The sequence below is a fragment of the Magnolia sinica genome, chromosome 18 (genome assembly GCF_029962835.1).
Source record: "Magnolia sinica isolate HGM2019 chromosome 18, MsV1, whole genome shotgun sequence".
Taxonomy (NCBI): Eukaryota; Viridiplantae; Streptophyta; class Magnoliopsida; order Magnoliales; family Magnoliaceae; genus Magnolia; species Magnolia sinica.
In genome coordinates, this window is record NC_080590.1 from 3,267,928 (window position 1) to 3,411,262 (window position 143,335).

Genomic DNA, 143,335 nt, shown 5'->3' on the forward strand with positions numbered 1-143,335 from the left:
ATGCTTTCTTACTTTGTGAGGAAGCCCAGCAGGGGCACTTTCCTCACGTAGCAGGGGCATTTTCGGTGGTATGGGGCGGTGGATGAGATCATGGAGCTCCTCTCCTGTCTTTGACTGCTGCGTTTCCCTGAATGTCTTCTTATTCGGCAATGCCTCAACAACCTTCATGTTATCCTCTTCAGTGCTTGCCTTCAAAGCCATCGAGTTTGGACCGACCATTGTTGTAGGTCCCAAAGGTGGTCTATGGAGGGGAGCAATCAATCTTGGAATTCCCATCAAGCCTGTAACCCTCTGCCCGCCTCTCGGGCCCATCAGTGTTGGAGATCCCGGAAACATCGGCGGCATTCCCGACATATGATGATCAGGACCAAGCCACATTTCCTGGGATAGCCTCGGCATTGCTCCTCCCATCCCGAAAACACCCACATTTACATCAATCCCAGCTGTTGGTGCCACCTGAGGTGGAACCGGATTTTCATCACTCAAACAGAAAGCCCGATCCGAACTGTGGCCAATCCGATCCGACTTGGTTTTCCTGACCAAGTCGGACTCAGATCGGGTCAGGGAATGCAAATTTCGGATCGGACCGAGTCAGGTGACCCGGACTCAGTCCCGGATCAGATCGAGTTCGGGTCAGGCCATTCCTATTTCGGATTGGATCGAGTCGGGCCCAATCCGATCCGACTTGGACCCATGCCCAGCTCTACTCCTAATTGGAATATCAGAAATGCGGTTTTGCTGGCTTCTCTCTCCTCTTCCTCTTTTGAGAAATGATATGGCAATGGAGGCGATTCGACCTCTTATTGCGATGTGTGCACAGGTCTTCTTTTGAAGAGCTTGTAACTGACAGTTGGCTGTATCATAACTTCACATGCAAACCCTTTTTCTGTCCCAACATCCAACTGTGTAAGACTCCGTACCATGCAAATGTTAGTCCTCACTGAGAAGATTATTGCTATGATCAATGGTTACAATTTAAAGAGTCTAGCTTGATGCATTTAAATCAGCCGTAGGACTTTTGGTGTACTGGTCAAGTTCTTAACAATTGAAATTAGGGCCAATAGCACATCTTCGTGTTTAAATCGCGAAAGGGCAACTTGGACTGGAGTGAAAGCCATTATGATGTGGAGAGGGCTACCTAGACAACCTGAGTGCAGCCACCGTATGCAGTCTTTATAGGTGGAGAGGGCTACGTGGACAACTAGAGTGCAGCTGGCCACAAACATTAACTGTAGAGCATGGCGGAATGTTACGAATTACAATCCCAACAGTTTAAAGAGCCTAGCTTGATGCGTTCCTTCAGTGGTGGGAGTTTTCACATATTGGTTAGGTTCTTAACAATAAACTGTCATCGAAATCAGGATGGTAATTTCATCAGGAGGGCAACATGTTTGGACTCAATGGATAACCTGTTTGTTCCACTTGATGATTGGATCAGTCCCATTTTTTTACATGAGTGATTATCATGGTAATTTCTTAGACAACAGCATGTTGTTGGAAACGATGGGACTGTATAAGAGGTCAGTATACAGTTCTCGAAGTGGCTTGTTAAACCCAACGTATTAGGAAAACCCGTTTCCAGGCAAGACAATGTGCTGCCGTCTCACACGTGTGAGATCTAAGCCGTCCATCATTTGCATCCCACCTCGTCAAAAAGATCGATCTGGTCTGCTTATCAAATCGGCCTACGTTAGAAACCAAAGCCATGCTTTGTTTCATTATGTAGCTCACCTTATTAGTAGACGGGCCAAAATATTGAGGAAGGGCATCATACTACAAGGCTCATACGATGGATGGCTTCCTTCTCCATGAGCATAGTTCTAAAACTCAAAGTGGTTCAATTGAAAGTCAGTGAATCGACTTGATTCGACGAGATTCGTAACTGAATCTTTTTGAAATTAGCTGACGAGAATGACTTGGTCAAGTACGCCTGAAAACTTCCAAGTTGACCTGACCTGGCCATAGACCCAGTGGAGCGAGTTTTCTAAGTTTTTTGAACCATGGTTGTGAAATGTGGCTCTGTGATACTTTGACCTAAGGTGTATATACATTTGGGTCCATTCTTATATTTCAGTGCTGAGGGCAGATATTCAAAGCCAAGCCTCAGCGTTGGAAAACATGTTTCCATACGCCACTGATATATGTCCATGGTCGTTGGCAGGGATAATCTATATCAGGACCGTCCAGGGCCTAGGTTTGAAGACCAGATCAGTGGCATGATCCTAGCCATTTTTTTAGTAGTTGGTGGCCCCAGCTGGGTGGTTCTTGAACCTTGTTTCATCCACTACAGTGCGCCCACTAGATTGATGGTCCCTGTTCACACAGCGGTTTGCTGCCTTTAGGGAGGGGTTTATATCACCAAGTAGTGGGGCCCATCATCCTATGATTAGAATGAAAATGATCCACGATTCAGATTCAGTGGGGGAGATCGGTTAAAGTAATGTGATCGGTGGTGTTTTTGGCCTATGTTCCATCCACCAGAGTCCTGAAATATTCAAGGTTGTAAAGTTTGATACTTTCTCATTCTACCTGACTTATATACTCCATACTGATCCTATTGGTGGAAACAATGGGACCCACCAGTGTCAAGTTACCAAGCCCATGCAAGGAGAAATCAATGGTCTCGATCTCTTGTTGTATCAGTGGGATCTGGGGTTGTCTTGAAGCCTTAGGCAGCCCCACCCAACCCTAGCTTGCAAAATCATGAATTTTCAAACCTTTCAACTCTTGTCTTGGTTGGTAACTAGTATGAGTGGCAATGGCCCAGAAAGTCTGCTTGACCCGACAAGCCCATCCTGGATTTGGGCCGCGCCTAGGCCTCACTAAATGGCTCGATTAATTTTCCAGTTAGGCTTGGGCTCAAGTCATTGTAGCCTGACCTGACACGACCCAATCCAACCTGACCCCTTACTTTTTATATACATGTGTTATATCATGTAAATATATTCCATTCTAATCCTTAAGCAACCATCTATCTTAAATGTGGACGGTTAGTTTCATTTTCTTCTAAGATGTGTTTTTTTTTTTTTCTTTTGAGTGCATGCTTAGCCTAGTTGATAAACAAATGGATTAGGGAAATTCAAGAGAGAAATAGGAATTTTATTAACTTTTGGGTTGGTTTGTCAGGCTTTGGCCCTGCTAAAAATTCCAAGCAGGCTTGGGCCTACTATGTTATGTCATGCCGGGTTTGGGCTGGGCCAGGCTGGGGCCTTGTATTTAAGTATCAGGTCAGTACTGGGCCAGGACTAAAGGTAGCCCATTGCCATCGCTAACAACAACCCTCTTCTCCCTTCTTTTAAGGTATTCAGGCTCGTTCACACCATTGGATTTTTCACTTGCATTCGGACCATGCTGATGGGATACTGCAAGAATCACGGTGGGCCCTACACAAAACTAATGATGAGCTTTACATTCTAACTGTTTCTTAATGTATGGCCTACCTGGGTTTGAATGATAATTAATTTTGGATTTAACGGTTAAAACGAAGCGGTCTACCTGATGGACGGGGTGGATCTAACGAAAATTTCATCCACGTGGCTCTAGGTTTACGAAAGTAATCCGGGTATCTACTAGCGCGAATTACCAACGTTCGCAAATTCCCTGGCTCGCCAACTGTAAGTTTCTAATGTTACCTGGGGCTCACCGTGATGTCAGTGATAAATCTACTCCGTCCATAAGTTTTGCAAGCCCAAAACATGACAGTAATCTAAAAATTAGGCATATCCAAAACTCAGGTCGGCCACACGACATGAAACAATGATAATGGAAACGTTCACCATTCAATGCCACTGTTTCCTGTCAAGTGGTCCACCTGACCTTTGGATCTTCGTCATCTGTCCTATTGGCGTCCCTTACAACCCTAGCGCGGTTCTTCGCATAAAGAGGTCCAATCACTGGGCCCATGTCCAGTCCTTAAATAAGGTGGGCCCAAGAAATCAAGTCCACTCGCCATTTCTGATGCCGGTCGCGGAGAAGTGAATGGGAGAGAGAACTAGGTTTTAGAGCGATCAGGCCCATTACCCATTTCTCGTGCTGCTTGTAGAGAACGGGAAAGAGAGCTAGGGTTTTAGAGCAGAGAGAGCACTAGGGTTTTCAGAGCAGCGTTGGGGATTTTCATGGCGAAATTCAACGTGACACACAAACATAAGCGAACTCAGGTCGCTGAGCGGAAGCGAGTGATTCATGGCGACCCCACCACTGGAAAGCTCAAGAACAAGTCCCAGCCTCTCTCCATCTCTGGCAAACGGAAGAGGAAGCTCTTCAAGAAATGGCGCAGGGTAATAACCTGCGCATCCTCCTCCATTTTCTATCTCTGGTCGGCTCACGATAAGCAGTGAAGTCTCATGCATGTTGCTGTTTCTTTTCTTTTTCCCTTTTTCAGGAGCAGAAGGAGGCTTTGCAAAAGGGTCTGGTCACCATGCAAGACGTCGAGATGGCAGTTGCGGATGGTAAGATTTTTTGTAATTACTTGATTAAGTTTTCTTTTTCGATTCTAATTGTAAAGGAAGATCGGAATGGGATTGAAATTACACTGGGATGACTTGATTTCATGGGAATTTTGGTGTTCTTCTTGTGTTAGATTTTATGTTATTGAGCATTGGATTCAAAGTCGATTATTGTTGTTTTCGGGATATTTTTTTATATTTATAATATCAGTAGTCTCTCTGAATTGGGTCTTTAATGGATTTGTGTTTGATTGGATTGGATCAATTGAGTTTCTGGGTTTAGTTCTTTATGTTAAGGGCAATTGGAATTGAAGCTGGCTGTGATTGGTGGGGTTGAAGTTACAGCGAGAGGAAATGATTTCATGGGAATGTTGGTGTTCTTTTTGTTAGATGTTTACATGATTGAGCATGGACTTGAAGTCAATTCTTGTTGTTTTTAGGATTTTATTTTTTTTTTACTATAATATTTGTAGTCCCTCTGAATTGGGTCCTTTTCTAGATTTATATTTGATTGATTGTTGGATTAGATTAATTGGGTTTCTGGTCTTATTTCTTTATGATAAGGGGAATTGGAATTGAAGCTGGATATGATTGCTGGGGTTGAAATTACACATAAGAGGACTCAATTTCATGGGAATTTTGGTGTTCTTTTGTTAGATGTTTATGTGATTGGGCATTGTATTGGAAGTCGGTTCTTGTTCCTTTTGGGATGACTGATATACTCTATGTTTTTTACCAGGCTATACTATGATGGGTCCAACATAATGAATGTGTAGGATCTCACATGTGTGTGATGTTGTCGCGGGTGACGTGATTTGCCTCTTATCATTTGAATATTCACTCTTAGATCACCACCACCACCCCCACAACCACCATCGCATCTAAGCCTTATTACAAGTAATTCAGGCCGGCTACACAAAAACTGTCTTCAGTCCACTCTACCAAGGACAATATCCTCAATTAAACCATAGTTCAAGTCTTTTCTTACTACCTCTGTCCACTCACATCTTTTCTTACTACCTCACACTTAGATATCATTAAAAAAAGGAAGAAAGCTTATATTCTTTGTGTCTGTTTCGAAGTACAGAAACTAACAAAAAACAAAAAGGTTAGATTCCTTGTGTCTGTTTCTTAGTACCAAAACACAGTTTCTGCAATACAGAAAAAGGCAATCCTACCACCCAAACATGATAAATGGAATCTCTTTACATAAAAAACTTATTTTTTGCAATACATAGAAAAAGTATTTTACCACCCAAACATGATAAGTAGATCTTTCCTGGAGATCCCTTTTCCTGGATTGACTTTCTTTCCAGCTTTTAAGTTTCCACACATATAAAGGAACCTTCAGGGTTTGTCTTATCATTTTGGGTTTGAGTTTTTTTTTTTTTGGTTCTTATTGGGTTGTTTAATATCTATTTGGAGCAAGGTATTCCATAACAGTAACGGTGGCTATAACAGCCACCACTGTTACCTTTACGATACAGGCCTTAACGGCCATTATAGTCTCTCTCTCTCTCTCTCTCTCTCTCTCTCTCTCTCTCTCTCTTAAAAATTGAAAAAAAACCCCGAAAAACTTGTATTTGCCCATAATGGACCATTACAGCCTTTCCAGGGGGCATAACGGGCCATTATGGGTCTTTCTTTTCTTTTTTTTTTCCCCATAATGGCCGTTATGCCTGTTACGACCCCATAATATGTAATGGTTGCCACTGTTACCTTTATGGCCCCATAACGGCATACCATGATTTGGAGTGTTTCTCAACTAGGTCTTTTTTAGTTGCTGATTTGAATGAGTTTGTTGGATTTACCAGCTGGTTACTAGGCTCTATTGTTGCTCTCTATTTTGGTTATTTTTGTTGGATCTCTTTTGTAATGGGACTAATGGTGTATTGGATTTGAAGTTGGTTCTTTTCTTCTTCTTCTTCTTCTTCTTCTTCTTTTTTTTTCACTGTGATTTTGGTAGTATTTATAGCATCTCTGATGTGGGCTTCTTAAGATTTTTGTTTGTGGAACTGTTGGATTATCTATCTATATTTGTACATATGTACGTGCATACATACATGCATGCGTTGATACTTGATTTCCTATTGTTTCTTTTCTTCTTCTTTCTTCTTCTTCTCCTTCTCCTTCTTTTAATTTATTTTTTTATTTTATTTTAAGTCATGGTGTATTGGATTTGAAGTTGGTTCTTGTCATTAGTGGGTTGTAGTTCTATTTCTAGGCTCTCTGAACAAGCTCTTTTTAGATTCTCATTTGACTAACTGTTAGATTGTGTATTGGTTATCAGAAATTTAGGTTGAATTTTATTAGATTTTTGTGTTATGGATGTTGGTTTTGAAGTAGTTTCTTGTTCCTATATATATATATATATATATATATATATATATATATATATAAAATTCTGTGAACTGAGTTGCTTCTAGATTTTCAGTTTGAATCAGTTCTTTTGGAGATTTCCTAGCTGGCTCTTTGGGTTCATGTTTTTCTTGGATTTTTATGTAGTTGAGTATTAGATTTTATAGGATGAGTGTAGCTGAAATGAGGATGTTGAGATGAATGAGTGGCAAGACAAGGAAGGACAGAATTAGAAATGAATGCATTTGATGGAATTTCGTAGTAGCACTAATAGGTAGTAAGATGAGGGAAAGTAGACTTCGATGGTTTGGTCATGTGCAATGGAGAACAAGAACTGCACTGGTTAGGAGTGAGTGGGTACAAGTTGAAGGCTCTAAAAGGGGAAGGTGAAGGCCCAAAAGGACATGGGTGGCGGTAGTGAGAAAAGACTTGACCTATGGCCATAACTAAATTAGAGCCCTTGATAGAGTAGAATGGCGGAAAAGGATTCATGTAGCTGACCTGAATTAGTTTGGATAAGGCTTGGATGATGATGACTATGATGATTAGATTTTATGTGGTTCTTGCTCTTATAAGGATTTTAATACCGTAGCTACTCAATAGTTTATCTGCTATGAGTGTTTATTAGATTTCATTTGAATGGTTATCAGATTGCCAGCCTGGTATAAGGGCTTCCAATTGTTTTTTGTTAGTTTTTTTCTTTTTTCTTTTTTTGGTAGTACCAGATTTGAAGTTGGTTATATTTCCATTGGGTATTTAAGAGAATATGTGACTGCTCTAATCATGATCTTTGTTTCTTTCTTGTAGATATCCATTATGGAGAATCAGGTTTTAAATTGGGTTCTTGTTCTTATCAGAGTTTTTAGTAGTATCTTCTCTCTTTGGATTGTGTCTTTCTTAAAGGTTTGTTTGAAAAACCTGTGTTGCTAGCTGCTTATTTGGTGTTTGTTTGTTTTGTTTTACTTTAAGTATGTGGAGTACAGATTTGAAGTTGATTCTTGTTCCTCTTGAGGTTATTAACGCACCTGTAGTTTCTTTGTGCTTGCCCTGTCTTAGATTTTCCACTTGAAGGACTGTTGGACTTGCTAGCCAGTTTTGGGGTTTATTTATTATATTCTCAAGAAAAGTAGGGTTTACTATCATCATAATTAGTACTGGATCTGTAGTACATCTTTTTTCCTGTTGAGGTTGCTAATAGTATTTTTGTTGCCTGCCCTAATCCCAAATCCTTCTGATATATTTCATTTGAATGACTGTCTGACTCACCAATCAGTTATTATGGTATTTGTATTTTGGGGTTTTGGGGAATTTGGATGTACACTTGAATTGGTTGGCAGTAAGGGCATTTGTAAAATCTGCTTATTTAGCTGTAGAAAATTGCTAAAATTTCTCTCAACCCATATATGACTAACCTCCTTTTGAGTTTATGCAGTTTATATTGTCTTTTCTACAATTTGGTAGATATGTCTGTGTTTCTTTGGATTTGGGTGCGTAATTGGCTGTAATATGTTTCTAAACCTGGTTTTATGAGACCAACATGAAGTATTTAAAACCTTTTCTCTATCATTGAAATTGGTAAAAGGGGGCTGATTTTTGTATTGGTTCTACACTAGAACTGGTCTAAACAAATAAATATCTATACTTAGGAATGTTGTTAGTGTGGAAAATGTGTGTTATACAACTTGCATGAACTACACTGGATGTATTTTCAGTATCGATTGTCATCTTAAATGCAAAGCTGATGCATGCAACCACTGGCAACCAGGGACTTCTTCTGAAGGTACAAACAACAAGACACCTATGAAATTTCCCATGAAGAAGGGTGGAAAGATTAAAATTAAAAAGCTAAAGCGCAAAGGCAAGTGTTCCTCATCCAAACCGGATAGGACTTGGCAGTTTTTATGTATTTTTTCCCCCCCTTTTTCTTTCAGTTTATCAATCCAATTCATATTTGGGTCCTTTTCATCACTATCTATAGGTAAGAGCAGTAGAAAAGCCTCCAAAGCAACCACAGATACTCCGGCAGATGCTGCAGATGCCATGGTAGAGTGAACAGCAAGGAAAACCTCTCCTGCATCTTTCCCAGTTAACACACAATGCTGTACTGATGTTTTTTCCCCCTTTGACATTTTCTTTATATTTTATTTTTTGGGACAGAAAGAATATTTTGGTATATCAGCATTTCTTGCAAAACTGCTTGTCACAGTGATGAAGTGTTTTATGGTTTCCATCAATTGATGGATGGCTAACAACTCAGGAGTGGATAGAGCCAAGGATACAGTCTCACAAGCAGAATTGGCAAGAAATTCAGGCTTGTCAAGAAAACCCATCAACAGATTCAAAGCCCTTTGGCTGTAATCTGATTCCCTAATTAGGTTGGATTTGGATGCACAAATTGAATTTCAAACATGGGTTCCTGTTTTCTTTTCCTTGTTCAACTTATTCAGGAAATCAGAAGAAACCTTCATTGGACAGCCAATCATCAAACCCGGCTGACCGTTTGTTCCACACTACTAGCAGATCATGGTCCCAAAGTCACACTGATTTGATGATCCCAACATTTTGGATATGGTTAACTTCAAGCAGATTGGACCACCTTCGCCTTGGGAGTGATTTGGTTAAGAGGGTCTCTAGAGGGAAGGCTGGGGCTGCACCCTGCGCAGAACTTGTTGCTGGTCCAATACCTAACACAAGAAAATGGTGATGACTGGGCCCGTTCAGGATTGATCAGATCAGTGTGATTTTTGGACCATATCTTGCTGGAAGTATGAAAGCAAGTGATAGTGGAAATTGGAGCAATGCCAACCTTCCCATTGGGGTGGGGAATCTACGCTGTAGATACAATGTCTGTACCACATCACAATACACTGGCAGATTATTTAGTTTGAGTTTCATGTAATACTGGCAGAGTGTGATATGCATGCTAAAACTGTTGAACCCACTGTCCCTAAGGCACTACCAAAATCAGATTGGATGAGAACACATCATTTTGTTTTTGTTTTTTAAAAGAACCGTTTGGATCGTTTATACTTTCAACCGTCTGATAAATGTCCACCAATTCAATAGTTTGATAATCAAATAATAGCAATTTTTGGTTAATGATACAAACCAGACAGGGACCCATAATTTGGGCAGTTTAATTTTGATTACCCGTATACCACGTATGCAATTTCTAAGTAATTTCTAAGTGCCTGTGTATCATTCGTTACATTTTTCCCTAAAGTAATTCAAGGCTATCATGTCGAAATCCTGCCCATGATGCCTGATGGGCTCTTTCTCAAAAGAGTGACGAATGATATTCAGGCACTCATCAATCAGCTTTAGAACTACCACGGCCATCCCAAAAGTGTCAGTAGCGGAAGAGATGGCCCTCTGCCCATAGCAGTAAATCAGTAATAGAAGCCACCAGAAGATCAGACCAAAACCATGTTAGAAAACTTTTCTTTTAGGACCACATCCAAGCCAAAGACCCTGGCTGTTCAGGGCTGTATCAAAGTGGCATGTATAACCAAACCATGGCCCCACTCATTTTTTATGTAGAGCGGGTCGTGGATAATTTCATGGCCAAGATGGACCAGAAGAGGCCTGATCCCAACCGAAGTGATCCAGACCTCAGGACCCTAAATCCGGTATCATGCAAATCAGGAGGAGTTATTCGAGGTACCATATATGATTTTGGGGTAGGACAAGCTACTTTTGCCACCCAACCCCGCTACACCGGGTTGTGCAAGTCAAATTTGCAAGACTCCGCCACAATGACAGTCGAATTCTTCTTTTATTTCCATTTTTATTATTTATGGTAAGTTTTAGTTTGGGTATAACTCTTCTTGGAGTTGCCTTAAATTTGAAAAGTGCTTATAATAATTAGGGGAACAACGTGATTCGGCCAAATAGGACACTTACTATTTTCGTCCGAAAACCAAAAACATTAGAGAACACAACCGTTTATAAAATAGTAAGTCACAAATTCTAAGAGTTTTAGTTGTAGCTTGATTCAGAAACTTCTCCCATGCTTAATATTTCTATTTGAAGAGTTGTAAACTCGTTTATTTGGATCATCAATCAAATTACGAATTTTTTAGAATTTATTTTTATTTTATTATTTCTTTTCTAGAAAAATTCAAGAAATCTCTACGAGTCTACAGAAACTCCAGCCGTCTGATTATTTGGACCTTTTCGGGACTGTTGCTTTCCTTTTCTCTAAATCATATATTAGTAGACCACTAACAGAAGGGTTAGGAACCTCTAACCCGGGAGATTTTTGGAGATCCCCTGTCCATCGTAGGCCCAACGAGATCAACGGTCTCGATTGCCAAACCATGGGACCATTTGTACCCTAACGCGTGATTAGACTGTTATGGTTTTGATGCGTTTACTGTTTTTATGTACTTGCCATCTCACATGAGGAAAACATGAACCACAAACAAACAAAATGCTGCTGTTCAGTTTGAGCAACTGGGCCCCATTGTTTTCAGTGATCGAGACTGTTGAAGGAGGACAATTCGCCAAAAATCTCCCAGATCGGTAGATCCTAGCCTCTAATCTTGCTGTTGCTGGTGTTGCCCTTTTCTCATAATCGCTCGTTTGCAGGACCCTAATTAAAAGGTTAAGTCCAAAGTAGGAATTATTGAGGGCGTGATTAATCTGAGGTTGGCACCAATAGACCAATGGTCTGGATCACGAGAGGCCCACCTGTGCCAACTACAAAAGTGAAAACCTGAGTATGCTATACGTGTCCTCGGGTTGAGCATACTCTCTTCCCAACACCCATTTTTAAAGTTTCTCAAGCCAAACCATCCAATTCATGGGCCTGGATGTGGATGTGACTGATTTTTGCACAAGGTGACCCGCATGATGGGGCCAGCCTATTGGACGGATTGGATTTCAACGCACTTGAAAGCTCGGAAGTTATTTGATGGGTAGATGGTAAGTTATGGTCCAGCTAGTTGGAGTTGTTTCTCTTAAATAATACTTGAATTCTCCGTTCTTGCGATTGGATCAATGGTTGGGTGATCCAGACCGTCTTACCACGGATATATATATTCTCTTAAATAATCCTCACCAGTTGACCCAAAACAAAGCTTGTGGTGTCAACTCGTCAGGATTGAAAACTCGAGTACAACGTGAAAACCTCAGGTGGAGGATCATGAATCATGATCAGGAATCATGATCAGATAAAGCAGCTGAATAACATTTTGTAGAACATGGGGTCCGTGGAAAAGGGTGGGCCACTCCATGGTGATCGCCTGTTATGAAAATCAGCAGGTCCACTTGGTTGGGCCACGCTGAGCTATTTCTTCAGTTGTCCACAGATCTTTTGTGGCCCATCCATCCAATGAACGGATCAGCTTGACTTTCATGATGGGCGATCATCATGTTTCCATGGCCCGAATATGCAACAGAGGGAGAGAAAAGGGTACAGGGGAATAAATGGCTGTATACCTGTATCGATGCAGTCGCTGCATCTGATAAGAGAAATTTCCTACTGTACGACCCATTTATGGGCGAGGGACCTTTTTAAGCCCGCTCCCACGAATAAGCCCCAGCTGTACGGACAGCTTTTTCCGGGTCGAAAATGCCCCCGCTTTTCACATATCTGGTTTTCTGTTTTCGATACGTATTAAATGGTATTCAATACGTGTCGAAGGTGATTTTAACCGTTTTACAAAATTAGACTTTTTAGTCTCGAAATATGTTTTCTACACAAATCTGAGGACTCCTTATCTTCTTTTCAAGTTTTCGATTTTCTTTCTTCATCACTTGGTTTCCTTAGATATTTGGCACATGAATTCTTCAATCTTGGGCTCCTAAGATTCATCCCTCATCTTGGTTATCTTTAAGCATCAAATCTATATTTTTAACACCTTTTCCAATCCAAACTCTTAAATTCATTTTGCGACATAAACATAATTAAAATAGGATATTAAGCATTTTCATATTCATAAAATCAAGTAATAAATGAGGTACAATATGCAATATTTAATCCTCAACACTTCACAATCAATTTTAATCATTTCGCGATGAATTTCATTAACTTCACAGTTAATTTCAATCACTTCATGATCAATTCCCTTCATTTCACGGTCAATCCCCTTCACTTTACAGTTAATTTCATACATTTCACGGTCAATTCCCCCTTCACTTCACGGTCAATTCAATTCATTTCACGGTCAATCCCCTTCACTTTACAGTTAATTTCATACATTTCACGGTCAATTCCCCCTTCACTTCACGGTCAATTCAATTCATTTCACGGTCAATCCCCTTCACTTCATGGTCAATTCCATGCATTTCACGGTCAATCCCCCCTTCACTTCACGGTCAATTCCATGCATTTCACGGTAAATTCCCTTCACTTCACGGTCATTTTCATGCATCTCACAGTCAATTCTAGCAATTCCGCTTCACTTCACGGTCATTTCCATGCATTTCACGGTCAATTCCCTTCACTTCGCAGTCATTTCCATGCATTTCGTGGTCAATTCCCTTCACTTCACGGTCATTTCCATGCATTTCACGATCAATTCTCTTCACTTCACAGTTAATTCCATGCATTTCACGGTTAATTCCCTTTACTTCACGGTCATTTGTATGCATTTCGTGGTCAATTCCCTTCATGATCATTACCAAGCATTTCACGGCCATTTCCATGCATTTCACAGTCAATTCCCTTCACTTCACGGTCATTTCCATGCATTTCATGTTCAATTCCCTTTACTTCACGGTCAATTCTAGCAATTTTGCTTCACTTCACGGTCAATTCCATGCATTTCACGGTCAATTCTGGTGATTCCACTTCACTTCACAGTCATTTCCATGCATTTTACAGTCAATTCCCTTCACTTCACGGTCAATTTCATGCATTTCATGATCAATTCCCTTCACTTCATGGTCATGTCCATGCATTTCACATTCAATTCGCTTCACTTCACGGTCATTTCCATGCATTTCACGTTCAATTCCCTTCACTTCACGGTCATTTCCATGCATTTCACGGTCAATTCCCTTCACTTCACGGTCAATTCCATGCATTTCACAGTCAATTTCCTTCACTTCACGGTCAGTTCCATGCATTTCACGGTTAATTCCTTTTACTTCACAGTCATTTCCAAGCATTTCACAGTCAATTCCCTTCACTTCACTGTCATTTCCATGCATTTCACGTTCAATTCCCTTCACGGTCATTTCCATGCATTTCACGGTCAATTCTGGCGATTCCGCTTCACTTCACGGTCAATTCCATGCATTTCACGGTCAATTCCCTTCACTTCATGGTTAATTTCATGCATTTCACAGTCATTTCCCTTCACTACACGGTCATTTTCATGCATTTCACGGTCAATTCCGGTGATTCCGTGTAACGTTTCGGATTTTTGCCAACCTGGAGTTAGACGTCCTTAAGCAATGAGTCGATCATAACACCTTATTGACTTCTCAGAACTCAATCCCAAAGTCTCAAATCCCCTTTCAACACATTTCCTTCAAAATCTCACATTTCACTACCTTATTCTTCAAATTTTTCTAAGTATTTTCATATTAAATACAAATCCTAAAGTTTAAATAATGAAGAACAATACTTAAACTAAAATTTACTAAAAATAGTAAATATATAAATGAAATAGTTTTTTGACCATTAACCTTATGGAATCTCACAAAATAAATAAGTTATTTAGATAGATCAGCTTTTCTCGTCTCAAATTCATATATGGCATGTCGTGTAACTCATTCCGAATTGAAAGATATGCCCGTTTTAAAATCCACGCAGCAAAACCACCACCAGGTAAGCACGATGGCATCGCACCGACCACAATGCATCGCCGCCTACGGTCCAGTGGACCGCTATGCATTGCGGGTGCATCGAAAATTCGGTGGATCCTTGTAGCGAATTTCTACACTTTTCGACCGACTTCAAAAAGTAACATCTCCCACGTTATAACTCCAATTTAGGTGATTCAAAAGCCAGATTGAAGCTTGATAAGTCTAGTTTCATATAAAAATAGGTAAAAATATAATAAAAATTTTAATATAATTAAATCTAGGTTGATGTAACAACTATCTAAAAATTATTGGTTCGAACAGCTGCTACTTTTAGGATTTTTAGAATTTTTCTACAACACGAAACCTAATGAAATTAGGTAGAGATGAATTATACTTGATGATAAATTATTAAAAAAATAATTAAAATAATATAATAACTAAAAGTACCAAAAGGGGGTATAGAACTACCCTAGGACCTTATTCGGTCATAATTAGGGTGAAATTTAGTTAAGTATTAAACTAAACGATTGAAGGATTTGGCTTAAACTACTTTCTATACAAATTACAAGACCCAAAATAATTAAAATCACTAACTTAATATTACTTAAAAACTTAAGAGCAATCTTCAAACCCAGTTGCTCTCGGGAGCACATTGAAACTCCGTATCGGGCCTAGACCATGTGTCGAAAGTCTGATAACCGTGAACTATAAGGTTATGACCACCTTATTGGGCTTGACAACCATCGCGAGAATCGAACCCAAATAGTACCTAAAAACGCACAACTTGAGCCTTGAGCAAAGTGTGTGAGAAACGCGAATATCTTTAGAAAATGAACTCAAACTTAAGTAATTTGGGCCATTTGCTTGCGGGTGAAATTGAAGACTTCGGACCATCAGATTCTAACCCAAATACATACATGGATCAGGAAAATTTTTCTGCACCCATTGGTATACTTGTGGCCCTGATTGAGTAACGATGACCGCTGAACTGAAACGGGTCTCCCTCGATCGATTCACTAATCCGATCAAATCAAAATCTTAACCCGACATAAATCCATTGTTAGAGAACTTTCACCTTTTGGCTATAACCTAAGTATACCATGGCCTTGGGGCCATTACCATCACTTCTGGGCCTATATAAGGACCTTAAACCACCCCTCTCTCATTCCATACGATTTTCTCTAACCTTAGGAGAGAGAAGAGAGAAAAGAGGAGGAAAGAGTGAGGAGAAGACAGTGAGATAGAGAGATCGTTGCTGGAATCCTTTCCCACGACTCCACACGTTGAATCGCCACCCCATCGTCGATTCTAACTTCGATTTGGGTAAGAAATCCTAACCCTAATCTTGTTTTAGAAATCCAAATAGAGGAAATGACGAAATAATTATTTCATGATTTAGGTAGCCGTTGCGCTATAGACGGAAGTGTAGTGCAAATCGACGAAATGTGCGGATTATAAACATTTAGGTTATGGTTTTCAAGGCTTTCAATGTTAGCTAATAATTTATGTCTGACTTGTTTGCCACTATATGATTTTAGTTACGATGTATTCGATAAATAATACATGTGTTTGAACTATGTGAATATATGATGCATGCCATGTGTTTGTTGAAATGTTCGAATGAATTTGAAATCATGATTTGTACTTGCCATGACTATTAACCTAGAATGCATGATTGTCGTATGTATGACAACTCCTTTGTGAAAGGATTTGTCATAATATATACTATAACTAATTTAGTTCATATATGTGGTAATGTGTAGTCTAAGTATTTGATAAAATGTCTGAATGAGAAATTGTCTGATGAATTGTACTTATTAAGGGCGTTGAGATAGGATTCTCAACTACCTTATCTAGATGTATAATTTCTTTCATGTAGTCTTAATTTCAACTATGTGATTTATGTATAAAATGTATATGTATAATAACATGTTTTATGTATTTGATAAAATGTCTGAATGAGATATTATTTGATGAATTATATTTAATAAGGGTGTTGAGATAAAATTCTCAATTACCTTATCTATATGTATAATTTCTTTCTTGTAATCTTAATTTCAACTATGCAATTTATGGATGAATTGAAATGTTCGGTAGCATATTCAATATGTTGATAAAATGCTTAAATGAGTGTTGTACTTAGATTGTTTGTTAAATGTCTATATGATTATCACGTCTCCACATGCTGCATTTGAGTATGATTGGGACTACTACGTAGTCCAGGCAATCGGTAACAATTCCTGTTTGAGTGGCCGAATTAGTTTCACTACATTTGATGCGTTCGGTGAATCAGAGTCGTACGATAATTGTCGACAGTGGTTAGGCCACGTAGAGTGCTTATGCGTTCCATGTCGATTAATTCAGCATACGCTCGTACCAGCCGAACTTGTCTAATAAACTGATTGGCCTATTGCGTGTTTACCATGTATGGACACTACTGCTTGAATCTAAGGTATCACTTACCAATGTAAAACCTGTTCAACCATGGTACCACGATCCGCTAAGACTCATGAGTCGGGCACGGTAGTATGGGACACCGTGGTCAAGTTGCCGGCCTACGCTGGAGTGATGAGCCTCCCCGTAGTGACCTGTAAGCAACTCAAACTCGTGAGCCGAATACAGTGGTATGAGACACTGAATTTGAGCTGTCGGCCTACACGGCGCAGCCTGGCTGCGGTCCCAGCATGGGTTAGTGTGTGCCGTTTGATCCGGACCCCCTTCGAAAATAGCGCTCCAGTTGGTAGGGTGTTGGTGGAGTGACCTCGAATATAAATTTATGAACTTGCCAATCTACTGCTTTTAACCGGGAGTGATAACCCCATAACTTGCCTATCGTATGCGATTAACTAGGATTGACAACCCTAGATGGATTATTGTTTGGGTAAGTGATATAAAGAGAGGTACCTTAGCTTCCCGAATCTGCTGTATAAATAAACTTAATTAAATACTCGGCTAACACAACCATGCATCGCATTGCATTTAACACCCAGTTGTAGCCTGGCTGTGGTCCCAGCGTGGGTTGGGGTGAGCCGTCTGATTTGGACCCCTTTCAAAAATAACGCTCCAGTTGGTAGGGCGCTTGGTGAGGTTATTTAGGATGTGTTTTGGTGTTGAAGTTGCACTTTGTGAGGAAGTGTTGTCATGTGCGAACTTGGTTGTCGGAGTCGCTTGAGGGAGTTTTGTGTGAGGGCATGAATCATCACAGCATACCATTCCTGCATTAATAAGAGTACTTAGGAAATGATTGTTGTATTGCTTTATCATTACTGCTTGACTGCATTGATAACATATTAACATTCGCTTTATAGTTCCACTGAATTAGCTACTCATTCTCACCTGGGATGGTGTTTTAAAACATCAACCAGACTCTATTGTAGATGCAGATAATGGTGGAGTCTATGCAACTGAAATGGACTTCATGGACGAGGAGGAGAAATTCTCCTATGTTCAACTATCAGGCGGGTCTTCGTAGACCTTATTCTGATTCGACGGGATTATAGGGTTGTATGGATTAGTTGGACAGTTACACCTTGATATTTGTAAATTTTGGAACAATACATGTATATATTCAGCCCGGAATCATATTTATACTCTAAGAATTGAGAAACACTTACATACTGTATATACCTATCTCAGTCTTCCGCTCGATTAATTTGATTATCTTTGGAGTATGATATGTTATTTTAGTGTAATCCCACTCATGTTTAATGCGCTAATATGGACAACATTTAAACATCATTATATATGTTGCATAAGGGCCTGTTTGGCCGGGCAGGCTGGATTGGATTAGATTGTATTAGAAGGGATTGGAAGGAGTAATCCCGGGATTGGCCGGGCGTGCCAAACAAGCACGATGAAATTCTGCCTGGATTGGAGCAATCCCATGGGATTGCCAGCAATCCACTGACATCACCATCATCACCTTGGAATCCACCCAATCCCTCCTAATCCCACCTAATCCCATGATTTTTGCCTGGGACATGTTTGGATGAACAAATTGGAAGGGATTGGCTGGGCGTAATCCCGGGATTGACCAGGCGGGCCAAACATATTTGGTGGTAGATTCCCTGGATTTAGCAATCCCATGGGATTGCCTGCAATCCACTAACACGGCCATCATTGAATGCAATCCACCCTACTACAATCTAATCCCGTGGGATGGGCCTGTCCAAACACGCCCTAAGTGATGCGTTGGAACTCGGGAGTTGAGCTTTGCTTGACCCCCGATTTTCAGGGTGTTACATTCTGCTTCACTTTACGGTCATTTCCATTGAAGAGCTACCCTTAGTACACTGATATTAAGCAATATCTACAAGTCCAGACGTACACTAATTATATAAATATCTACAGATCGTCGTTAGACCGTCCAACTCATGATTTGCAGTGACATTCTATATAAGTAAATATTTTAACCAGGTCTTGCTACGATATATGAATGAAATAGAACCATTCAATAAATGGATGTGGGGCCCACTAAAACCATGAACATTGAGTGCAGGGCCCATTCAATAGATGTGAAAAACTTTGATATACGATTCTTCACTACATCGAACATAATTTGATATGATCGAATAAGTGAAAAAATTGTCCAGAGACCTTGTATTCATTACAAATGAATTCTTGATTACAATTCAATATCATCGAATGTCAATCGATTCCATGGACCTTGAATTTCTTCAAAACAAAAGATAAAAAAGTCCAAAGACTTCATTCACGTGGTGTACTCGATTACATGGACCTTGAATTTATTCAAAACAAAAGATAAAATTTTCAATGTTTCTTCGATAACATCGAAGTCTATCTCAATGTTATCGACGTTAAGTTATCGATAACATCGAAGTATTTTCGATGATATTCTTTCATATATCGAAGGTAATTCGATAATATTGAAAAAGACCCACAACTGTCCAGCGACTTGGTGTTAATTTAAAATGAAATTTCGATAATATCGAGTAACATTCGATATATCGAAGGACATTTCAATATCACTCGAAGTTTACTCGATTACAAATACCTTGAATTTATTGATGTTGTCAAAGGTAAAATTATCAAGTGCTCTTCGATGTTATCGAAGACTACCCAATGATATCGATAACATCGAAGTCTATTCGATGTTATCATAACTAAACCACTCACTGTATTTCATGATATATCGAAGCCTCTTCGATATAATATTCTTTAATATATCGAATGTCATTCGATATATCGAAAAATACCTAAAACTGTCCAGAGACCTTGTATTCATTTAAAACGAATTTTCGATGATATCGAGTGATCGTCGATATATCAAAGGACAGTTCGATATCACTCGAAGTTTGCTCGATTACAAATACTTTGAAAAACTATCAAACATTTTGTCCCGACCGTTGGACTCCCTTCGATATATCTAGTGACCTTCAATATATCGAAGAAATGTGTGTATTTATAGCACAGTGAATGAATAATGATATTTGATGGTACCTTGTCTGTCCTATATGTTGATAACTCTAAACATTCATATGATGTGGCCAATTTTCAATTCATCCAATCAATTCATGTGATTGGCTTGTAGTGAAGGGAATTGACTGTGAAGTAAAGGGGATTGACCGTGAAATGCATGGAAATGACTGTGAAGTGAAGGGGAATCGCCGGGATTAACTGTGAAGCGAAGGGAATTGACTGTGAAATGAAGGGAATTGACCGTGACATGCATCGAATTGACCGTGAAATGAAGGGAATTGACCATGAAATGAATTAAATTGACCGTGAAGTGAAGGGGAATTGCCGGAATTGATCATGAAATGCATGGAATTAACCATGAAGTGAAGGGAATTAACCATGAAATGAATTGACGGTGAAGTGAAGGAAAATGACCGTGAAATGAATTGAATTGACCGTGAAGTGAAGGGGAATTACTGGAATTGACCGTGAAGTGAAGGGAATTGATCGTGAAATGAATTGAATTGACCTGAAGTGAAGGGAATTGACTGTGAAATGAATTGAATTGACCATGAAGTGAAGGGAATCGTCGGAATTGACCGTGAAATGAATGGAATTGATCGTGAAGTGAAGGGAACTGACAATGAAATGAATTGAATTGACCATGAAGTGAAGGGAATTGACTGTGAAATGAATTGAATTGACCATGAAGTGAAGGGGAATCGCTAGAATTGACAGTGAAATGAATGGAAATGATCGTGAAGTGAAGGGAATTGACCGTGAAATGCATGGAATCGACTGTGAAGTGAAGGGGAATCGCCAGAATTGACCGTGAAATGAATGGAAATGACCGTGAAGTGAAGGGAATTGACCGTGAAATGCATGGAATTGACCGTAAAGTGAAGGGAATTGACCGTGATATGCACGGAATTGACCGTGAAGTGAAGGGAATTGACCGTGAAGTGAATTAAATTGACCATGAAGTGAAGGCGAATCACTGGAGTTGACCATGAAATATATGAAATTGACCATGAAGTTAAGAGAATTGACCGTGAAATGAATTGAATTGACTGTGAAGTGAAAGGGAATCGCCGGAATTAACTATGAAATGAAGGAAATTGACAGTGAAGTGATTGAAATTGACCGCGAAGTGAATGAAATTGATCGTGAACTGATTGAAATTGACCATGAAGTGAATGAAATTGACCACGAAGTGATTGAAATAAATGAAATTGATCGCGAAGTGAATGAAATGGATTTTTGACCATCAACCTGATGGAATCTTGAAAAATAACCAGGTTGGTTGGCTAAAGTAGCTTCTCCTACCCCAAAATCACATATTGTACATCAAGTAACTGATTTTGGTTTAGAAGATATTCTTATTAAATGAATAAAAAAGTAAATGAAAAAAGAGAGAATTTTTTCTTTTATATCCTTATATATATATATATATATATATATATATATATATATATATATATATATATATCTATATATATCTATATATATATACATATATATGTATGTATGTATGTATGTATGTATGTATGTATTAGAGAAAAATGTAGGCAGAATAAAGTTCTCCATGTAAAAAAGAAGAAGAAGAAGAGAAGATGTGCATAGATGGGATCGGTACAATGGTTATGGTTACTATTATAATCCATAGCTATAGGATCCCGACACCTAATTCACTATCCCACTGATCCGCTGGATTTTATTTATTTTTTCCTATTGTAATCCCCACCACTTTTTGTGGGTCCTATTATGAGATATGTGTTATATCCAAACCGTTCATCTATTTGACGAACTCGTATTAAGGGTTGAGACGAAAAATAAGATAGATCTAGCTATCAAGTGGACCACACTACAAAAGGCAGTGGCGAATTGAACGTCTACCATTGAAACCCTTTTAGGGGTCACAGAAGTTTTGGATCATCATGAAATTTGTTTTTCCTCTTCATCCAGGTCTTTGTGACCTTATGAATAGATTAGATGGAAAATAAATGTTATGGTGGGCGCTACAAAATTTTTAACGGTGAAAATTTTCACGCTGCTCTTTGTGGTGTGGTTCAGTTGATCTTTGGATATGATTTTTTTTTTTTTGATAATGCTCCAAAATTATCTCAAAATATGGATGAAAGTTGTGGATATAATAAATACATAGTTGTGGGGGCCATGCAACTTTGATCTCTTTTGAACCGTTCGTACAACTCGGAGCTTGAGGAGCGTCTGCGCTCGTCTTCGAGCACCAGCTGATCCGCTCCCGGAAGGGAAAGCAGGGGCATTTTCGACCTGAGAAAAAGTCGTCCGTACAGATGGGGCTTATTCTAGGGTGCTAAAACAAAGTGTACTCCAAAAGGTTCGTGGGCCATATATGGGTCTATAGTAGTAAATTTCTCATCTGATAATGAAACTGGTACATAATAGGCAACCGTACCATAACTTGTAGTAACGTACCTTATTTTCTTCCAATAAACAACTTGTATAGGACATCGGTACCATCAAAATAGTAGGATCCATCATGAAGATCATCATTCTAATAAATCACGGCCCTATTTTGAGTCGGACATTCGGTCATCCATTGATTCCAATGATATGGCCCACATGATGAGAAGAACGGCATGGTTTTAGTCACAGGTGATCTTCATGGAAGGCCTACCGTTTTTGTGGTCCTGTCCTAAACAGGTGGGATGTGATGTTATGGCAGGAAAGATGGTATGGCACATCGGCACCGCAAGTTCTGGTACATCATCTCTACGTAATCACTTTTCTAATTTCTACTAAACGAGAAATTTACCACTGTAGACAATACCTTTTATCTAGCTATTTTTATGAAGGAATACAAACTTAAGTTACCAACTTAGACTAGCACGTGCGGACATCGAATTTGAGGATGAAAATGCCCTTGCTTTTTAAGTAAGCTGGTCTATGGGACAGATTTGTCAGCCCTCTATGGCTATGGATTATAACCGTAGCCATAGATACCGTATCCGATCTGGCAGCCAGCCCTGACGGTGGGACATGTCATTGAATCGGGGTCGATTGGGTCAGTGGGACAGTGACTTGGGGTCGACCGGGTAGTTGGATGTGGCTTTTTTTTTCTGGGTTAGCTTGTTAGTACACGCCTATGTTCATACATGCACTCCAGAATGAGTTACTCGATGTGCCATATATGAATTTGGGGTAGGAGAATCTACTCTATCCAAATATCCTAGTTATTTCACAAGATTCCATCAGGTTAATGGTCTAAAATCCATTTTATTTATACTTTTACTTTTTATTATAAGTTTTAGTTTAATTATAGCTCTTCATCCCTTGAGCTTTAGGAGTTGTGTTCAACATGAAAAGTACGAGAAAATTTAAAGAATAAAGTGGTGAAAGGTAAGATTGAGACTTAGGGATTGAGTTTTGAAAGCTTGGGAAGATAATGGGGTGATGATTTGAGAGTGAAAATGATAAAAATGAGTAGAAATAGGGTAAGAATGAAATAGAAATAGTCCTAGGTAAGAACGGAGTATCTATGCATAGTATATTTATGGGGCTTTGAATTTAATTATTAAATCAATTTTAATATATTTAATTAGTTATGTATGTAATGTTTGACATTATTAAATCACTAATAGCTTCCAAAAACTCAAACCTCTTCTTAGCATCAACATTAGAAAGAACTGTGACCTGGAAAGAGAGAATATGACAATTAATGGCACTGGCCACTGGCTATCATTAGATATCTGTATCCAGGATCTCATATCAATGCATCTCTGCTGCAAGTATTAGTGTTGAACATGGATAGAATAGTCTGCGTGCATAAAGTTGTAAATACCAGATTGAAGCGAGCTTGCTCGAATGAAGACTTTGCAATGTGGAGGTCCTGAAATATGCCTATAACTAAATTAATATTTCTATCTTAAGGAATTAAGCTGACAAATGAAATACTAAAAACAAAATGTCAGATTTTCTATGAGTTAGGGTTAGAAAAAGGCCTCTCAGTTGAAAATAGGACAATACCTCTTCTAAGATATTGTATTGGATGAGAGGCACCAGGTCTGGCCTCTCTAATCCAAGCTGTTGTATTGGATGGAAGTTTGCCCAAATACGTTCATATGTTGGTATTTGTTGGAAGGGATAAAATTGTAGAGAGGTTGTCGATAGGGAGATCGGAGATTGGAGATTCGACCTATATCTGAAATTTCCACCAAGTATGCGGCATCTCTACAACATAACAGTAATTTCGATTAAAAATTTTACTCTAAAACCATGTATTAAAAAAAAAAAACCATGCATGTACCTTTGAGCCATCGGAAAATTGAGATCTTCGATTAAGCTCCCCTTTGTTGCCATGAATAGGGAACTACTGGTGGCGATGTTCCCTATAAACATCGCTAAACATTTTCAGAAGTATTTCTACCCATATTACTATTTGAGGTAGTATAAAATCCAAAATGAGAGATCGTATATCCTGGATAGGTAGAACTGATGCATAGCTTTGTATACATATATTGTTCTCCACATTGAATAAAGAGAATCTAAAACACGGACATGCAAAGGCTCACAAATATATCATCTTCACCTCTCTTCCAGCAAATTGTGGTTGGCTTTAAATGGTAGATTGGCAAATAAGGGTCTACAATTAGCTGCCCTACAAGCATCAACCACATTTTTCTAAGCACTTCGCTTTTGAAAATATATGATATTATTTTCTTAGGCAAAACTAGAAACTGAAGTTTTGGGATAAAAATCTTGATTGCAGCATGCAAGTGATTGTAAGTGATCCGTCCTCTTGAAATTTAACTAATGTTTAAGCTATACAAATGCTAATAAAATGGAGTATAAGTATTAAGCCATGTTCTAGTAGTATTTCATCTATTTTAATACAACATATCAAAGTTCTTTACAACTGATCCCAACCAACCTTAAAATTTGAGCGAGACAATGAGTGAGGGAACCTAGAAATTCAGCGAGGCAACCTAGGAATCGAGCAAGGAAAGCTAGAAATTGAGCAAGGGAACCTAGAAATTGAGTGAGACAACCTAGGAATTGAGCGAGAGAAGCTAGAAATTAAACGGCAGAAGCTAGAAATTGAGCGAGGCAACGCAGGAATTGAGCGAGACAACCTAGGAATTGAGCGAGGGAAGCTAGAAATTGAGCGAGACAACCTAGGAATTAAGCGAGGCAACTTAGGATTTTGAGCGAGGGAAGCTACAAATTGAGTGAGAAAACCTAGGATTTGAGCAAGGCAATGTAGGGATTGAGCGAGGGAACTTAGGAATTGAGCGAGGCAATGTAGAAATTCAGCGAGGAACCCTAAGAATTGAGCAAGGGAAGCTAGAAATTGAGCTAAGGAACCTAGAAATTCAGCAAGGCAACCTAGGAATTGACCAAGGGAAGCTACAAATTGTGCGAGGGAACCTAGAAATTGAGTGAGGCAACCTAGGATTTAAGCGAGGCAACCTAGGAATTGAGCGAGGAATCCTAGGAATTGAGCGAGGGAAGCTAGAAATTAAGCGAGGGAACTTAAAAATTCAACGAGGCAACTTAGGATTTGAGCGATGGAAGCTAGAAATTGAGTGAGGCAACCTAGAAATTGAGCGAGGCAAGGTAGGAATTGAGCGAGGCAATCTAGCAATTGAGTGAGGGAACCTAGGAATTGGGCGAGACAACCTAGGATTTGAGCAAGACAACCGAGGGAACCTAGGAATTGAGTGAGGAAAACTACAAATTGTGCGAGGGAATGTATCAATTGAGCGAGACAACCTATCAATTGAGTGAGGCAACCTAGGCTTTATCCCAACCCTTCACTCGGTGGCTAGACTTAAAGGGGAAAAAAAATACATCAATGATGATTGAACCTAAAAAGCCAAATATTGGACGGCTAAGATCTTCTAATCTGGTAGACGCATATGTGGCACCCCACTCCTACAAAATGGAAAAACCTGCACTCGAATTAATGCTCATGAACACCCAGATCCACAGATCAATTGGTAGACTGAGTGGAGATACCTTCGTGTCAACACTTGAGGTCTTGGTATCGATCCCTAGTGGGGGTGGCTAACATGGGGTGTGTGTACTGACATGGTTGTGTACTAACAAGCTAACCCAAAAAAAAAACTGAATTGGGCCCGCCTTGAATGTATGTGGACTATCCACGACGTTCATCCGTTTTTCCATTTACAGTAAGGGTTTCAGCCCAAAACGGTGGCATATCGAAATATCAAGTGGATCATACCACAGGAAACAGTGGTGCCATCGCAGTGCCGGGTTTTTCGTCTCGTTTTTCGAAAATGGAGCGACGGAAGGGAGGGAGAGGAAACGCAACAGCAGTGAAAGGAGGGGTAGTTTCGTCCTCAAATTCGCTGTCCGCACGTGCTAGTCTAAGTTGGTAACTGAAGTTTGTATTCCTTCATAAAATCCGCTAGATAAAAGGTTTCGTCTATAGCGGTCATTTTCTCTTTCTGATTCCTCGAGCTAGATAATGTAGTGGAAGTGCATTAATTTACCGAAAAGGAGAATTATATGGTACAAACGTTCCTATCACATACGATGGAACTCTCCATCCACCTTACACGTGTCACTTAAAAATGGTAGGTATTCCTCAGATCAAATTAATCTGAAATGGTGGATTTTAAATGGACGGTAATAGTAAGAATTATTTAACGGTTGAAATCAATGAGAAAAAGTGAAAGAAATAGATGGACAATATATAGTTTTCCTATTTGTCTAATTCTCAAAACATGTACAATCCAAGGTAGATCCAACTAAATGAACGGTTTCGATTGACTATATCTTTGCCACGGGTACGGTGGAAGATGCCTCTAGCGTGTCAACCACGAGAAAACAGGAACACACGCGTGAAACTAACATATTTTAAAGAGAGAAAACTTGGATAATCTGACGGAGCATGACACTTCATACACATTAACTAAAAAATTCCGTTCCGGAGACCACACATAACCAAAATCGAACAGATCAAACGGTGGACCCCACTTTTTCAGATAATGCTTACACAGAACTAATTCTCAAAATCTCTGAATGGTTGATATTTAATGGACGTTAAAATTAATAAAAGTTAATCAGAATTTATTTTATTTAATTAATATTAAATTTCTCTTATATACATCTCAATTCTCCATGGCTATTTGGATGGTTGGATTTTTGTTTCATGTCTTTCGCATTAAAATATGGATGGGTACTTGCGCATGAACCTGATACTCTTCAGAGTATCAAATTGTTTTTTTGAAGTACATCTTCATGGCTGGGATTTTCTTCTTTCCTTCGAAGAGCCTCTTCCTTTCTCGTCAGGTCTGCTAACCTTACTCCCCTCAAAACCCAAATCTCCTTTCTCAGAATCCCATCTTCTTGGTTTATTTCGTCTGGGTCTTCTTCAAAATCACCGGAAAAAACAGAAAAGATTACAGCTTCATAGATCTGGAACCTCGTTCATCTGCTTTTCTTCAAGTTCTTAATCTCCTCTTTCAAAAATCCCTTCTTTTGGGACTGTTTTCATACAAGGGTCTCTTGTAGGAAGACCAGAAAATATATGTTCTTTGTCAAATAGATCTCAGCTTCTTCTTCAGTACTCAGATCTGCGAAAACTCGTTTCTCAGAGTGCTGCTTATTTAAGTATTTCTATGTCAAGATTCCATATTTTGGGGATTTTTTGAAGTGGGTCTGTTGGATGTCGTAGGAAAACGAGAAAAGGTTTGTTCTTTGTTGAAAATATCTCAGCTATTTCTTTCATAACTCAGATCTACTAAAAACCCATTTCTTAGGTTGCTAGAAATTCAAGTTTTTGTCTTTCAAAATCCCATCTTTTGGGGATTTCTGAACTTGGGGTCTTTTGGAAATTGTAGGGAAATCTTGAAAGATTGAATCTCTGTTGGAAAGGTTTTAGCCCTTTATGATGGTGAAATTGGTGGGAGCTGTTTTGGTGGTCCTGTTCATCTTTTCTGGTTCGAAGGTTGAAGCAGATGGGTCAGATCACAAGTATAAGGAGAGAGATCCTGTCCCTTTGTATGCAAACAAAGTGGGTCCTTTTCACAATCCAAGGTAATTGATTTTTGTTTTTCCCCTTTTGGGTTTTCTGAAATTCATGTGGATCTGTACTTGTTTTGTTCTCTTTTCACAAGACTTGATTTTTCATGAATCTGGATTGTGTTGTTTAGATGGGGCAGATCTGTTTGATTTTTTGCTGATGAGATGAGTATTTTCCTTGTTGTTGTATGCTTTCTGGTGGTGAAAAAAGGGTTTGATTCTTCTTCTTCTTCTTTTTGGAAGTTTTTTCATCGTCTATTGCCGCTCTTCTTTCTTGAGGTGAATTAGTATAGTATTGGTTATGTGTAATTGGTATTTTCAGCGGAACCCTGCTAACCGCACTCTGCGGGTGCACTTCTCCCACACTCATGGCTTGCTTGTGTCAATGTGGCAAGGGTGTGCAAGATTCAGACTAGGCTGATTTTTGGATCATACCATGTACACCATAGATGCCACCTGATGAGCTTCTGGGTCTGGGACCACATTTTAAGGACATTGGTACATGTGAGCTACGAGTGTGGATGACACGGGTAAAAAAGGATATGGATGGTTAAAAAAATTGACCAGTGTTCCACATTCAATGTTCATGTGTAGCCCACCCAATAAATGGACTGTGCTGATTCTTCAACCATCGTTGCATCTTAGCAGTAGGGATATTCCGATGAGCAGCTTGGATTGCATGTTAAGCATATTGGCACATGTGAGCCTGTCCATTACTCATGTGGACAATATTTCCTCTAACAGTTCTGACTCCATTCTTGGACTCATATATTTGATTGTTATCAAGATTAGACTTTGGATGTAATCTGTTCATCTTAGGGATGCTTGTGAAATTAAATGTAAAAGGATCCCTTTTCCGTCTTTGTATGTAAATGCATTGTTTTAAACATCCATTATAACAAGAACAGTCACTCCACGTTGTTTTAAACATCCATTATAACAAGAACACCATTTAAATAATGTCTATTATATAATGAACGGCCATGATTTGCACATGATGTTTCTTAAATGCAATGGCATTACATTATGGAATATAATGTTTATCTGTTTCTCCGCGAATTTTCTTTCTTTCTCTGGGTCTTTTTGATAATAGGGTGTTCCATGAATTTGCAGTGAGACGTACCGATATTATGATCTCCCATTCTGTTCACCAGGTTTGATTCCACTAGCGTACTTTTTATGTATATAATAAAATTCCTATATTGTTGATTGGTTCTCATCTCCAATATCCATCTCACTATGTGGGTGCTCTCTGAATGTTTATCTGCCACAGACCATGTGAATGAGAAAAGGGAAGCTCTTGGGGAAGTTCTGAATGGCGATCGACTTGTTGATGCACCATACCAATTGAACTTTCAAATTGACAAACATTCTGAGACCCTTTGTAAGAGAAAACTGTCAAAAGAAGAGGTTGCAAAGCTTAGAGATGCTGTCGTGAAAGACTACTACTTCCAAATGTACTATGACGACTTGCCCTTTTGGGGATTCTTGGGGAAGGTTGAAAAGGAAAACAAGATGGACCCGAGCGAGTACAAGTATCTTCTCTTTAAGCATATTCACTTTGATATTCTTTACAACGATGATCGCGTCATAGAAATCAATGTTCAGACGGATCCAAATTTAGCAGTCGATATTACAGAGGACAAGGAAGTTGATGTGGAATTCTCATATTCGGTGAAGTGGAAAAAAACTGATATCCCTTTTGAGAAGCGGATGGAGAAATACTCGAAGTCTTCCTCGATGCCCCAGCACTTGGAGATCCATTGGTTCTCGATAATAAATTCATGTGTGACGGTCCTTCTTCTAACAGGGTTTCTTGCTACGATTCTTATGCGTGTGCTTAAGAATGACTTCATTAAGTAAGAATAATGGCATCCTATGTATTTTTTCCCCATGGTTTTGCTATAGCCATATGTTAATTCACAAAACACACAAACACACAGAGAGTGAGTGCGCAACTCCAAGGATCCCCACTGGAAGGATGGCTTAGATGTTCACCGCATGTCCACTGGATCAAGTCTTCAAGTCGGCCTGACCCAGCTGGACACGAGTTGAGGGATTAACCAACCTCTGTATATTAAATTTTAAACAAATTTTCAAATACCCAGCTGAATGGACCAGGTGGAGTCTCTGAGTCAGCCCAACCCAGGTTGACATTGAGTTGACTCAGTTTTTTTAGGTTTTAACCATCGAACTTTTTAATATAAGGTGCTTCCATAGATTTCCTGACCGACTTTTTTTTTTGGGTTATGCTAAAAGATATTCACATGATGAGGAGGCCGTTGATGACCAAGAGGAGACGGGGTGGAAGTACATTCATGGGGATGTCTTCCGATTCCCAAAGCACAAGTCCTTGTTTTCAGCTGTTCTTGGATCAGGAACTCAGCTTTTGGCTCTGTAAGTATTGCAGTATGATTTTTAGCTACTTCAACATGCTATAGATTGCCTAATATTTGTTGTCCGTGTGCTTACCAGTGCAATATTCATCTTCCTTCTTGCACTAGTTGGTGTGTTCTATCCGTACAATAGGGGAGCCCTTTTCACAGCTCTGGTTGTCATATATGCTCTTACATCCGGCATTGCAGGCTACACTGCAACCTCCTTCTATTTGCAGCTAGAAGGAACTAACTGGGTATGAGAGGTTACTTTGTTACGATGGTTTTTCTGTATGATGTCTGCTAATCCTGAACACATGTGGAGCCCAGCCCACGGTTAAAGGACTCAAAGACTTGGCAATTCGGACCGACTCATTTGGTTTCAAGTATAGTCGAGACTTGCCCAAGTTGGGGGTGAATTGGCTTGTTGTTCGGGTTGGAGGTGAATATGTCTAAGTCTTAAAACCATGGCCCAGCTCATTAACACAAGGCTATACGCCCTGATATGTAACAAATGTCTGATATCTGAGCAGTCATTGGGTGAGCCTCACCTTCTAGATGCCTTAGCTGAAAAATCAGCCTGGTCCAATCATCCGATGCACCATGGTTTGTGAAAGAAACAGACTGTTAAATTTCACCTGCCCGATTTTTTTAACCATCCATTCATTTCGTACACTGTGACCCATCTGATGAATGGATCGGCCTAATTTTGGCCCGGGCATATTACTGGTGGCAACCTCCTGGACTGTTCTGTACAACAGACGTGCCACCTTGGCACATGTGGCCATAAGTGAATTGGCTTGTCATCCACACAGGTATGGAATTAGCCAGCCTCTTTCTCCACTGTCACTCAACTACCCATACCGGTTTTGTTTCAAATTTCTTTCTTTGCAGGTGAGGAATCTGTTGCTAACGGGATGCTTGTTTTGCGGGCCTTTGTTCTTGACATTCTGCTTCCTGAACACTGTTGCTATCGCATACAGTGCCACAGCAGCCTTACCATTCGGCACTATCTTGGTGATTCTTCTCATATGGACGCTGGTAACTTCCCCATTACTTGTCTTGGGTGGTATTGCAGGTAAGAACAGCAAAGCTGAATTCCAAGCACCTGTTCGCACGACAAAGTATCCCAGAGAAATCCCTCCTTTGCCATGGTATAGAGGAACGATCCCTCAGATGGCAATGGCTGGGTTTCTGCCCTTCAGTGCCATCTACATAGAGCTGTACTACATATTCGCGAGTGTGTGGGGTCACAAAATTTACACCATCTATAGCATCCTGTTCATTGTTTTCATCATTCTCATCATTGTCACGGCATTCATCACGGTGGCGCTGACATACTTTCAGCTGGCGGTCGAGGACCATGAGTGGTGGTGGAGGTAAGCAATGCCTCTTTCTCTTAAAAAAGAAAAGAAAATTTTCAATCTTTATGTAATGAAGATCAACCTCCGTTTGGGTCAGGGATCCCGCAAAATAGGATCAAGCCTAATTCCAATTTCGATGGCCCCCAAATCTTCCATTTTAGATTTGCATAGCTAAAGTGACACTTCTTCAGCCTAATCACAATTTTCAGTAAGTTTATTTTTTCTGAAACTTCCAAAATTGTGAGCAAGCAGAAAAATGTGCCACTTTACCCAAGCGGATCTTACCTGGAGGGAATTAGGCTGACCATCCCTTACACACAGCACAATGACTTTCAGAATCACGGTATTCATCATTTCATGGATTTTTAAACCTTTTTGTGAATAAGTTATTGGTGGCCATGTTCTTTGGACATGATGGCTTGGAACGCAATACCCTGACATGTCCGCATAAGGTTAAAATATTATGATTTTTAGTTTAGGGTGCGTTTGGTTGCACAAAATATCATGAAATTTCATAATAGTTTGCACCAACTTAGACTGATTAATCGTGAAAATTCTTGATATTGGTGCAATCAAACGTGCCCTTAGAAAAGCATTGGATATAGAAAAAAATTAAAATATCGTGATGCACAGATATGCATTAAAACTGTAGGGGGGATTAAGAATTTCTTTTTGGATACTCAAGTCAGCATGTCTCCAATGTTCATGTCCAACTGCTGAGCATGACGACTTTTTGGGCGTTTGTCTGGATGCACTATGAAACACAGGTCTAATAAAGTGGAAATAGCCAAATTGTAATTTCCTTAGCATTCATATGGAGTATCAGGCCTCCGAATTGCAATTGCATTATTTCGAGCTGGAGTCTAAAGGAACATAAGTTCCAATTTGAGAGCTACTTGCCCATTACAATACTAAACATAGCTGATTTTATCATTTCTTCCATACTTACAAGTAGAGGTGGGCATTGAGTCGAGTCGGACCGGATTGGGTCCAACTCGACTCGATCTGATTTTTCAAGAACCTGACCCGAACTCGATCCGATCTGGGACTGAGTCCAGCAAGGCTGACTCAATCTGATCCGAATCCTTGCTGGCCTGACCCGAACCGAGTCCGACTCGGTCTGGGAAACCAAATCGAGTCAGATCGAGTTGAGTCTAGGGAGAGAGAGGGAGAGAAAGGAGGAGAGAAAGAAGGAGATGTGGGAAACCAGGAGAGAAAGAAGGAGAGGAAAGATGAGAGAAGGAGAGGAGGGGAAATCGGGAGGGAGAGGGAGAGAAAGGAGGAGAGATGGGTGGGTGCAGCGCCTCCTTCGGGTAGAGAAAGAGGGGTTAGGGTTTGTTCGGATTTTGGATCGGATCGGTCCGGATTGACCACGAGAACTCGATCCGATGTACGATCGGATCTGAGTGGTCCTACTTGATCCGCACCGACCCAGGCCTTCAGGTCGGATCCACCGGATTGGGTTGGATTCTGCCCAGCTCTACTTACAATGAATTTTTGCTACTCAATTCACTTGTGCATCCAAACACAGTCTGAATAATGTTCTCTTCTTCTTATTCTTCTTTTAACATGAGGATATGAGGAAGAAGTGGAAATTACAATGGAAACAAGATTGCTCATTCAAAAGAGGAAAACTTTGATACTATGGCAGAATGTGATGGATGATAAGCAGGCTCATTGAAATTACTTAAAAATTGCATGTGGCATGCAAGTAAGCCAAATTAAACTGGCCAAATTATGGTTTCTAGTTTAGACGCATCATGAAACACTTTCCCAAGAAAAAAAAAAGTAGCATGAACAAAAAAATTAAGCTTATATCATAATCTGTCTATAGGTTTGGTGGAGATTTATTGGACAGTTAAGAATGAAAATATCTAATGGTCTTATTTCAACAAAGAAATGTCCAGGAACCGGAGATCATGATTCTTCAAACAATCCGATTTTAGGACTGACTTAGCGATGGTGGGTTCCACAATTTTGCCAGTTTGAGTTAATTGGATCCCATGTGTGCAGTACAATTTCTAGGTGCCTGCATATCAAGTATCATGTTACTCCCCATTTAAAAATTCCTTTCTTGCATGTCATGGCTACCCATGGTTTGTGCCTCATCCTTGAAGATATGGTAAATGAAAGATATAGCCATTACTTTCTGTACCCTAAAAGCCCTTTACATTCTACACAGGTCTGTTCTCTGCGGAGGCTCCACTGGCGTATTCATCTTTGGATACTGTCTATACTACTATTATGCAAGGTCGGACATGTCGGGCTTCATGCAAACATCATTCTTCTTTGGTTACATGGCTTGCATCTGCTATGGATTCTTCCTCATGCTCGGGACTGTCGGTTTCCGTGCCTCCTTGCTGTTCGTGCGCCACATATACCGTTCGATCAAGTGCGAGTAGGTGGCCTGCTCGGCGCATGTCCCCATCAAGTGGTTGTCCACATTGCGCCTAGTCACATTGTAGTAGTGGTAGCAGTAGCCAATGCCCATCATTTTTGCAAACACCCCAAGGACTAGATTATGTCTACCTGGAATGTAATTCTGTTTGTCTTGCCACAGTAATTCCCCTTTTGTTCTTATGTGATGCAGATCAATGTCATGCGTATTTAGAGAAATGTATGGTGAAATTTTTAGTGGAATGTGGTTGCTGAATGAATATTGACAATAACAGTGCATGGTGCGTTTGGACAGCCCCTGAATTGCAATTCATCTAAATACTGTTTGCCCTAAATGGTATTTGAAAAGTAGCCAATGCCCATCATTTTTGCAAACACCCCAAGGACTAGATTATGTCTACCTGGAATGTAATTCTGTTTGTCTTGCCACAGTAATTCCTCTTTGTTCTTATGTGATGCAGATCAATGTCATGCGTATTTAGAGAAATGTATGGTGAAATTTTAAGTGGAATGTGGTTGCTGAATGAATATTGACAATAACAGTGCATGGTGGGTTTGGACAGCCCCTGAATTGCAATTCATCTAAATACTGTTTGCCCTAAATGGTATTTGAAAAGTAACATGTTTTTGGATGGCATAATACCATTTAGGAGGCTGTTTGGACATGCCTTCCAAAAGGGCGTTTGATGCCTAAGCTATTTTTAGCCAAACTCCCGTTTGTGTAGTGCATTTTGATGCACTTTTGCAATCCTTATCTGATTATCCAACCCTTGAAATAGGGATTAAAAAGCTTACTGAAAACCAATTTGTGTAAGCTGCATGAAAAGCCTTTGTCAGAATTGTGTCCAAATGAGCCGATACGGCTCTCAAAATGCTATTTGCTAGTTTCTATTCCGAGTAGAATGGTAAATTTGAAATAGCAATTTGGGTCTTGTGTTTGGATGTACCCCGATATTGTGGTAGATCGTAGTAGGCCTGTACAAGCAGTTTTGGACGGGGTGGCAATGGGTTGGGTCGACCCATGGGTCAACTGGCCTGAACCACATTTTGGGCAGGTTCTGGCCAAGCTAAATGAGAAGTGGGTTGGGCCAGATATGCTACCCATTAAAGTAAAAGGGTGGGAAGAGCTTGAGTTGAACCCTACCTCGCAGGCCCACCCATATGGGTTGCCAAAGGGTTGGACCAGATGTCCTGACTTTGACCATAGGGGAAACCCGAAACAAAATAAAGGAGAAAATTATAGATGATTTTTTAATTTTTAATTTTTAATTTTTATATATTATATATACGTATGATAGAGCTGGACATGAACCGAGATAGTATCTCGGTTTACTTGTTTGGCTAGGCTTGGCTAAGCTTGAGCCGGAAGTTAGGTTATGGCTGAGCTAAGCTGATTTTTTGGTCTTGAAAGAATTTTGAGCTGGGCTTGACCTAGCCCAAGTTCAACTTGACTCGGCTCGAAGCTTAGCTTGAACTTGACTCATTTCAGCTTAGCTCGAGTTATAACTTAATTATATAATATTATATAAAAAAGTGCTCGCTTGTATAAAAACTAAAAAGAAAAAGCTTGACTCGAAAGCTTGAACTCAAACTCGGCTAGAAAGCTCGAGCGCTCAAGCTTGAACTTGGCTCGTGCTGACCTGAGCTATTGATCGAATCAAGCCGAGTTGGCCAGTCTGGTTTGAGAATTTAGCTGAGCTGAACTCGAGCTGGGATTAGCCCTGACTTGGTTCACCTCATGTACACCTCTGCATATGCATCCACTTGGTAGGTTGTATATAGCCTTAGCTTCATATCCCATTCATAAACCTAAGTTAGGTCGTGGTGGGTTAGGTTGGTTGGTTGGGTTGGGTCAGGCTTGATGAATTTTAAGTGGGTCAGGTGGGGCCCGAAGGTAATTGGTTGTGGGTTAGGTTTGGGCGGGCTAGAAATCTTGACTCGTTTAATAAATGGGTCATGCTTAGGTGTGTGGGTCATGGGTCTGGTCTGAGCTAGAATTACTAGCCTTTCTAGTAAATGGGTCAGGTTTGGGGCTGACCCACTCTCTTATCAGGCTGGAGCAAGAAACTCGGTGTGACAGTCCAGCCCATTGGTAGCTTTACCAATTGAAATGACAATGTTTTCTGATACTACGACATCAGGGTTTCAGAACTCGACGATTGGGACTTGACTCATCACTGAGTTGGTGGGGACGAGTCACCCTTTATTTTCAATTCGTACCAAGGTTTCAAAGTATCGTCCGAAACCATTACCAATACGGCTGTATCAGCCCAAAACAGGTTGTATCTGTGGTGAACAATACGATACGTTGATTCGGATTGGTGATATCGAGCAGAATCGGGTCCAGTCAAGTCCGAGTCAACTCGGACGAGTTGCATGGGACTCTGTCCGTGTCTTGTAAGCTTGTGATTATTTTGTAACCGAGTCTGAAATCTTATGGTGTCTAATGAGAATAGAAGATGGGAGATTGTGCTTGCATTTTTATAAGCATAGGGGTCTTCTCTATATTAAAATGAAAATACATAAATTTTTACAAGTGGGACCCAAGGTGGAGTGATCCTGACCATTGGTCTGTTGGGCCCTCTCGTGGATGACCATGCCCAAAACACCCCCCAAAAGTCACATTTCCTTTCTAACAATGGAGAAGTGTCATTATCATGCATCTCACACTTAGAAATGGTATAGCTCCCTTCTGGTACAGGCGGCAAATGTGGGGTGCTGATCGGGACCGTTGATACAGTGGTCCACTACATGCGTTGGACAACTCAAACCATCTTTGGTGGTTTTTCTGGTTGAATGTGGACCATTTCTATTTTAATCTAGCCACTCCTTTTACAGGTCACTGATCAGATAGCTACTACAGTCCACCCCCTTGCTTTTGAGGGTGTTGCCCACCATATCAGCATTATCATTGCCACGTGTAACGTGAGAGGAACTGAAAGATGGTCATTAGAGGGGCATGATGATGATAGGGTGCAGGGAATCACTCTATTGCATTGCGATACCGAGGTTGACTCACTGTACACGCAGCCTGGACCTCAAATCAGAACCGTCCAAATAGTGGGACCCATTGCGAGATGGATCGTAACCCAAAATTTGTGAAACTATATCATATAATTGGCCGTTTGGTTGATGCCAAATGGACGGTAAACAAGCTCAACGTAGTAAATGGTCCAGACCTAAGAAATACAAATGTTCATTAATCAAAACAAGGTGTCCGCTAATCAATCCGATTTTAGAGATATGACCAATCTCATGTGGGTCCCGTTATTTGGGCAGTTAGGATTTGAGTTGCATCTCACATTTATACTAGTAAGGGCTTGCATCTACTTGTGGCATCAGGTCAAGCACAAGTAGGCAATTTCCAACGGTCTAATAAATGGTCCTGATTGCATCTACTTGTGGCATCAGGTCTATATGTGGGACCATGGCTTAGTAATCCAGACCGTTGATCTATGACCTATAAGGGCCTGAATTAAGACTGGAAGATCTGAGCCTTCAATCAGTTGTAAAAATGAAAAAAATAAAATAAAAATAAAACAAACAGTTGAGGAGCCGTCCTCTATTGGAAGGAATAGTTCGGTGATAGAAGGGTTTAAATGAACCAACCTGTGGCGGTGATGGGCCCACCATATTTAAGGGTTTGGATCACAGAAATATTTCTCCACGTAATGGAATCTTGCACGTCAGCATTCATTTTGCATGGTCAGTATTCTGCAAGTAATGGTGCTGCATGACAAGTGGCATGCAGCTGGCTGGCTGCATGTTATAATCTCTCAGAGACGGTTGAGGTGCTTGTCATGCAGCTGGCTGGCTGCATGTTATAATCTCTCGGAGACGGTTGAGGTGCCTGATGAGTGGGTCAACTCGTGATCTGGGATCGGCAGCAGCGCATGCATGGCCTGATCAATTTTCAGGTTGGGCTTCGTCTCGGACTTGAGGCCGGCCTGCCTGACTTTATGTGCGTGTTATATCCTATAAATATGACATTCCAATCCTCTTCTGGTTTCATTCCTCTGTGCATGTGTGGCCCACTTCATCAATGGATAGATTAGGAACATTTAGCGGGAAATAAGGATTTTATCAATTTTCAGGTGGGCTAAGTCGGGGCAGGCCCTGGCCCAACCAATGTTTTGGGTTCTGCCTTGCACCCGCACACCTGTGGACAGATCTTAGGCATTGAACTGGGCAGGGCCTAGCCTGGCACGGACCGAATCCGGGCCATTACCACACCATTGTGCTGTGGTTCCCTGTTCAATCATATTTATGGGAAGCTAAAATGGAAAAGATTAAAAAGAGAAAAATAAATAAATAAACCGAAAGGTAGGACAAATTTTCTGATCAAGCAGGGAAAAATGCACCTGAATCTGAGGTGCAAGGCATGGGGCCCACCAATTTACTGGACCCTCGTAATGCAATGAAGCAACCATCTTTCAATTGTAAAACCCAAAGCATTTGGAGCTCTACTCCAGCAATTGGGATTTTAACCAAAGTAGCTTCATGGTCATGCCAAATGCCCCCAAAAGCAAGCTTTTACAAAAGATGCGTTAGATGGGTCTTCGTCTTTTTTTTTTTTTAATAAAAAAAATTAATGGGGCGAAATTCCCTTGGAGCTTAGTGCTCATATAGACAACCTTCTTCCTCTATTATTTTTATTGGACTCTTCTTTTTTCCTTTTCAAACATGTCTTCCGGATACCCGCTTGGACTTTTCTTATTTCCTTTTCAAACATGTCTTCCGGAGACTCACCACCATCCCCTCCGACTGCATTTTCCGGCATATGGTCACCGCCATTAACTTCTCCAACATATGGACACCACTAACAATTTCTACAGCCCTTAAAAAGAGTGTTTTTTATACTCCAATGACCACATTTCTTAAAGAAGATAGGTGGAAGATACTTTCACTTTGATAGGTGGAAGACACTTTCACTTTGAAAGAATTTTTTTGTTTTATTTTTTTTGTAGAATAACATTACTGTAAAGATAGAAGTCACTTTTAGTTGTTGCTAGAGAGGGATGATTGTGGTTTTGGTCACGGAGAGAAGTGATTGTCAAGAGGGATTTGAGATGGAGAGGAATGGTTGTGATTATCATAAGAAAGACCATAAAAGAAATAGATTATGAATTTTATAATGTATTGCCTTAGAAGACAATGAACATATTAAGGGTTGAGATTGTCATGTATGGAGAGTCTAGGGTCACGGTTATCATGAATCAAGGGTTGAGGTTGTGGTTGTCATGTGTTAAGGGTCGAGGTTCCCATGCGTTAAAGATCTAGGTCGTGGTTGTCATGTGTTAAGGGTTTAAATTGTGGTTGTCATGTGTTAAGGGTCGAGGTTATCATATTTGGATTCAGGTTGTCAAGTGTTAAGGGATGTGGTGCCCACCATGGGATGTGTTGAATTCACTCTGTCAATTGGATTCAGAATTTAATTTAATGCAATGGGCCAAAGAATGAGTTACATCAAAAAATTCTATAGCCCCGAGAAGTTTTTAATAGCAAGTTTTCAATCTCATTGCTTTCTATGGTGTGGTCCACCTGAGCCTTTGATATGCCTCATTTTTGGGCTCATGCCCTAAAATAATCTTTAAAAATAGATGAATGGCGTGAATAAAATACATACATTACAATGGGCCCCACAGGACCATTTGCGTCTAGCTAGGTCCTATTATCCAATCTGCAATGTTGACGTGAATTTCCAGCAAAAGCCTTTTGCACGAAGTTAGTGTCATCGGAAGCTATGTTAGGCCCACCATGATGTTTGTGGAAAAATCCACTCCATCCATCCTTTTTGGAAGATTATGTTAAGACATAAGACCAAAATTAGATGGATTGAAACTCAAGTGAGCCACATGATAAGAAACTGTGGGATGGGATTCAAACCTTTTTGAGCTCCACCATGATGATTGTATGCAATCCAAACTGTTCATAATGTGAACCAAGTACTAATAAGGTCCTCACCATGGGGATGAACTGAAAGAATAAAAATATTAGCCTGATCCAGAGCTTTTACAACCCCAGGAATGTTTCAACCGTCGGCATATGATCTCCACTATTTTCTGGTGTGGCCCACTTGAGCATTGGATCTACCTTATTTTGGGCTTTTGTCATAAGATGATTCGGCAAAACATGTTCTCACAACTCACAAACACCATAGTGGGCCCCACAATGTTTACCCCATCCCAATTCCTCCCGCCGTCATGCCCTGACGAGTGCTGGGCTCAACAACAAATGCAGTTTCTCTTCAAAAATTTCAAAAGGCTCTCTTAAAGCTTAAGAAAGAATTTTTTTTATTTTTATTTTAGAAGAGATGTTTTTTTGGTGCATTTGGCTATACCACAAGGTCATTTTGGTCAAAATATCCTCAGTAATTTGAGGGGCTGTCTGGTGGCCTCACAAGTAACCCTCTCGACAATGGAATCCATCAGCAAGGGCCTTCTCATGTCTAGGTGCTACGAAATCGCTGCAAATGCATTCCTGTAGGGATTCCTTTGACATAAATAGCCATTTGTTTTTTTAATAAAGGCAAGCCCTGTCCTAAATTCTTCTCTTTCCAGTACCCAAGCACACTTTCTAAATTCCTTAGAATGGGTTTCTAGTGGCAAGTACCCAAACACTAAAGAGAGAAATCTGTTTACCAAAAACACTCATCCTATGATTCCAATTTCAAAACGACCACCCTATACTAGTTTACATAAGTTGGTGGGGGTATGCATGCACTAGAGCCAGCATTGTTGTATCAAACAATCCATTATGCGTGGCCACACGGCAATGCACATTTGAACCATCTATTACACAATGCTCAATTGACAGAAAATAACTGTTCTTTTTCCTTTTTCTGTTTTTTGTGGGACTCACCAATGATTACATGCGAAACTCATCTTTCTGTAACACACCATATTGATCTTGTTGGGACCTGCCATGGGACGGGCTATACTCTAGTGTCTTCTCGCGTGCGATATCCTAGACACAGACAGATGAAAATGGACAATCAAAGGTTGGCCCCACATGATGGATGCTGGATGTGAGGGGTACCAAACGAATTTGGAGGGATAATTACTTGTGATGTTGGAAACCAAACCTGCTTTTTTTACTTTTTGGTTGATAAGTATGGTTTTTTTTAATTTTTTGTTAGCTTGTTAGTACACCCACTGTCAGTTCACACATCACTGTTAGCCACCCCCACTAGGGAATCGATACCAAGACCTCAGTGTTGAAATGAGGTATCTTTCTACCAAGTATGTTGGTTACCAAAAATACTTAGTAGAAACCAAGATAAACTACAGTAGCTTTTCTAAAGTAACTTGCAATCCAAATGCCCCCTAAATGTCCACATCACATGGGGCAAAATCGGGCAGCTACAATCATTTGTTGGGCAGAGACTTTGTGGGTATCTCCCATCCAGTCCACACAGTGACAAATGGTGAATGCGCTGCGCTAGAACCCGACGTCAATGTAGCGACCCTCACCTGCTTACTCTCAAGGAAAAATGCTTGATGGTAGATGAAACAGAATTTAAATACTCCACATTTCAACTATGTGATTGTTGGCATATTTGGCCCAAGAGAGTGGTGAGTTAGGGTTTAAAAAAAAAAGATAATGCTACCTCCTAAATAGTCCTGAACTTTGAAGTGTTCTACTATATTCAGCAATGACTGGAGATCTCTTTACCAGCTCCCAAATCCGAGCCGAGTTCCGTAACCAGTCACGTTCTGACACTGTCTTTGCAAATGGCTGGCAATTCATTGACAATATCTAAAATTGACAAAAAAGAATTTCGTCAATTAAAAAAAGCAGCTATTCTTTGTTGATGCAGCTAAACATGTGCTAAAAGAATAACCAAAAGCAGAAGCAAAAGATACAATTACTATCCTAATAACTGCATTGATGCAAAGTCAGGACAGTTACAGTGTGCTGTTTATTGAGAAATGCTCAAGATATGCAACAGTTAGATCTTTTCATATCGCTTTATCCAACATTCACAGAATTCTAATCCTAAAACTCCAATGAGTTACATGATCCTCACCTGGGGATATGTACAATATGCAACCATAGGATATGCACTATATACTTGGGTTTTCAGTTTGTAGGAGTCATGTCCGATGGTTCAGTGATCCAAACCATTGGTCTGTCAGGATCCATGGATGGATCTTGCCCGAAAATCTCCCAGTTTGGAAAACCCTTTGCAGCAATATTGGGTTTTTTGATCAATTGAATGTCAACCCTTATTGAATATTTTTTCTTACAAATCTATTTGCAGGCAACAATTTCTAACATTAGGATTGTCCTGTCAAGGAAACTCTAGGTGTGTGGTCCATCCATGGCGTGACATAACAGACCCATAAACTGGGCTGCTGAACCATGGGCTCCAATTGTTAAAAATGAAAACTAACGTATAATGTGCACATCCTCAAGCCAAGATCACATTATTCCAGTTTGATTAGTTTTTCTAATAAGCAATAAAAAGAATCTCGCAACGATGCAAAAACAACCAGAAAATCACAGGTAATTTACCAATTCCATAACTGGAGGACTTCGACATCTATAAAAAGAAATCATCCTTTTTTTCTTTCCTTCTTGGATGAATTAAAATTCTATTCAAGAAACCAATCAGTTAAGAAGGGCTGAAACAAATACCTGATTACGGAGTTGTTCCAACATGGAAATATAGCTACCATACTGAGCTCTCTGAGAGTCGTCTTCGCTTTTATTTGGGAGCACAAACAATTTCGGTCCCTCTGAACCCAAATCATCAGTCCTTGTATCAGAACCAGAAGAATCACTATGTTTTCTCATCGTGTTTTGAAATTTTACTCCAAATGAAGAAGAGCTGAAATACTGTGACAGTGCCTGTCTCAACTGAGTAATACTGCGAGGGGAGAGGTATTGATCTCGCAATCTGTACATAAAAGCACATAATATGAGAAAATATGAACAATCTGACCTCTTAAGCTCTCTTCCCTCTTTTCTTAGTTCAACAAAGCTATTATTGGAAAATTGGAACGTTAATGCCACTAGAGCTCGGACTAAAGGGTTCAAATAAAGCAGCCCATGCATCATGGAAGTTGGGTTGTGTTGGCAGGTTGATAGTGCAGGTCCTATCAAGTCGATAAAATAAGTAGATAGTTACCTTGAACTTGTGTACAGAGTTAAAAAGGATTTGTTCAAAGTCATAAAATCAAGTTTTCTCAGAGCATTGCACCCAGCTAATTTTACATGCTGACTCATCAATGATCATGTGTTTCTGTTAAACCGTGTCCAACTTCCAGACTCACCCTGAGTCGCCATCATCATCATCTAAGCCACATCCCACTTAACTGGGGTTGGCAGACATGAATCCTGTTCCGCCAAACACCTTGTATATTGTGTTTATTAATCAAACTGCTGTGGTAGTAAGTTGAAAAATGAAAATAAATTTAGCACCATACTTGTACTGTCACAACAAAATATTAGAGTAACATAACAAAGTGTTAATTAGTTTTCAATATGGTGTTGCTTTCTACTCAAGTGCATGTTTTGGATTGAGGGTTAAACAAAGAAAAACACAGGAAAGCAAACATTTTTCCTTAGATGTGACATTTCCTCTGTTTGAGAAACATAAAAGGAGAAGGAAAACTATTTCCTTTTACTTGAGCAAAAAGAGTAAGAAACTTTTTTTTTCTTCCAAAAAGTCAATTGGTGAGAAAAGAGGTTTCCCCCTTATGTGACATTTTAAATAGCAAAATTGGAGGGGCAAGGGGTTATCCTTTCAAAACTGCAACCTAAACACTAGAAAATGCAAAGGAAAAGCATTTTCCAAGATTTTTCTGTGACAAAATGAACTAGTACAAATAGTTTCCTTCCCCTTGCGCTGATGTCAGTTTACCATCCACTTACATCACACTTTTACTTTCCCTTTCCTTCCCTAGTTTACCCCCAATCCATACATACCCCCAAAAGATCCTTGTTCATCAGTATTAGTATTCTTTGACAAATCAAAATGCCTTGTTGCTAGTGGGTCACCAAGTGAAACATCTTGTAAGAAGTGCAAATGAAATAAAACCTCATCCTTCAAATGATCACGTTCTTCCAAAAGAAGATCATATGTACAGAGTATTCTCTTCATATCACAAATTCTAAAGGCAGGCATGGTAGCTCAAATCATAACACAGACACATGATACTCACTTTGTATGTATGAAGAGAGGGGAAGCTAAAAACTCTTCAGCAGGCTCCTGCAAGATATCTTTATTTTCCTTGTCCTGCCCTGGATTGGAACCATGAGAATGGGACGCTGTTAACAGAGAAGGATCTGGTATGCCATGCTTCAATAAGTCAACCTGCAGAGACATAATAGCACATCAACTGTACTCAACCATACTGATGTATCAGTAATTCACCATCCTAAATTAGTAAGGCACTGGCCTGCGAAGTAGCCCAAGAGAGCAGCCAGCCTAGATCACAGAGAGGGACAAATGCATGTAAAGGATGCATGTTTTAGCAGAAGAAATAGACGGGCACAAAGGAAAGCTTCTTGGTCAGATACGTGCTTGACCAGCTAACTTAACTGGATTTCTCTTCAAAAGAAAAGAAAAACTATCACACAGAGCTATCTTAGAAAAAACAAACAAGTGTTGCAACATTGCACCATACACTCGAAATAGGGATCAAAAGAAGAAGACACATTTTCAGGTTTCTCATCAGCCAGGGATAAACCTAGTTTCAGCTAATCTACCCATGATTTTTGTGGGGGTAACATTTAGCACATTCTACTGCATGAACTCCATGCAATGACTTAAAACCATGATCAAGTTTTTGTTACGGCTGATTGTATAGGTGTTCCATATACCTGCCATAATTATTGTATGGCTCCAACAGTCCATTTGCATTATAGGCTATCACAGGCTTTTATAGGGATGGGAGTCATCCAATCAGGTGACTTAAGCACACCCCTGGGTGGTTTCACATGGTTATTGGCTGTGGTGGTTTCATGATGTTAGAATGGTCTTACCAAAACAAGGATTCAGAAATGCTCAAAACTTGAAGTCAATCTCAAACTACAATATGTTTTCCAGCTTTGGCTCTTGCCAAGTCAACTTCCTAATTTTATTTAAAAAGGAAAACTTGTTCAGAACTGATACTGAGCTACCATCCAAACTGAGTTGACTCAGCAACTAAATCCAGATCTGGTATGAATAATGACTGCTAAGAGTGACAAACCAGTCACGATGAAAATATGGTTCAGAAAAAACATCTCATGGCCACCACACTACTGGCTGATATTTTATGGAAAGATAGATTATCACAGCTTGCAAATTGTGGTTTCTAAAAGCTTCAGTACAGTGGTCTCCAGATTAATGGGCATCATAAATTTTCTGTGTGCTCATGCACAAATACTAGTTTGCTTCATCAAAAAGCATGTTACTGACAAATGGACAAATGACATTTAACAATAGAATCCCAAGATGGAAGGCATACCGTCAGCATCAGATGCCACATATTAATATCATGAACTCCCTCTGATACCACCAGTAAAACATGACTAATGGATACCAGGAAAACACCAAGCTAGAACGGTTCCTTGCACCACCACAAAAAGGATAGCGCCAGATCAGAGGTGCTCAAACAATTTTAAAAACTGTCATCGTGTAAGCAGTGTGCGAATCTTTAAAAACAGAATTGTAATGCGATTCTTTTTTCTTTACAATTACCTGAATACCCATCAATTCATGAGCCAGGTCAGCTGACAGGGATTCACCATTTAATACAGAAACTGAAGAAGAGCCATCAGGTCTAATCATCTCAGCTAGAATAGAAGGGCTGAATAAAGGCTGCATGTCATGAAGAATTTTCTTGTCATATGAAAATGAAAAACATTAGTAAAATAACAGCCTGGAAAGTAAGGACTAGATGAGCAGAAGCAAAACACTTCTAGAAACATGGAATTAAAAGAAAATGTAATGGTGCAAACTTTTGAAGAGAGATTCTGAGGTAGAAAGAAAAATATTATTCAAGTTAAAATACTTCAAAATACATGAAGAAGAATCTAAGTCTAGATTTAATCAATCAAAAGCGGGGGAAATGCAATAACAAAAAGGTTAGTAAGAGGAACCTGGGTATCAAGAAGAATCAGCCTTTCAGCAGAAATCCTAAGTTCAATTCCCGTTGTACAATGCCTAGCCAATGCTCGTGTTTCTTCCGACTGCATTGTAAAAGGTGGGAGCATTCCTGCAAGCCAGAATAGCTCAAACTTATCTCTAATCAAACCTAAGAACTCAAATCTCTAATCACTAGTTTAAAATAACATCAGCATAGCCCTAACCATCAATTAGTCCAAAAAAAAGGAACTGCATTTGAGTAGAAAACAGGGAAGTTTTCAGAGGATTTACCGGGAGAGCTCTCATTGAATCCATAAAGCTCGTTTAGTATCGTCGATTTGCCAACACTGGTCGGACCAATGATGCTGATGACCGTGAAATCGGTATTTTCGGTCAGGAACTGCAAAATTGAAATGGAAGAGAGGGAAATAGGAGATTTTAGTTTTTTTAGGGTTTTGGGGGGTTCTAGGGTTTGGCGGAAGGAAGCTTACAGGGAGGATCCGATCGGTGTGGAAATCCCAAGAATCGGAGAGGAGATTGAGGGATCCGACGGGCGGGAGACGGGACCGAAGAACTACCGATTCGTCTTCGCCGCCGCCGCTTCGAGAGAATTTGGCGACGGTGGACCCCACGGGGCCGGATCCGGGCTTTGCTAGGAGGATCTTCGGAGGAGGAGGTGGTGGTGGTCCTGATCCGGCGGCGGCCGCAGATGATGATGACGACGACGACGATGATGTAGCTGCCGCCATGAATGGCGATGCACTGCTGTCTGTCCGCGCTGGATTTCCAGCGAAGGCGATTTCTCGCGGGAGGGGAGCAGTTTAACTAATATCGCCGAGAAAATATCACGGTATTAACTTAAAATACGTAAGATCCACGAGGAATTTGTTAGTAAATATACGTAATTCGAATCTACCATATATCAATCTATGTTAAATGGAGCGTTCGGCGGGTAAAAGAACGACATCCTGGGATTAATTTGGGAATTAAATGTAGCTGAGATGAGCATAGAAGTTTACTCAGTGCGCGAGTAAACTCTGTGGGGCCCACCATGATGTATGTGTATTATCCATTCCGTCCATCCGTTTTATCAGCTCATTTTATGATATGATCTAAAAATTGAAGCATATTCAAAGCTTAAGTGGATCACACCACAGGAAACAGTAGAGATAGTGAGGTTCACCGCTGAAACCTTCCTAGGCTCACAGTGATGTTTATTTATTATCTAACATGTTCGGAAGGTCAGATAGACATGGTAAATGTAAAACATAAATATTTTCTTTATCCAAAATATCTGTCACCCTTAAAGAGTTTTTTACCTTAAAGCGTTCAATTCTCACCGTTTTCTATAGTGTAGTCCACTGGAGCTTTGGATATGCTTTAAGTTTGAGCTCATGCTCTAAGCCGGATAAAACGGATGGACGAGAAAGATGGGATCGAGAAGCAATTAACGGCACACAAGCAATTAAAGAATTAGTTGACACTCGTTGCATGTGGTGCAAGATACGCAGGCACTGAGAATGACATACATGACACACATTTACTCAGATTCAAGTGGAAACGGATTGGCTACTCCCCCTGGCCCAGCCCCGTGGCTGATGGTCGGTGCTCTGTGGGCCCCACCATGATGTATATGTTTCATGCATTCCTTTATCGATTTTTAAAGATCATTTCATAACTTGATCCCAAAAATAAGAGGTATATAAATCTCAGGTGCATCACAGCACATGAAAGCAATTGTGATTGGATATCCATCATTGAAATCCTCCTGAGGCCATTGTACTGTTTATTTGACATCAAATATGTTGATTAGGTCATAAAGGCTCAAATGAATTGAAAAAAAATAAAATCAGCTTGATCCAAAACTTTTATGGCCCCAAAATGTTTTTTAATGGTGGACGCTCATTCAACACTGTTTCCTGTAATGTGGTCCAATTAAGATGGGATATACCTCATTTTTGGTCTCGTACCTTAAAATGAACTGTAAAAATAGATGGACGGCATGGATGAAACAAATACATCATGTTGGGGCCCATGGAGCACCGATACCAGCCATTGGCTGGTGTCAGGGGGAGTAGCCAATCCGTTTCCTAGCTAAGTTGTGGAAAACCCACTTTCGTCAAGTCCCTTGTAACTTCCTGCGTATCATCAGTCGCACCCTGCCAGCGCATCTAAGTTTTTCTCTTCGGCTATTTCTGTTGATTCATCAGGTGTGCCACACATGTACATTGATCATAACCCATTGGCCATCTTTATTTTCTAGCTATTTGATTACTCGTTTAGACTATTTGTTCCCCCATTTGACGGGTGCACCAGCCTGATTTTGAGTCCGGGCATTTCACACTGAGCCCCATTTGCTAAGTGGCTGGATATCCCCTGTGCTCATGCTGTAGTTTTGCTTTTTAGTTAAGACCACTATTTTAAAGGATTGCACAGAGTGATGCTGCCAATTCAATCAAACAAGGTCACAACGGTGAAAGATGGTCCAATTGTTTTTCATGTGTTAGTGAGATGTGTGGGCATGGAGTTTACTATACTCAAGATTTGATTGAATCGCTAGTGTTTCCCTTGTGGAGATGAGTAGATTAAAGACTGGACACAGATCTAATCATCTTTTCAACCATTGATTCATGCTTCGTTTAGGTGATTTGTAAAAGGGCAGGGGTTAACCCTTCATAATGAGTTCTTTTTACTCTAGGATAGTAGATCGTGAGTCTATAAATTTAAATATTTTTTTATTAACTTTTAAGTGTGTATATTTTTTTAATAAACAATAATGTATAAATAAGTAAAATAAAACTAAATAATGCTAATTTTATTAATATTTAAATATATGATTCATTGCAATCGATAGAGTAACTATCAACCAAATAAATAAATGAAAAGTAAAGATAAATATTTAATACATTTATTGGAATAGAAAATCAAATTGAGTGGTCAACAAAATATGATCGGATTAATATGATTAACTAAATTGGAAGTTAATTAATCATGATCCTATAACTTGTTGAGAATATTTATTCAATTCATAAAGTACTATAGCGAGAGCCGCTATGCAGTCCTAAGAGCCACCATGTAGTAATTATCTATGCTAAAACTTGCCTAGACTAAGTTAAAATAAATGTAAAATAGATATTTGTGTTGGCATGGGACACAAGATAATCTTTGTGTGCTCTTTTTGTAAGCTTCTTGGAGGCGGTGGCTTTACAATCTTCAACATTATAATGGATATAAACGATTAATTATGGTAATCTTATTGATTCTTCTACATTAGCATAGCCTATTACATATGACCACATATGCAAGATAGGTACTCTCGGTTCTTTGGATTGTGCATTGGTTGGAGTCCCCTATCACTTGACTCCGCATGGGAAAGTTGTTAAAATAATTTCCTCACTTGACTTTGGAATATGTATAAAGTGTTTTTTAGCATAAATCTAGCATTTAATGCCAAATAAAGTTATGCCTCAACCAAATTCATCATTCAATCTAAGAGAGAAAGTTGCTTTAATGAAAGAGACCAATGTTTTTTCAAAGAGAAGATAATTTTTAATAAAATTCTAACATTTAATGCTCTCATATATACTTATTTTTAATACTCTTTCAAAATTTATCTACACTACACCTCGCACGGTGGTTACGTGGTGTTTTCTGAATCATTTAATCTTACCATGCCGTGTAAACAATGAAGAGGTCATGAGTACAATTTCATCCCTTAGCGCGTAGTGCCAATATGTGGTGGCATCTCAGTAAGATTTTAGAAGTACGCTCCACCCACAGTGGGAGCCACGGTTTAGATGGTCTGGATAGCTGTGCATCATTTCTCTTCTAAAGGTCACTTCATGGGCCACGGATTGAAAGGTTAGGATTTCCCTCCGAGAATATTTTCCAGTATAGTCCATCCACAGTGGCCGCAACTTAGCAACAGTCTGGATTACTGAACCATGTCCCGCACTTGCTCGGATTTAAAGCTCCAATGCTCCAGCATGTCATCTTTTTAACAGATCCAGTCCCTTCATCATTGGGATGCCCCTATTTTTATACTCCAGTCCTACGATCAGGTTGGTCCACTCGTCAGGTGAGCTACAATTTACAAAATAAACGTCTGGCTGAAGAAAACTTAGTGGGAGTTGTTTAACCATTGAACCATTTAGATGGTAGCCCTGGCCCACCTGCTGAGAGGACCAGATTTATTTGATTGAGAACATATACCATCCAAGACTTACTTCATGGAGGGCTTGGATATTGCACCTGTCGTCCACCCTCTCACCGGTCATGGCGCGTGCATGATCTGCCTTGTGCACAACAGGCCAGGCTAGCTCAGCATGGAAAACTAAAGAAAGATTCTCATCATCAATTCAGCGGTAGTTAAGAAACAATGGTCCCATTTTGCATGGGCTTGGAGGAGGATGCCTGCGGGGAGCCTGAATCTGTGGTAATTAAAATGTTTGGGAGGAGCGTATTTAATGTGAATTGAAAATACCTTCGAAATCATTTTTATAAAATCACAGTACAATAATGTGATTTCATTTTATATGGTTTTCAATTACTACCCATTAAGAAGTAAAAGGTATGTACCCCACCCTCTGTCAAATTCAGGCTGTCAAATATCATCTAGAGGGTGCTTGATTTTTCGAACCTTTGGTAAATACACTCCAAAGGGGTAATATTTTTTTCGGGTTATTACAACATTGGTATCTATGTTTGATTTGACACTTACTTTTGGAGCTACGAGGACACTGCTAAATGTACATGGGGCCGTGTCTTATCCACACCGTCCATTTGTTATGCCAGTTGAATTTAGAGCTTGACTAAAAAAATGAAGTTGATACAAAGCTCAAGTGGACCACACCACAAGATTTATAGAATCGAACATTTAACATTAAAAAAACATATTGATGCCACTGTTTCCTTTAGCGTGGGTCACTTAAGTGTTGGATTAGGTTCATGTTTTGGCTCATGCCTCAAACCGATGGATGATGCATATATATATATATATATATATATATATATATATATATATAGAGAGAGAGAGAGAGAGAGAGAGAGAGAGAGAGAGAGAGAGAGAGAGAGCCGGTCTCCTACAAACTGTACTGCACATAATTTATATGCGAGCCTTCATGTACGCTATAGGATGAGGAGAGTGGCTGGGATTCCACTTCGTTGAGAGAGAGAGAGAGAGTCTTAAAAGAAAAGACTCTCTCCTCTACTCACGGAGAGAAATTTGGAATTACAACCGGAGAAAGCTGTAGGGAATGGCGGAAGGTGAGCCCTCAAGATCTGACGGTCTACACGATGTTTGGAACCTTTACAAAGCAGAAGATTGACGCTCCAACGGCCCGCCTATCTACTACTGGAGCAGATGGAACTATTCACACCTCTGATCCTACGGTATATAGTGGCCCCGGATTGCGATCTATGAATTAGATCATCCCAAGGACAAGCCAGAATGGACAGACTCTCTTGCACAATATTTCTCTCTCCGTATACTCTCAGTATTTTGTATATTTCATTTTTTTGTGAGAGAGAGCGCATCCCTTTTTATAGGAAAGGAGGGAGAGATCGGATGAGATAGGATGAAACCATATTATCCGGTCAAATCTCTATCTCTTATCATATTTCAAATTCAAAGTTGAATTTGAAATCTCAACCGAATGGAAAAGGCCGGAGAAAGCCTAAACATGTGGGACCCACCCACTAGTGATTGCTCACCAGTGGGCCCCACTGGCCTACGTCCAACATCTCCCACTCAATCACACTGTGGGATAGGCACAAAAAATTTGTCCATTTAACTCGCCTAATAACAATCAAAGATCAAACATCGCGATCAAAAGAATCAGAGGCGTGGGACCAGCTGGATCACCATAATCTTCTCACAGGTGCTTAAGTACTAAGTGACCACCTGACTAGTACTCAATAACCCAAGCTTTGCAATGCCTGTCCTAGTCCGCATGACCACACCGGATGGAGTTAACTCCCGACCTGGAGTACTCGGCCAACATACGCACTTATCCAACTTATCGAGTTATTCTGAAAACTTGATTTTTCACAAACTTCGACTAAAACCAATTCAAAGCAATACTTATATATATATGCTTTTTAAGAAAAATACTGTTTGCAAAAGTCTAATAAAAACAACTCGATACTGCCGGCGGATAAGTCTTCAAGTGCGTATTTATAGTTCTAGAAACTTGGTGTAGCTGTCACGGGATCTTCCCCACGCAGATGTGTAATTTGGAATTAATCAAGCTGCTTTCCTAGCGTAACTGAGTCTGGCCAATCAAGGACCTTTCGTCATAGTATACTAAAGTAGCAACACTCAATCTCATCCTCATATACACAAGAGGAGGGTAGCTAAGGACACAAAGAGTCACCTACGGGACTGGCTACTCGCACGTTGCAATGATTAGATCGAATCAAAGCAATCTGTAGGTAATAGGTCCCTGCACGTGGCTACAATTCACGTCGTAAAGTAGACAATACTAGGTGAATGTCGGGTCTACAATACGCAGGTCATTCTACATAAGGTACGACTCATCTCATAACCTCATAACCTGGCTTTAATTTCAGGTCATAACATTGATCGCATGTAACGGAATGGTGCGATTATGTTATTCGACTTTATCAGTCTCATCTTCAATCTTTATAAGATTGTAGGCGGATACGACTCACTCATATCCTCATCATTTATTATTCATAATAAAGAGAAGTTCATACCTCAATGTATAAATATAGCCCTAAATGTACCTCTCTTGTACATTCAAGGTTGGTCAACCCGTACAAGTGGGTGACTGGCCTGCCGACAAAAAATAGAAATCCTACATGATTTTAAGGTGAATGCTGATGATCTTCATACCTAGTTATATTAGTGTTCAATACTGAATAAAAAGGAATATAATATTCATTAATGAAAGATCAAAGGTACTACAAAACAAGTACATCAGTCAAGCTTTCCTCAATCCCATCTGCCTGACGTGAACCTGAAATAGATCTCTAGCTATAGGTTTCGTCATGGGATCAGCCATCATCTCCTTAGTAGGAATGTAGCTGAGGGCGACCTTCTTATCTCTCACTTGATCACGGACGTAATGATACTTGATCTCAATGTGCTTAGATTTCTGGTGGTGTTTAGGGTCCTTTGCCAAGTCAATGACAGAAGTATTGTCTATCTTCAGCGATATAGGCTGATGAACACTCGGTACAACACCCAGACTCAATAGAAATCTGCGAACCCATACACACTCCTGAACTGCAGCACAACATGCAATGTACTCGGCCTCCATAGATGAAAGAGTTGTGGATGTCTGTTTCTTACTCGACCATGAGATAACTCCTCCTCCGAGTAAGAATACATATCCTGAAGTAGACTTTCCCTCGTCGGCGTCATTACCCCAAGCAGCATCTGAATATCCTTTGAGCTCGAGGCTTGTGCCTTCATAATACAACATTAGGTCTTTTGTTCCTCTAAGATAGCGGAATATACGTTTGACGGCTTGCCAATAAGACTGTCCCGGGTTACTCTGATAACGGCTGACTATGCCAAATGCATAGCTAATATCCGGTCTGGTGCAAAGCATAGCATACATTAAGCTCCCTACTGCACTTGCATAAGGTACTGCAGACATAGCCAATTTCTCGGCTTCAGTCTGGGGACACGATTTTCTGTCTAGCTTGGTAGCTTTATCCATAGGGGTTTCAACAGCTTTTGAATTTTTCATCCTGAACCGCTTTAAGATCTTTTGTATATAGGTTGCTTGAGACAAGCCTAAAAATTTCTTATGGCGATCCCTGATGATTTTTACCCCAAGAATAAAGTTGGCTTCACCGAGGTCTTTAATCTCAAAGTTCAAGAATAGCCAATCTTTAGTCAATATTAACAATTGCATGTCATTACCAGTTAACAGGATATCGTCTACATATAGAGATAGTATCAGAAAAGATCTTCCAGACCGTTTCATGTATACACAATGATCTTCTTCACTCATCGTGAATCCAAAAGTGGTGATGGCCAAGTGAAACCTCATGTACCACTGTCTTGAAGATTGCTTCAAACCATAGATAGATTTTAACAACTTGCAGACTTTCTTTGGATGCTTTTTGTCCACATAACCCATGGACTGTTGCATGTATATCTCTTCATCCAAGTCACCATTTAAGAATGCGGTCTTTACATCCATCTGATATAACTCTAAGTTTAAACTTGCGACAATGGACAAGATCATGCGGATTGAGGAGAACTTTGCAACAGGTGAAAAGGTCTCCTCGTAATCTATGCCTTCTTGTTGTGTAAAACCTTTAGCAACTAATCGTGCTTTATACTTTTCCACTGTACCATCTGCCTTTCTTTTGATCTTAAGTACCCATTTATTACATATCGCTTTGCGATTGGAAGGCAGATCAACAAGTTCCCAGACTTTATTCTTCTCCATGGAAGCGATCTCTTTGTCCATAACATTTACCCAATCGGCCGAGTTAGAAGATAATAATGCATCCTGATATGAATCAGGTTCATCATCATCAACTGCAACGCAAAAGAATGTTTGTCCCTCAATATCGAAGTATCTTCGGAGAATCAATCCTCTTTCGCTTCGACGTAACTCAGGAGCCTGTTGAGATGTCCTCCCACTGTCCTGGTGAACTATAGGAGCATCTTCATCTTGAGGAACAGAACTCCCACGCTCCTGAGATACATCGGGTATTTCAAAAAGTTCTATTGGAACCTTTTGCTTCATTCGGCTTGGGTATCTATCTTCAACGAAGGTCACGTCTCGGGATTCTATCTCAATTCATCGTCCATGGTCCTCATAAACTAGAACGTATCCCTTTGAATGCATAGGGTACCTAATGAACACGCATTCAATGGTTTTACTATCAAGTTTACTTCTATGTTGAGTAGGTAGCAAAACATATCCCAAAGATCCCCAAGGGCGTAGGTTGGCTAAAGAAGGAGGCCTCCCAGACCATATCTTATATGGAGTCTTAGGAATGGATTTGGATGAGACTCTATTAAGGACGTAGACGACTGTTAACAGTGCGTCTCCCCAGAATATGGTAGAGAGATTGGCTTGTACCATCATCGATCTAACCATGTCCAATAGTGTCATATTCCTTCTCTCTGCAACACCGTTTTGTTGTGGAGTGTAAGCCATTGTGTATTGCCGAACAATTCCAACGTTTTCACAATATGATTTAAACGTTTCAGATGTATACTCGCCGCCTCTATCAGATCGAAGGATTTTAATCTTTTTCTCAAGCTGATTTTCCACATCAGCTTTATATTTAAGAAAACAATCAAAAGCCTCAGATTTGTGTGAGATGAGATACACATATCCATAGCGCGAGTAATCGTCAATGTAAGTGACAAAGTATTGACATCCGTTTCTGGCATGTACATTAAAGGGTCCACAGATATCTGAATGGATTATCTCTAGTGTGCCTTTAGACCTAGCCGCTTTGGGAAATGGTTTCTTTAATGTCTTCCCGGACACACAATGTTTACAAAATGGCAAATCAACTTTAGATAAGGGGTCTAACAGACCAGAACGTACTAGTCTTGTCATACGATCCTTTCCGATGTGACCTAACCTCGCGTGCCATTTTTGAGATTCAGATACTACATTTTTATTCGACATAGCAGATAAAGCAAGATGGTCATTATCACAGTCTACGTCTAGAATAAATAAATCTGAAATTAAATTTTCCCATGCAAAGATGAGGTTATTCTGTTTCAAAGAAACTCTAGTCCCGAAAAATTGAATATTAAAACCATCAAATAATAACCTAGAAATAGAAATTAAATTCCGATGCATCCCCGGTGCAAAAAGAGTATCACGAAGGATTATTGTTTGCCCTATGCGCATACGGAGATAGAGAACGCCAATCCCTAGTACGTCTTCAACAGCGTTATTGCCCATGTACAGCTTGTAACTTCCTTTAGCTACAGGCTGGAATTCCTTGAGTCCTCGACGACTCTGTGTCACGTGCTTTGTTGCGCCTGAATCCAAAATCCACTCGTTAGATATAGTATCAACGGAAAGGATTTCAAAACAAATGTCTACATACAAAGTCTCTTGTGACAGAGAAATTACCGTCTTTTTGTGGGCACACTGCCGAGCATAATGGCCGGAATTTTCACAGACAAAGCAGATTATTTTTGTCTTTTTCTGCTTCTTCTTTCCATTCCCCTTCTTGAGATTTGGAGGAGGTGCTGTGGTCTTCTGTTCTTAATTATTCTTCTTCGCCTTCTTTTGAGCTTTGAACCGTTTTTTGTTAGCTTTTCACTTATGGGTCTCTGCTACAAAAGTCTTGGCCGAACTTGGCTAAATTGCATTCATTTCAACCTCACGTATCAAGTGGCCACAAAAGTCTCTAAACGTAGTGATAGAATCAATATGGTTCAGAATTCTTTTGATTTGGGCCCAAGATTCAGGCAAGGAACGGTGCATGGCTATAATCTTCTGATTTTCAGTCAATTTACACCCAACATTCCTAAGGGCACTCATCATTTGCTCCATCTTACGAATATGATCTTTGATGGGACAGCCGATAGGCATCCTGTACTCCTAGAATTCCAATTCCATTGCCCTAACTTTCGCATCCGACTTCTGCGCATAGGCATCTGTCAGTGCTTTCCAGATTCCCTTAGCGGTTTCATGCACTTCATACGTAGGTATGAGTTCTTTGTGCATAGTGCTAAGAAGGACATTACGGGCTGAACGATTTTGTTTTCGCCACTTATTATAGCGAATCATCGCAACCCTATGTTCTTGTAAATTTTCGTTTTCAGCCAGGATGGGTTCCTCTTGAACTACATCGAGTGTGTGAGATATATCGTCCTCGTCCAGAAGGCATCGCACTGCGCGGGACCAGTCTTCGTAGTTGTTGCCGTCGAAATGTTGTCCTTTTAGCTGTTCAGCGATTAACGCTTTGGTGGCCATCTCTACATTGCATGAGTATCACTACTTAGCTATGATCTAAGGTATTGACACTAATCATCAGCATTTCTACGTGTTATATAAAATTTCAAAGTATAAAAGCAGTTAACACATCTTAATGAGATCTGAAAGTCCACATACCCGAATGGGCGGTGTAGAACAATCAAGTTCTCTAATTAAGATGGGTTTAATACTTTTATAAGAATAAATTTATAAAACGTGCAACCTACCATTACTTAGTTGCACGCATCATTTGGTGGAGGAGAATAAACTCCCACTCAGGTTATGCACAACCTTTATTTGTGTATAGGGAGTATCTAAGTACTAAGTTTTTCTATATTTTCTAATGAAAAATAAGGGGGCTTAGATCTAAACACATCAAGCCGAATATTTTCATGCATATTAACATCATCATCAGAAAGGAAAAATTAAGTGCTTGGATATTAAGAGAGTACAATCTTCACCTGTGATCATGACTATTAGTGATGGATCCGATCATTACCGATAATGATCATCGTTGATGATGGATCCTTTCATCAACATTGATCATCATGGTTGATGATCGTTTCGTTCACTAATGAGCAATAGATCAACAGTGAAGAAGATATTATAAAGGAAACTATATTTTTGATATGAGTCCATCATCCTTCAACAGATCTACACATATGTATACGTGCTAACATGTGTACAAAAGCCATGTGTACAGAAGCCAAAAATGAGTTCAAAACAACATGTGTACTAAAGCCATGTGTACAGAAGCCAAAAATGAGTTCAAAACAACATGTGTACTAAAGCCATGTGTACAGAAGCCAAAAATGAGTTCAAAACAACATGTGTACTAAAGCCATGTGTACAGAAGCCAAAAATGAGTTCAAAACAACATGTGTACTAAAGCCATGTGTACAGAAGCCAAAAATGAGTTCAAAACAACATGTGTACTAAAGCCATGTGAACAGAAGCCAAAAATGAGTTCAAAACAACATGTGTACTAAAGCCATGGTAACTTCTGCTAAACACGTGTGATATACATCAACCCATTTGTTTCACACAGCAGCTATGTATTTGAATTTGAGAGGCACTACTAACATATGTGATATATACGTGTACATCAGTCGACATGTGAACACACGCTTACACTTGCACAATGACCAAGTGCTTATTTTTCTTCTCCAGCATAAATCCAAGCTCATCAGATGGATGGACGGTTCGGATTCAACACATATCTTGTGATGAGATCTGTGTTATACACGGATCAGATCCACATGTGCAGCTGATGTACATACCCACATGTGTTATAATACAATACGTCAGCTATGCCCACATGTGCGGCTGATGTTTTGCACAAAACAACATGTGTATAGCCAACAATATCAAAGCTTGTATGGTTTAGATGGTGGATCTCTCATGTACAGTTTGTTCGGCCCACCAAAAGCTTGTATGTTGCATATCAGCCAATACGTGTACTGTACGTGTACATCAGCCAACATGTGTACAACACGTGTACAACACGTGTACGCATGTGTATAGCAGAAGCTTTGACCCAGTATAATATGTGTACACTTGCAGATTAGCCAACACGTGCACACACGTTTACAGTAGCTAACACGTGTACAGTAGCTAACACATGTACTTGCAGATTAGCCAACACGTGTACAAACGTGTACAGTAGCTAACACATGTACTTGCAGATTAGCCAACACGTGCACATACGTTTACAGTAGCTAACACGTGTACAGTAGCTAATGCATGTACAGCCAACATGTGTACCGTGTGTACAGATTAGCTATTGCATGTACAGCCAACATGTGTACCGTGTGTACAGATTAGCTATTGCATGTACTATTGCATGTACAGCCAACATGTGTACCGTGTGTACAGATTAGCTATTGCATGTACAGCCAACATGTGTACCGTGTGTACAAAACAACACGTATATAGAATAACATGTGTATCTTTTGACCGTTTTGATACAACTTATACCATTTTATCCATTGGTCATGATGGACGGTTTGGATACAACTTATGTCATTGTACAGCACAGCAATATAGCATAGCATTGTTGGTATTTCAATACAACTACTCTTGTTCATACCTCATCCGCCTCTATTGCTGGTAGTGTTGTATTTTAATACAACAACTAATGTTGGTATAATGCACATCATGCAGTGGTGTAGTTCAATACAACATGGATAAGCACAACAGCAGTGGTGTAGTTCAATACAAATGGATACTGCCAACACATGTATACAGCAGTGGTGTAGTTCAATGCAACATGGATAAGCACAACAGCAGTGGTGTAGTTCAATACAAATGGATACTGCCAACACATGTATACAGCAGTGGTGTAGTTCAATGCAACAGCAGTGGTGTAGTTCAATACAACATGGATAAGCACATCAGCCTATACGACAGTCATATATGACACATGGGCCCACTTGTACATCAGCCATATATAACACGTGTATAGCCATATATGTGTGCATGTACAATTCGTGTGCATGTACAGCTGCCAACACATGTATACAGCTGCCAACTCGTGTGCATATATCCAGCAGCCAATTCGTGTGCATGTACAATTCGTGTGCATGTACCCAGCAGCCAATTTGTGTAATCATGGGACTGATGTGTGAACACGTGTACACATGGTGTATGGAATCATAAAGGTCTACATGATCACCTTGGTCCATCATTGTCGGGTTCACTTGAACATGGCATACGTGTATACAAAATTCAAATCTAATCCACCATACACATGGATTCCAATCCAAAAAAAAAGGATGGGTTACTTACCTTTTTAGATGAATATAATCGGAGATCCGCCGTTAAATATGCTTTGATACCACTGTAGGGAAGCACGGAAGGTGAGCCCTCAAGTAGTAGGTTACTGAAATTCCTTTAGGACATGAATTTTCAGAAAATATCTGGCCAATCATTACTATTTATACAAAGTTTGAATCGTAGTAGTAAGATATTTACAATTTCAAATAAAACAACAAATGTATTCAATATATAACATTCACAGTCGTATTACAAAAACTGCATTACAAATTACATTATTATGGAGGTATTGGAAATTTGTAACTTTGGCGATTATGCCCTGTATGTTTGTAATGTCCGCACTTTATTATTTTTTATTATTCTCCAAGGGAAAGGATATGTGCTTTTTTCGGTCTTCCAACTGACCTTATCTGTTGCGGGGGCTTGATACTCACACAATACTCCCTGAATCCAGTAGAAATTTCTCATTGGCTCTTGTCCCATACTGGGTACACGGAATCTTCATATGTGATCTGGTAATTCCTCGCCATGTAAAATGGGGAGCAGTATAAATAATGAAGAAGATTATAGTTTATACATGCTTAAATAATATGAAAATAAGGAAATCCTTTTACTTCAAACTCGCGACATGTACATGAAAGCTCACTGAGCTTGACAGTATCATTGTAGTCTCCCACAACATAGTATTCATTTTGAGAAATTGTATGGCAACGAACATCTTGTGCCTTCGGTATGAGATCTGTTAATTGTTTCTTGGTCCGTGGTGTTAACGGTTCAACGAATGATGATGTTGATTCTCTTCTTTTATAAAACATCTCTTGAATTTTCATTCTGACCGTCTCTATCAGTATAGTCACGGGATATTCTCGTGCTTCTTTGAATATAGCATTAAGACACTTAGATATGTTTATAGTGACCAAATTGAATCTTTTTTCCTGAGAAGTGCAAAGATGCTTATTTTTCATACCCCAATTTCCTCAGCCATGCATATACCGGGGGGTTGGCAAGTTCGATATCATGCATTAACTTTTCGAATTCAACCCTCCTACAAGTCTTTACAGCTTGCCAGTGGTAGATTTCTAACGACTTGTCTTTGAACGTGTCCACCAAGTTTTGGTATATATGGTAGGTGCAGTAGCCATGAATTGCTGCTTGGAAGACCGAGGGAACTTCTTTTATTAAACTTTTTTGCTGGTTTGATATGATCACAAGACTAGGTAAATTAATTAACGAACAGCTAAGGTAGGTAAGGAACCAGTTCCAACTATTGTTGTTCTCTTATTCTCCGATACCAAAAGCGACTAGAAAAATATAATTGTCGTCATCCAAAGTCGTAGTAACGAACAGAACACCATTGTACTTACCTTTTGGATGCGTCCTATCAACGGCCAAGACCCTTCGCAGAGATGTTTGGAAACTTCTGAAGGATTGTCTAAGCACAATAAAATATCTATCGAAACTCATCGTTTGTGGATCCACAAGCAGGGTAGTCACTGTCCTCGGCTTCACCATCCTTAACTTATGCAAGTACATCGGGAGTTCTTTATAAGAGTCTTCATAAGACCCCGTTACGCGATTGATTACAATTTCTTTAGCGCGTCATGCCTTCTTATAGCTAATAAGAATATTATACTTCTCTTGCATTACGAATATAATGTCTTTCAGCCTTAATCTCATGCGTTCCTCAATGCGATTGACAACCAGTTCACTGGCTAGCTTACTGCTTGCTTGCCGATGATCACTCTTCATCCATGACATTCCACATGTATGTATGGACGTGTAAGTCTTAATCTTAAATATCCCCGCATCATTCACCCTAGATGTGTGCACCCTCTATTCACACTTATCTTCCATACATACCATGGTAAATTTCTTGGATGTGAAATATAGGACCTTGTATTGAATGTTATTGCAAATTACAAATTGGCTCAAAACATACTTACACCGACTCTTATCCTTAAACATTTGGCCAACGATTATATCAATTAGGTCATCAAGTGGATATGAATACAGTGACAGGTCTGCATTGGTGAAACCAACATCCTCTAAAGGCACAATGGCATGGCCAATGGTGAAGTTTGATGTTCGAGCCTGCTCGGGCAATGGAATATCGCTTCCACTTACATTTCTGGCGATGGATGTTGAGGGCAAATATACTCTTTTACATGAAAGTGATGTCGTATATTCACTTCTAAGCTTCAAGTCAGCCGACGCCCTCACTTGACTTGTAATGAAGTTTGATGTCTGAGCTAGCTCGGGTACTGAAGTGTTGCTTAGAGAAACCTGTGAAGGTGATACTATATATTTATATTTCGAGACATGTTCCTCACTTAAACTTCTTACTGCTGGGGCGTCATGTTCGAAACCACTGTAAGCCATCGGGTCTTCGAGTATTGCCTTATTAACACGCTGCATTGTCTCGATAAATAAAGGGATGTAGTGATCCAGATGCTTCAACTGCACTGGCAAGAACATTCTCACATCTTCGTTGTTTTCAATTATAGTCGAAGGGACTAATTCGTTTATGCAAGGATACAATGCTTTCAAGCTAATATCATAATCCTCAGGTATACTTTTTGCAATCCTGTACATTTTCAATAGAAGCTCATCATATATAGTGTCGATGCCCACAGCAGTAGTTTTCGAGTCTCTATCTTTGTACGTGTATCGATTGTTTTCGATTACTAACTCCTCACCATATGATTATATGATGATTATCGAAGCCATTTTCTGAAAACAAACACAATGATATAACTCGTTTAATATTCACATGTATAAGGTGGATTTGACCAAGTAGTAGGAAATCCACCATTGTACTAGCTCAAATATGACCGACTTATCGGTCAAAATTTCAAAGTTCTCAATTGCAGGGATGTATTCCACTCAGTTCGTGATGGTTTTCACTCACTTTGAGTTCATTTTCTCTCACTTATAGGATAGGTTCACTCATTTCACAATGGATTTTACTCACTTCTCGGTCCTAAAGTGATTGAAATTGACCGCAAAGTGAGTAAAATTGAGTGCAAACTGATTGAAAATGACCACGAAGTTAGTGAAATTGATCGCAAATTGAGTGAAACGATCGATGAGTCAGTCATAATTGCGTGAAAATGATGGATAAATGTGTGAAATTTACTAAGAAGTGTATGAAATTAACCGAGAAATTCATTACATTTACCGCGAAACATCATCAAATTGACCGTTCACTTCTTGAAGTTGACGGTAAAATGTGTGAAATTAACCAAGTAGTGCATGAAATTGATCAATAAATTCAATAAATTGACCGAGAACTTTGCGAAATTAGCTGCAAACTTTTTGAAGTTTATTGGATAACCAAGTAAAATTTACTTAGCAATGCATGAAATTGACCATGTGAAATTGATCACAAACTATGGTCCACTTGCTTTTTCTTATTTGATAGGAGTTATAGGCAGTTAGACACCATTACTTTGGTGGGCCATATCTCATCCCAAAGCAGGTAGAGAGATAAGGGCAGCAACCCCACCACTACATTTGATAGGAAATGGATTGGCTACTACCCCTGCCACCAGCCCCGGGGCTGGTGGTCGGTGCTTTGTGGGCCCCACCATGATGTATGTGTTTCATCCACTCTCTTCATCCATTTTTATAGATCATTTTAGGGCATCGTACCAAAAATGAGAGGGATATAAATCTCGGGTGGACCACACCATAGGAAAAGAATAGTGATTGGATATCCACCATTAAAATCCTCCTAAGGCCCATTGTATTGTTTATTTGACATCCAATCTGTTGATTAGGTCATACCGACCCAGATGAAGGGAAAAAACAAAGATCATCTTGATCCAAAACTTTTAGGGCCCGTTTGGCTGGGGCGGATTGGAAGGGATTGGAAGTTAAATCCTGGGATTGGCCCAGCGTGCCAAACAGATTGGGTGACCTGATCCCGGGATATAGCAATCCCGTGGATCTTACTGACAACACCATCATTACTTTTAAATCCCATCCAATCCACCCTAATCTGTTCAAATTTGCCTGGGACGTCTTTGGTTTGAGGGATTGGAAGGGATGGAAAGGTTTACTCCTGGGATTGGCCCAGCGTGCCAAACAGACTCGATATACCAATCCTAGGATATAGCAATCTCATGGATCTTAAGACAATCCACTGACAACACCATCATTACCTTGAAATCCATGCCATCCACCCGATACCATTCAATCCCTTCCAATCCACCCGGCCAAAAGGGCCCTTATGGCCCCCAAAAAGTTTTTAATGGTCTACGTTCATTCAACCCTGTTTCCTGTAATGTGGTCCACTTGAGATTGATATATACCTCGTTTTTGGTCTCATACCATAAAATGATCTAGAAAAATATATGACCGCCACGATGAAACACATACATCATGGTGTGGCCCACAGAGCACCGACCACCAGCCATTGGCTGGTGGCAGGGGGAGTAGCCAGTCCGTTTTCCATTTGATAGCCCCACAAAGAGAGAGACAAGAGGGAGAGTGAGAGAGAGAGAGAATGTTTGTCGGGTCTATCAAATGGCCCACAAGTTATTGTGCAATCCCTACCACACATTCAAAAGGGGCTCCGATACTCTTTTCTAAAAGAGGATGGGGACCCTTTTTTGTTTACTGTGGCAGATCATGGTATTACATTATTTTGTGTATTAGATCTGCGGTTGTCCACTGTTTCCTTTGATGTGGCCCACTTGGTAAGTGGACCCATCTGGTTTTTTTATTATTATCTCCATTAAGTGTTTCTAACGGTAACGTTTTGGGCGGTTGGACACACTTCACACATAAGCATTTATGTGCTAGTTGGAGGGTAACACCATCATCCAACTGATTGTGTGGGAGACCTAATGATGGGAAGTTATTAGAGATGGATGATGGGATTTTAGCATTCTACAGACTACAGGATAGACAAAAACAGATAGGATGCAGTAAAAGCATTTACATGAGTACGTCTCAACTCGACGATAGACATTAATTATTAATGTCTGGACAAATGAATCTTAGATGCAGTGGGCCATTCTATTTAAAGGACTCTGCTGCACGTTGGTTGCTGTTTTGTAAATGTTACCATCCGTACAACAGATTGGTGCATGTGGAGATGAATCTGAGCCTTTCCATTTGTGGACCATTCTATTGGCTGAGCCATCAAAGAGGTTTGTTCGACTACATCCCAACCCAGTACAGCTAGACACGTCATGATTTGGGTCATTTAACTTTGTCTCTCTCTCTCTCTCTCTCTCTCTCTCTCACACACACACACATGAGTATGGACCACAACCTTCTCTGTTGCTTTATGGGCCATTGATTCAAAAGTCTTAAGATTTCCCAATCTTGAAGATTTTTTAGGTCGCCCAACGTTGTGATTCGTCAAATCAAGAGCTTGAATTATAGACACGGCCACAATAAAAGACCCGTCGAGACAAAGACCTTATCACAAATCCAAATATGCATGATAAGATCATCTCTCATAAAATTTCCAAAATGGAAAATCTTTTTACAGGCGTTAGGAGCTCTTGTAGTGATTACAAATATTCAAGAATCCGACCAATATCAGAGTAGATAGGAACTAGTGGATTAGGTCTCGATTCGATTCCAACAGGACTAGTCCCATCATGTATATAAATTTTTATGGTCACAATACGGGGATATCTAAAAACAGTTGGACCATGACTCAATTGAATGAGATAGAGCCCTAAAGATCCATAGATCTCTATAATTACACTGGCTAGATATCTGAAACGATTTTTGATTTACAAAGATCTCTTGTTTAGGTAAGAATAATAAGAGAACAATTGACTATGGTAGCCACGGAGAATTTTGAATTGGAAAGGAAATCCGTAATGGATTTTACCACCTCCCAAAGTTATAAAAGAAAAACGTGGCAAAGAGTCTAGCCCACGCTAAACATAACTTATCTTTACATCACAATGTTATTTTTATTTATTATTATTATTGTTATTATTATTATTATTAAAGTTTAGTTTTAGTCCCCTTACTTATATCTAGCTATGTTGCAAAACATTTGAAGTTTAGATTAGTATAGATTGCTACCTTTCAACGCTATTATTGTAGTCCGCTTAGGAGTACTATAAATATATGCAATATTTTATTGTTGAATTTTGATTAATTAAATCCCTACTTGGAAGATCAAATACCCTTGTCAAATCCTGCTGACAATCCGGCTGGCTCGTTCGTCCATATAGATAATTTAGGTATTTATCTCTCTTTTACTTTTATTATCTAGTTTATTTGTTACTATGTCAAATATACTTAGCATTATTAACATCAATAAAAATTTACATTATTTTAATCATTCTAATTTAATTTGTTCATATTTATTCATTAGAGAAATACATTGATCATAATTATTGGTGAAGAATAAGTCATTAAAACACAAGTAAAAATAAGAATCTATAGGGATGAGTAACCCTACCTAATATAAATCACATATTCCTTGTTACAACCAACCGTATAAAATTTGATCTTAATTAATGGCATCAACTTCCAATCAAACATTGAATCCATTGTATCTTTGGTGCGTTGGCACTTTCTTAATTCAATACAAACCCTTGCCAATAGGATCCTTACTATTGCTCCGGTGGTAGACTTTCAAGGCTTGGGGTATCCATAGGTGCTGAAATCCCACAACAGCGTGGGTGTGTCGGGGTTATGGGTGCGTGTGTTTAAAAAGAAAGAAGAAGAAGAAGAAGAAAAAAAATAAAAATAAAAGCCCCTTGCTAAAACGTGTAGCCTTCGGTTTGATTGAACCACTATCAAGTGGGCCACAAAGTGTACATAGGGTAGGGGTTCGTCCTCTTTTAGTCCTTGGACGGTGTGGATATATAATACATGCGTCAAGGTAACGCAGACCCCACAGTTTGGGCAGAACCATGTTGGGTGAGGCCAGGTAGCGGATTGGGTACTGCCCCCACTGGTACCTAACTAGAGATGGAGGGTCATGTGAGGGGATCTGCGGAGCCCACTTCAATGTACATGTTTTATCCAGACCATCAATCCATTTTCTACTGATCATTTTGGGGTATGATCCCAAAAAGTAAGAACATTAAAGGATAAAGTGGACCACACCATAAAAAGAAGTGGAGATTGAACTCCCACCGTTGGAACCTTCCTAGGGCTCACCGTGATATTTATTTGCAATTAAACTTGTTCATAAGGTCACATAGACTTAGATAAATAGAAAAGATAAATACTATCTTAATCCAAAACTTATGTAGCTAAGAAAAAGTTTCCAATGGCACGTGTTCAATATCTGATTCTTTCTAAGATGTGGTTCACATGAGTAGTCGATATACCTTGTTTTTGGTCTCATGACCTAAAACTATCTTTCAAAATCGGTGGACAGCATTGGATTAAAAAAAATAATCACGGTGGGCTCCGAATCCGCGTCCGAGGTGGGGTCGCACCACTTCAGGGGCGATACCGGACACACGGATTTCCTGTGAAAGCCGTTCCTGCACTGAACCTGAGTGGGGCCATCGTAATGTTTGTTAGAAATCCATCCCGTTCGTATGTTTTGTGAGATTATTATAGGACGTGGGACTGAACTAAGCGGAATCAAATACTAAGTCTGCCATAAATGTGAGGATTGAACGTCCACAGTTGAAATATTAATTGGGTTATAGAAGTTTGTAATCAGGCTAATATATATTTTTAGTTCATATCAGTAGGAATAACGTCATGGATGGTATGAATGACACGCAAACATCATGGTCGACTAAGGAGGTTTCAACGGTAAAAATTTCCCTGCACGCTTTTTCCTTTAATGCGGCCCAGTTGAGTATCGCGTCATGCTAACTTTTAGCCTCATATCCTGAAATGATCTCATGAAACGGATGAGCCAGGTTTATTTCTCAAAAACGTCACAATGGGCCCCACCTATGTTTCCAGCGCAGGAACTTCCTGCCCGAGCCTTTGGCAGGAAATCCGCGTCCGACGATCCCTCAGTGCGACGTTCCACGTGTCATGAAGTAAATTCATGGAGAGTTGCAAGGTACTCTACCGGAGTTTGATGCTCCATGCGCATCGACGCATGTAATACACGCACCTCCCAAACCGTCCAAATAATGGACCCACTGTAGATGGGCATATAAGCAAAAGAACAGATTCGTTAGACCATAACGTTATCAGATTAATTAACATATCTTTGTTGAATTGGGACGGTTGAATTGTTCATTTTGATGATCTGTGAGATATCTACCAGTCACCCAGTTAACATCTTATATTCAGGGCAGCTTTTGTGATTGTGAACCAAATCCAATTTGTTCTAACGATTTCAACGGTGCGATATATGATTTGGGGGTGCGTATATTCCGCGCTTGCGATTTCTGCGTTCATACGTATGAAATATCAAAGCCTTAAGACTGACGTGGCCTTGCTCAGACGGAAACGGATTGGCTATACTATTCCTGCCACCTGCGAGTGGCTGATGGTCGGTGCTCTGTGGGCCCTACCATGATGTATTTGTTTCATCCATGCCGTCCATCTATTTTTCTAGATCATTTTGTGGTATTAGAAAAAAAAATTAGTTATATACCAATCTCAAGTGGACTACATTATAGGAAACAGTGTTGAATGAACGTCGGCCATTAAAAACTTTTAAAAACTTTTTTAGGGGCTATAAAAGTTTTGGATTAAGCTGATCTTTGTTTTTTCCCTTCATCTGGGTCTGTATGACCTAATCAACAGATTGGATGTCAAATAAACAGTACATTGGGCCTTAGGAGGATTTCAATGGTGGATATCCATTCACTATTGTTTTCCTGTGGTGTGGTCCACCTGAGATTTATATTCCTCTAATTTTTTATACCAAGCTCTAAAGTGATCTTTAAAAATGGATGAAACACATACATTACGGGGGAGCCCACTGCGCACTGACCACCAGCCACAGGGCTGGTTGCGGGGTAGTAGCCAATCCGTTCTCTGCTCGGACGGGAGCAGATAATGCGAGGCCCTGGACTCACCAAAGACATTGGGCCCTCACGGGGGGCCATATTGATGTATGTGTTTTGTATCTACACCGTTCATCCGTTTTTTCATATTATTTTAGGGCATTATTTTAAAAACTGAAGATATTCAATTATCAGGTGGACCATAGGAAGTGGTGGTGATTGACAATTAATGAGTTGCAATAAATTTTTATCAGCTGATATTTGTTTTTTTTCTTCATCCAGCTTTAGGTGACCTTATCAATATAATTGATGGCAAATAAACATTACGGAAACATTAAGAAGTTTTTAATGGTAGGACAATTAATCATCACTGCTTCTTATGGTATGTTTCGCCTGATATCTGGATCTGCTTCGTTTTTGTAAAAATACCCTAAAATAATCTGAAAAACATGATGGACGGCGTGGATACAGGATACATACGTCAAGGTGGGTTCCACATCAATGGCTGCACCGTCTTAAATGAGTCCGGGGTCTCACGTAATCCACCCTCTGCTGCGCCTGCTCATAGGTTAAGCAGGTTAACAGCTCAAGGGGGAAACGGATTGGCTACTCCCCCAACCACCATGCCCGTGGCTGGTGGTCGGTGCTCTGTGTGGCCCATCATGATGTATGTATTTCATCCACTCCGTTCATCCATTTTTATAGATCATTTTAGGCTTTATTCCAAAAATGAGAGGGATATACATATCAGGTGGACCACACCATAGGGAAACAATAATGATTGGATATCCACCATTTAAATCCTCGTAAGGTCCACTGTAGTGTTTATTTGACATCCAATCTGTTGATTAGTTCATAAAGACCCTGATGAAAGGAAAAACCAAATATCAGCTTGATTCAAAACTTTTATAGCCTCCAAAGAGTTTTTAATGGTCGATGTTCATTCAACACTGCTTCCTATAATGTGATCCCCTTGAGATTGGGATATAACTCACTTTTTGTCTCATGCCATAAAATGATCTAGAAAAATATATGACAGGCATGGATGAAATACATACATCATGGTGGGGTCCACAAAGCACCAACCACCATCCATTGGCTGGTGCAAGGGGAGTAGCAGTCCGTTTCCAGCTCAGGGTGCCAGGGCTGGCCGAGGGGCCCACCACGATGTCAGTCTTCCAGGTGGACGTGGCAACGCTCGTGCGAGTGAAAGAGAGGCGCATAGACGCAGCTTTATTGCTAAAGACTTCCACATGAAGTCACGGCACAACGATGTTAGTTGGTGCCCACCGTGATGTTTACAAGAAATTCATCTTGTCCGTTCATTTTACAGAATTATTTTAAAATATGCTACTGAAGATGAAGTGGATCTAAAAGTAAGGGGGCTGCAGGGGAGGAAACAATGAGGATCCACTAACCATTATTAAAATATTTATACGGCCATAAAAATTACATATCAGTGGGAATCCCATGTAGGTCTTAAAACCATGAAACTTTTTCTTCAGTTTTTACTATCAAATGGCCAACTTGAGTTTTGGATTCACCTTATTTTCGGTTGCATATTCTCAAATAACCTCTCAAAACATATGAACAGGATGGTTTCCCACTTGACATCGCACCGCAGGATTTTGAAATCTGCATCCTAATTAGCTACGGATTTCTCCTTTAGTATGAAATTATTGCGCTAGGAAGCTGGGGGGGCCAATATAATATTTGTAAGAAATCTGGAAACGGATTGGCTGCTCCCCCTGCCACCAGCCCTGTGGCTGGTGGTCAGTGCTCTGTGGACCCTACCATGATGTATGTATTTCATACATTCCGTTCATCCATTTTGGCAGATCATTTTATGGCTTCTTGCAAAAAATAAGAGGGATATAAATCTCAGGTGGACCACACCACAGGAAAATAATATCGATTGGATATCCACAATTAAAATCCTCCTAAGGCCCACTGTATTGTTTATTTGACATCTAATCTGTTGATTAGGTCATACAGGCCTAGATGAGGGGAGTAAAAAAAAAAAAAAAAAATCAACTTGATCCAAAACTTTTATAGCACCCGAAAGGTTTCTAGTGGTCAACGCTCATTGAATATTGTTTCCTATAATGTGGTTCACTTGAGATTTGGATATAGCTCATTTTTTATCTCATACCATGAAATGATTTGAAAAAAATATATGAACAGCATGGATGAAACACATACATCATTCTGAGCCCAGAGACCACCGACCATCAGCCATTGGCTGGTGGCAGGGGGAGTAGCCAATCCGTTTCCAAGAAATCTACCCGGTGGGCCCCTCCTGTCATTCGAGCAGAGTAACTTTAATGGTGGGCCCACCATTATGTTTGTTAAAAATCTACTTTGTTAATCCATTTTGGGGCCCACCTTATTTTATATCACATGTCATTAATGACCTCTCAAAACGGATTAACAAAGTGGATTTTTAACAAACGTAATGGTGGGCCCCACCTCTCATACGAACGGAGTATCTTTATGTGAAAGGCTTTCGGAGTAAATCCGCGTCGGGTCCTACGAGCGAAACAGCGGCGCGCCCTATGTGAGACGGAGTAACAGTTTAGTTGGCAGGCCCTCGCCGTCGAGCTCAACTAGATGTATATGTTTTTTATCCACGCCGTCCATCCGTTTTTCCGGATCATTTTAGCAAACGGCCCCAAAAATGACACAGATCCAAGTCTCAAGTGGACCACACCACCCGAAAAACAGTGGTGATTGAAAGCCCACCATTAAAAACTTCCTAGGGCCGACAAATGTTTATTGGACATCCAACCTGCTGATATGGTCACACAGAAAACACAAATAGCAGCTTGATTCAAAACTTTGGTGGCCCTGATAGGTTTTAATGTTGGGACTTCAATTCCTACTATATAGTCCACCTGAGATTGGGATCTGCCTCATTTTTTTGTGACCATGCCTAAAATGCTACGGAAAAACGGATGGACGGCGTAGATATATAATACATACATCGAGGTGGTCCCCACGGTCAGGGCCTCATCCACCATCCTGTTACCCCTGCCTCGACTAATTCGCGCCGGGAGGGAGACGTTACGGATCCCCAAGTATCGCGACAGATCAAACTAACGTCAGTTTCAATAGGTTCAAACACATTTCGAGTTCGTTCTGCCTCCGTCGCGTCATCTGGGGTCTGTTGCCGCCTCGGGGCCCTAATGCCGACTATTGCTATAATCGGAACCGTCCATTTTGTATAATATTTTCTATAAGGTCCAATTATTCTGAAAAGGTGCTTGTGAATTATCGCTGTGGATCAATTTAGAACATTAAAAAGAAAATTTTCAATAGCTTGCATTAAACTCCGAAAATGAAAGGTTAGTATCATAAATGAAGCGTTATTATTGCATGCTAGATTACGTCTGGTGGGAAAGAGAATATGGACGGTTAAAATCAATTGAACAATCTCAGCAAGTGGACCCAGTGAGTCGCGACACACGCTGGATCGTGGGTCCCGACAGAAGCAAAACGGAACTCTATATCTCCCACTCAAAAATCTCTCTCTCTCTCTCTCTCTCTCTCTCCAAAGGCCTGCAATTTCAATGTCAGACACCTTCATCAGCCGCCATGAATACCATTCCATGGAATCTGAAGCCTCCCAAATGCAAGACCTCTCATTTCCTTATGAAAATCTCGCCCCTTGCAAACCAAAAACCAGCACTTGGTTCTCCTCAGAAACAGGAATCTACACCAGCAAACACAATCCCATCAAAATCCCTTCAGACCCATTTCTAGACATTGTCTCCTTCATCTTCTCCCACAAACACCACGGCCTTTCGGCTCTCGTAGATTCCCCATCTGGGCATTCAATCTCATACACCCAACTACAAGAACTTGTGAAATCGATGGCCTCTGGCCTCCACAGCATTGGAATCTCACAAGGGCATGTAGTTTCAATCCAATTGCCAAACACTATCTACTTTCCTGTTATTTACTTGGGCGTCCTGTCCGTGGGTGCCATCGTCACTACCATGAATCCTCTGAGCAGTTTCACCGAAATCCAGAAACAGATGGCTGATTGTAATGTAGTTCTCGCTTTTACTGTTTCTGGGTGTCTTGAAAAATTGAAGAGAACGGGTGTTCGAGTGGTTGTCATTCCAGAGAGTGTAGAATCCGATTCAAACTCGTCTGAGTTCAGCTGTTTTAATGGGCTTCTTTCCAGTAATCCCGAATTTGCCCCGACGCCCATCATTAGACAGAAGGATACAGCGGCCTTGCTCTATTCTTCAGGCACTTCGGGCGTTAGCAAAGGTGTCATTATAACACACGCGAATTTGATTGCCGCGGTCGAGCTGTTCGTTCGGTTCGAAGTTTCTCTGTATGAGAACCCAGGTTGGGAGAATGTGTATTTGGCTGCCCTGCCGATGTTCCATGTGTATGGCCTTTCGCTTTTCGCAATGGGGTTGTTATCGGTGGGGGCCACGGTTGTGGTGATGAGGAGATTCAATGCTGATGAGATGGTTAGATCGATAGATAGATATAGAGTTACACACATTCCGGTTGTCCCACCAATCGTGACCGCCCTCATGGAAGCGAAGGGCAGATGCAGCCATGTCTTTGGGTCTCTGAAGCAGGTGTCTTGTGGAGCAGCCCCTTTGAGCAAGAAGACCATTGAAGAGTTTTTGCAGAGCTTCCCTCACGTAGACTTCATTCAGGTAAAGGAACATGTCCTTAGGCTGCGTTTGGATGCGCTGTTGAATAGAATTGCAATAATTTGTTTGATAAGGTGGAATATTACCAAAGTGTGATTTCCTTTCGTAGTATACAATGTCTAGGGACTAGGCTTCAAAATGCATGTTACTTTCAAGTTGGAATTGAAAGGTTTCAAACAGCTATCTTGAGCTATGCTTCCCCTCAAGTATACACTAGCAGGCAAGCTAAGCTCGATCTGTTCCTCTGTTGAACTGATTACTGCAATTCAATTCAATGATGCATCCAAATGCAGCTGTAATGTCTCATTGATATGTTTTGATGAACTTAGATGATGTGTAAGATTAAGAGAAGAATATATGAAGAAAAAGAGATTTTTTTCAAAACCCAATACAAAATGCAATGAAAGGATGTGTATGCCTTCAACAGATAGAAGATGAGCATTTTCCATTTTTTATTCAATGTATCTCTTGTGATTGATGCTTGCTTGCACGTTGAAATTGGTTGTCTTAACACTAATGAAACCTCACAGAAGAGGAATGCCAAGTTGAATCGTTCAATTAGGAGGCTTTCCTGGCCACGCGATGATTGATCAAGAACCCACATGGGACCCATTCATGACATTTCATATCTCGTAAGTTCCCTTACATATGGGCAGTCAAGCAATCATCGTGCATCTAGGAGAGGTTTTCCTAGTCGGCAGCTCAGCTTAGCATTCCTGACAAAACCTCGAGTCCCATGACAGATCATTGGAGTATGTTGATCTCCTAAATCCCATTTATATAACCTTCAAATCCATGTCCGTTTTATCTTCTGATTATTGAGTTCGACAGGGCCAAGGCAAAGAAAGCTCGCCGCTTTCACAAAATACTGAATTACTCAACTTTGTCGACACTCATTCACGCAATGCACTGTGTTTGGATTCTCTATTTAACTGAATCACAGTAATTAGTTCAACAGAGAGAGAAAATGACCAAATTGCAATTACCTTTGTTGGTATTAATAATAATGAATTGCAGTTGCATTCCTCTCAACTTCAGCTTGAACATGTGGCATAATTGAAATTTGGAGCTTACTTTCTCAACATGAGTAGTGAGGAAGGTAACTGCAATCCATTATTTCCACTTTGTTATACTAATTATCACAATTTTCAATTCAATTGTGCATCCAAACACAACCTAAAATCTACAACCATGTGTTTTCATGATGTCCTCGACTCTGACATGTTTCATTGCAAGCATCGTTTATGTTCCAGGGCTATGGCATGACGGAATCAACTGCAGTAGGAACTCGGGGCTTCAATACTAAAATGATTAGGAAGTATACTTCTGTAGGACTGTTAGCTCCGAACATGGAAGCTAAAGTGGTAGATTTGAATACTAGAGCCTGCTTGCCTCCTGGCAAGACTGGCGAGTTATGGCTACGGGGACCTGGTATCATGAAAGGTAAAACCTCTATTTTCTATTTACAAGATGTGTCTAAGATGACCCTTAACCTTCCTGAAATGTCTGCAATGCCCCTAAGGGTCACAACCAAGAGTATAGCTGATCTAATATCATTCTCAAGCAACTGAATGGATTTTGCCAACACAACCTTGCCAAAAATGTGTTCTATTCCTGTTTTGGAGTCTTTACATTGCCAACGTAAGCTAGAATATCCTCTATGACTCTTTTTTTTGCCTCAAATGTCATCCGCTTTCATTTGAATTCTCTTTGAAACTGATGCATTTTCATCATCCACCATATCCTACAATCACACTCTCACACGTATATGCTAGTCTGGTGGTCATTTTGTTAGAGTTTTGAAAGCCATAATATTTCCTTTTTTCCTTTCATTTCAAAAACTGTTTCAATCTTCTTCATGGATACTAATTGACCTTTGTACTACTCAAGGAACAAAGATGCCCAAATTGCATTGTAGTCTTCTTTTTCTTTTTTGTTTCCACATAAGTGTCAACCTTCATTAGAAATTTTCAAAGCAAAACACACACACACATGCATATGTTTTAAAGCAACACACACACACACACACACACACACACACATTCACATGCATATGTTTCAAAGCAACACGCACATGCACGTGTTGGGGGCGTTGAACAAAAAACCTTAGGATCTTGCCTCCCAAAGCACCAGAATTATGGCATATAATAAAACAATAAAATAAATCAAAGCATAAACCACACGACGCGAGATTTTACGTGGAAAACCCTCGAAGAGGTAAAAACCATGGGACCTAGTCCAGAGCAACAATCCACTATGAAGTAGAACGTTACAAGTGATCATAAGCACACGCCGCTTGGATCAAACCTTCTTCGCTCACGCAAGAGTGGATGAACAATAAGAGAATAATGAAAATGGAGAGATCTCACCGATCACGATAACGTAGAAGCGTTGAGACGTCGACTGCACAGTAGATCACCTCTACGAGCAGAATCTTCCCTTCCACAAGCTCTCTCTCTCTCTCACGTTGGCCGTAAAAACACCTTAGCACAATCACTTTAGAAAGCCTTCTCAATACCCTAGAAAAGCCCTAGGGACCCCTATTTATAGTTTAAGAAACTCCTTTCCGCACCTCTGCGAAAACCGCCTCAAATTTACGCAGTCCGCACCAAATCCGGACTGAATCTGCGTAACCCTCGACTAGTCGAGCCAGTCAAGGCCAAAAATCATGGCTTGCTGGACTTTGAGTCGAGCGACCCTCGACCGATCGAGCAGCACGATCCAGCAAGATTTAGGACATCAGCGCTGCACAACCTCTCCTCTGAACTAAGGAGGAAAACCCCATCAGCATGCATATGTTTCAAAGCAACATGCACAGAGAGACACATGCGCATGCATGCATGTGTACCCACGCAAACACACACATGTATACAAACATGCATACAATGCATGACACCCGTTCCATCCATCAAGTATGCCCTCGATGTTATTGTTAGGCCATGGTAAAAAAATCAGCCCAATAGGAAACACAGGTGGGTCGTATGACAGGGAATGGTTGGGATGGGACTCCCAACCAATAAAACCCTCTGCTTGTTTGTAGGGCCCACCATGATGTGTATATGCCATCCAATCGATTCACCAGGTGCGCACCACTAGGACGAAGGGACAAAAAATCAGCCCATTACAAAACTCCAGTGGGCTACACCAAGTGGATTTAGAGGTTTCAGGCATGATGTATGCTGTTCCCTCTAGTTGATACTATCGTGAGTTATACTACTGTCGACACTATACATTACTTCTCCTATATTCCTTTATATATTTATGTTTGGGGAGCATTTTTAATTTCTCATATCAATCAATCATGCTTCTAGAAATTCACCAATGTTCCATGCATATGTAGTCTATGAAGCTTTGAACTGCCTCATTGCGAAGGCTATCTCAGTCATTGAGAATGACGGAGAATTCATTTAATAATATGAAAGCCACATGTATCAATGATTTTTCATCCTCTTTTAGATTCCGCAAGTTCTGTTTGGATCAATAATTTATACCGAAGCTTTGCAGGGTACTTAAATGATGCAAAGGCAACATCTTCCACAATCGACGAAGATGGCTGGTTACATACAGGCGATGTTGTACATTTTGATCTAGATGGGTTCTTGTATGTATTGGATCGCTTGAAGGAGATGATCAAATACAAGGGATTTCAGGTAAAACTACAGTCGATCCTCAAAATTTCAGTTGAATCATGATAAAATAACAATTGGTAAGATGCAAAACCCAATCATCGTGCAACTTCTCTTATGTATGACTGCCTTTTATGATTAAAAATCAGTTGATGACATGTTTGGTTCTTCAAAAAAGTCAATCTTGATTTTCTTCCTACAAGGTGCTACTTTTAGTTTGTTGCTTCTCTGAATGGAAGGTAATCTCTTAATCTTTTCCTGTAAACACGCTAGGAATATCAAAGGTTATCAATATAAGTGCAGTTTAGCCTTCAATACATGGCCCTCACGATTATATTTCTTTTGAATATTTTGTTGTATCTTGTGGAACCACGGTTAAAAGACTCAGTGACTCGGATCAACTCATTCGGCCCTAATTTGAGTCGCAGCTCGCCTGACTCGCGGGTGGCTTATGGTGTCGAACTGGATCGAGTCCCTCTGACTCCGAGTCGCACCTGACTTGGACGAGTCTGAAAACCATGTATGGAACTCAGTTGAGAGATCATTTTCTTGTTTGACTAGGCAATGATTCAAGTGGGACCAAAACGTTTTAGTAACCTAAGCCATTGATCTGGTGGACCAGCATGCCTTAATATCTCCCCCATCAGATGATCCTAGCCACCCAATGAAAATGAACAATTAACACCAATGCTCCTTGTTTGATGCAGGCTAATCATATGGTTAATATCATCTGATTGGTGAGATCTTGGAGACCACCTGAACAATTTGGATCACCAGAAGGTGGCCCCACATTTACTGCTTGTTGGGCCGAACAAAAGCTTGAACAAACTCTATATATTTCCTCATACTGAAAATCCTAAGGCCTAAACCTACTTCCCATACATAACGATGATGAAAACTGTAGTCGGATCTGATTTAAATTTTAAACATGTTTAGATGATTATGACTACTATATAAAGCTGAACTTATTCCTAACATGTTCAAGTGTACTTTAATCTTGTCTTATCATTTGATAAATTTTCAGGTTGCCCCAGCTGACTTAGAAGCTATACTAATTTCTCATCCCGGGATTCTCGATGCTGCAGTGATTGCGTAAGTAAAGCACTTCATTGCCTTTTTTCATTCATGGTTTGGGTTAGTATGTGGCATAGGGTGGACTGTTCAGTAAACGGTTTGTTGAAGGCCACTTGATTTTACGTAGTTTTCCTTTTATTATTATTATTTTTAAATTTTTTTGCAAATATTATGTTTAGTGCCAAAGTTGAAGAAGTTGGTGAGATACCCGTGGCATTTGTGGTCAAGAAACCTGGAAGTGTGCTTTCCCAAGCAGATGTGATCGACTACGTATCCCGACTGGTAGTTTGCTTTCAATTACTTATTTTGGACATGTTTGGATGCTTCATTGAAGTGGATTGTAATTTATTCAGTTCATTAAATCGGAAATGACCAAAGTGCAGATGGCACTACTTTATTCCCTAATGACAACAAAACCCCAATTTGCAATTCCATGCATTTCAAGTTGGACCGGTAATGATAGGCCGGCCCTTGGTGTTAATGGGGCCTGACCAACTTTGGCCATTTACTATTTCTTGGAATAACTGCAATTCAATTCAATTGTGCATCCAAACGCACTCTAACATAGCTCAAATTATTATATCCATGTCGTTTGTGTATGAAGCTGCCTAGCAAAATATCTTATTGTGTTTGTGGATGTCTCTGTATTTTTCTCTCCTTTTTTATCTTGCTTTTTCTCTCAGTAACTTTTTCGTATGGTTGTAGGTTTCTCCTCACAAGAAGGTGAGGAAGGTGGTGTTTATACATTCCATTCCAAGGTCTGCTGCAGGAAAGATACTTAGGAAACAGCTAAGAAACCAAGGAAATGCAAGAATGTAAATCGCTACACTAGCCATTCTCAAATGGTACATGGTAGGACTTGTCTCCTCTTCTTCTTTGGGTAATTCAATAACAATGGACATTCATATTTAAATCCATGTTCCGTTCTTCAAGTTCTAGTAGTTATCAACCCAACAAACCTTGGATTGGTCCCACTTGGTGATGAATCTGGACCATCCAGAATTCCGATTTCACTGAATGTTTCAGGATCATGGTAGCACCCAAGTGCCATTTAGTAAATGGTATTGAGCAACTCATTGTGTGATTTTGGTTTCCACTATAAGTGATTCTAGAAGGTGAAAGCTCGTCACCAAAGAAAACCCCAGCAGTAGTCCAATGTGTCATTTTAATGTCCACAACAATAGCAAGTGATCTTTTGAATTTGCAACCTATTGTTAGAGCTCAACCTACCAATTTGCTCATTTAGCCATCATTTTATTTAATTTTTTTGTATTGTAAATTTGTAATATTGGTAATTTTGTCATTGTGTAGTTAGGGTATAAATCATGAATTCATTACAAGATTTTAGATGTGAATAGGAGAAAATGTTATTCAACACCTCTTCACATCCCTCGTTTCTGTCTTTACTTTATTTTTCTTTATGCTTTTTTTTACCATGTATTTAATTATATGGTATCATAGCTGTCAAACAACCATTTACTCCAAAAGCTTAAGCTGTCAGAGTGTGGTGTATCAATGTATATCAAGGGACTTTATCACTTCAACACTCCCCCGCACGTGTGAGGTGGGAACTCCGCACGGGAACATATTGACGAAGGTGGAGGGATACTCACACCATAAATAGGCCGGGCTTAATTTCCGGGTCTCTGGGCCGGACCTAATTTTCCTGACCCCCCGTGGGAGAATAATATATTAGCGAGGCATATTTGCTGCTCTCGAGATTCGAACATAGGACCTTCCTCTCTGATACCATGTCAAACAACCATTTACTCCAAAAGCTTAAGCTGTCAGAGTGTGGTGTATCAATGTATATCAAGGGACTTTATCACTTCAACACTCCCTCGCACGTGTGAGGTGGGAAATCCGCACGGGAACATATTGATGAAGGTGGAGGGATACTCACACCATAAATAGGCCGGGCTTAATTTCCCGGTCCCTGGGCCGGTCCTAATTTTCCTGACCCCCCGTGGGAGAATAATATATTAGCGAGGCATATTTGCTGCTCTCGAGATTCGAACATAGAACCTTCCGCTCTGATATCAAGTAGAAAAAGATTTGATGAGGATAATGTGAAGAAGAGATGAGAATATTGAGAGAGAAGGAGGAGGAGAGTTTGGGAGAGATGATGTGTTAGGCTTGCATGCCCTAACACATAATATTTTATTATGAAAAAGCATATAGTACACTGCAGGGGAATAGGGAAGTGTGCACATGCACTTACACTAAAAGGACACACAATAAATACAATACACTAGCATTCTCTATAATAGCAGCATGGATGGATCCAAGCTGCTAACTAGATTTGCTGCTAATTTCTCTATTGTTTCTGCCATTTTGTTGATGCTATTTTCCATGTTTCTCTCTTTCAGATATTGTTGTTGTAGTAATTGTGGTTACAATATTTTGGTTTTCTACCTATATCCTAGTGACTGTTGGATGCCGTGAAGACTTGCATCATCTGTCACAGACACTTGCCAAACTTCGTATGTGCATACCTCACAACAAAATGGTGTTGTAAAGAGAAAAGTAGGCATATGTTGGGGGTATGTCGAGGTTTCATGCTCAATATGGATGTTCCAAAGAGGTTCTACTACTATTGGTGCGACTCTCCCATCTTATTACCTATTGGTGCTACTCCTAAGTTTCCCCTAATGCATTTATTCCAATTTTATCATTCCTCATCTTGCCACTCATCCATCTCAACATCTTCATTTCAACTACATTCATCCTATGAATATGTTGTCCCTTAATTGCCCAACATTATTTCCCATAAAGCATGGTTGGGTTATCCTATAAATTTTCCCTTTCAGTTTCCAGCATACGACGATCACGGAAAACTCCGCAAGCACATTACTATTTCTTCCACCCAGCTCGAATTCTATGGGCAACATCCTTCTCAATCTCTCCTATCTCATGAATTATTGACCCAAGATATCGAAAGTGGTCATTTGGGGAAACTTTTTGGTCAAAAATATGGGCTAATTTTCACTCTTATTGTTACTAAAATTACACTTCGTATACTTTTGTTTTAGTTCGGTTAATTTAAAATCCTTTATATTCTAAAGCACCCCTATATAAATCCACCTTTGTGTTTACTCTGCCCCTCATATTGTTAATCAAAACTTTGTCATCTATGAACAACATTCACAATGGGATCTTTTCTTGCAAATGCCTTATTAACTCGTCCATAACCAATGTGAGGAGGTACAAGCTCAATGCTAACCCCTAATGCAAGCTTATGGTAATTGGGAACGCACTTCTCTCCATTGGTAGTCCTTACATTTGTCATTGTTCTCAAATACATATCCTTAATCATGTTAATGTCCTCTTGAAATTCTTTCATTTTTCAACACCCACACAACTCACTCTCTAGAGATCCTATTGTATGCTTTTTTTAAGTCGATAAAACCCACATGGAATTCCTCCTCTCCCTGTATTTCTCTATCAATTCTCAAAGTAGGAAAATGCTACTCTCATGCCATGTGTAACAATTATATTAATAACCTAAGCACATTTTTGTTACACATGCTACTCTCCTGCCTTTAGAAGGAGAAAGAAAAGGCATTTCAATCAAATTTCATTAATCCTGAAATCCGATGTTGCCAAATGACTTTTGAAATCCAAATGCAAATGCACTCTCTAAGTTGGTTTTCAAATGACTTTTGAAAACCAAATGACATTTTTGTTACACGTGCTACTCTTCTGCCTTTAGAAAGAGAAAGAAAAGGCATTTCGATCAAATTTCATTAATCCTGAAATCCAACGTTGCCAAATGACTTTTGAAAACCAAATGCACTCTCTAATAAACCCAAATCAAACGAGTTTTGAAAAACAAGTGTACTCTAATACACCCAAGTAAGTGTTTGCTAAGTGACGCCTAAGCTTTACATACTATGCGAGTTGTGTTACGATCCCAATGGTTTAAAGAGCCTAGCTTGACATGTTTCTTTAATCACGGGGCTTTTCGTGTATTGATTAGGTTCTCAACAATTGGTATTAGAGCTAACACCATATCCTATGTTTGAGTCATATGAAAAAGTCGCTAGTATGGAAAAGACTACCTGGATAATCAGAGTGCAACCACCACGCACTAGAAAGGTCTACTTGAAATAGAGGCCAAAGTAGGCCGCTGTGGACGTTGGTTGTGGAGTGAGGTGGAATGCTATGATCTCAATGGTTTAAAGAGTGTAGCTTGGGCTTCTGGTGTATTAGTTAGGTTCTTAACATTGTGTGGCCCGCCTAGTATTTTCCCATGTACGAGCTGGATATTGCATGCAGAATGTGATCATGTCTCTTCCAAGAGATGGAAAATCAGCGATGCCGGCTTTTATCCTCAAGAAAAATGTTATCACATACCGTGGTTGTATGTAACCTTTCACATTCATCATTCGCTTTACCATTGACAAGTCACTAGTGTTGCCTCTGGGTTTCAAATTCGGTCACGTGGTTTGTGCCGGTGTGCCAGAATCGAATGTATGGCTCAATTCAAACTGAACAACTAAGACCCCAAGCGCTAAGATAGATTGATACATTGGAATTGACCGTATATGACAGAGATCGAATGAGATTAGTGGTCGCCTATTTAGCCACTGCACAATGTTATTTAAGATAATTAGGCGATTATTAAACGGCGGGGTTCATCCTCTAAAGATGGGTTGTACCTTTGTTTTCTGTATGAAAGAACTTTTCAATACAAAAAAAAAAATAAAAAATAAAAATTCTCATAGTTGACCACAAAGAACAATTGTAGGTGCTTTTTTAAACAAAGAACTTGCTTGATATTTGAACTAAGTCCAACATATGAGCATAGAACTGAATTATAACTAAAGTTGCCAGCTACTTAATTATTGCTACCAATTACACTAAGGAATGTACACAACTAATAATGCTAAGGAGCACAAAGTAATTAAAAGATAAATTTGATTTTATTTGGTTAGTATGAGACCTATTTTTATACTGAATTCCTTTGCTATTTATAGTCTTAGGTTGATCATCTGGATTTTTTCATGCAATGATGGATACTATAATTGTTTAACCAGTGCTAGCATATCCTGATAACCACCCCAAGGTTCCTTATTGATTTAACCACATTTCGCTCGAAGACTCTTGCTTTGCCGATGACCGCTTGATAGATACCAATTGTAATACTACAAAATACTCTACGGATATCTCTGCATATTTCAAATACACCCCACACAATTCTCATAAAATGTCCTGCTAATCGCTCCAAGGTTCCTTATCGATTTAACCACATTTCACTGGCCACTCTTACTTTGTTGACGTCATGGCACCGCTCGATGGATGCCAATTGTATTACCACAAAATACTCTTCGGATATCTATGCGAATCTTAATTACAGTACACAACTCTCGTAAAATTATATGCATCCCTTTTGTATCTCTTTCTAATTGGCGTAGAAACGGGCAGAAATAGAGTAGAACAACACGTACACTATCTGACCCGTTAGAAAGTTGCTCCAACCACTTGTAATAGGTCCTTAAAATCAGGCCGACCAATTGATTGAGTCGACTAAGCCAGTAAACAGGGCCATACCATCGCCCCTCAATGATTTTAATATTGTGTCCCCATTGATGACACGATGGGCGTGATTTTCATTCCACGTAAGAATCATTGTATACACGGGCCACCCCGGCAGAAGTTAATCGCTGTTTGAAAAAAATAAAAAATACAGAATGGCCGCTTTATTTGATCATGTCTCTTTGTAATGGAAACGGATTGCGTGGTGTGCCACACACCACCAACCTCCGAGGTGTGTTGACATCACCAAGTTCTGTAGGCCCCACCATGATGCATGTATTATATCCACACTGTCCGTCCATTTGGCAAGATCATTTTATATCATGAGCCCAAAAATGAGTCCTATCCAAAGTTCAAGTGGACCACGCCACAAACGGCAGTAGGGACAATGATTCCCACCTCTAAAACATTCCTAGGGCCCACCTTGATGTTTATTTTACATCTAACCTGTTCATAATGTCACACGGATCTGAATGAAGGGAAATCGCAAATAACAGCTTGATCCAAAACTTATGTGACCCCACGAAGGTTTCAATGGTAGAGATTCACCCTGCTTTATGCGACGTGCTCCACTTGAGCTTTGAATCTATCTCATTTTCTAGCATAAGTATTGAAACATTCGTGCCAGATGGCCGGACGGTTTGGAAATAACACATACAACAAGACGGGCAACAGAACTTGGTGACGTCAACACACCACAGATGTCGAGCCGATCTGTTTCCCCTCGGTATGTGTTTTATTCGCCATCCATTTCTTCATATCATTTAGCCCAAAATGAGGTAGATGGGAAGCTGGAGTGAATCACTTAATAAATAGTTGAGATAATGACACTCACCTCTAAACCTTCTTAGGGCCCACCATAATATTTATTTGACATCCCATTCGTTTATTAAAAAAATAAAAAAATAATTGAAAAAATCTAAACTGCCCGAAGAAAGCCGATTGCCTGCAACAGGAACTTAAGTGGGCCCATTGTGATGTCTGAGATATCCAAACTCTCTATCTATTTTGCCATGTCATGTTAGGACATGGCCCTCAGAATGAGGCAGATTTAGATACTAAACCGTCCACATCACAGGAAAAGATGAGGATTGAATTTCTACTGTTGAAATATTTGTGGGGCCACAGAAATTTTAGAATAGCCTCTAATAATTTTGTATTTTCGGTTCATTCCATAGGAACCTTATAAACTGTATAAATGGCATATAAATATCACGGTAGACCGTAGGGAGGTTTCAATGGTAGGCATTTACCTACACACTTTTTGCTTTTGTGCCGCCCACTTGAATTTTGAATCTACCTTATTTTTTAACCATGTCCTACATGATCTGGCAAAGCTTATGGAAGGATTGGATTTCTCACAGACATCACGGTGGACCTCACCTAACTTCATGTGGCAGGAAGTTTTCAGCCACGTGTTGCGGTAGAAAAACACAAATACGGACCTTTAAAATTATTTTAAATTCCTATTTCCTATGGTGGGGTCCACTTGAGCTCTGAATCTTTATATTTTTGGACTGATACCTTAAGTGCCTGTTTGGTTTTCCATAATACAGGGAAATTGCTGTAAATTATGAGAAAAAAAAAGTAATTATTACATTCTTTCACGTGTTTAGAAATGAGCGAGTAATTTCACCTAAAAAACCGATCCAAAAATATTGACTTAAATTCATGGGCCCCACCATAATGTATATAATATATCCGTGTCGTCCATCTATTTTATTAGAATATTTTGAGGTTTTATCCGAAAAAATTAGAAAGATCTAATGTTCAATTGGCCCACATGAAAGGAAACAATGGACTTAATTTGTCCACCATTGAAAGTTGATTCTTTTACTGGGCCCATGTTGAGGTTTATTCACCATCTAACCTGTTCATAGGGTCACATGGACATGGATAAGTGAAAAATATAAACAAAAGCCTGATCTAAAATTTCTAAGGGCCTCGATAAGTTTTTAATGGTAGGCATTTAATTCTCATAATTTCATGTGGTGTGGTCCACTTGACCTTTGAATTTGCCTAATTTTTGAGCTCATGTCTTAAATTCATTTGGCATAATGAATGCACGGTGTAGATAAGCAACACACATTATGGTGGGCCCCATATTTATTTTATAAATTCTTCAATTTAAGTGCTTAAAGAGTAACCGGCCAGTCAGCATTGGAACAGATGAAGGTAGATGAAGAGCTTGGAAAATAATGATTACTCATTTACAACGTAATTCCACTTAGCCAGGAAACAAAAGAGGCCCTAAATGAGCTGCAGAAACACGTAATCACATATCACGGTGGGGAATCTGCGTCGGATGGAAAGGCCCTATCAATGACATGGTATACGCGTATCTCTGGACCGGAGGGAGGCGGATTACCCTGAGACCTGGTGAGCCGACTCTAGGGCCACCGTCATGTATGTGTTTTATCGGCGTCGGACCGGTTCCTATGGAAGGGTCTTAGGTTTTAAATCCATCCCACATCTTATGTGAGGCCCACTGATTTGTCATGAAGCAAATCAAATCCGTCCACATGAAATTGATTTAAATTTTGTATCATCAAATCAAGTTTGAGAATAAAATTTATCACAGAGAGACCACAATAGAGGAAACAGTTCAGAATTAGTGAACAACGTTAATGCCATTGTGGGTTAAAGAAAGCTTCTTTTTAAAGACTGAATAAACACGCTTTCATCGTTCGCAGATATCTGATTAAAATGAACAGATCAGATCAGCCATGGAGTGGGCTCACCAATGGTTTAATGGAATCTATGATCCATCATTTGGAAAAGCCTCGGTAAGGCGTCGACACATGGACATTTATGTCATGCAAAAAAGTTAATAGTTCCCCACGGGTTAAAAAAACCATGTTTTCAAGAGAAAAGGCTAAAGCCAGTACCACGTCATACGTGGGGCTATTGGCCCTAAAAACCCCTCCCCAACCGAGTCGGAGTCCGGAAATTCGCGTCCATCGAGACGTCTTCGGCAACTGTTTCTCTCTCAACCATTAAACGTAGTCCACTCTCTTTCTCTCCTCCGAAAAACGGCCTTTTTTTCTCTTTGCTTTCTCCCCCGCAAAACCAGATTCCCTTTCCGATCCCGAAAACCAGATCGGACGGTGTAGATTCTATGGCGCGGTTGCCCCGGCAGCGGCAGAACTTTCCCAAGGACGATGACGATCCTCCGACGCCGGAGTCCTGCAGATGGGCGGAGGCAGCCTCTATCCACCTCGATCCGCATCCGGTCAGGGAAACGGGAGAGTCGGCGAGGGGAGAAGCTTCGCCGGAGAAGCCCATCCGCGTGTATGCTGACGGAATCTACGATCTCTTCCATTTCGGACACGCTCGGTCGCTCGAACAGGCGAAGAAATTGTAAGAATTGCAATTGCATTCCCTTAAGTTATCGTTATTGTTTTGTTTTTTTATTTATGAGAATTCCGGATGCGCGAAAAAAAAAAATGATGAATTGGAAGAGCTTTCGTGTTGTTTTCAATTTGAAAAACCTGATTATTGGTTTTGTAGATTCCATTAAGTCCGAATGATTTCGATATAGTTGTTGAATTTCGATCTTGTGATAGTTCAGATGCTGGAACTGTAAATTTCGATTAAAACTTAATGAAATGGTGAATCCATGCATCGAAGAATTTGAATGAATTGTGGAGATTTCCCAATAATGGGTGGTTATGTGTTATTTGATAAGAGTTGCTGGAGTGATTCGGGCTTGGAGAGATTGAATGGCAGTTCAGGGCATACGTAGATCCAGGCCGGTTCAACCGGTGAGTGATTGGCGCACGCGCATTGAATATTGACGTTGGTCATCTCTTTTCCCATACATGTATGGCCCAGATGATGAATAGACTGTCCTGATTTTGGTTCAGGGCAGGTTCATGGTGACCCTTAACCTTGAATCGCCTCGCGCATGTGCACCAAATCACCTATTCAATCTTTCATTGTACAAATTGGCATAGTGTTTCTCATTTTGAGAAAAATGGTGTTCGGATTCAGATCATAAAGAAATTTTAAACCAATATTTACTTTGAATGCATCAGGCTCAAACAGATATGTTTTCAGTATCAGAATGCTACCAAAGAATCATTTACGTGGATTAAATTCCATGCTGTTGGACATACGACATTTTGAACCGTTCATGCCAATGCACAACGCAATATTTTCTTTTATTAATTTGAATTAACAAGCTCTATGATATTTCACTTCCTTAGCTGCAAAGTTATATATTATTCTGAACTTGAACATGTCTGCTTATTTTATTCCTTATTTCACAAATTTGGAAATGTGATGGGCATTTGGATGTACCCCAAATCACAGGTCTAGTGGTAAGTCAAGGTGAAGTGGATCCTCACCGTTTCATTGTGCGTTTGGCGTGCAGGAAAAGGAATCTGCTGTACATGGGCTTTTGTTTCTCTGATTTTATGCACTATCTGCTCTACAGCTAGATTAAGTACTGAGTTGATTGGAGTCTATACAAATGAACTTGGTGTCGGAAAGCTCCCACAGTCATTTTAGCAACTACAGTGCATTCAAACATTGTCCTAGATGACTTATGTATGAAAACTCAATGCAATTATGCTCATGCAGTGGACCTTTTGTGATTGTGGTGGTAACCTTGAATTTTCATCAAATTTGAGTTTTACATTTTAAAAAATAAAAATAAAATGGCTATCAATGGCGGGTTTTGAATGCTTCTATGTACTGATAGAAACATCTTGTTGGTATTTGGTTTCTTCCATCCTCTAATTGCTTGCATTGTGTTGTTGACCATTTTAAAATGCATTATGCACTTGGTACAATGTATCTCTATGGTGCATATAATCTCTGGTTGTATTGTCATTTGCCTGTATCTTTGATTGTTCTGAGGGGTTTGGTGAAATTTGCAAATTTTTTTTTTTTTTTGATGAACATATGTGCCTGTTGTTTAGGTTCCCCAACACATACCTACTTGTTGGCTGCTGCAACGATGAAGTAACTCATATGTACAAAGGGAAAACTGTTATGACCGGAGATGAGCGCTGTGAATCTCTTCGTCACTGCAGGTATTCAGCTTCATTGACATTTTTTAAAAAGAAACTTCACAAAGTTACCAGACGTGCGTGCAGTATTCCTCCTGGCATCGTCAGAATTCGACAGAATTAATTCTGTGGGAATTAATTATCTAGATTATGAAGTAAATCAACCATTCTTTAGCCATTTTCACATTTTCCCGTTGTATGTCTTAATAGAGGTTAACTGTATTGCAGATGTTCTTGCCATGGAAGGTGTCAACTGTTAGTTGCACCTTTTTTGTATTAGGAACTCTTTCCATCCTGGTTCCCTCCCCATTTATAAAGATCCTCATAAATGCATCTTTTGTGCTTTGAAAACATTTATTGTGGGAAGATCTAATTTTCATGATTTTACATTTTTAATGGAAAAAAATATTTTTATTTCATAATTGGCATAAAATGGAAATCAATGGCTGTTCTATGCTAAACTACCCGCGTCTTTTCTTCTAGGTGGGTTGATGAGGTTATTCCTGATGCACCATGGGTTATCACACAGGAATTCATCGACAAGCACAAAATAGATTACGTGGCGCACGACTCTCTTCCGTAAGATTTATCTGTATAAATGCATTAAACTCATCTGTATTGATAGTTCTAACAAATTATAACAGTCAAGAGAATCTTGTTTCTGCTTATCTTTTGCATCGTTAAGTCCTCTTTGGGGGTGTCAGTCTCAATTGTCTCTGATTTTTTATCTGAAAGGATTTGAAATGTGAAAAAAGTGGACATTTGCTCTATCCCAATTTCAAAGTGTTCCCTCTTGAAGTGGGCAAACATAAAAGGGCACTGTTTTTTAATGAGTTTCATTGACTCCAATCAAATTGAAAGAGGAAAAACATAACGAGGCGCTGTTTCTCAATGAGTTTCTTTATGGTCCATATAGTGATCGTGAAGGTTCAGTATCAGCTGTTAGTTTCTTTATGTTAATATTTTAAGTCTATGTTTGGTTCTGCTGGATTCGAGTTTCAATAAGTTGTTTGGTAGAGAGAGACAAAAAATGACTAAATTGTAGTACCTATTCACCTTCTCTCTTAAAATTCATATTGAGGTTCCAGGCTCCAAATTGCAACCATGTTTCTTTCGAGTAGGAGTAGGGGGGATCTTAACTGCAATTCAAGGGCTAGTTTCTCATTATGACTGCCAAGGAAGATGTCTTCATCTGGGTCATTGCCTCTCTATTCAACCAGCTATTTCAGTCAATTCAATTGTGCATCCAAACACAGCCTAAATTATGCTTTTACTCTGCATTCGCGTGGATGCATGAGCTGTCTAGTCATCTGTGTTCTGGACTCTTGATTTAAAATATAAAAAATAAATAAATAAATAAATAAATAATAAAATTTGATTGTGTACAAGAACTTTCTGTTCTGATGGAAACCTGATACTTTCTCATTTACATCTATCTTCTGTAGATATGCTGATGCAAGTGGAGCTGGCATGGATGTCTATGAATTCGTTAGTTTCTTTTTCATTTTTTTTTCACTCTAACGAATGCGTACCTTGAGAATTTGGTTGATCACTTCAATTTAAGCATGTTTTGATCTCGAAGATCTTTGGTTGTAGGTTAAAGCCGCAGGAAAATTCAAGGAAACACAACGCACGGATGGGGTTTCTACATCAGATATTATAATGAGGATACTTAAGGACTACAATCAGTATGTAACACGAAATCTAGCCCGTGGATATTCAAGGAAGGACCTTGGTGTGAGCTATGTGAAGGCACGAAAAGATGCGTTTTTTATTATCTTGTCTTCTAGTAAATAGGGGATGCATGCATTTCAGTAAGATGCACATGGACCTTGTTGATAGCCCATTTCTGCCTTCAAACTCTTGGGCCCTCCCTGTGCAGATTTTGCCTGTGATTTCTCATTGAAAGCACTGATCTGACTTGCAGCTTTCTTGCTAACAGGAGAAGCAGCTGATAGTGAACATGGGGATAACCAAGTTGCGTGAGAAAGTGAAGGAGCATCAGGAAAAGGTAAGTAAAGCTGTTTGGAAATTAGCAATCTAAAATACAGTTTTATTGGTCAAATATCAGACAAGGACAAGGTATCTAATGGCCATAAGAGATTATAGAATTAGTTTACTGATGTGCCAGTCTGTACAAATGGACCCCTCTTTGATTGATCTAGACCGTCGACCTGATGGACTCAACTGAACGGGGGAGTCCCCAGAAGTCTTCCGTACTGAAAGATCTTAGCCATCCAACTATTTGCTTTTTTCCTCACCATTTCTGTTTTTTTTTAAAAAAAAAAAAAATCATAACCATATGCTTTTATCTAATACTGTAAGAGAAATTATAGGACTCAGAACGGCATCCTGATGTTCCCAGTCTGTAGTAATGGTGCCGATGTTTCATATATCCAGACCAGTGACCTGATGGGCCCACTGCGGACTGGGGATGCCCTGGATTGGAAGATTCTAGCCATCCAATTATCTGCCTTATCTATTTTACAGATGCTTTGTAGGCCACTGATTCAAGGATTAGAATCTTCTGACATGGGAGATTTTTGGGGCATCCCTATCCATGGCGAGGCCTATAGGGTCAACAATCTGGAACAATGAAACATGGGCCCCATTTTTGTGGCTAGGCAAATCCATGTCCTGATGCTTCAGGACCCTATAAGTTATCATGACTGGAATCATTCAGATGCATGCTTTCTTATTTATAGTGGAGTTTTTCTTCCCTCCTAAGCATGTTTTTTAAACCAGGTTTTCCTGTACGGGGTCGTACTGCACTGGTTCGGGCCTGTATCAGGGCGATGCACCTCTATTGCCCATGGACGTTCGTATCGGTTGATATGTACTGGTATTAGACGATACGTCAAACCATGCTCCTAGGATATGTTGGCGATACAAACAAAAAGCTCAACACTACATAAACAGTGTCGAAAATGTATGAGACATCACAAATAACCATTCGCACCTTTCAATTGTTTGCAGTTGCATACAGTGGCAAAGACAGCTGGTATGCATCATGGCGAGTGGGTAGAGAATGCAGATCGCTGGGTCGCAGGTTTTCTTGAGAAGTTTGAAGAAGGGTGCCATATAATGGTGAGTCGTTGGAGTTGAATCTTATAACAGTACAGACGGCCATCATGGTTTGCTCTGTTGTCCTTTCTTGAAACGTGATGGCCAAGATCAATTGGGCTGGTCGAAACTGCAATGCTGGGCACAATGTGACTTGATTCCAGGACCTCAGTGGCAATCAGGGAAATGGTTTTTCAACACATGATGAGAATGGATTTGGTGGGTGCTCTGCTATTTTTGTCTGCCGTTTAAATAATTTCTTCGTTCTTTTTTTTTTTCTTTTTTTTTTTTTTCCTTTTTAAGGAAACTGCGATTAAAGATCGAATTCAAGAGAGCCTGAAGAGGCAACAGGCCAAATCAATGACGAACCTTCTGCAAGAACCAGAGTCATCTTGAGATTCTCAACCGCTTTTGTTCAATGACAAACCTTCTGCAAGAACCAGAGTCATCATGAGATTCTCAACTGGTTTTGTTGAACGCTGCCTGTTTCCATAACCGAGTGACAGTCGGTATTCTTTTCTCACTGTTCTCTTTTATCTTCTACTAGAATTGGTGGTGTTGCTTCCACCGAAAATGGCATACACTCTACTACAGCAGTACAGTGACAACTGTAAGTTTGCTGCTTAAATATTTTTTTCTTGTAGTGTAAATCTATATTTTTTTTGAAGTGTAAAACTATATTAGAAACAGTAAAAACAATCAGACGAATATCTCCAATATCCAAGGTTTGGATGGCTGTAGAAGCCACATTTCTCCAATTTATTCATTATTTGATACGTGCTTCTACTTATTAAAATGGTGGATTAGATCTCTCTCTCTCTCTCTCTCTCTCTCTCTCTCTCTGTGATGCAGTCAACTTTGTGATGAGTGTACTCATCACACTAATGGGTGGATTAGATTGCACACACATGTGCCACTTTGACACATGCATAGTGTGTAAATAGGCTCTCTTACAAGCAGTGTTCGAAATATCGGTATCGCACAATGTATCGCACCCTTGGGATACAGATACGTATCGGTTATCGCACGGGATATATCGTTTGTATCGCATAGTTTATCGCACTTTTTGGGAAACATGGGGAAACATTAGGAAAATGGTTGAATTTTTTAATGAAACTTTGGGGATTGTTAAAAAGGCCCTTAATACACACTTTTAATTCATAAAGTTTCAAAAAAGAAGTGTACATAGCAGATTTCCTTTGTATAGGGTTCTAAGCTATGCTTTGTCCGATTGAACTAAGACAACTACATTCAGTATCAACCCCGTCCATCCATTTTTCCATATCATTTCAAGACATTATCCAAAAAATAAAACAGATCCAATAATTAGGTAGACCATACCATAGGAAACAATGGTGATTGACCATTAATGGGCCACAAAAGTTTTGGATCAAGCTAATAGTAGTTTTTTCTCTTCATTCAAACCATAAATTTATCTGGTAAAATGGATGGACGGAGTGGATAAAATACATGAATTATAGTGCGCCCATAAAGTTTACAAAGTACACTGCTCATTAGGGGATCCACTTCCCACCATACTAGGGTGGGGCGTTGATCGTATGCAAATTTCCTGCCATGTTCCTTCGCTCAAAACTTAGGTGGGGCCCACTGTGATGTTTATAAGAAATCCACCTCATCCATTCATTTTTTGAGATCATTTTAGCACTTGAGAGCAAAATTGAACAGGATCCAAGACTACAGTGGGCCACACTAAAGGAAAAGGTGGGTAGGAAAATTCCTTACCGTTGAAACCTCCCTGGGTGGACAATGATGTTAACATGCCATCCATACCGTTCATAACGTTATTCCTACATGGATGAATTGAAAATACAAATATTAGTCTGATTCAAAACTTATGTGCCCCCACGAATATTTCAAGTGTGGATGTTCAATCCTCACATTTTTGGCACACTTGAGTATTAGATCCTACTCATTTTTTATTTAATGTCCTAAAATGATCTCACAAAACGGATGGATGGAGTGGATTCCTCACAAACATCAATGACAGGCCCCACTAAGGTTTCAAGCGCAGGAAGGCTTTGGCAGGAAATCCTAGTACTCTGTCGACACTCCCTGGCGCAAGTTGTACAAATATTTCAAAGTTACATGGCCCCACAATAATGTATTTATTATATCTACACCGTTCATGCATTTGGAGAGATCATTTTAGATCATGAACCCAAAAATGAGTCATATCCAAAGCTCAAGTGGACCACACCGCAAATAGTAGTGGGGGACTGATTCTCACCATTAATATATTCGAAGGGCCCACTATAATGTTTATTTTCCATCCAATCTGTTAATTAGGTGACACGAACCTGGATGAAGAGGAAAAATAAATATCATATTATCCAAAACTTCCGTGACCACCAAAAGGGTTTCAATCGTAGACGTTCAATCTACCACTGCTGTTTGCATTGTGGTCCAATTGATCTTTGGATCTGTCTTATTTTTTGGCTCAAGCCTTAAGAAGAGCTCGCCAAATGGATGAACGGTCTGGATATAATACATAGCTTATGATGGGACCCACAGAACTTGGTGACGTCAACACACAGCTTGGTGGTGTGCGCGGTGGTGGATTTTGATTTTTTTTTTTTTTAAAAAAAAGGGTGGGGTTGCGGATTGGCTACTGACGGGTTGAGTAGCTACTGAATCTACGTTACCAAGTTCCGTGGGCCCCACCATGATGTATGTTTTGTATCCACACCATCCATCCATTTGGAGAGAACATTTTATGCCATGAACCTAAGAATGACTAAGATTCAAAGCTCCAATGGACCCCACCACAGAAAGCGGTAGAGATAGTGACGCCCACCATTAAAAATTTCTTAGGGCCACAAAAGTTTTCGATTAAGCTGATATATATTTTTTCCCTTTTATAATATATTTTTTAACTTATTAACGGGTTAGATCTCAAACAAACATCACGGTGGACCTTAGGAAGGTTTCAACGGTGGATGTCACTTTCTCCACTGTTTTCTGTAGTGGGGTCCATTACAGAATTTTTTCCGCCTCGTTATTTGACTCATGTCCTAAAATGATATCACCAAATGAATGGACTGTGTGGATATAACACATTCATCATAGTAGGACCCACGTAACTTGGTGACGTTACTTCAGTAGCTATCTTGCGACTCAACCTGTCAGGAGCTAATCCGCGTCAAAAAAAAGGCTCGAACGACCTTTACGTTTTAAACAGAGAGGGTTTCGGCTTCCGGAACCCTAAAATTTCTCCCAAATCGACGGAACCCTAAAATTTCTCCCAAATCGGCGAAGATGTCTCGGGATTTCTCTCCAAAATCGGAGTTTTATTTGTGGAAACCTAGGAATGATGCTTCAATTCGAATGGCCCGCCAAATGGAAGCTTCCGATCATGGCGATCTCTTCTACAGGTACCGAAATCCACCCTCTAATTTTTTTTTCCCAATTTTTTCGGATGATGATGTCCGATATCGTCAAAATATCGTGCGATATTAACGATATATCGGCCGATATCTAGATTTTGGGTTTTTTGGTATCTTCCGAGGGTTATCGCGAGTGTATCGTCTCGCAGGGGTGCGATAACGATAATATCGGCCGATAGTATCGATATTTCGAACACTGCTTACAAGTTTGTGGCTTAGAAGACCCCATTTAGTTGCTAAAATCATTAGTATATATTGTATAAAAAACACCCAGATCCATAGCTCAACTGGCAGACTGAGTGGAGACACCTCGTTTCAACACTTGAGGTCTTGGTATCGATCCCTAGTGGGGGTGGCTAACATGGAGTGTGTGTACTAACATGCTAACACCCCCCCCCCCAAAAAAAAAAAAAAAACTGTATAAAAGTACCAAAACTAATTGAACCCAACATGAACCTCTACCCAAACCCGTATATACCTGTATTTAAGCCAGGTCCAAGAGGTGAGAATTAAACCCAACGCGATTTCTTAGCAGTTCTTTGCACCCCAACCCGTTGAGGTCCAGGTCGGGTTGTGCACCCATTGACGGCCGTAGTAATGATAGCTTATTCCGGTTGCTTGGAATGTGGAATAGGTAGTCAGGCCTGCACCACCTTCAGTGGTGGTGTGGCGAGATGTGATTGGTGGGGCCGTATGCTATCAAAGATGGGCTCCCGGATCGGGTGGTGTTGCCAACACCATCCGCGGTGCTGGTGTGTCAATATCTGAAGATCGACTCCTTTAAGAACTTTTTACGGGCCACCAGAGTTTTGGATAAGGCTGATATTTGTGTTCTCTTCATCCGTGTCCGAGTGACTTTATCAACGGGTTGGATGACAAATAAACATTATAGTGGACCCTATAAAGGTTCATTATCCATGTTATAGTGGGATTTCACCACCTGTGGATACCCGAACCCTTGACCAGGTGTGGAAGCTCCTGACAGTCTACCACCGGAGCAAGAGTAAGGATGGGCTCCGATTCAGGTCTGCTTGATATATGAGTTTGTGGCTGGGTTTATTAGGCAATCTGCTTCCGAGAAAGATGGATCCACCATATGGACCCGGTCCTTCCCTGCCAATGGCATCTATTCAAGGTAGCATATTAGGTGAGACCCCGGATCCACCAAGGTGTGTGGGACCCCTGACTATGGGTTTACAGCGATGTATGTACCTTAAATTGGCACCGTCTAACCATTTTGAAAGCTCATTTTTTAGTGTGATCCAAAAAATGAACCATATCCAAATCTTATGTGGCCCAGTGATTGAATCCTCGCCATTAAAAACTTCATGGGGGCCACCAAAATGTTTATTTGCTATCCAACCTGTTGATAAGGTCACAAAGATAGGGATGAAGAGACCACAGAAATATCAGCTTGATCCAAAACTTGTGGCCCATGAGAAGTATTTAATGGTCGATTAACACTGCTGTTTCATTTTTTCGCTCATGCCCTAAAATGAGCTTTGATTAAAACACTACTTTTGTATCATGGAGCACTTGAGATTTGGATCTGTCCCTAAAATGAGATTAACATTGTTTCCTTTATTATGGTACACCTCAGATTTGGATCTGTTTTAATTTGTGAATCATGGCGTGGATGTAGTCACGTGCATCACAGTGACCCAGTCAGGTGTCCCACCCACCTCAGTAGATCCGGGTGCGTGGATGTAGTCACGAACATCACAGTGGGGCCCCCACAGTCAGGTGTCCCACCCACCTTAGAGGATCCGGGGTCTTAAGTAATCCGCTCCCTCTTTATCTGTAAATCAATCGAAAGCATGACCGAACGATGAGCCACCTCATTGATGGGCCCAATTGAAGGTGCAATTTCTTCTCGCAGCAGATTTTGTCTCTTCAGGAACTGGCCAATGGTAACAATTGAAGGCGCAATTTCTAGATGAGGCCAATGGTAGCAGATACACGGTGATTGTGAAAACCTGACGGAAGTAATTGCTTCTTTTTAAAGATTGGTAGCGGGTCCTCTAAATTAAATAAGAGGAGCCCTCCAAAAATAGGCGTATGCCGCTATGTGCGGCGAGCACACGGTATTCTTTAGTAAAAGGCGAAAGAATAGTTCGCTCTGTGCTCACCGCGCGGCTGCGTGATTTTCCCACATCCCGTCCCAGCATTTTTGGAGGAGCTGGGAAGATGGGACTCCGTATCTGCGTACCGATGTGGGACTATTCTTCCTACCTTAACTATAAACAAGATCAAGCACGTGCCACGCGTGTAAGGGATCGCATACGATCATCCCGCGGCACCAGGTTCATTTGTCTAGTCCTCAATCCTAGCCGGTCCACACATCAAACAAGTGCTACATTCATGTTGATGTTGAGAGCCTAGTGTTGGTTATCAATTATCATTTTCTAGCCGTCCATTTCTTCGATGATGCGTGACCAACCTGATAAATAGACGACCGGGATCTTTGTGTTGCCACATCAAGTGAGGCTCATTGCATATGTTAATTTCTCAAAATCTCTTTACTGGCAATTTCGAGATGATCATCCAGGAGCGGGCCATCATGGATGGGACACACTAGAACCTTTATCGTACTGAGTAAACTCTTTTAGGCCCACCTAGAATGTATGTAGTTTATCCACGCCGTCCATCCGTTTTTCCAGATCATTTTATGGTTTGAAGCCGAAATGGAAGCATAACAAAAGCTCAAGACGACCACGCCACAGGAAACAGTGGAAATAATGATTTCCACCGTTGAAATCTTCCTACGGCCCACAGTGATATTCATTTGTCATCTAACCTGTTCATAAGATCACACGGACATGCATGAAGGGCAAACAGAAATGTCAGCTTGATAAAAAACTTCTGCAGCCCCCAAGAATTTTCAACGGTAGATGCTCAATTCACACTCTTTCCTGTGGTGTGGTCCATTTGAGCTTTGGATATGCTTTATTTTTCGGTTCAAGACTAAAATCATCAATTAAAATGGATGGACAGAGCGGATAAAATACATAAATCACGGTGGGCCCCACAGAGTTTACTTAGTACGCAATCCGCTTCCAGATTAGACGACCTCATTCCACTGCCCAATGCCATGTGCATGGTTGCGCTTGAGAGAGAGCGGTCTCTTTCCAGTACAGATGGCATATATGTAAACAAATCTAGACCGCTCAAACTGTGGTCCCCATCGTGGATCAAGCATATGCTGAAAATCTCATTTATTGGATGACCCCGGCCATCAAATGAAAAGCTAAAAGGAAAAAAAGGTTAGTTGTCTCCATTAATAGCCGGTATCAGATGGTCGAGAGATACTCCAATCATGGCGGCTTTTGGGCATCTGCTCCATACAAGGTGGCCGCTAAATTCCCACTTCTCAAGTCTTGAGAGAAACGCCGAAGCTCTGTGGAGCCCACCATGCTGTATATGTGAATCTACTCCGTCCATCAGGTGAAGACCCTTATTTGAGCCGTACATATAAAATATCATCCTGACAGAAACCTCTAATAGGCTGAGCCAATGGGAAAAATGCAAACTTGATACTAAAACCTCTAAGTTTACGTGGTGTGGCCCAAATGGGTTTTTGGATGATGCCACTTTTGTATATTCTATTCTCTTGATGAGTTGCACCTGATTAACAGGTTTGATTAAATATACACACCATGGTGGCCCCAAAAACAGAAACCTATGGTTGCCGTTACGTCTCGTTGTTCCCTGTGGTGTGGCCCACTCAAATTATGGATAACACTGATTTTGTTGGATTAGGTCCTGAATCGAGGATAGAACTTGATGGAGAGAGTGGATTTTACATATTCAACGTGGTGGCCACATAGAGCTTTTTTTTTATATATACATACAGGCACTCACACCACCACTAGGCATCGCCCAGACTAGAGTCAACCAACGGACCTGGGTCTAAACCCAAATTCAGCCCAGCCCATTTTCCCCTACCTCCAAATATTTGACACGTGTCACCCATGCAAAAAAAAAGATAAGGCATTGGGTTTGAAAGGAGGTTGTTAGAGGGGTTATGATCGAATTTTTTTCTTTCCGTTTTTCCAGTTGACTCAGGCTCATGGCGTGTGTGGCTAATTCCATAGGCCTGAGATGGAACGGGAGCCCATCGAGGCCGCCGGATTGTTTCAAGGGCAAGATAAGTGAAGACAGACTACCACAGCACTACCATCCCACGGCTCATATCTACTTCTCACAGTCACCATGTTCAAACACTTTATTGCAAGGTATCATCTCTCTCTCTCTCTCTCTCTCTCTCTCTCTCTCTCTCTCTCTCTGTACCGTCGCAGTATCAATGATCAGCAATCACTTGGTACACATATGAATGGCCCAGATCTTAAGAGTGGGTCCGACCTATGTATAGCCCTACAACTTCATTGGCTTATAAGCCATCTAAAGTGTGACCCACAACTTCATCGGTTTAATTTGGGTAATGACCATGATAGGTGGACAATTTCCGGGTGCATGAGTATAAACCATCATACTCGGCTAGAGTACCAAAGGCTTTAGCATTGGTGTTATTATCTTGCCATGTATTCTGCGATTGTGAAAAAAGAAAGATCACAAGTGTTTGCACGTGTGGTCACTGCCATATGTTCGATCTGTGTGGGGCCCACTCCATTGGATACTTACCCATATGGTAGGCCTAGATACCAAAATGCAGCCTGATTCATAGCTCTGGTGGTCCACTTCACTGAGAACGGTGGTGGGACACTGAGGAGGGAACATCCACCGTAGAAACTTTCACATGAAATGTGGGGCCCAGCACGTGGTGTTTATGTCATCCAACTCATTCATCAGATGAACCCACCAACTCTGAGGGGACCCATGAAACTCAAGCCTTTCGGAAGTTAGAATCTCCCTGCCTGTTCGGAGCTGCTTCTAAATCGTCAAGATTGGAAGTTTTTGACCTTTAGATGAGTGGCCCAAACAAAGACGTACGGTCAGGGAGAGAATCCATTTTCCAAGGAAAATAGTTCAACCGTCAAAAGGATTGAAATTTTCCAACGTGAGAGACTTCTTGGTTTTCTATGGACAGGATGAACCCATCATATGAACGGTCTGGATCATTTAAACACGTCTCCAGATGTACGGAATTTTGGACGTAGCAAACCGTACGTCTGGGGTGAGCAGGACCGTATGGTTCCTCACTCCGACATACATGGCATCTATCTCTCGAGGAATTATACGTACGTGGCCCCCATCCTCGAACATTATACACGTTTGCAGTTCTGACTACTGGGGCCGGTGTTTTAGGTAATCCTAACCGTTAATCTAATGTCCCCATAGGCAATGGACTGTTTATCCTCGAACCTTTCTATTTGCAGCTTTAAGATGGACAGTTAAGAAGAGAAATACAACTACAGTCCACATTCAACTAAAAGAAATCCTAATAATGGACGCTTGGATCTTCCCATGAATAAACTTTTTTGGGCATGCACAACCCTCGATGATACACAAGAGACGAATGGTGTGGATTAAAAGAAAAAGGCCCACTTGTGAAGATCGAATGGGGTAGTTTCTCAGGCAGTGCATGACACTTGATCGAAAGCACTCAGAAATTACACACGTGGCATGCATTAAAGTTAAACAGGCTAAACTGTGGGACCCACGGTAATTGAATCCAAGTCCCAAAATCAGATTGATTGAATAATCCAAACCTCTGATTCACGGACACTTGTTGAAATGGGACCATTGGATATTTTTCATTTTTAACCGTCCAATAAATGTCCACCAATCCCATAGGCAGATTATGGAATATAGCATAATCTTTTTATTCTGATACGTCTAATCTGATACCATATTTTGTACAGTTCAATTTGACTTACCTGTATGCCACACGTATACAATTTCTAAGTAGTTTCTAAGTGCATGCGTATCATCTATCACTCTTCCAGAGTATTAAAGTTCTCATTGCGAAGACACGGGCCCCGTCTCACAAAATCCCTCGTGGTCGTCATCTGTTTAGTTTACTAATCCCAAACGTGTGGGAGCCATGTGCATCCACACGTAGGCACACCTGCCAGTGTGGAGCACCTGTGATCTGAGCTTTCCATCAGGTGGGGTATACTATTTAGATGATCCGGTCTAAAAATCATGCCATTTCACCCCTAACTTAGGCTTCAGCGTACAAAATAAACGGACGGCCAGAAAATATTGCTTGAACGATCAGATTACTTTCTTAATTAATATGGACAATATGAAGAGAGAAACGGCCAGATTTTGAGGCAACATATATAAGAAGCTTCCAACCATATGGAAGGCTAAGGGTTCGAGCACGTGTTTCACAGTGGCACGTGTAATTGCGTGCGGATCACCATGGCCCCAGACACGTGAGGAGTTAGCTGTCAGCAAATCTAATCTATACGTTCGTTGTATTTGCCGCCCAAAAGACAGTTGTTGAAATTCCCGGGAAATATCCGTCACTATCCGTTAACAGGGGTGAAGATAGAAATAAAATCTCATGAATTTCAACGCCTATTTGTGTCCGTACAATCTCAAACCAAAATGGGAGGACTCTTCCAAGATCAGGAACAAATCTCTCCTCCCATTTCTCCATGCCTTTTGCTTCTGCAATTATATGTTTTTCACCCCTTCCACCTCCCAAACGCTCCAATGCAGTCATCAGAAAACATCGAATTTCGGCATCTGGATTCAGGAAAACCCGCGTACCAATACCCATATCTTCCCGTGGCTTCTGGGTCTCATCTGAACAGCCCCAACCAAGAGGAATTGCTGCGCCCGCGAGAGCTTTCAGGCCTGGGAATCGGTTTCTGCATGTGGGTGGCGATGAAAATCGGTCTTTTCTTCGGATTCGAGTGAATTCTGTGGGCGCAGACAGGGGAGGCACTTCCGTTGGATTTCAAACAGTGAGTGGTGGTTTTTTATATTCAGTGAAGTTTGGGTTTATGAGATTACATTGTTTGAATGCTTAGATTGAAATGAATTACGCGATTGATTGTAGACACATGGACCTATAAGTGACCCAATCCATTAATCTGATGGACCCCACTCTGCTTTGACCATGCTCCAAAAATCTCCCAATGCGACTAGCAAATAGATGATTGAGGAAAAATGTAGCAAGTGGCCCACGTTCAATGAAAAAGGGTCACAGGTTTTTTGGACTATGGTTAATCCAAATTAGGCCCATGAGATCGATGGTATGGATCACTTTACCACAGGACCGACTTAGGATTTAATGGGTAGACATTTGCCAGGTTGTTGGGATACTGCATTTGGCTGTTTCACTTGGGATCATTCTCGCCATGGATAAGTTTCTCAAGCAAGCATTTGTAGCCGCAGCAATCAAGTTCCCAAGCGCTCTCTTCGGAATGTTTTGTGTATTCTCCGTTTTGTTGGTTTTGGATTCCGTTGCCTCGTCTGCTGCGACGAGTTTGATGAATTTCTTTGAGCCGGCGACTCTGTTTATTCAGAGGTGGCTTCCTCTTTTTTATGTTCCGTCATTGGTGGTGTTGCCTCTGGCAGTAAGGGATATCCCTACAGCTTCAGGACTCAAGATCTGTTGCATCCTAGGTATTGGATTCTTCAATGGTTTCATTTCATTCAAGGACTGTTCAAATGACAGATTTTGATTGAAATGCGATGTTACACTATTAGGCAGTGTTTATATGAATTTTTGAATTGAATTGCAATTAGTAGTTGAATAGAGATTAAATGATCCAATTAGCATAGTCTTCCTCAGCATTCATGACGAGGAAGCACACCTCCAATTGCAGCTACAAGCCTTCAATGTCCAATTGAAAATAATGTAATTGTAATTGGATACTCCAGAAATTCAAGTTGGTAATTTCTACTTAACTGAATTAATGGTCGTAATTCAATTCGATAGTGCATCCTAATGCAGCCCACAAGTATAATTTTAATTGGGTTTTCTTTCGTGTGTTAATGGACTCCATTTTCTTCTTGTTTTTCTGCAGTTGTTGGGTGGTTGGCCTCACTTTCCGTCGCTGGCTACACAGCCTTAACTGTAAGAAAGATTGTAAAGACAGAAATGGTAGCTGCTGAGCCAATGACAAAACCTTCACCATTTTCGCATGTGGAGGTGTGGACTTGGATAGCCATTTTCATTTTATCATTTGCTCTCGCATTCTTGTCCCCAACAGCACTTGGGACGACTGCAAGGACACGGCTTCCTTTCTTACTTGCTGCCACCGTCTTAGGATATATGGTCGGTTCTGGGTAATGCACTCCATCCATTTATCAAATAGGAGCAGACAACACCACAATTTCCATTTCGACAAAACCCAGTTACATTCTTGGATTTTGCTTGGCAGGTTGCCTTCCAATGTCAAGACAGTCTTCCATCCAATCATTTGCTGCGCTTTATCTGCAGACATAGCAGCGTTAGCTTTTGGGTATTTCTCCCGATCTGGAATGGATGCTATTCTAGGTATAGCCCTCACTTCTATTCCTGCATCCTTTTGCTCGATCATACATTGAATCATTGCCTATTGTTTTTCATGGCCACATAAACGTTTTCAATCTATAGGCTGCATCAAATGACTCTGTACTCCAAACTGTTCTTACCATGGGCTGTTTTAATCGCGGTAGAAATTCACAAAATGCATCTCCTAAATTCAAAAACTTTTCTCCCAAATTAGAAGGTTGAAAGTTCTTTTTCCTCTTCCTTTTCCTCTGCAAGTCATCCTACTACTAATTAAAGAGGCAATGATATGTAGCGATACTAGGAAGTTAATAGAAAAATGATGGAACCGATCGATCGCATGGATATTGCTTAAGGTATATCTTGTTAGATTTGGATGCCTAAAGATATCGGGTAAATATCCAAATGGCTCGCCATGTCGAGGCATATCCCTCTAGAACATGAAATCCATAACCCATGTAAATAATGCCTGAACTTAGATGAGAATATGAGAACCCACCCATGATTCAATCACAAACTGAAAATGGTCATTGACATCGTCATCATCTCAAAGCCAAATTCATTGGAGTTCAAAAAAAATATATTGATCTTTTACATTTCCACTGCATTTTGAAAAGTAATAACCTGAGTTTTCATGCAGGGGACTACCTCACCAAAGTGTCATCGAATCCCGGAGCTGGTGATATCCTGATGGGATTCTTGGGATCTGTCATTATTTCTTTCGCCTTTTCCATGTTTAAGCAGAGGAAGGTAAACCATATTTTCTAATATTGCATGGAATTTAAATGCGGTATGTGAAGACTGTTTCATCTCATATGTCAAAAATTGTTGTGGTTCAAGGAGAAGGTTTATCATTTCAATGACATGTTTGTGTTTGGTTGTAGCTCGTCAAGAGGCATGCAGCAGAGATATTTTCATCTGTGATAATTTCAACGATTTTCTCTTTGTATTCAACTGCGATTATAGGGCGAGTAGTCGGATTAGAGCCATCTTTGACCATATCAATTCTACCAAGATGCATAACCGTGGCATTAGCCCTCAGCATCGTGTCGTTGTTTGATGGTACACTCCCTCTTGACATCAACATGCAAAAATTCTCCTTCTATGTCATGAGCATACATCTCCTTTTACACTTGCTTAACCATTCAGTCCGCGTTTGGATGCACAAGCGAATACAATTCTGTTTTGGAACATAAATAAATTGTGTTCCCTTGCAATTATAATGACAAAGTAGTTCCCAAAATTGCCACAATGGAATTGTAGTTTGGAGCTCAGTTCCTTCATATGCATGGTAAGTGAAGGTGATTACAATTTGTTTTCTCCACTTTATTACACTGATTATTGCAAGTCAATTTGAAAGCGCATCCAAACGCACCCTAAGGCTGCATTTTAGAAGCACTATTGCATTGAGTTGCAATTAGGCCCGTGAAGTGGAAAGAGAAAATGAATTACATTACTTCTAAATTGGACAGAGAGAATGTAAATGTAATTCAAGTGATTGTTCCTCGTTATGAACATAGTTCTAAAACTTGGTGAGTCGACTTGAAACTCGACTGAGTCAACTTGATTCAGTGGGATTTTGAGCCAAGTCTAATAGAAACTCACTAAGTGGCCTGACTCGGTAAGGTTTTGACAAGACTCGCTGAGTCCACTCGAAAACTCAGCTGACTTGATATGACTCATGACTCGACCAAGCCACTAGCCCATCTGTTGCATGTTGTTTTAAAAACTAAAAATTGCTTTGTAAGCAAAGGGGCAATCTCATCTGTAAAAAAGACAAGGTGCTACCAATAAACAACCATTTGCAGTTGTGTATTGCTGGGGTTTTTGATGATTTTATCAGTTTTCAACAGCTCTAGATAATTTATTTTATTTTCAAAAAAAAATAATTAAAAAAAAAAATCAGTTATTAAAATGTTGGGTCCTGTCAAGTCGAGTTCTCGTGTTTTTGAACTATGATTATGAATACTAGGAAATGTCATTAATTATTCCCTAAGTCTCATAGGTTTGATCAATCTAACTCCATTTCTGTTCTAGCAAAGCATATGAAATAAATCAGATTGATTTTTTTTTTTTATCAAAAGCTTTATGTAAAATCTTTGGATTTTTTTTCCCTCTTCCTCTAATTTGATAACATAGGCTTGATTGAACTGACAGTTTGCAATTTGATTTTACATACAAGATTTTTCTTATCTTTCATATCTATTTTTCATTGTCCTAATAACCGTCGAGTCATTTATCTAACAAGATTCTTTTTGTTTTGTAGGTGCCAATCCATCTCTCACTGCAGCTGTAGTGGTACTAACAGGCCTAATCGGGGCGAATTTTGTGCAAACAATGCTGGATAAGCTTCGCTTGTTCGATCCCATTGCTCGAGGAATAGCAACAGCTTCAAGGTATGAGTTCGAATTCTACAGAAATGCTATCTCTTTGCTCTGCTAAGGCCCTTCCCTCTTTTTGGAGATGGGTTTCATTTGCCGTCCATTAAGGCCAAGTTTGGATATAAAACTGAATTGAATTGCGAAAAAACCATCTTTGAGATGAGGATACAAATTCCAACGATGTTGATGTACATGTATTCCAATTCCAACTCGTCCACATTGGTTACAGTGTTCATGGACTAATGTTGGCTTTTCGACATTTGTTACAGTGCTCATGGACTGGGGACAGCAGCATTATCAGCAAAGGAACCCGAGGCTCTTCCGTTCTGCGCCATTGCTTATGCATTGACAGGCATATTTGGGTCATTGCTATGCTCGATTCCAGTAGTGAGACAAAGCTTGGTTTTGATTGTTGGGTGAGAATCAATCATGGTTTCCCATACGCCAATGAAGATTTCGGGTACTGAGTCAGTCGCCATGTGTTCTTTGAGTGACATTTCTGCCCATAATGCATCAGACGGCATTTTCAACTGTTTGGTACCACTAAGAAAAATCACTATAGGAAGCTTCAAGAACATAACCATGGCAGGAGTGTTTGCTTTTCTCTTCTTCTTTTTTTTTTTTCTTTTGACTCAGTGACTCGGATCGAGTTGTGAGTTCCTGAGTTGAGTCGCCCTCTCGACTGAGTCCGTCGACTCGGACGGGTCGCATCCGACTCAGACAAGTCGTTAACCATTCTGGAGAGAGTAGAGAAATGCACAGACGTGAACGGCATTTTGATCAGATGAATAATAGGATTCTCATCCCACGGCTGGGTAATCCATACCGTTGGTCAGTCGGGTCCCACTGCGGATGGACACACGTACTGAAATTCGATCAATTAAAAGATTCTAGCAACGAACCTTGGGCCTTTTTGTCATTTGAAGGCCTACCGTTGTTGTCTCTCTCCTTTTGACCGTCTATTTGCAAGCCACAAATAGGAAGTTGAGAAGCGTCTTGTGTAGGAGATTTTGGCCATCTGTACCGGGGCCCATCTAGACAATGGTCCAGATCACTAAACGTGGGCCCCGACTCGTCGGTCTTTCTATCATTTGTCAAAGCATATCAATGACATGGATTAGGAGCCCAGCGATGGCGGTGGCCCGGTCCAAGTGATGCAGAATCAATATTTTGAATAGGGCCACCCGATGAACCCGATAGCTTAAAGTCCAGGCCCGAAACGACACTTGGCCCGTTTTGAGCCCCTCAGTAGTTGCCCATGCCTACGGGATTAGATAGATAGATTTCGGTTTTTGAAATTGGCAACGAGAGGGACCCGATGGGGTACGAAGATCTTCATTTGCTATTATCACGAGGGGAACATGGCATGTGCAACGCACGTGGAATGAAAACGGGATAGAAAGAAAAGGAGTGGAGAAATTTGGAGGAGAGAGGAAGAGAGATTGGAGTCCTCTACAACACCTAAGTCCGTAAGATTCACCATGCTTTAATTGTAAAACCCACATCCCCTTCATCAAAATTTATACTTGATGATAGGCATGGATCTTTTTTTATAAAAAAAAGCTAGATCCATAGCTCAAATGAGCCACAGCATATGGAACAATGTAAATGTGATCTTGACTTAGGTTTATGTATGGGGCCACCGTTTCATCAAATCCATTAATCAAGCCCAACTCATCGTGACAAAGAGGATGAAAAAAACATTCAGTTAAAATATTCAAGCTAGCTACGCTATTTGTGTTGTAAAAAAACTGATCTAAAGCTATAAAAGAAAATGGTCAAATAAAAAGTCAAATGGCAAAATAAGATATGAGACACAAGAGTCATAAGGATTTACGTAGTTTAGCTACATGTCTACTCCATGGGAATAACAATACATATCTTTCTTCCTTATTAAAATAAAAAATATCAAAAGTATAAGACTTTCCTCTCTCCAACTTAGAAAGCACATAACTAAAAGCCTAACAAAACTAGGCTTCACACGTGAGTTGTAAAGGGAAGGAGAGAACCGTAAGTACGTAAGGATCAACATAAGAGAGAAAAAATTCTTTACATGAGAAGACGTGTAGTGCAGGTCACTGCCTCAATATTCTCCCACTTGAAGACCAATTTATCTAATTGTGAGAAAAACACTTCCAATAATAACTGTCCAAACATCACTATTCGCTAGGTAACAACAAGTACAAGAGAAGTTTGCACCAAACAAACTTCTTCATTGCAATAGGCTTCGTCGGCATATCTGTTACATTGTTGTCGATGCGAATTTTTTGCAATTAAATCTGTCATTGTCATGAATAAATTGATATTGAACATTAATGTGCTTGTTTTGAGCATGAAATAGCAGATTCTTAGTTAAGTGTAATGCATTATGACTATCATGATAAATCACTATTATTTCATGCTTGAATTTATATTCTTATAACAAGATTTTCAATTAAATATCGATATTCTTTTATCATAATCTATTGCATAATCTCATTGATTGCTATAACAAATAGTCGTCTTAGAAGTATTCTTCAAGTAATGAACGATCTACTTGTCAGATTTGCTCAGTGACCTTCAATCAAGTGGTCTTTTTCTTATATAGAAATCATTTTCCCTAACTACAATATATCCTTTAATTACAGTATCCCCTAATTACAATATAATATCTCCTAATTACAGCAGCATTTATATCCCATATTTATAGCATAATATCACCTAATTACAGCATCTATATCCCCTAATTACAGCAATATCTATATCCCCTAATTACAGCATCTATATCCCCTAATTATAGCAAAGATATTTACAGATCTGTTTCCTAAATAACTGTACAATTTATTTATGGTAAGTATGTTATCAATCCTACTAATATCCCCCCTCAAATTGATGTTGGTCGATCAAGAAGCATCAATTTGCCAACAAGAAACTGATGACGTAGTCGTATCATAGTTTTGGTGAAGACGTCTACTATCTGAAGGTTGCTTGAGACATGTGGAAGAGAGATAACCCAAGTATCAATAACTTTCCGAATATAATGATAATCCACCTCGATATGTTTGGTACGCTCGTGATAGACGGGATTGGTATCGATCCGAATAGCACTCGTATTATTAGCATGAAGAGGAGTGGGAGTAGACTGAGGAAAACCTATTTTAGCAAGTAAGCCATGGAGCCACATAATCTCCGAGTAGGCTGCTGACATGGCGCGGTACTCGGACTCGGTCAAAATTTAGAAACACAATCCTGTTTCTTACTCTTCTAAGAGATAAGTGAATTACCAAGAAATATGCACCACCCGGTGACAAACCGGCGAGTATCAGGACATCCTGCCCAGTCAGCATCACTAAAAGCCACAAGGCGAAGAGGAGTACCAGTAGAGAAGAACAAGCCACGGTGAGAGGAACCTCGGAGATATCGAATAATTCGACGAACCGTAACATGAGACTGAATAAATTGACTAACTTGCTGAACAGCGAAGGAGATGTCAGGCCGTGTAATAGTGAGATAATTGAGACTACCAACTAACTGTCGAAACACCATGGGATTAGGAAGGAGATCCCCCTCCTCACGTCGATACTTGACATTCACTTCTAAAAGGGTATCCACGGAAGATGAGTCCTGCAAACCAAACAAGGAAATCAAGTCCTCCGTGTATTTATGTTGATACAGGAAAATCTCAGAGGATTCAAACTGAACTTCCAAACCGAGAAAATACCAAAGAGGACCAAGATCCTTCATATGGAATGAATCATGAAGATACTGCTTAAGTTGATCAATGAGGGCAGAATCAGTCCCAGTGATGACAATACCGTCGACATAAACCAGAAGAAGAACAATACCAACAGAAGTCGTACGAAGAAACAACGAAGAATCATATTGGCTCTGGATGAAAGAAAATCGAAGTAAGGTAGTCCGGAACTTATCAAACCAGACCCAGGGAGCCTGTTTCAAACCATATAGAGAGCGCTTCAGCTTACACACATTCAAGGTCGACGACGAGCAGAGGCCAGGAGGAGGTGTCATATAAACATCTTCCTGTAAATCACCGTGAAGAAATACGTTCTTCACATCCATCTGGCAAAGGGACCATCCCTGAGAGGCTGCAATGACAATAATAGTACGCACAGTTGTCATTTTAGCGACAAGAGCAAAGGTCTCCTCATAGTCAACCCCATACTCTTGGCGGTTACCAAGGGCAACCAAACGAGCCTTATAACAGTCCACAGACACATCGAGCTGAAGTTTCATAAAAACCCACTTACACCTAATTAGCTTGACATGAGAAGGACAAGAGGTCCCAAGTCTAATTTTCTTGAAGAGCTTGAAGTTTTTCCTGCATAGCCTTTCTCCAACACTCATGTTTATTAGCTTGTGAGTAGGAATTAGGAATCGACACAGTTGATAAGGTAGTCGTGAAGGAGGTATGAGGGAAACCATACCTATCCAGTTGATGAGAAGTACGGCCAGATCGTCGATGAGGGTGCAAAATGGGATCAGGTGGCAGATCAGACTCAGGAAGGGGTAAAGTTGGTCGACGGCATTCATACACAAAATCAGGCTTAAAGCGTTCAGGAGAGCACATCAAATCATCAAAGTGAGGGAGAACAGAAACTGCAGGAGATGATATAATAGAACTAGGAAAGAAATATTGATGCTCAAAGAAAACGACATTACGAGATATATAAAATTTATTGAAAGAAGCATCATAACACACAAATCCTTTTTGAGATAAGTTATATCTCATAAAGACATATTTCACAGATTGCGCAGAGAGTTTGTGACGTTGATGCGGAGGTAGATACATAAAACAGACACAGCCAAAAGTGTGTAAGTCAAGAAAGCTAGGGTGCTGTTTATACAGACGATAGAATGGAGAGTCGAAATTTAGCACTTTAGAAGGCAACTTATTAATCAAGTATACTGTTGTAGCTAAAGCTTCAACCCAAAATTTAGAAGGAACAGAAGATGTAAGTAACAAGGTCCTAGCAATATTTAACAAATGTCGATTTTTGCACTCAACCACGTCATTTTGTTGAGGCATATAAGGACACGAGCGGTGAGAAATAATTCCTTTGTGACGAAGAAACTCAAGAAATTTATGAGACATATATTCTCCACTAGAATCAGATCGTAAAGTCTTAATGCTGGTGGTAAATTGATTCTCAACATATGCTAGAAACGATTTGAAAACAGAAAAGACTTCAGACTTATAGCGCAGAAAATATACCCAAGTATGCCGACTATGGTCATCTATGAATGTCACAAAATATTTATAATGAGTATGAGAAATGACAGGAGTAATGCCCCATACATCACTATGAACAAGGTCAAAGCAATTCTTTGCCCTACTCCCGGAAGAAGAAAATGGAAGAATCTTACTTTTTTTGATTTTACACGTAAAACAATCAAAAGACAAATCATGAGGCAAAGAAGATTCTTTTTTTCCCAACGGACCAGAATTCAGCAAATGAGATAAAACAACATTGAACCAAAAAATTACAAACCAAAACCCGTACCCAAGAAACCAAAAAACCAAAGCCTAGAACCATGAAAATTGGACCAAAGATAAGGTTGCAAAGAATGGCTTTGATACAATATCAGATTTGCTCAATGACCCTCAATCGAGTGGTCCTTTTCTTATATAGAAATCATTTTATTTAATTACAATATATTCCATAATTACGGTATCCCCTAATTATAGCATAATATCTCCTAATTACAGCGGCATCTATATCCTCTAATTACAATATAATATATCCTAATTATAGCATCTATATCCCCTAATTACAGCAGCATCTATATCCCTTAATTACAGTATCCCCTAATTACAGCATAATATCTCCTAATTACAGCAGTATTTATATCTCCTAATTACAGCATCTATATCCCCTGATTACAGCAACATCTATATCCCCTAATTACAGGATAATATCACCTAATTATAGCATTTATATCCCTTAATTATAGCAGCATCTATATCCCCTAATTACAGCATAATATCATCTAATTACAACATCTATATCCCCTAATTATAGTAAAGATATTTACAGATCTGTTTCCTAAATAATTGTACAATTTATTTATGGTAAGTATGTTATCAATCCTACTAACACTACTTCATAGCAATTTAATGTTCTTTCCTCATGTTTGTCATGTATTTATTAGTAATCTCATTGGTTACTATGACAAATAGCCATCTCAAAAGTATTTTTCAAGTAACGAAGAATCAACTTTATAGTAGTCTAATATTCTCTTCTCAAAGTTGTCATGTATTTATCAGCTACTTCCATTGCTTGTGCAATATTTGATCTGGCATACATCATGACAAATGCAAGACTTTCTACGTCTAATAAATATGGTACTTATAACATATTTACTTTCTCCGCTATGCTAAGACACTAATATGAAAACAGCTTATAACTTTGGATAATTATATTAGTGGATCAAGATCAATTCACCAATCTAAGAGCCTATTTGTCACGCCCCAAACTCGGAAACCGGGCTCACAAAATTCCCGATCGCCGAATCTGGCGCCGACAGCCTCCGTAGAACCCCATTCTCGGCTCCCAGCGCCCATTCGCCAGGTTCCGATCCTGGGATGCCACAAGGAGGATTTTGTACATCAGTTTGATTCGTAATAAGCATAACCAAAGGCATAACCCACAAACAACAACCAAAAACTCCATCACATTTCCACTATAATCAAAAACTTTACAAGTACAATGAGCATAAGGGAAATACAATGATGATAGACAAAGAAAGAGCTCCAAAAGATCAGTCACGCGTCCAAGCCTCAGCGCTGCTGCGATCCAACGTCACCTGCACGCAACGGTCGTGCATAAGCTTATAGAAAGCTTAGAGGGTGGTGAAAGTGTATGCTCAAGGTGATAATGTAGTTATGCAATATCAGAGTCATGCGGAACATGCTGATGAATGCTAAGAATCCCATTAGCCGTACCAAGGCCATGCGGTGCAAGAATGATGTCGGCCATACCAAGACCATGCAATGCGAAATGCAACTCAAGCATACAAATCCTCATCTAAGTCCACATATCAATATAGCTAAAAATCTGGAATATCACCGGGGTCTAGTACACTCCAAGCCAGATTGCCGCCCCATCGCGCGCAATAAGGTGAGTGGAAAAGACCTCACTATCCGCCTGCCAATATCGGGCTCGGCTCGTCAATAGCGGACCCATTCCTCGAGCTGGTCAGACTCAGCCCAGCATTGCCCCCTACTCTCGGGCGGGTAAGGCCGCACCCCCTTCCAACCGACCACGACACAGTGGAAAGCGCAACCGTCTGGTAATCGGCACTCAGCGCTCATGCATCCACTCGGTCTAGACGTTGGAGCAACCTCCTGGTACCATAAGGGTTTAGGGACTTTCACCCAGGGATATCTATCGCACCCCATGTAGAACAGCATTTCCGGTATCCAATCCTGCCAACCACGATACATCTGTGGAGGCTACGACCCTGATGTCGCTAGGGCGTATAGTAACCATATCACACAATGCGAATGCATGAATCACACTATCCAGTCATACAGCAATCCTGCGCGTATCATGCGCTCATGTAGGGCAACACCCCCTGTACGGGAGCCCCTAAACAATCTGCCCGGAGGCTATGCTATGATCAGTCATCTCTCATATCAAGCATACATATGATGCATATGATCATGAATCATGGAATTAAACATGTTATATGGGGTGGATGACGTGCATACCGAAAGTGGGCCTAGACGACCTGCACATAACACGCATGGGCCCGCCAATGGGCCCTAGGGAAAGGCATAGTGCGGACATTTAACCAACATTATACTTGCAATGTGGACGTCAAACCAACATTACTCCCAAGGCACGACTGTCATAAATCATGTCGGGATTGCACATTGCAATGGACCTTTGGTATATCCCATCGGGCCTTCAATACATCAAATGAGCCGTATCATATAGGCCTATATTCATTAAGCGGGCCGCACCAATGGGCCTTATGTACATTGCAATGGGCTATAACCCGGGGGCTTCAGAACATATCAAATAGGCCTAAGCTTATGGGCCTTACACGTGTCAAATGGGCCTCGACAGTTGGGCTCCATATGTACATCAAATGGGTCTACCCACCTGGGCCTTATATGTATCAAATGGGCCTCACCAATTGGGCCCCATGTGCACATCAAATGGGCCTCAACTCACCACCATTGCCTTTTTATATGATATATAATATAATATATATTCAGTACATATAATATTACCTATAATATAATATTATATATATGTGTATATATATATATATATAAAATATACACACACCACGCACGCACGCGCCACACACGCACGCATATACACACCAGCACACACACGCACCCACACACACGCACATACACAGGGCTCCACCGTCCAGGCGGACGGTGGAGATAAAATACCCACATCTGGGTGGGCTCCATGTGGGGCCCACCGCAATGCTTCTATGTCATCCAACCCGTTGATAAGGTCACATGGGCCAAGATGAACGGTGAAAACAAATTTCATCCCGATCCAAAACTTCTGTGGGCCCCAAAAGGATCTCAAAGGTAGAAGTCCAGTCCCACTGTTTCTTATGGTGTGGGCCATCTAAGTTTTGGATCGAGCTGATTTTTGAGATGGGCCCACTTCAGAGAGTGGCCCATCTGATGAATGGATTAGATGACATATAAACATCAACGTGGGGCCCACGGCTGCAGCCGTGGGTGGCTGTACGGCGGCCAGTCCGCTGTGGCAGTTTTATTCATTTATTTTTTTTTGATTTTTATAAGGATTTTGCAGGTGGGGTCCACCTCTTGCAGATCTGCTCCGTCCAATGGCTCTCCATACCTCACGACAGTCAGAACAAGCCCAATATTGGGCCTGTTTCAGTGTATAGAAGTGATAGAGGATGTTTCAATGGTATACCCACTGTTTGCCGTGTCATGGCCTGCCTGGGAGTCTGATTGGTCTCATCTTCTGGCTCAACGCCTAAAACCATCTTGGGAAAAGGATGAACGGCATGGATTTAATACATACATCAAGGTGGGGCCTACACAAGTGGACCACCCCAAGGCTTGGGACAAAAGATGACATTTGTGTTTTCCCCTTTAAACGTCCAGCGTCCAGGGACGCTGGACGGTCTGGCCATTTGAGGTGGGCCTGTTCAGGTGGGCCACCACTGATGAATGACGTAGGTACTATACTTATAAGGTGGGCCCCACTCAAATAAAATGCTTACTACATGGTGGGGTCCATTCAAGTGGCCATACAACCTTACCATCATACAACAAAATAAAAATAAAAATAAAATAAAATAAAAATAAAATAAAAAGGGAGAGGTATAGAGAGTGAGACCGTGTGATGGAGGGACCCCGGTACTATGGGCCCTCCCTTGCACTAAATCATACATCCAGTGGGTCTCCTTACATGTGGGGTCCATGGAATTGAAATCCAACGGTGGAGATCCTTTCTCCACTAAAATGGATGGTCTAGATGACCCTAAGCATACAAGAAAATAAACATCATGATGGGGTCCATGGAGAATGGCCCCATCATGAAATGATCATGATGATCCAAGTGGGCCATCGGCCACATCTTAGGGTCCAAAGTGAGATCCAAACCATTGATCGGTTGGCCTCACTTGGCCCATCTTTAAAATATGAAAATCTACCCTATCAAGGCACCCACCACTTGATCTTCTTGCTCCCTTGGCTTCCTTAGCTCCTTGTGCTATTCTTTGATGGAGGAAGATGAAAAATGGATGGTTGAGATGAGAGATGAAGGGGTAGGAAAGGTGGGCCACACAAGTAGTTTGGGAGAAATGGGAGAGGGTCTCACGTATGGGTTTGTTGCTTTGAAAAAAAAAAAGAAAGAAGGAATGAAAAAAAATAAAGGAGAGAGAGAGAGATAAGAGAGAGGGAGAGTAGCTTAGGTAGGTAATAATGGCTTGTAAGAGAGGGTGGCTAGCATTAAATGCTTGTAAGAAGGGATAGGGGTAGGTAGGGTGGCTATAGCTAGGGTAGGGTGGCTATAGCTAGGGTAGGGTGACTATAGCTAGGGTAGGGTGATGTCATTGTTCTCATAATTTCCTAGAGATTAGTGCCACATGGAATAGGTGGGCCCCGCAATACGCGGTCCACGGTCATTATAATGCATAGTCCCCAACTTATGATCTAAGCGTCGGTTTGACGCACAAGACGCGGCGTTGGAACCGCAGCGACGGAGCGGTCGCTATGATACAACTTTCGGATCAAGCCGTCATCGGTGCGCGGAACCTGGCCTAGGATCGTGTGCAAACACCGGATATGGTACGAAGGTTGACGGAATTTGACCGGAAGGACCGCGGAAGCCAACGGAACAGTAAGGATTAGGACACGGGTCTTACACTATTAGCTTGGACATTGATATGATGCATGAGAACTTTATTAATTCTTTTGGACAACCAAATGGTGTCAAAATGAGATAATTCTAAATTCATTTAAATTTTTATCATCTTTTCAACAAGTAGAAGATCACCTAATTGGATATATAACGAAGGAGTTATGACCGTTTTCGCGAGATCTGTGATTGAGTATTGGCGACCCATAGTAATTTTGAGCACATTTTTTAGCAATCAAATAGTGTTCAAATAAGGTTATTCTAAATACATTTAAAAGTTCATTAAACTATCTTTCCAACGAGTATAGGATCATCCAAATTGGACATATAACGAGGGAGTTATGATCATTTTCGTGGGACCGATGATTTATAGTAAGTACTGGCGATCCATAATAATTATCGATGAACTATGGTAACTTTGGCCTACTGTTGGGCAATCAAATGGTGTTTAAATGAAGTATTTCCAAAGTCATTTGTAATTTCATCAAATATCTTTCCAACGAGTATAAGATCACCTAAATTGGACATGTAACGATAAAGTTATGACCGTTTTCATGAATATATGACCCATAAGGAGTTACGACAGTTATGATCATTCATCCGCTTTAACATTCGTCCACTATAACATTCATTATATTCATTTATTATAACATTCTTTTATTACAAAATTCACTCATTTCACAAACTCTTATCATTCATATCCATAAAAAAAATAATTATAAAGAGAACCACTATATTCTCATTCCTTTCACAAACTTTCATCATTGATATCCACCAATAAAAAATAGTAACACACGAAAGCCATTATTATTCTAATATAAACCTACATTTGGCTGTCATAAGTTCTGCGCCGGAGAGTGTGGCTAGAAATCTAAAAAAGCACTCAGAAGCTCGTTGGAATAGAGGAAAACGATGTCAGATGCACACCGAAAGCTTGCTGGAATTGGTCCTATGGAAGTGGCAACGATCCTAATTCAAAGAGTATAAGATCACCTAATTGGATATATAACGAGGGAGTTATGACCGTTTTCACGGGATCTGTGATCCACATTGAGTATTGGCAACCCATAATAATTTTAAGTACATTTTTTAGCAATCAAATGGTGTCCAAATAAGGTTATTCTAAATACGTTTAAAAGTTCATTAAACTATCTTTCCAACGAGTATGAGATCATCCAAATCGGACATATAACGAGGGAGTTATGATCATTTTCGTGAGACCAATGATTTATAGTGAGTATTGGCGATCCATAATAATTATCGATGAACTATGGTAACTTTGGCCTACTGTTGGGCAATCAAATGGTGTTTAAATGAAGTATTTTTAAAGTCATTAGTAATTTCATTAAATATCTTTCCAATGAGTATAAGATCACTTAAATTGGACATGTAACGATAAAGTTATGACCGTTTTCATGAATATATGACCCATAAGGAGTTATGACAGTTATGATCGTTCATTCGCTTTAACATTCTTCCACTACAACATTCGTTACATTCATTTATTATAACATTCTTTTATTACAAAATTCACCTATTTCACAAACTCTTATCATTCACGTCCATAAAAAAATAATTATAAAGAGAACCACTACGTTCTCATTCCTTTCACAAACTTTCATCATTAATATCCACCAACAAAAAATAGCAACACACAAAAGCCATTATTATCCTAACATAAACCTACATTTGGCCGTCATAAGTTCTATGTGGGAGAGTGTGGCTAGAAATCTAAAAAAATTAACACTCAGAAGCTCGTTGGAATGGAGGAAATGATGTCGGATGCACACCGAAAGCTTGCCGGAATTGGTCCCCCCCTTCTTTTGAAATAAAAAAATGAAGAAGAAAAGAAGAAAAATCTCAAATGGCATTTCCTGTGAAGGGGGCCACCTATTAAACCCATCATATGTCTTATGTGGGGCCCACCTATTAAACCCATCATATTCTTATATGGGGCCCCATTGAATCATCTCGGAGTAGATTTAAACCATCCATATGAAATGGGTTTTAATTTCATGTCATCTGTCCAAAATTTAGGGTAAAACTTATTAAACATGGATCACATCGGATAAAATAGTTTAAAATTAATTTACAATATTAATACAATTATAGGCCACAACAACTTCAAAATTTTTAAAATAACCCTACTATGACTAATTAAAGTAAATGGATCAGATCAACTGAGATGTAGCACCTATCATTGATTTAATAGGGCCCACATTCTACTCTCAATATCCACGAAAAACCCTCGCAGTTTAGAAAAACAACTGATGGAGAGGCATTTTTATTTTGGAAAAACCTAAAAAGTGTCCAAATCACTAAAAATATATAATTTAAAATTCTAATATTAATACATATATTACAAGATAATTTATGGTTATTTTAATTATTAACCGGCTAAGTTTTCATCTTTTTCTTTCATTTCCTTCTATATGGATTGATGGATTGAAAACTATCTATTGTGTCATCTCCACTCAGATCCAAACCGTCCATCCGGCAAGTCCGATCTTAGATGGATCACGGTCAAAAGGTTGGTTTTTTTTCCGAATAATTCTTTCTTGGCTATTAACAAAGCTTTGACCATTGTCGTGAACACGAACACTTGCTTTAGTCCTGTATTTTCAGGTCATGGACTTCACATGCAGCATGCAATACGAACGGGCGGCTTAATGCACCATGCACGTGAAGTGTATAATGGGGCCCACCTAAAAGAAGAAAAATCCCAAATGGCATTTCCTGTGCAAGGGGGCCACCTATTAAACCCATCATATGTCTTATGTAGGGCCCACCTATTAAACCCATCATATGTCTTATATGGGGCCCATTGGATCATCTTGAATTAGATTTAAACCATCTATATGAAATGGGTTTTAATTTCATATCATTTGTCTAAATTTTAGGGTAAAACTTATCAAACATGGATCACATCGGATAAAATAGTTTAGAATTAACTTACAACGTTAATACAGTTATAGGCTACAACAACTTCAAAAATTTTTAAATAACCTTACTATGACTAATTAAAGTAAATGGATCAGATCAACTGAGATGTAACACCTATCATTGATTTAGTAGGGCCCACATTCTACTCTCAAAATACTCTCAACTTCTATGAAAAACCACCGCAACTGGTGGAGAGGCATTTTTATTTTGGAAAAGCGTCCAAATCACTAAAAATATATAATTTAAAATTCTAATATTAATACATATATTACAAGATAATTTTGGGTTATTTTAATTATTAACTGGCTCATCTTTTTCTTTCCTTTCCTTCTATATGAATTGATGGATTGAAAATTATCCGTTGTGTCATCTCCACCCAGATCCAAACCGTCCATCCGACAGGTCCGATCTTAGATGGCTCACAGTCAAAAGGTTCATTTTTTTCGGATAATTCTTTCTTGGCTATTAACAAGGCTTTGACCATTGTCGTGAACATGAACACTTGCTTTAGTCCTGCATTTCCGAGTCATAGACTTCACATGTAGCATGCAAATATGAACGAGCGGCTTGATGCACCATGCAATTATGAGGGTCTCACAGAAGATTGTACATGGAACAAAAATTATCAAAACCATTAAAAAGAAAAAGGCCTGCAAGATGGACCATAATAACTAATAGAAATGGCTGACCGTCCATTTTGAAAGGCTTATTCTGAGTACTGTATTCCTCGATTCATTCTAATTTTAAGTCAATTTGCAATCTATAGCGGACCCCTCCTTTCCAACGGTTCACATTGATCATTCGTGGAATCTACTTAGGCCCTACAGAAATTTGCACCACAACAAGGTACACAGCAGTTTGCACGAGATCATTGTTCTTATGGCACTTCCAACAGCATTTATTCAAGAGAAATTTACAACTGTATACCCCACCTTTCACCCACCGTCTTTTCTAAGCCCTCTCAAACTTTAATTTTCCAAACTATACCATTCTGTATGGAGAAATTATTTATAGACGAAAATACCCTTGCATTAGGCGGCACCATGAAACCTATAGCTACGGATTATAACCGTAGCTATTTCAATGCTTGTTGAATTCATGCTTGGTTCGTTGAATTTCCTGTTTACCTATTGCTACGGTTATAATCCGTAGCTAGATGTCAAGGGTATTTTCGTATGCATATTCTAACCTGAAAGTGCACCTGCGTAACGAGAAAAACTTTGATACTCTAACAATATGCGAAGGATGATTCGTAGGCACTTATAAACTACATGCTTGGAATGTACATAATTCAAATTAAATTGTCCAACGGATGGCTTCCACTTTAAATGTAATGGACTCATACAATTATTTCATTATATCCCACTATCGGATTGTGGGGGGAGCGGATTAGGTGTGGCCCGGCCTCACACAAGACGGTGAAGCCCTTGTGGCAGGTCCACCTTGATTTATGTATGGGCTTTTTCCTACTGTATGACTCACCTTTAAGCTAGCAACCTTATCACGCATGTCCAAACTTACTATACCAAACTACGCCCCTGGTGTACGGGCAACTTTTCACCGGACTAAAATACCCCTACCGTTCCTTACGAAAGCGGATCGGTTGGTGTGCGAAGACGAGCGCTAATGCTCCTTGAACTCCGAGTTGTATGAACAGTTCAAAAAAGAAATCAAAGTTACATGGGCCCCACAGTTATGTATTTATTATATCCACAACACTCATCCATATTTCGAGATCATTTCATAGCATTATCAAAAAAAAAAAATCATATCCAAAGTTCAATTGGACCACACCACAAATAGCAGCGGGAAAATTGATTTTCACCGTTAAAAATTTCGTAGGGCCCACCCTAACATTTATTTTCCATCCAATCTATTCATAAGGTCACAAAGACTTGGATGAAGAGGAAAAACAAATTTCATACTGATCCAAAACTTCTGTGACCCCTAAAAGGGTTTTAATGGTAGACGTTCAATTCCCCACTGCCTTTTACAATGTGGTCCACTTGATAGTTAGATTTATCTTATTTTTTCGTCTCAATCCTTAATACGATCTCGCCAAATAGATGGACGGTTTGGATATAACATATACCTCATGATGGGACCCACAAAAGCAATAGAGGATTATACCAGCAAAAAAAAAAAAAAAAAATTTACTACACAGTCTGTCACGGCAGTCTATGCAAATTTTTTTTTTTGACATGGAGAACTTTTTTCACCCTATATTTTTCTCTAATACATATTTATACCATATATGATTTTGGGGTAGGAGAAGCTACTTTAGCCAACCAACTTGATTATTTTCCAAGATTCCATCAAGTCGATGCTCGAAAATCTATTTCATTCACTTCGTAGTCAATTTCAATCAGTTCGTGGCGAATTTCATTAACTTTGCGATCAATTTCATTAATTTCGCAGTCAATTTCAATCAGTTCGTGGCGAATTTCATTAACTTTGTGATCAATTTCATTAATTTCGCGATCAATTTCAATCAGTTCACAGTAAATTTCATTAACTTCGTGGTCAATTTCATTCACTTCGCGGTCAATTTCAATCAGTTCACGGTCAATTTCATTCACTTTGCAATCAATTTTACTCACTTCACGGTCAATTTCATTCACTTCGCGGTTAATTTCATTCATTTCATTCACTTTGCGGTCAATTTCAATCAATTCGCGGTGAATTTCATTCACTTCGTGGTCAATTTCATTCACTTTGTGGTCAATTTCAATCAGTTCACGGTGAATTTTATTTACTTCATTCACTTTGCGGTTAATTTCATTCACTTCACGGTCAATTTCAATCAGTTCACGATCAATTTTATTCACTTCGGGGTTAATTTCATTTACTTCGCGGTCAATTTCAATCAGTTTGCGATGAATTTCATTCACTTCATGATCAATTTCAATCAATTCGCAGCAAATTTCATTCCCTTCATTCACTTCGCGGTCAATTTCATTCACTTTGCGGTGAACTTTACTCTTTTTGCGGTCAATTTCATTTACTTCGCGGTCAATTTCACTCACTTCGCAGTAAATTCCGTTCACTTCGCGGTCAATTTCACTAACTTCATGGTGAATTTCATTCAATTTGCAGTGACAAAGGAAGCAAAGAGTGGACAAGCGAAGGCCATTAGGCAAATCGACCTAACTGCTAGTAAGTTTCTCAAGGAAGCGAACAAGTGTGTGAACATTAGCAAACCAATCTTCGGAAGCATGCCCGAGGTTGAAATTGGCAATGAGTTCTGCTACAGGGTGGTGCTTTCCATCATTGGCCTTCATCAGCCTTATCAGGGTGGGATAGATTACACAAAGCTAAGGGGAATGATTCTGGCTACGAAATATCAACATTCCTCCTAGTCAATCATGTAACTCATTGAGGTCTATCAACATTCCTACGAAGCGATTGAAATTCACCGTGAAGTGAGTGAACTTCATCGCAAAGTGAATGAAATTCATCACAAAGTGAGTGAACTTCATCGCGAAGTGAATGAAATTCATTGTGAAGTGAATGAACTTCTAGGCGGACCACACCACAAGAAATAATGATCAATGGCTATTAACAACTTTTTATGGGCCACAAAAGTTTTGGGCCAAGCTGATAATTGTGTTTTGCCTTCATCCATGTTCGTGTGTGTAAGACCCATATCTTAGCCCGTACCATTCCGTATGTCTCTACGGTCCTCCCGGTCAAATTCCGGTGACCTCGCGATCTGTTATCGGTATTTGCGCGCGATCCTGAGTCATGTCCTGTATATCAGAGTTGGCTCGACCCGAGACTTGTACTAGTGCTACCGTACCGTCGCCGCGGTTCTGATGCCGCATCTCATGTAGTGAGGCGATGCCCGGGCCAGGAGATGTGGGCCCGCGTTCAATTTGAGGAAAACGCCGCACTTTGCGAATTCTGATAGAATCTCTACAATATGTCCCATCAATCGCATCAATCATAAGTCAAGTACATCCCATCACAAGCCATCACTCACCCTTACCTCTCCTTACCCAAAGTCAATCCAACCCATGCTTAGCCCATTCTTTTCTTACAAAAGTCAAAAGAACCCATCCCTTTCCACTTCATCACCACTCCTCTCTCTCTCTTATCTCTCACTCTCCCAAGCAACTCCTAAGGAGAGGAAACGTCCAAGCTCTCCATGAGAAGGGCCATGTGTGGCCCACTCCCATCACCCCATCTCCCATCTCCACCCTTAGATCATCATCTCCACCATTGAAAGAGCACTTTTGGAGCATTAGAAGGCTACGGAGGAAGAAGAATGAGAGGTGGGTGTTCATTTCATTTGATTTTGATGTAGGTTCCACATGATTTAGGACCCACTTGATGTATATGCATTGTATGGGGAGGGCCCATAGTGGCGGGGTCCCTCCCCTTCATCGATTTCTCTCTCGTTTTCTCTATCTCTTTCTCCCTTCTTATTTTATTTTATTGTTTATGATGGATATGATAGGTGTGTGTGGCCCGCCCGATGTGATCAATCATCTGGACTGTCCAGATTTTCTTTGGGGTGTCCAGCAGATGGGCCCACCTTGCTATCCATGTTGGGCCAGCTAGATATTTTATTATTTTTATTATTATTATTATTTTTTTTTGGGTATGACCCACTCCACACGTGCTGCACGTGTGGAGGTGGGGCCCACGTTGATGTTTACGTCCTACCCTGTCCGTTGGAGGGACGATGGTCCCAGCAGCAAAGCTGCTGTACTGGGACAGCAAATGCTGTGGACGTGGTCCACATGACCTTTGTATTTCATCCATGCCCCTCATATATAAGGCCCACCGTGCGTGCGTGCTACATCCAGCACGTGGCCCACCTTTGGCATCCGTGTGAAATCCACATCGTCCAGTGGTCTGGACGGTGGGGACCATGATACATGTGGTTTGCGTCCAACCGTCCGTCCAGGCCTGGACGCTGGACACTGGAGCAACCCTCACCTTTCAAAAAAATAAAATAAAATAATGCAATATAATAAATGAATAAATAAATAATATAATAGTATTTTATATAAAGTATCATGGCGGCTCTATGTGGGACCCATCTGATGTGTGGGTCTCACCCACACCGTCCATCTGTTGATTCTCCAGACCGACCGTTTGATGGACGGTGGGCCAACACACCAACTGTATAGCTGATCTGGTATTGACGACGGCAATTTCTATGGGGCCCACGAAATTCCAAGACGTCAGCAAGGGTGGGCCCTGGTCACGAAGTACGTGCCATATCTAAACTGTCCATTCATTTTGACGTGGCCCACATGATATATGTGTGAGATCCACATCGTTTGCTGCTACATGGGATTTCACCACGATGTATGAGCTTTTTTTTTTTCTTTCCACACCGTCCATTGATGAATACGGTGGGTCCCAGCAGTTGCAAAGCCACTGTGATATTGGCATCAATAGTTCCGTGCACCACCATGATGATGTGCATCACCCAAGCCGTCCATCAGTTATGGCCAGGGTTGGGCGTTGATGTTTATAATAAATATAATAAAATATAATATAAATAATATAGTTTATATATATATCTGGTAGGCCCCACGTGGGACCCACCTCTGTGTTATGGGCTGGCTGGTGTACGATTACACCAGCTATGCAGCTGCTGTGCACGTCAGCCAGCTATGTGGGCCAGCGTGATGTGCACGCTACATCTGGACCGTCCATCTGTTAGGACAAAGCAATTATGTGGGTCCATCAAGCTGTCTGACATCAGCAGCTCTGTGGGTCCCACATGCTATATGTGTTTCGTCTACACCGTCCAAAAGGTGGAGCCCACCTGCTGTGTAGTTTTGTGGTCCACACAATGTATGTGTTTCATTTATACCGTCCATGGGACAATGGGACCCACCTTGATGGTGTGCTGTATATCCGCTGTCCCTGGCACGGTGGACACCGCCATGATGTATTTGTTTCATCCACACTGTCCTGATGGTGTTGGATGGTGCTGGACAATAGCTGGGCGATGCTGATTTACATGGACGATATTTGATAATGCTGATATTTCTTGGGCAATGTTTGAATAGTGTTGTGTACTGCCCCACCATGATGCAGTGTTGGGTATGCACCGTCTATGCAGTGGCCCACCTTGATGCTTGAGTCTACCACGCTATCCATCCATATCTTTGGGATGAGGCCCACCTGTGTGTGTGTGTTGTGGGCTGCACCATGATGAATGTATTTCAACCACACGGTCCATCTGTTTTGTTAGACCTTGGGCTGCCCCATTAGGCCCACTTGATATATGAGGCCCACCTATTATATGAGGCCCGCCTTGATGTATTTTATAGCCTATCCGTGAGGCCCACCTTGATGTAATTGTAGGCCATTGTGATGCTTATGAGACCCATTAGTGCGACCCATTGATGTAGCCCACTTGACGTGTAGGAGGCCCAAGTGCAGGGCCCACCTGTTATGTATATTGGACTCATGTGCAGGACCTACCTGTTGTGTATTCATGGCCCTTTTTGGCGTGGTCCACCTGTTGTGTATTCGCAGCCCTTGGTGATGTATTTTAGGCCCGTGTATGCGGCCCACCGTGATGTATGTATTGTATATCTATACCGTCCATTTGTGAGGCCCGCAGTGATGTATTTTAGGCCCGTGTATGCGGCCCACCGTGATGTATGTATTGTATATCTATACCGTCCATTTGTGAGGCCCGCAGTGATGTATTTCTGGCCCATATGATGCGGCCCACGCAATGTACATTGGCCCATTAGTGCGGTCCATATGACACGACCCACTCAATGTATACTGACCCATTGGTGCGGACTATGTGATGCGGCCCGTATAGTGCGGCCCATTTAATGTATATGAGATCCATGTATTGCGGCCCATTGAGATGTATGTGAGGCCCATATGACGAGGCCTGTTGTGATGTAATCATGGCTTATGTGCCAAGGCCCACTGTGATGAGTATTTGGCCCATGAATGAGACCTATAGTGATGTGTATTAGGTCCTTGTATGAGGTCATGGGCCCACGATACGTTTGGCTCTATGTGGACCACTCCTTGGGAGCAATGTTGGTTGAATGTCCACATTGATGGGCAATGATGGTTGAATGTCCACATTGTGACTTTCCCTTAGGCCTTATTAGGTCCATTTTCATCGATTCCGATTGTTGAGGCTGATTGTATAGGCCGATTTCGATTGTCGGGGCCGATTGTATAGGCCGATTCTGATTGTCGAGGCCGATTGTATAGGCAGATTCTGATTTTCTAGGCCAAGTATCGAGGCTGATTCCGATTGTCGAGGCCGCGTATCGAGACCGATTCCGATTTGTCGAGCCCGATTCCGAGTGTCGGTTACGACTATCGAGGCCCATATGTGTATATGCGATCCGTAATTGAGGCTCATTGTGATGTATTCATGGCCCATAGGCGAGGCCATTGTGATGTATTCGTGGCCTATGGGCAAGGCCCATTGTGATGTGTATTAGGCCCATGATGCATGGCCCGTTTGATGTATTCCAGGCCCATGTGTAGGGCCCACATGTCATGTATTTGAGGCCATGAGTAGGGTCCACCTGTTGTGTATATATGGCCCTTGAGCAAGGCCCATTGTGTTGTATATTAGGCTTTTGCATGAGGCCGTGGGCCCATTATATGTTTGACTATGTGCGGGCCATTCCTTGGGGGCAATGTTGGTTAAATGACCACATTGTCGAGGTCGATTGCTGATGTCGGTTATTGTTACCGATTATGAGTATGTTACAGCATAGCATCATGATACATGCCCATGCGCATCATCTGCATGTTTGTTATAAGATGTGGTTGATCATTGCATATGTCATTGAGCATGTTGTTATGAGACTCCCTGATAGGCGGAGGTTATCTCACATGAGCACACGGTATGCGCAGGATTGATGCATGACTGGATTGTATGACTCATGCATCTCGCATTATGATTACTGTACGCCCTAGTGACATCAGGTCCGTAGCCTCCACAGGCATATCGTGGATGGCCAAATGGGACACCGAAAATGTTTGGTTCTAGCATACGGGCGCCATAGATGTCCCTGGGTGAAAATCCCTAAACCTCCGTGGCCAGGAGACGCCCCAATGTCGAGACCGAGTGGATACATGAGCGCCCGAGTGCCGAATACCAGGAGGCCGCGTCTCCCACTGTGTCGTGGTCGGTTGGGAGGGGGTGTGGCCTTACCCGCCCGAGGGTAGGGGGCAATACTAGGCCGAGTTTGACCAGCTCGTGAATGGTCCGCTATCGACGTGCCGGATAGGTATTGGCAGACTATTGGCCAGGCGGATAGTGAGGTTTCTTACGCTCACCTGGACTGTGCGGCTAGGAGAGCGACAGTGTCATTTGGAGTGTACTAAACCCCGGTGATGATCCCAGAGATAAACTGTACTGATATGTGGATTTAGTGAGCAGGAGTTGCATACTCATTCATGTATTCATTCATTCACTATCCACTCGGGTTGGTGGTGCGCAACTATTTGTTACGTGTGCCTTCGCAATGGCTAGGATTTCGGTTGGGGCGCGCGACTAACCTGAGATCAGGAGTTTACCACATTGAGTCTAACTATCCAAATTTAGGTATGGGACTGGTTTGGATAGAAGTCCCTTGTGATGGACCCCATAGTCTGCGATACTACGTACTATCATCCCGACTTCACACTCCAGTATGGTCATTCCATTCGCATCGCATATTGCATAACATTCGCGGCATACGGCATTTTGAGCTATTGCGTCTCTGCATTTATATGGTGTAGGTACGGCTGACACTATTTGTGTTGCTCATCAGAAATGTATATTGTATTGCATCCTCGTCATTTGATATTTGGCTATCTATGATTCCTCATTTGCATAGTTATTTTATATTGCGTATTCTGACATTGATTGACTTATGGACTTGTCCGTATTTTCGCTTACTCTGTTATCGCTTGATCTTATCAATATTTCTGCTTATTCTGATATTGTATGATTTATGGATTACCGGTATTTCTGGTCTTATATGATGATGTCATTATGTTGAATACTTGGCACTTATCTTGTGCACACACTTACACCACCCTCTAAGCTTTCTATAAGCTTATGCACGATAGATGCGTGCAGGAGATGTTAGGCTGCAGCATTGTTGAGCTTGGAGCGTGCAGCGGTCTTCTGGAGCTTGATTTTTGATATATGTATTTTCCTTTCCGCATTGTATTCAAATGATTATATTAGTGGATATGTGATGATGATGTTGCCTTTATGATTTGGGTATACTTGTAGTTATGCTTATTACGAGATAAATGTACATTGGCAAAAAAAAATAAATCCTCCTTGTAGGATCCCAGGATCGGAATCTGGCGTATGAACACTAGGATCCGAGAATGGGGTACTTCGGAATCTGGCGTATGAACGCTAGGATCCGAGAATCCGATTTCCGGGTTTGGGGTGTGACAGTGTGACCCTATCAACATGTTGGATGGCTAATAAACTTCGTGATCAATTTCACTCACTTCGCAGTCAATTTCATTCACTTCGCAGTCAATTTTATTCACTTCACGGTGAATTCTGTTCACTTCATTTACTTCGCGGTGAATTTCGTTCACTTCGCAGTCAATTACATTTAATTTGCTGTGAATTTCATTCACTTCGCAGTCAATTTCATTCACTTTGTGGTCAATTACATTCACTCCATTCAATTCGTGGTGAATTTCCTTCACTTCGCGGTGAATTTCACTCATTTCGCGGCGAATGTCATTTAATTCATCTACTTCGCAGTGAATTTCCTTTACTTCACGGTCAATTACATTAACTTCATTCATTTCGTAGTCAAATTCCTTCACTTCGCGGTCAATTACATTAACTTCATTCACTTGCGATCAAATTCTTTTACTTCGTGGTGAATTTCCTTTACTTCGTGGTCAATTACATTAACTTCAGTCACTTAGCAGTCAAATTCCTTCACTTCATGGTGAATTCCCTTCAATTCGCGGTAAATTTCCTTCACTTTGCGGCCAATACCATTCACTTCGTTTACTTCACGGTGAATTTCTTTCACTTTGCGGTCAATTTCAATGGCTACAGTTATAATACATAGCCATAGAAAAACCCAACTTTCATAAACAACATTTTTGATAAAGCATGAGCATTTTAGTCTAGTAAATGTACATCCGTACAGCAGGGGAGTATTCTTGGAAGTTAAGCACGGGAGGGCTTAGTAAGGTGCGTGGCTCCCAAGTGACTCGTACAGCAGGGAAATTCTCTTAAAGTATTCTACATACACGCCCGTCCATTCATTTTTTGGATGCTGGCCTGGAATAAAAACGGATGGACAGCGTGGATGTAGAATACCTTAGTCAAGGTGGACCCCACGCTAAGGGCCGCACCTAATCCACTCTCATTCTTGGGAATCTGTTGGACGGTTGAAAATAAAATATCCAATGGCCGTGTCTCAACGAGTCAGAGATCAGGATTACTCAAGAAATCTACTTGTTTTTGCACCTTCACTTAGAGAGTGTGTTTTACAATTTGAGTTCATGTACGACACGTGTATAATTTTGAGCGCCGGTGTATCAACCGTCATATGCTGCCAGTGTGTCAAATAACTCCCCGCACTGTGGCAGCTCATGCGGCTGGGCCGGATATTGAAATGGGCTTCCACTTTTACGCGCTGGACTCTAATGCCGACCAATATCCTATTAACCGTTCGTTTGATGGCCACCATTTGGATGGTCAGGATTGTTTGATCAATACGAATTTCCTTCTTCATTCTAAACCATAACGGCATCAACTTATTTGGATGGTCTGGATTGGTGGAGATTTATTGGACGGTCAAAAATGAAAAATATCCAATGGTCCTGTTTCAACGAACAATTATCCACGAATCAGAGGTTAAGATGGTTCAGACAACCTGATTCTGATCCTGTAATCTAAAGACAGTGGGTTCCACAATTTAGTCGGTTTAATTTGATTTAATATATATGCCACGTGTAAAATATCTGAGCGCCTGTGTATCAAGAGCCATACGGTGCGGAGTATCATATAAGTCACTAGGAAGAACTCTGCTCTGAAAAGCAGAGGCACAACCTTTTCCTGAGCTACTCCACACCCAACAACACAAAAGGGTAAAAAGGCCCAAAAATCACAGAATATTTACAACATTAGGAAGAAGAAGAAGTTCTCTTGGATCTTATCCTGTAAGACTCTCCAACAAATTACCTTTTTGCCCCTGCTGTAATCTTTCTTTGATTTGCTCTCTCTCTCTCTCTCTCTCTCTCTCTCTCTCTCTCTCTCTCCCATTTCTTTAGAATCTCGATTACTCGAATGTCTGCTGCTTTATTCTCTTTTGTTGGATTGATGGGTGTCTTTATTTTTATCTATATTTTGGTATTCTATGATGGAATAGTGCATTCCTGGCCATTGATTCTGAGTTCTTCGATGCTTGAATCCATGGCCCAGATGGTATTTCATTTGGGTTTTTGCTGTTGATTATTCTTTCATGGGTTTTGTTGGTTTTCTGATGTGGGTTTTTAAAATCTTCTCATGGTTTGTGCTCTCATGGCTGAAAATCACCATAACTCCAGCATTTTGCTGCTCTAATTGGGTGCTTATGTGGTGGTAAAATTCCAATTTTAGCATGATGGCACCTTTTCTGTTTTTATCTTTATTGGGAATATGTTCTTCCAAATTCATGGATTTTGAGGTTCCTCTCGCGGAAAATCCATGTCCAAAACGGTCGTATATCTACCGCCCTCTTCACTTGTTTATAGTTTTGTTATAAGGTTATATTCCATCAAGCCATTACGTCGGAGGAATGGCAGTAGGTTTTCAGTTAATTTTTTGAATTGGGTCATTTACTTTTTTTTCTAGTGTCCTGAAAATCTGAGGTTTCCCTTGTTAAATCCATGACCCACCTGATTTGTTGCCTGCTCCTTAAATGGTTTTGAAGTGGGTTTTCCAGTTCTTTTTAGCAGTGGATCGGCTTCAGTTGATTTAGTTTGCGGTCAGCTTGTCCATGAGAAAAATAATTCATGATTTTCTGGGGTTTTTCTACTCTTGGTAGGATTCCCAAAAATCATGAAGAAGTTGTTGTGCACATATGAAGAACGCTTTCTTTTCAACAAAACACAGAGGAACCCCATTTTTTGAATTTTTGGGAAATTCTACTCAGAGTAGAAATTCGTAAATCACAGCTTAATTTTTTACTGCTCCTGAAGTGACCATGAAATTCTTGTCATCTGTACTTGTGAAATTATGATGTGTTTCTTGTTAAATCCTTGGCGCAGCTAGTATAACCATTGCTGTTAAAATGATTTTGAAGTGGATCTCAGCTTTTCTTTCTTTCTTTCTTTTTCCTGGCATTGATTTGGTTATCGATATCTTGTCACAATTTGATGTTGCTCTTGTTGATTCCAGGTGCCACCTGTATTACTTTCTTAATGATTTCAAGAAACTCTTCGGCCTTTCATTAACGATTGTTTGGGTTTTACTTTTAAGTTAATCTCTTGAAACTCTGAGGTCTCTCTAGTTAAATCCATGACCGCCTGACCTATTTACCGTTCTTTTGGTTTGAATTTTGAAGTGGGTTTCAAACTTTTTGAATATGAAAACTTGTTTCATGATTTTGTGGCTAGTTGTAGGCCTAATTCGTACTTTTTGTTGTAATTTGGTGATTTATTTGCCCAGTTTCTGTTCCCAATGATGCCTTTGATTAGCTCCATTCATTGTTTGTAATTGTTGTTTCGTGATGCGCTGCTGTAACGTTTGGATGCATTCAAATTGCAAGTTGGTGATTAATGGAAAAATGGATGTTTATGCATTCCTCTGGGCATTTTGGAGCATCAAAACTGCATTGAGTACTGATTCACTTGGAAAGATCCATGCCTTTATAACTAGACTAACCTAATGAAGTCTGAATCTACCCTTGTATTGACATCATCTGTTTCCAGGTGTAGGATCACTGACTTTCTGGTGCTTTGTTGTGATTGGTAACGTTCGATGTGTTTGTTGCAGTATGCAGGTTTAGTTCATTCCATGGGCTAAGCAAGAAAGTCATTGACATTTAGCATCTTGTGTGACTATACATGGATGAGAAAGGTGGATTGGGTATTAGGAATTGGAACTTCTCAGATCATGCTGCTGGCATAGATTCAAATTCCGGAGTCCATGGCAGGGCTGTTCTAGATGGTTCTTCCAGTGTTTCTGAACATCAAGCAGCTTTTCTGAAGGTGGGTGCATTCCCAATTAGACATGCCATGATCTCCGAAGCTGATGCAGAATCATCTGACATGGATTTTGCCGGGTGGCTTCATCAAAGAAACTTCATATCTGCTACAAAAGCAAGTGCGAATCCTTTGCCAGAAACCCAAGCAAATGCTGAAATGGGACTCCCTGACATTCACATGGTTCTCGATGCACCAACAGACACATCACAGAATCATGAGTTCGAGACTAAAACCACTAAAATCAGAAAGCGGCAACCTTCTACGAAGAATTCTAATCACATTGCCTCCAAGGCCTTAAGGCCGAAGCAATCTAAAACATGTCCATCTGAATCTACAGCTAATACAAAGGGCGGTTCTCTGGCAGGCGCAAAACGTGAAAAGAAGAACCAAGATATTGATATCGACAGAACAACACTTGATTTTTCTCACGTACCTTCACCAATATGCTCTTGCACTGGCATTCCTCGCCAATGCTACAGATGGGGTGCCGGGGGATGGCAATCATCCTGTTGCACCACAAGTATATCCGAATATCCTCTGCCAATGAGTCTCTCCAGACCAGGAGCACGCCTAGCTGGAAGGAAGATGAGCAACGGTGCATACGGGAAACTTCTTCAGAGACTTGCAGCGGAAGGTCACGACCTTTCTAATGCAGTTGACTTGAAGAACCATTGGGCCCGGCACGGTACAAACAAGTTTGTTACAATCAGGTAGACATGAAGAGTCGGGCAGTGCTGTCTTTCATCACCCTTCTGGTAGAACATGATCATATCCCTTTTAAGCACGTGCTTCGTGCTGTATCTTCAAGCCATTTCATGAACATTGTGTAAAGATTGTATGCTTTGCTTAAACCCAAGCCATACTAGGCTTCTGCAGTTCTCTTACATTTGCTGGGTTCTCAAATTTCAGAAGTTATTACTGCTGAGGAATTATAGAGTGCTGAGCCTCAGTGAACATATTGTTTGCTGATGTGCAGTATTGCATATGTTGGGCCCATGGTTGAGTGATCCGGACGATTGACCTTATTGGCCCTTTGGGGGATGCCTAAAAAAATGCTGCATATCGGAAATATCTAAACCTTTGATCAGAGGCTTATAAATATACAGTTAAGAAAGAACTGTTGACATTCAATGGCAAATAGGCTAAAGATGGGAGGGTCAGGGTCTTCCAATCTAAGTGGGGTATTCCCCATCCATGGTGGAACCCATTTATCTACTGTCTAGGTCACCAAACCATGGGCCCCACATGTTTGGAATCCTGTCAACAAACCATACGTTCCCTAAGCTTAGCACCCAATAATTCCTCATTGCTATTTTACATCCATTGTAAATGAGTTCTCTTCCAGTCTTCCAATGATTAATTTCAGCGTGTTACACTTCTACCATGCAGTCTCTATACATTCCTCTCAAGATAGTTGAGATAAAGTACAGCAAAATTGAAAGTGCGCTTGCTATAGCTCTTTTTTTCTTTCTTTTTCTTTTTCTTTTTTTTTTATTTTAAGCAAAATGCCAATACACAATGCTAAATCTTGATTTCTTTTTCATTCATTTAGATTTTAGCTTGGTGATAGTTGGTTAATCTAATGCTGTGGTCTATCATTTTTTCTCTTCCATTGCAGAAAAAGGTTCCAGACTTAAAAGAATAATGTACTCATCAAACAATTCTCAACAGATACCGTAACTGTAACTCAACCTTCCTCCCATACAATCACAAGACGTTATTGCATTTGCCCTTGGCATCTGTTAGAAACTACTGCACACATTTGAGAACTTCTTAGATAAGAGTTGTGAAGTAAAGATTTCAGTAGGCAGTACCACATTTACATGGCCAATGTGATGAGGCAAGCCCAAGTTTTAAACTGAAAAACGAGGGCACGTCTCGATGCTTATGATACTTTACAATAGCTGGGTGGCAGTTGTTTGGAATGTCGACAGCGTGATTGAGAGGCGGACACCACATCCACCATGATTTCTAAATTTTAACTCAACCAGTAATTCTTTGGGGAAGGATTGGTAGGTGTGGGATGGCCTATCTGAGACCATTAAGGAGAACCGTTGATGTCTTTTATGGGAGCTGGATTCTAGTGGAGAGGAGGTATCATATCTCCGTCACTGGTTAATTTGTTTTCCTTCTTGTTCTATTGGTTAATTGTGGAAAGTGACTCTCATGACTCTCATAATGTGATTTGGTGGGCAAGGGGCAGCTCGTCCTTGCATTTTGTGGATTACCTTGACAAAGCTGGGAATTAGGTGAAGTAAGAAACATCTTTCAATCATGTGCTCTGACAAGCTAATGCAAACGCAGTTAGCTGAAGTGGGAGTCTCATGAGTGACCTCTTTTTATTGGGGATTTTTTGCTTTAGCTGCAACGCGGACATCTTTGATGGTGTATTAAATACTTTTTGTACCCTCTTTTATCAGCGATGATAATAATTTAAATAAATAAATTAAATTTAAAAAAACAAACAAAAACTAAAACAGGCAGCTACAAGGCTGCATTACAAAGAAGAGCCAACCTATGATGGGCCGTAACTGCCGAGGAAGAAACAACCGACCAGCAATGGGCCGCAAGCTCCACCCACTTGTTTTTAATGAATCTTTTGTTGTCAGTGGAAATGAAAGGAAAAGAAAAAGGGTGAATTGCAGGATATTTCAGACATTATATGATTCAAATATTCCAACACTTAAAGTGTGTTGGGACTTCACTACATTTCATCACCTTTGCACCTATAATACAAATCTCCACAGAATTACTTTAAATACATTATGGGTGCTTTTTTTTCCTAGGAGCCTACATTTAACAGAAAACGAAGGGGAAAATTGAAGAAGAGGAGAAGATGACTCTGCGATGTTGAATATTAGGCTTTGGTTGCCTGTAGAGGAGCTGTTGCCTTCTCGGCAACAATCTGCTCATAGAGATCCCTTATCTTCAACCCGACTATGGTTTGGAAGAGACCAGTCCCATTGTTACTTCCTGGGAAGTCGGAATGCTTTAACATTTGCTGCGTAACTTCACCATAGAACTTAGTAGAGATGTTGCTTAGGTGGCTTTCGACGTAAATCAGTTCATCTAATCTGTCAAACTGCCCATCCATCTCCAACACAGAAACCTAAGAAAATAAGGACTCAAGAATTAGACAAATACACATGATGGTAATATTAGAAGAAGTTTCGAGTTTCAAAAGATAATTATATATGTGCAGTTTTGATCTTCTAACTTAGTTTGGTATTGTCAAGGTTTTTGCTTGAACGGATAACACCCACCATTGGTATATTTGTAAAATATAGCTCCATGCCCCTTGCAGCCTCTTATTATTTTTTTCTTTTTCTTTTTCTTTTTTTTTTTTGGTTCTTTGGACCACGCCATGTGTAACATTTGCTATGTCAAATTTCCAATGAGGATCAGGCACAGCTCATATCGATGTAATGCTCACAATCTCAGGTTATACGTCATTGAAAGTGGGTCACTCATTTCCAGTAGAATAATGTGGGAATAGCAGTCTACTTGTCTTTTCTCTCTCTCTTTCAGGCTCTTTCCTGATGAAGCTTTTTCCTGTTTTCTGTCTTTTCCTTTTTCTCTTAGTAAAGTCCTGGTTATAAATTAGGAAAAGGATACAAATCTTTCCTTCCTAGCAAGTGATAGACTGATAGTATTGGAATCAAATACAATGAGACGGAAATGTAGGTTTGGTAGTCTCAAATTAGTTACCTCATTAGAGAAGTAAGAGTCTGGGCCGTAGAAGAATTTGATGCCAGGATATGAGCATGTCAGCTTCCTCCCACAGGGTATCCATGATATGGATGAGCCTTCGTCAAACAGATAAACGGGGCTGAAATACTTGACCCCTTCTTTCATCACCAACTTAACCCTCAAGATCTTCCCTTCGTTGTCGCCCGGAATCAGTTGCGTCGGCAGGACTTCAATCACTGCATCTGCATATTGCTTCTGCGGGTCTGCACAGTTAAATACTGAAAATATTAGGATTGCGTGGGAGAGACTGGCTATACTCACCAATGAAGAACAAGAGAAATCCAATATCTAGATCCTATTGTAGATGATAAACATCCTACAATCCATGGTCTGAAAACTCGCTGGTTCAACTTGAAAGTCAGCCAAACCAACTCATCCCCAGTCAATTTCGAGTCGAATCACCTTTTCGAGTAGTCCCCTTGTGGATTAGGTTTAACTGATTTCAATGGATACCAAGGTTAGGCTATGGTGAAGAAAAATACCAATGTAAGCATCAAAGTCTGGTTTTCGGGCTTCTATACTGGCTTTGATACTTTCTAGGCTGTGCCCACGTTCTGCCATGTCTCTCTGCAATGTTTGAACAAGGTCATGAAAAAGAAGACAGTAAACAAGGCTCGTTAACAGCAAATTTCAGAACTATATATCTGTTTACTGACCTGAATTTTCCATGCAAACTTGACCTCGTTGCTAATGTCCAAGTAGATACTGAAATCCAGGAGATCTCTTACTCGAGGATCGAACCTGAGAATTAAGGAGATATTATCAACTGATTAACTGATAGGAAACCACTTGTAAAACCCAACAGTTTATGGATTCACTGTTCCGGAATAGTTCATAGAGATAGAAAGCTGACTGCGCTTGTGATGAAAACCCAAGTATGGATTTTGGTTCGAAAGTCTTCACTTCCATTTAGGGGTCATTTGAGATTATGAATTTGAAACCCCAGATTTTTAGTTGTGTTTGGGAGCCTGGATTTTCAAATTTTGTATTAGGCAACCTGAATCTCGACTTTGGGGATTTCTGGAATTATTGTGTATATTTACGGGGTAATGAATGTGATGAGGTTAATTGTCTCAAATATTTTAATATGAAAAATGTGTGCAACATTTAAGAAAAATATTGTGTTGATCCCATTGTAAGATAGCCATGACTCAAAAATAGGACAATTCCAAGCATCAAGTGGCCCACAAAAGTTCTCCCACTAATTTCATAAGTGAAACAAAATCTCTTTTCTTTTTTTGGTAGTAATCAATTTTTATATGATGTGGCCTATGTAATGATCGCATGGGCTTGATTTTTGTAGAATATCAACATCATGATGCGAATACAAGTAAAAACATCCAACAGTGTTAATGAATGTGAATACTTCAAAGAGAGGAGAAGAGGATAGTCATGGCAGTTGGAGAGGATTGAAAATCTTGTATTCTGCAACTCAGCTTTTTGGTAGGTTTTAAAGAAGGGCCAAAATCCTGGTTTTAAAATCTGGTTGGAATTGAAATCTGGGATTTCTTGGGTTCCAAACATGACCTTACACTCATCCTTGTTGAGATGGGTATAGGTCCAGAAGATTAAAGTTCAAAAGAAAGATTTGTCTGTGAGATTGGTCTCTTAAAAGTTTTATATGCATGTAGACAGTAGTTATCTGATAAAGAAAGCAGAGATCGAAATGGAAGACAACCCCACCCCACACAAGAAAAAAGAAGTTTCAAGTAGTGATTAAGAGTCTGTGTACACCTTTAACTATACAGTATGCAAATTAGCCTACCCAATTCCTCAGTAAAAACAACTTTTCTTTCTTCTTTTTTCCATTTCACTTTTTATTTTTTATATTAAGGGTCATTAGTAGACCAACTTATAAGACGAAAATCTTGCATCTTTTTTTTCTTTCTTTTTTTTTCAAATTTCAGAGAGAGAGAGAGAGAGAGAGAGAGAGAGAGAGAGAACCCAAAATTATCCTTCTAACTCCGATAAAGAATAGCTTGTGGAAGTCACAAGTCAAGATAAGAAATGGTTAAAATAACCAAAGCATTCTATTGTTGTTAGATTAATGTCAGGTCGTTGTGACTGGATGTCTGAAATGAAAATGTGATGCAAAAGCCCACAGGCCTCTGTTGAGAGGCCAAAATATCAAGCTTTTACCAAATAAATAGGCATTCAAAATATATTGCAATAATTACCATATGCAGTCAATGTTTATGAGTATAAATTCCTATGAAAAGAAAACAAATGGTAATTTAGATGAATTTGGATTGTTTCTATGGTATAAATATAGCCTATTATTGATTCCAGACACTGAAGAAAGGAAGCCACACATTCCATTGTATCAACCAGTGTTCGAAATATCGATACTATCGGCCGATATATCGGCCGATATTATCGTTATCGCACCCATGCGAGACGATACACCCCCGATAACCCCCGGAAGATACCAAAAAATCCCAATTTCAAATGTCGGCCGATATATCGTCGATATCGCACGATATTTTGACGATATCGCGCGATTTCCTCGAAAAAATCGAAAAAAAAAATCGAAACTATAATTATCCGAAAAAATCGAAAAAAAAACAAGAAACTGGATTTCGGTACCTGTACAAGAGATCGTCATCATCGAAAGCTTCTATTTGGTGGGCCATTCCAATCGAAGCTTCTTTCGTAGATTAGTGCAAGCAAAATCTTCGATTTGGGAGAGAAATCCGTCAAAATCCGAAGAAATCCGGGTATTTGGGCGACATCGGGGGAAATCCTCGTCAAAATCTGGAGAATCTTCGCCGGAATCCGAAGATTTGGGAGATCTGGGGGTCGGAATCCGAAGATTTGGGAGATTTTGGGGCCGGAACCCTCTCTGCTTAGAAAAAAAAGGGCGTCCGGCCCTGGTTTTTGAATTGGGTGGCGTCCGCATGAAATCGGATTGCGTACTGAGTTACTCGGTGCACTCTTATCGTACTGAGTAAACTCAGTTGGGCCCACCTTGAATGTATGTGGTCTATCCACGCCGTCCATACGTTTTTCCGGATCATTTTAGGGGTTGAGCCCAAAACCGAAGTATATCAAAAGCTCAAGTAGAACATACCAAAGGAAACAGTGGAAATATTGATTTCCACCGTTGAAACATTTCTAAGGCCCCCAGTGATGTTTATTTGTCATCCAAACCGTTCATAAGATCACATAGACATGGATGAATGGAAAAAACAAAAATCATCTTGATCTAAAACTTCTGTGGGCCCCAAGAACTTTTCAACGGTAGACTCCAATTCACATCATTTCAAGTGGTGTGGTCCACTTAAACTTTGGATATGATTAAATTTTGGTTGAAAGCCCTAAATTTATATAACAAGGCGGATGTACGGGAGTTGATACAATGCAAAAATGACAGTGGGCCCCACAGAATTTACTCAGTATGCTTAGCGTACAGAGTTGCTCAGTACGCAATCTGCTTCCGTACAGCACACCACCACGGGTGTGTTGACGTCGTCACCCAATTTTGTGGGTCCCATCATGAGGTATGCGTTATATCCAAACCGTTCGTCCATTTGGTGAGCTCGTCGTAAGACTTGAGCCACAAAATAAGACAGTTCCAAAGATCAAGTGGACCACACTGAAAAAAGCAGTGGAAGATTAAAGGTCTACCATTGAAACCCTTTTGGGGTCACAAAATTTTTGATCGATATGATATTTGTTTTTCCTCATTATCCAGATTTGTGTGACCTAATGAATGAATTGGATGAAAAATAAACGTTATGGTGGGCGTTATGGTGGGCCCTACAAATGTTTTAACGGTGAGAATCAGTCCCCACAATTATTTGTGGTGTGGTCCACTTGAGCACCGATAATATCGGCGATATTATCGATTTCTCGCCGATAACTCAAACACTGGATATAATAAATACATTCTTGTGGGGCCCATTTCACTTTGAATCGTTCAGACAACCTGAGCGGGAGGAGTGCCTGCGACGGACGCACATTTCATGCAAAAGACTTTCGCATTAAGTTCCTGCGCTGGGAACTCAGGTGGGACCCATTGTGATGTTTGTGAGAAATCTTATCCGTTCATCCGTTTTGTGAGTTTATTTTAGGACACGATGCCAAAAATGAACCGTTTCCAATGCTCAAGTGGGCCGAAAACATGATAATTGAATGTCCACAATTGAAATATTCATGGGCTATAAAAGTTTTGAATCATGCTAATATTTGTGATTTCATTTCATCCCTGTTGGAATGAAGTTATTAATAGTATGGATGGCACGTAAACATCACTGTCGAACTCAGGTAGGTTTCAACGGTAGAAACTTCCCTAACCACATTTTCCGTTAGCACGGCCCACTCAAGCTTGGTTCATTTTTGGCATATTGTTTTGAAATGAACTCACAAAACTGATGGAAGGGGAGGATTTCTCACGAACATCACAGTGGGCCCCATCTGGGTTCCCAGCGCAGGAACTCCATGCGAAAGGCTTTCGCAGGAGATCCACGTGCATGGGGTGGGAACGACGTAGTGAGTAAACTTTGTGGGGCCACTATAATTCATGTATTTTATCCGCTCCATCCATCCATTTTACCATATAATTTTATGATTTTAGCCCAAAAAGTGAAGCATATCCAAAGTTCAAGTGGCCCACTAATGGTCAATCACCATTGTTTCCTATGATATGGTCTACCTGATTATTGGATCTACTTAATTTTTTGCAAAATCTCCTAAAATGATATAGAAAAATAGATAGACGGGGTGGAAATATTGGATATAGTTGTCTTAGTTCAATCGGACGCAGAGCTTAGGACCCTCTACAAAGGAAACCTATTATGTGCCATTATGATTTAAAAGTGTGTATGGAGGTCTTTTTAACAATCCCCAAAGTTTCATTAAAAATTCAACCATTTTCCCGATGTTTCCCCATATTTCCCAAAAGTGCGATAAACTATGCGATACAAACGATATATCCCGTGCGATAACCGATACGTATTTGTATCCCAAGGGTGCGATACATTGAGGAAGCCACACATTCCATTGTATCAGCAATGAGAAATGAAGAATAAACAAGTACTCTATTGAAGTTCTGTTTTCTCTTCAAGCAAAGATCAAGTACAAAATCCTAAAACGTACAAAATCCTAAAAGGAATATATAATGACCATCAACCATAAAGTACCTTCAAGAGTAAACAGAAAGAACAAAAGATACTGCTAGCTGTTCTAGCTACCAGTAAAAGTAATAAATTATCTTAAGATTTTTTTATTTTAAAGCAAGAATCTACACAATACTAGCAATTCAAGCCACGCCAGAACATTTATATTAAAAAATTCCATGCTACAATTAGATAACACCAACCTACTAGAAGCACAAAACAGAAAATGGTAATATAAATGCCGAGTAAACGACAATACCGATAAAAAGAAAAATCCCGTGTAAATCATAGTAACACCCTCTCTTTGTAAATATAGACACTCTTTTTGTCCTACATCTGAATATTGCATAGCCTAATTTATATCATTATTCTAATACCAAAAGTAGAATAGGGGAGTGTATGCATCAAAAGGAGGGTGCAGACATGGTGGGGCCTATAATATTTTTTTAAAGCTGGAAACTCACATTGGGTGCAGCCCTTCAATGACCAGAATCTTGGGTGGCTTAATTAGTTCAGGAGGATCCAACAGACCGCTCACATGATTGTATATAGGCTTTTCAACTGCAATACCTTCCTTGAGAGCCTTCACCTGCTCATACATGAGATCAAAGTCATTGGCTCTTGGGTCCAGCGCTGTCACCCCCTTCTCCTTCCTGCCTGTCCTATCAAGAGAGTGGTAGTCATCCAAGCAGATGACTGTGGTTGTGTCACTAATCAAGGTGTTCGAGTCCGGATTCCCGCCCTTTGGTGGCTCGGCTGCCCCACCAAAGACACTAGTCAGCCGCCTCATGAATGTGCTCTTCCCACAGCCAGAATCAGCTGCCAGCCCAATGACCACTGTGTTAGATTCCCTAGCTGAGCATGAGATCTTAGAGAATCCGGTACTTTTCCTGGTCTTCTTGCTGCTGCTGTAGAAAACAACCTGTCTTTGGTGAAATCCCAACTGGGTATTTGTTTGGGTGGAGATGTAACAGGTTGTATGAAGTGAATGGGTTGTGTAGACTGTGCAAATTGCCATTTTGGTTGCTTTTCAGATGCTCGTGAGGGAAGAGCTGAAGTGGGTTTTTCTTGGTTACTTCAGTAATGGAGGGAGATAGAAGGAATTCTAGAATTCCTACAGACACGGAGTGGGTTTTTTCTTTTTCTTTTTCTTTTTTTTTTTTCCCTTCTTCTCTTCCTTGAGATGTTCAAAGGAAAAGAAGATGGGGATGGAGAGAATTGAAAATAGTTCCTTTTTTAAACTGTTTTAGATATTTGAAGGATTAAAAAGTTGATTTTGATAAGTGAATGATGATGTGTGGTTTAAATGGGCTGTGAATGCAACCCCTCTCTTTCTTTTCTTTTATTTCTTTATTTTTTTGGGATAAAGTTGGCGAGTTTTTTTTTGAGGTGGAAAGAGTGAGGATATGGATGGAATTATGTTGTTTTTGGGATTTGTTTTAGTTATGCAATAATCAAGAGATGGATTTTCGTTTATTTGTTTTTGATGGATTTTTTATTTTATTTTTATTTTTAAATTTTTGATGATTGGGTGATGTTTGTGAAGACCAAAGATATGGGAAGAAGCTTGGTTAACATTTCATGACTTTGGATATGGCATGCCACGTGGCAAAAATGGGGTGGTCGGCTGGAGATGAGGTAATGTGGGGCGTGGAGTGGGAAGAGATATGGGCATCATCAATTAATGTCCTTGGGTTTTTCACCTGTGGAGATTTTTATTTTTTTTAAATTTTTTTCATTTCTGACGCAAGATATTTTTCACTGCTTGCTGTTCCTAGCATGGCACAGATTTCTGAGGCCTTTACCATTCATCAGGCCGGTCCCACAATGCATACTACATGGTCCAAAAATCAGTCCAGTCCACACATAAGCTGGGCTACAGGTTTACGGTTAGGTGTCTGATATTCAATGTACGTGTAGCCCACTTCATCACC

The 143,335-nt window shown here is 40.3% G+C and overlaps 9 protein-coding genes and 1 non-coding gene across 21 annotated transcripts; 6 read left to right on the forward strand and 4 right to left on the reverse strand.

The window, feature by feature from the left end:
- Positions 1 to 3,956: 3,956 nt before the first annotated feature.
- LOC131232931 (uncharacterized) lies at positions 3,957 to 9,012 on the forward strand. 2 transcript variants are annotated; one of them, XM_058229460.1, is made up of 5 exons: positions 3,957 to 4,277; positions 4,382 to 4,448; positions 7,611 to 7,631; positions 8,569 to 8,661; positions 8,782 to 9,012. In XM_058229460.1, the coding sequence occupies exons 1-5, from the start codon at positions 4,116 to 4,118 to the stop codon at positions 8,853 to 8,855; spliced, it is 417 nt and encodes a 138-aa protein (XP_058085443.1). In that variant the 5' UTR covers positions 3,957 to 4,115; the 3' UTR covers positions 8,856 to 9,012. The 2 variants fall into 2 exon arrangements, with proteins under 2 accessions (XP_058085443.1, XP_058085444.1); XM_058229461.1 differs by lacking the exon at positions 7,611 to 7,631 and having other exon boundaries at positions 3,973 to 4,277.
- Positions 9,013 to 23,592: 14,580 nt separating this feature from the next.
- Positions 23,593 to 24,968, reverse strand: LOC131233338 (uncharacterized). 4 transcript variants are annotated; one of them, XR_009165187.1, is made up of 4 exons: positions 24,268 to 24,959; positions 23,988 to 24,191; positions 23,803 to 23,850; positions 23,593 to 23,654 (listed from the first exon to the last, which is right to left on the reverse strand). XR_009165187.1 is itself a non-coding variant. In XM_058230024.1 (3 exons), the coding sequence occupies exons 1-3, from the start codon at positions 24,635 to 24,637 to the stop codon at positions 24,035 to 24,037; spliced, it is 327 nt and encodes a 108-aa protein (XP_058086007.1). In that variant the 5' UTR covers positions 24,638 to 24,967; the 3' UTR covers positions 23,886 to 24,034. The 4 variants fall into 4 exon arrangements, 1 of the variants encoding a protein (XP_058086007.1); XR_009165188.1 differs by having other exon boundaries at positions 23,604 to 23,654; positions 23,803 to 23,861; positions 24,268 to 24,968; XR_009165186.1 differs by lacking the exon at positions 23,593 to 23,654 and having other exon boundaries at positions 23,673 to 23,850; positions 24,268 to 24,909.
- A 2,279-nt stretch (positions 24,969 to 27,247) lies between these two features.
- LOC131232235 (transmembrane 9 superfamily member 2-like) lies at positions 27,248 to 34,440 on the forward strand. The gene is made up of 8 exons (XM_058228440.1): positions 27,248 to 27,677; positions 27,830 to 28,025; positions 29,124 to 29,164; positions 29,284 to 29,869; positions 30,270 to 30,407; positions 30,486 to 30,642; positions 31,280 to 31,764; positions 33,932 to 34,440. The coding sequence occupies exons 2-8, from the start codon at positions 27,877 to 27,879 to the stop codon at positions 34,149 to 34,151; spliced, it is 1,776 nt and encodes a 591-aa protein (XP_058084423.1). The 5' UTR covers positions 27,248 to 27,677; positions 27,830 to 27,876; the 3' UTR covers positions 34,152 to 34,440.
- Positions 34,441 to 41,731: 7,291 nt separating this feature from the next.
- LOC131233166 (uncharacterized) lies at positions 41,732 to 47,025 on the reverse strand. 3 transcript variants are annotated; one of them, XM_058229780.1, is made up of 8 exons: positions 46,717 to 47,025; positions 46,517 to 46,625; positions 46,240 to 46,355; positions 45,839 to 45,958; positions 45,606 to 45,695; positions 44,316 to 44,362; positions 42,787 to 43,048; positions 41,732 to 41,904 (listed from the first exon to the last, which is right to left on the reverse strand). In XM_058229780.1, the coding sequence occupies exons 1-8, from the start codon at positions 46,972 to 46,974 to the stop codon at positions 41,752 to 41,754; spliced, it is 1,155 nt and encodes a 384-aa protein (XP_058085763.1). In that variant the 5' UTR covers positions 46,975 to 47,025; the 3' UTR covers positions 41,732 to 41,751. The 3 variants fall into 3 exon arrangements, with proteins under 3 accessions (XP_058085763.1, XP_058085761.1, XP_058085762.1); XM_058229778.1 differs by having other exon boundaries at positions 44,316 to 44,467; XM_058229779.1 differs by lacking the exon at positions 45,606 to 45,695 and having other exon boundaries at positions 44,316 to 44,467.
- A 25,334-nt stretch (positions 47,026 to 72,359) lies between these two features.
- Positions 72,360 to 82,483, forward strand: LOC131233593 (4-coumarate--CoA ligase-like 6). Of its 4 annotated transcripts, none has more exons than XM_058230371.1 (7): positions 72,360 to 73,531; positions 74,782 to 74,971; positions 77,033 to 77,178; positions 78,179 to 78,246; positions 78,408 to 78,510; positions 78,934 to 79,080; positions 82,302 to 82,483. In XM_058230371.1, exons 1-6 carry the CDS (start codon positions 72,419 to 72,421, stop codon positions 79,045 to 79,047), a joined length of 1,734 nt encoding a protein of 577 aa, XP_058086354.1. In that variant the 5' UTR covers positions 72,360 to 72,418; the 3' UTR covers positions 79,048 to 79,080; positions 82,302 to 82,483. The 4 variants fall into 4 exon arrangements, with proteins under 4 accessions (XP_058086354.1, XP_058086352.1, XP_058086353.1 ...); XM_058230369.1 differs by lacking the exon at positions 82,302 to 82,483 and adding an exon at positions 80,598 to 81,311; XM_058230370.1 differs by lacking the exon at positions 82,302 to 82,483 and adding an exon at positions 80,655 to 81,311.
- Positions 82,484 to 86,646: 4,163 nt separating this feature from the next.
- On the forward strand, positions 86,647 to 92,620 carry LOC131233356 (choline-phosphate cytidylyltransferase 2-like). 2 transcript variants are annotated; one of them, XM_058230046.1, is made up of 8 exons: positions 86,649 to 87,126; positions 88,692 to 88,805; positions 89,265 to 89,360; positions 90,227 to 90,269; positions 90,378 to 90,533; positions 90,724 to 90,792; positions 91,758 to 91,868; positions 92,148 to 92,620. In XM_058230046.1, the coding sequence occupies exons 1-8, from the start codon at positions 86,885 to 86,887 to the stop codon at positions 92,238 to 92,240; spliced, it is 924 nt and encodes a 307-aa protein (XP_058086029.1). In that variant the 5' UTR covers positions 86,649 to 86,884; the 3' UTR covers positions 92,241 to 92,620. The 2 variants fall into 2 exon arrangements, with proteins under 2 accessions (XP_058086030.1, XP_058086029.1); XM_058230047.1 differs by lacking the exon at positions 89,265 to 89,360 and having other exon boundaries at positions 86,647 to 87,126.
- Positions 92,621 to 97,266: 4,646 nt separating this feature from the next.
- LOC131234065 (U5 spliceosomal RNA) lies at positions 97,267 to 97,386 on the reverse strand. The gene has a single exon (XR_009165478.1). It is a non-coding gene; the product is annotated as a U5 spliceosomal RNA (small nuclear RNA).
- A 1,875-nt stretch (positions 97,387 to 99,261) lies between these two features.
- On the forward strand, positions 99,262 to 106,646 carry LOC131233145 (plastidal glycolate/glycerate translocator 1, chloroplastic-like). Its single transcript, XM_058229758.1, has 9 exons — positions 99,262 to 99,483; positions 101,879 to 102,126; positions 102,475 to 102,790; positions 103,195 to 103,456; positions 103,552 to 103,667; positions 104,302 to 104,411; positions 104,546 to 104,723; positions 105,928 to 106,057; positions 106,312 to 106,646. Exons 1-9 carry the CDS (start codon positions 99,318 to 99,320, stop codon positions 106,460 to 106,462), a joined length of 1,677 nt encoding a protein of 558 aa, XP_058085741.1. The 5' UTR covers positions 99,262 to 99,317; the 3' UTR covers positions 106,463 to 106,646.
- Positions 106,647 to 130,388: 23,742 nt separating this feature from the next.
- LOC131233875 (protein BASIC PENTACYSTEINE7) lies at positions 130,389 to 133,418 on the forward strand. 2 transcript variants are annotated; one of them, XM_058230707.1, is made up of 2 exons: positions 130,389 to 130,543; positions 132,323 to 133,418. In XM_058230707.1, exon 2 carries the CDS (start codon positions 132,394 to 132,396, stop codon positions 133,246 to 133,248), a length of 855 nt encoding a protein of 284 aa, XP_058086690.1. In that variant the 5' UTR covers positions 130,389 to 130,543; positions 132,323 to 132,393; the 3' UTR covers positions 133,249 to 133,418. The 2 variants fall into 2 exon arrangements, with proteins under 2 accessions (XP_058086690.1, XP_058086689.1); XM_058230706.1 differs by having other exon boundaries at positions 130,389 to 130,506.
- Positions 133,419 to 135,169: 1,751 nt separating this feature from the next.
- Positions 135,170 to 142,650, reverse strand: LOC131233874 (phosphoribulokinase, chloroplastic-like). The gene is made up of 5 exons (XM_058230705.1): positions 141,866 to 142,650; positions 136,941 to 137,025; positions 136,767 to 136,851; positions 136,243 to 136,487; positions 135,170 to 135,643 (listed from the first exon to the last, which is right to left on the reverse strand). The coding sequence occupies exons 1-5, from the start codon at positions 142,417 to 142,419 to the stop codon at positions 135,392 to 135,394; spliced, it is 1,221 nt and encodes a 406-aa protein (XP_058086688.1). The 5' UTR covers positions 142,420 to 142,650; the 3' UTR covers positions 135,170 to 135,391.
- Between the last annotated feature and the right edge of the window lie 685 nt (positions 142,651 to 143,335).

What these genes read in the sequence shown, in the direction of transcription:
- LOC131232931 (XM_058229460.1), top strand. Translation starts at nt 4,116, where the DNA reads ATGGCGAAATTCAACGTGACACACAAACATAAGCGAACTCAGGTCGCT. An exon ending in TCTTCAAGAAATGGCGCAGG is followed by an intron (nt 4,278 to 4,381) that starts GTAATAACCTGC and finishes TCCCTTTTTCAG; the next exon opens with GAGCAGAAGGAGGCTTTGCA. An exon ending in TATCCATTATGGAGAATCAG is followed by an intron (nt 7,632 to 8,568) that starts GTTTTAAATTGG and finishes ACTGGCAACCAG; the next exon opens with GGACTTCTTCTGAAGGTACA.
- LOC131233338 (XM_058230024.1), bottom strand. Translation starts at nt 24,637, where the DNA reads ATGTGGTTGATGCTTGTAGGGCAGCTAATTGTAGACCCTTATTTGCCA. An exon ending in CACAATTTGCTGGAAGAGAG is followed by an intron (nt 24,350 to 24,549) that starts GTGAAGATGATA and finishes CGATGTTTATAG; the next exon opens with GGAACATCGCCACCAGTAGT. An exon ending in AATTTTCCGATGGCTCAAAG is followed by an intron (nt 24,192 to 24,267) that starts GTACATGCATGG and finishes GTTATGTTGTAG; the next exon opens with AGATGCCGCATACTTGGTGG.
- LOC131232235 (XM_058228440.1), top strand. Translation starts at nt 27,877, where the DNA reads ATGATGGTGAAATTGGTGGGAGCTGTTTTGGTGGTCCTGTTCATCTTT. An exon ending in TCTCCCATTCTGTTCACCAG is followed by an intron (nt 29,165 to 29,283) that starts GTTTGATTCCAC and finishes TATCTGCCACAG; the next exon opens with ACCATGTGAATGAGAAAAGG. An exon ending in GACCATGAGTGGTGGTGGAG is followed by an intron (nt 31,765 to 33,931) that starts GTAAGCAATGCC and finishes CATTCTACACAG; the next exon opens with GTCTGTTCTCTGCGGAGGCT.
- LOC131233166 (XM_058229778.1), bottom strand. Translation starts at nt 46,974, where the DNA reads ATGGCGGCAGCTACATCATCGTCGTCGTCGTCATCATCATCTGCGGCC. An exon ending in TGTGGCATCTGATGCTGACG is followed by an intron (nt 44,468 to 45,605) that starts GTATGCCTTCCA and finishes ATGTCTCTGCAG; the next exon opens with GTTGACTTATTGAAGCATGG. An exon ending in CCTCTCTTCATACATACAAA is followed by an intron (nt 43,049 to 44,315) that starts GTGAGTATCATG and finishes TTTTATGTACAG; the next exon opens with ATTGCGAGATCAATACCTCT.
- LOC131233593 (XM_058230371.1), top strand. Translation starts at nt 72,419, where the DNA reads ATGTCAGACACCTTCATCAGCCGCCATGAATACCATTCCATGGAATCT. An exon ending in TCAAATACAAGGGATTTCAG is followed by an intron (nt 77,179 to 78,178) that starts GTAAAACTACAG and finishes ATAAATTTTCAG; the next exon opens with GTTGCCCCAGCTGACTTAGA. An exon ending in CTCGATGCTGCAGTGATTGC is followed by an intron (nt 78,247 to 78,407) that starts GTAAGTAAAGCA and finishes TATTATGTTTAG; the next exon opens with TGCCAAAGTTGAAGAAGTTG.
- LOC131233356 (XM_058230046.1), top strand. Translation starts at nt 86,885, where the DNA reads ATGGCGCGGTTGCCCCGGCAGCGGCAGAACTTTCCCAAGGACGATGAC. An exon ending in GCATGGATGTCTATGAATTC is followed by an intron (nt 90,270 to 90,377) that starts GTTAGTTTCTTT and finishes CTTTGGTTGTAG; the next exon opens with GTTAAAGCCGCAGGAAAATT. An exon ending in AAGAAGGGTGCCATATAATG is followed by an intron (nt 91,869 to 92,147) that starts GTGAGTCGTTGG and finishes TTCCTTTTTAAG; the next exon opens with GAAACTGCGATTAAAGATCG.
- LOC131233145 (XM_058229758.1), top strand. Translation starts at nt 99,318, where the DNA reads ATGGCGTGTGTGGCTAATTCCATAGGCCTGAGATGGAACGGGAGCCCA. An exon ending in CTTCCGTTGGATTTCAAACA is followed by an intron (nt 102,127 to 102,474) that starts GTGAGTGGTGGT and finishes GACATTTGCCAG; the next exon opens with GTTGTTGGGATACTGCATTT. An exon ending in CCATGTTTAAGCAGAGGAAG is followed by an intron (nt 104,412 to 104,545) that starts GTAAACCATATT and finishes GTTTGGTTGTAG; the next exon opens with CTCGTCAAGAGGCATGCAGC.
- LOC131233875 (XM_058230707.1), top strand. Translation starts at nt 132,394, where the DNA reads ATGGATGAGAAAGGTGGATTGGGTATTAGGAATTGGAACTTCTCAGAT.
- LOC131233874 (XM_058230705.1), bottom strand. Translation starts at nt 142,419, where the DNA reads ATGGCAATTTGCACAGTCTACACAACCCATTCACTTCATACAACCTGT. An exon ending in ATTGAAGGGCTGCACCCAAT is followed by an intron (nt 137,026 to 141,865) that starts GTGAGTTTCCAG and finishes CTTAATTCTCAG; the next exon opens with GTTCGATCCTCGAGTAAGAG. An exon ending in AGTTTGCATGGAAAATTCAG is followed by an intron (nt 136,852 to 136,940) that starts GTCAGTAAACAG and finishes CAAACATTGCAG; the next exon opens with AGAGACATGGCAGAACGTGG.